Source organism: Microchirus variegatus (assembly GCF_963457635.1).
Source record: "Microchirus variegatus genome assembly, chromosome: 12".
Taxonomy (NCBI): Eukaryota; Metazoa; Chordata; class Actinopteri; order Pleuronectiformes; family Soleidae; genus Microchirus; species Microchirus variegatus.
Window position 1 is genome coordinate 24,793,998 of NC_139813.1, and position 144,179 is coordinate 24,938,176.

General features: G+C 39.7%; 2 protein-coding genes across 2 annotated transcripts; one reads left to right on the plus strand and one right to left on the minus strand.

The window, feature by feature from the left end:
- Positions 1-4,479: 4,479 nt before the first annotated feature.
- On the minus strand, positions 4,480-7,796 carry hsdl1 (hydroxysteroid dehydrogenase like 1; the record flags this gene model as incomplete). Its single annotated transcript, XM_083898619.1, has 5 exons — positions 7,458-7,796; positions 6,224-6,669; positions 6,018-6,101; positions 4,650-4,799; positions 4,480-4,551 (listed from the first exon to the last, which is right to left on the minus strand). The coding sequence occupies exons 1-5, from the start codon at positions 7,675-7,677 to the stop codon at positions 4,480-4,482; spliced, it is 972 nt and encodes a 323-aa protein (XP_083754745.1). The 5' UTR covers positions 7,678-7,796.
- A 1,201-nt stretch (positions 7,797-8,997) lies between these two features.
- Positions 8,998-79,864, plus strand: tbc1d32 (TBC1 domain family, member 32; the record flags this gene model as incomplete). The annotated part of the gene is made up of 33 exons (XM_083898620.1): positions 8,998-9,152; positions 9,229-9,393; positions 9,466-9,631; positions 9,941-10,012; positions 11,819-11,944; positions 12,830-12,908; positions 14,005-14,108; positions 14,238-14,299; positions 14,514-14,664; positions 14,748-14,807; positions 16,224-16,308; positions 18,174-18,305; positions 21,079-21,201; positions 22,973-23,115; positions 24,562-24,692; positions 24,877-25,078; positions 26,447-26,532; positions 29,127-29,265; positions 30,218-30,305; positions 31,155-31,273; positions 33,160-33,279; positions 34,941-35,029; positions 37,520-37,633; positions 40,609-40,717; positions 40,909-41,002; positions 41,085-41,210; positions 45,432-45,518; positions 55,042-55,114; positions 56,851-56,978; positions 60,158-60,324; positions 62,118-62,255; positions 70,458-70,646; positions 79,745-79,864. 33 exons carry the CDS (start codon positions 8,998-9,000, stop codon positions 79,862-79,864), a joined length of 3,942 nt encoding a protein of 1,313 aa, XP_083754746.1.
- Between the last annotated feature and the right edge of the window lie 64,315 nt (positions 79,865-144,179).

Genomic DNA, 144,179 nt, shown 5'->3' on the forward strand with positions numbered 1-144,179 from the left:
TTGCAATTGACTTTAAAAGATTTGCAAGCTAATAAAAGTGTCAAACTCAAGCCAATGGAGGACGTCATTGTTGTGCACCATCACGCGTTTGGAAATGGCTTCAAATTCCCTCAAGTGGCCTTTTGGTAGCAAGAATGCCACGACAGTAACTCTAGCCTGTTTCACAGAGAGAGGTAACTTAAGCTCTCGGTCAGTTACCATGGTAACATGCTCTTTGAAACTAACCTGGTCGGGAGCAGGTTTTTCTCCGCAAACCTTGAGTTTCTCTCTGTCTCCGCCCTCTTTCAGACACACACGGTATTTGATTTCCTCATTCATTCAGTCAGCAGAGTTTTAGCGTAGTATAGTTCTGCGTCTTTTCTGCGTTTACATTAGAAGTTATATTAGGTGGAGACTATTTTCACTTACCATGTCCGTGGATGAAGGTGCAGCATTACTGCGCAGAGAATTAAACATTCGTCTGGAGATGATTATCAGACCTCATATATGTTCTTACATTTCCAGACACTTTTCTTTTTGAGCGGAACTGTTTCCTTGGGGTCCCGTCCCTCAAATTGGGTCGCGAGATGCTTTCTGGGACAATATATTTAAAAAAATATTTTTTTTTTTAAATATATTGTTTCAAAATGATTTGGCGACCCCCAGAAATCATAGAAGAAAAAAAAAAAAAAAAAGTTTAAAAAATTTTTTTTTAAATTTTTTGATTTTTTAATTTTTTTCCAAAATGATTTGGCGACCCCCAGAAATCATAGAAGAAAAAAAAAAAAAAAGTTTAAAAAATGTTTTTTTAAATTTTTAGATTTTTAAATTTTTTGATTTTTTAATTTTTTTCCAAAATGATTTGGCGACCCCCAGAAATCATAGAAGAAAAAAAAAAAAAAAAAGTTTAAAATTTTTTTTTTTAATTTTTACATTTTTTGATTTTTAGATTTTTAAATTTTTTTCCAAAATGATTTGGCGATCCCCCAGAAGTCATCTCGCGACCCCAAGAATTATAGAAAAATATATATAAAAAAAAAAAAAAAAAAAAAAATTTTAAATTGATTTTTTTAAATCAAAATTAAACCGAGCGGTTTTCCAAAATGATTTGGCGACCCCCAGGGTTGCATGTGTGTGTGTGTGTGTGTTAGAGTGAATGAGTCCTGGGGAGTGTTGAAGTCTGTTCTGTCGTCTACATTACAAGTCATATTAGGTGGAGACTATTTTCACAACCGTGTGCTTTTGACAGTGATCCCGTGGATGAAGGTGCAGCATTACTGCGCTACTTTTCTTTTTGAGCGGAACAGTTTCACGTCACAGTTCATCATTTACATTCACAACCTAATCAGTCCTTACATTTACAACATTAACAACCGGAGTCACGCTCTCACATCACAAGCAGATATTGTGTGTTGCGCTGCGGTTTAAAAAAAAAAAAAAAATTTACTTACAAATTTACAAATTTTTCTTTTATAGAACGTAATAGATGCAGAGCACTTGAACGTGACATAAAGAATGAGAAGTCATTTATGTGTGAAAACATCATTATGTTGGGGATAAAACAACTGTACAGTCAAACAGCCACTTTATATTTACTTTATGTAAAACATGATCAAAATGAGGTTAATCTCATGAGATTATACCGAGGTCTTTACCCGTTTGAACAATGTTTTTATGTTTCATATTAAACTGCTGCCCAACTGCGCTTCTCCCCCCGCGGGATTGCACCTAAATTAAATCAATTAATAATCTACAACTCAAGCAGTTTCCCGCTGTAATATTATTGTGATTGTGCAAAGGACGACATTTAATATACGGCATTAATATTTTCCAACTCCAGTGGGTGAATAACGTCGCCCTCCGCTTCCCCGTTGTCATGGTGACTCGTTGAAACGGAGCTCCGTTCATGCTGTCTTTTTATACTTGCGGCGCACGCGCTTAACTCGAGGTGAAACTACTCAGAGTTGAACAAACTTAACTCAAATCGAGCTGTTTTGAAACCGAAAACTCAAGAGTTTCCCTTTCTCAGAGTAGATCAACTCAGAGTTCAGGGTTAGACTCAAGAGTTTGTTGAAACCTGCTTTGTGAAACAGGCCCCTGTAGATAAAAAAAAAAAACCCCTCCACGACGCCATCTTTAAATCCCACAAATTGTACTACACACACGTGTGTTTTTATCTGTTTCTTTTCAAACGTTCAGTCTCTGACCTGGACTGATCTGAGGAGGAGGAGGAGGAGGAGGAGGAGGAGGAGGTCACAGGATAAACCAACGGCACTTGACCTGTCGTCTCCTCGTCCCTGTCAATCATTCACCGCCTGAACCTGAAGTTTCAGGAGAAAAACAGTGTGTGTGTGTGTGTGTGTGTGTTTGTGTGACGGCACGTCGACATTTGCGATCATTCACAGGAAAACTGAAATGACTCAGGGACACAAAAAAACTGACGAGATGAGACACAAAACACAGCGATAATGTATATTTAAGTGACCGTTTGCACGACATAAACACACAACTCTGCTCCTGTTTCCATACAAACTCTGCAGCATCATGTGCACAACGTTTTCATTCAACCCTTTTATTGCATTTTAAACTCATTCATCTCCTCAAACCCTGAGCAAAGACACCGTATTTACACAAAAACTCACTCAAAAAATGTTTTTTCTTCTTCTTATAACGTCCACACGCTGATTTTTATATGTCTTCTTCACACCGGGGAAGCAAATAAAGCTGAATTTATAACATTTATATGACAAAAATATTGTATTTTTTTGTTTATGGCAGAAAAATAGGATTAAATTGAGAATATTTGACAATAAGAAGTCATTAAATGTCACTTAAATGACCCAGAGTTGGTTTTTAGCACGCGTGTTTGGTGCTGTGTGTGTGTGTTTACTGCAGGTAAACAGCAGATAATCAAGAATAAACATCACCAGATGAAGTCAGAGACGATTTCAATGCATTTCAGATCATCCGGGACTCAAATGATCAACAAATGTAATGACTATTATCTTATATCGGTGTCAGTTATTGGCAAAAAGTCAAATATCATGCATCTCTATTTGTAATAATCTGTCTTTTTTGTCACATTTGAGGTGAGATCTTCTCTAAAAAACAATATTTCATAGTGCAGGAGTGCTTTAATGTGCATGTTGTTAGTGTTTCAAACGCAATGAAGCCTATTGTGATATAACGGTAGATTATGACGTTATGACCAGGGAGGAAAAAAAGTGATAGTGGAATAGTAATCGATACTAAAAGTTATTGGGGGGGTAAAAAAATAAAACAACACCAGTGTTGTTGCCTGTTACGTTGTCAGACGGTGTTATTTAACAAGATAACGCTGTGACAGTTACGTAAGTCCCAGATTAAAGCAGAGACTATTACTCCTGCTTCAAAACAACAGGTAGCAGCAGCAGCAGCAGACAGTGAAATAAAACATGGTGCCAATAGAGTCAGAACTGCGAGTCAATTGAGTTCCACCGAATTTCACGAAACTTGGTGGAAAGATGTTGTAGACCAAGACGAACAAAAAAGTCAATAGTAACCATGGCCTCAACTCAACAGGAAGTCGGCCATTTTGAATTTTGCCATCCTTTTTAGCGTGACGCGCCCTACGTAAATGAGCGAAGTCGTCCGATCGTGTTTTTTTCGCCAATTTGTACTCGACACATCGAAGGTGTAAAGTTGTCGAAAAAAGGTTTTGCGGATTCAAAACGGCGTGGGTTGCATTTTGGGCGAATTTCGACCATTCGCCACAAAACAGGAAGTGCCCTGTAACTTCGGAATATGATGAAATTCCACCGAATTTCCCGAAACTTGGTGGGAAGATGTTACAGACCAAGACGAACAAAAAAGTCGATCATAACCATGGCCTCAACTCAACAGGAAGTCGGCCATTTTTAATTTTGCCCTCCACTTAAGCGTCATACGCCCTGCGTAAATGTGCAAACTCATCTGAGCGCGTTTTTTCCGCCAATTTGTACTCGACACGTCAAAGGTGAAAAGTTGTCCATAGTTTTTTCGGATTCAATATGGCATGGCCATGGCAACCCAAGGAATTTCGACCATTCGTCACGAAACAGGAAGTGCCCTATGACTTCGGAATACGTTGAAATTCCACAGAATTTCTCGAAACTTGGTGGGAAGATGTTATAGACCAAGGCGGACAAAAAAGTCGACCGTAACCATGGCCTCAACGCGACAGGAAGTCTGCCATTTTGAATTTTTGGTGGCCATTTTGCCGATTTGCAAAAGTTAATGCGCTCGACACATCAAAGGTGAAAAAACTATTTTGGTCGTCCAAGCTCTATATTGGAGTATTTTCCTGGTTATTGGTATTTGTTTATTAGGTAAATTTCGACATTTTTTCCACACCACAGTCCAGAATTAAAGCACTAATATGTGTCTATTTACACTAATCCAAGCGTAATCTACGGTAAAACATGACGTCAGTAACAGAAAAAGGATCCAAGTCTTAGAGAAGAGAGCAGCGCGAGTGAGCTCCTAGCGGTAAGCGACTAGCGCGCGACATCCGAGGACCCAGATCCACTCGGGAACGCACATCATCAGTCCACACTGTGAGGAAGAGGAAGAAGAGGAGGAGACAAAGATTGTTAGAAACACCATTTTTTTTAAAAATCGGGATGTCACGGTGTCATCGACCTGTCGCCGACCTGCAGCGTGTGAGGCCAGTAGCCCGTGGTTCTGTTAGCGACGCCCAGCGTGGAGACGGCGTGACTCGCGTAAACGTCCGGTTTGGGCACGAACCAACTTTCTCCTGATGAGGAGGACGAGGAAGACGGCCGACGCCTGGACGAGGCGATCTGTAAACACACGCATCAATAATCACCTCATATTATCTTATAATTGTACTATTAAAGGCACAGTATGCAACATTCAGGAGGGCTTTATTGGCAGGAATGGAATATACTACCCATATGTATGTGTATAATTACTTGGAAATCATTTCTGTACCTTAGAATAAGTCTTTTAAATGTATTTTCACAAGGCCCGCTGCCTTACGGAGGCCACCATGTTTCTACGGCAGCCCCAAAGGACAAAATAGTGTGTTTTTGCCATTTTTAAGCGGAATCTTGCTACTTTAACGTAAGAATTACATGCTTTTTGTCATGTGAAGGCCACCATACTTTCCTGACGGGCTTGGGTAAAGGGTAGAGGTAAGAAAATAGGGAGATCTGCAATCTCACCACTAGAGGTCACTAATTCTTACACGGTGTACTTGGTGCAGGACTGCAAGTAACTGTTATTTTCATAATTTATGTAATAATTTGGTCTGTAAAATGTTGATTGTGTTGCTTAAAACCTGGAAATTACTGAAATGATTCAGTTTTCGTGATTTATTTGTGATATAGAGCAGAAAATAATCACATTTAAGAAAACTTGTTTTATTTCTTTAAAAAAGCCTGAAATAAAACGATTTTGGAAACAGACTGAAAAAAACAGAACAATTTTTTTGGGAAAAAAAGTTTAAAAAAAAAGTTTTTAAAATAACTTTAAAAAAACTTTGAAAAAAGACTGAAAAATAATTTAAAAAAAAAAACTTTTGAAAGAAAATGAAAAAAAACTTTGAAAAAAACTTTAGAAAAAACTTTAAAAAAGACTGAAAAAATATGAAATATGAAAAAAACTTTTTTTAAAACAGCCTGAAATTTTTTTTTTTTTTGAAAAAAAGACTTTGAAAATAAAATGAAAAAAAAAACTTTGAAAAAAAACTTTTGAAAAAAAAAACGTTGAAAATAAAACTTTTGAAAAAAAAATGAAAAAAAAGACTGGAAATTTTTTTTGAAAATAAACTCAAAAATATCAGAAAATGTGGTACGAACTCGTAGTACGAGTCAATAAGAAATTTCTTCAGCCCTAGAACTGTCAATTAAGTACCGATTACATTTAGTTTTAATGTACTTATCAAAAACAGAGAAAAGGTCATAGAAAGTTAAATAATCTATAGTTGCAGCTCTGCTGACAAAGGGATAAGCTGCACATACATTTGAAATCCAGCCTTCATAGCGAATGGTTCGTACCTGGAAAGGCGTCAGACTTTGAATGAAGATGCCTCTGCTGCTGTACTCCAGGTGAAGAGCTCTTGAGAAGTGATCCAGGTAACCCTGAAGTGTCAAAAAACAACAACAAAAAATCTGTGAAAATCACACTTTGACCCACTTTTTAGGTCAGAAATAAAACACATGCAGTGAAAAATGTGTCCGGATCGGCTGTGTTTTCGTCTCACGGTGGCGGCGGTGAGCGTCGCCCGTCCGGGCAGAGGTCTGCAGCAGGCCCCCGACGATATGTTGACCACGGCGCCTCTGCTGCGCTCCACCATCCCCGGCAGCACCAGGCGCACCATCAGCGTCGCCGCCGCCACGTTGGCGTTGACCGCGTCCAGCAGGCTCTGCTCGGGCGTCTCGATCAGACTCTGAGGCGACGCCAGGGACTCGTCCACGCAGTTGACCAGGAAGCCCACGTCCTTCCCCCTCAGGGCCTCCGTCACGGGTTTGCTCGCCGCCCGGTCGGCGGAGAGGTCGGCGAGGACGATGGCCGTCTCCACGCCGTAGCTCTGGGAGAGCCACGCGGCCGTGTCGCCGACGGACGAGCGGTCGTGGGTGACGAAGATGATGTTGATGCTGTGCTTGGCCAGCTCCTCGGCATAGGCCAGGGCCACGGACTCTGAGGCTCCTGTGGAGAAATGAGGACACAGGAAAAATGAAAATAATGAGTTTTATCATCATGGATTATTTTTCATGGAATAGATACGTTATTTGGTCGGTAAAAAGTGAGAAAATTTGGGAAAATCCAGAAGATTTGGAAGAAATCGTGAAATTATGACATGGTTTTTATCTTGTTTATAGTTTTATTGTATGACCAGTTCATTTGTGTTGTTTTTATATTTTCTACAGTGTTTTTATTTGTTATTAGGTCACACGTTTGTATGTTTTTATTTGTTTTATTTATTTATCTCTGATGTACAGCACTTTGTTTCAGCTGTTGTTGTTTTTAAAGTGCTTTATAAATAAAGTTGGATTTGAACATATGGAGCAAAGAAAACAGAATATATTCACATTTCATCTTCATTTTAATGAACCAACATTTAGAATAATTGTGTAAAATTGTGAAAAGTAGCAAATATTTACATTAAAGAGGCTAAAATATGCATGTTTCTTATTTATTTCCCTACGTAGACTCACATGTTATACTTTAATATCTTGCTTTTCAGTAATTAAGCTAGCTATAATCTCAAAATGTGATTTGTCATCTTTTTAAATGTAAATATTGCCTGTTTTATTTGCTCCATATGACAAATAAATCATTAAAACTGAACATGTTTCGGTTTGTGGTCACATCAAGACATTTGTGAACATTGTCATTTCAAGATTTCCATGCATTTTTCCCAACATTTTCTGACTCTTTATGGGCCAAATAGTGCTTGGGAAAAACAACCACCCTGACCTCCAAAAAACCCTTACCATAAACGACAGCCCAGTCTCCGTACCGCTGCTTCAGCTTCCTGTTCGGGATGATCCTGGGCAGAAAGTGGACCCTGACCAGGCTGCAGCAGTCCCGCAGCAGCACCACAGCTTTCGTGGCCGTGTACACGGCACCGATCAGGGCCAGCGTCTCAAAATAAGACGAGCACGACCGAGACATCTCCCTGTACAGTAAATGGAAGCTGTCAACCGCCGCCATCGTCACACAAACACACACTGCGCAGCGATGCTAAGGCTTTTAAACTACCTAAAGCTGCAAATGTAGCTTTAAAGTTATATATTTATATATATATGTAGAGATATAGATATAGATATTTGAATTTTAAACAGACAGTGGTGTGTCACTGAATGCACAACTTAACCCGGAAGTTAGCAACAACATTGAGCCATGTGATAATGTACGTCACCCGTGATGCATTCTGGGACGCTTGAGAAAATCTTCTGCAGTACTGTTTTACAATCATATTATCACTAATTTGTGGTTGAATTCTGCTACAAAAAACTCACAATTACTACAAATATTCAATAAAAAAAATCTTAATATCGATTATATCGCATATATTCGTTTTAAAACTCACTTGTCACGCGTTTCTCCAACGGTCATGAACGCAGCGTGCATTTTTTTCTACCTCAAGCCCACAATGCACCGCGGCTAATGCTAAATAGCCGTTTCCATAGAGACGCTGCTGTCTGCCTTGTTGAAGGGATGCCACACGAATGAAAAAGAAAGCCTTTCATATCACACAAACACAAGGTAATGAAACGTTTAACGATAATTCTACGCAAGTTAAATGTGTATTTTTTGCTCAATGTCGACCGTTGTGCCGCGAGCGAGCAAGCTAGGCTGTGCTGCGCTGCTACATTTTAGCAACGTTAGCAGGCTAACAAGAGAGGAGCTGGTTTTGACTGCAGAAATAATAATAATACTACAAATAAAACAAATGAAATAATAATGACACCCGTTCTATTTGCTTTGGTTATTAAACTGGCACCCGCAATTGTATGTGGATATATACAACGGGGAGTTTAGCACCAAAAACACATACATTATCATCAAGCTTCACACTATTTGACAAGGAAACAGGTTAATTCTGAAATGTGTCTGGATAAACACTGTTATTTTTAATTTGACACTATATTCTTTAACATTTTTACTCTGGTTTGCATGTTTTTAGTGCCTAGTTTTACAATGAATTGAATCATAGCCTTTTAAAAAACAAATTTAGGGCTGAAACAATTACTTAATGATCACTAAAGAGTTATTTTACATTAACTCAACCTTTATTATTATTATTATTTTTTAGCTTATAACTATATATTACTATTTACTATTTCTGCTGATTTTGCTCCATATAACAAAGAATCATTTAAACTGAATCACTATTTCCAGGTTTGAAAAACACTTATTTTCTGACATTTTTGGACCAAATGATCCTTTTTGAATTAATGTTATCTGCGAAAAACAATACTATTACTCCTTTATTATTATATATTCCATCCAAAGGATCATCTGAAGGAGATGTCTCAGTTGTCCGCTGAAGACGAGGTGGAGCTGCAGTCTCTGCTCAAGCAGCTTCTGATAAGCGTCAACGACAGGATCTCTGGGGCGCCGTCGACCGAATGCGCCGAAGAGATCCTTCTTCATCTGGAGGAGACGGACAAGAACTTCCACAAGTGAGATGACCACCACCACGCTCAGATTATAGTGTTGTATTTAAATGCACCGCAATGATCTGCTCTCTCCTTTCAGTTATGAGTTCGTGAAGTACCTCCGCCAGTACGTGCAAAGCTCCCTGGGCACTGTGGTGGAGGAGGAAACCAAGAACTTGACCAGAGGAGAGGGACAACATGCGATTGGCTCAGGTCACGACACTTTGATCCACGCCATCACACGACGGACACGAGACTCGGCTGAGTGAGTGAAGCACGGAAGAGTCTCCGAAAAGGCATCGATCGAATCGCGACTTTTCTTTTTGGTCTGTTCCAGGTTCCAGCAGATGATGCTGACCTTGAAGAACACCATGATCATGGTGGTGGAGTCTTTGATCAACAAGTTTGAGGAGGACCAGCTGAGGAAGGAGGAGCTGCAGCGCAGTCAGTCAAACAGCCAGTACATGGACAACTGCTCCGACAGCGACTCGTCCTTCAACCAGGTCAGAGGCACCGTGGGTTCACTTACAAAACCGTTTAACGCTCACCTTTTTATTCTTTTATTCATCTTATTTCACTACACCAGTATCTGCCTCCTGTGGAAAGTCCGTAGCAGACACCACTGTGTTGTATACGTGGTATAAAAAAAAGTTTGAGAACCACTGCTGTACAGGAGAAAGTTTACAGTAGCTTACCTCGAATGCACCAGGGAATCGTGAAACTACTCGTGTCCAGTTATTAAGCAATAAAAGCACCTGTGATTATGGCTTTATGGCGCATCATAATTCATCTTTTCATCTCTCTCTTCACAGAGTTATGCGTTCCTCAGACAGGAGCAGCTGCAAGTGTTGGCGGAAAAACTTGACGCCAGCAAACCCAAAGAGGTTAGAGCAACACTTATTTCCTTTCACTTCTTTTTTTCCATTTGACCCTGAAGCTGCAGCAGCATTTAGTTTAAGCTGTTAATTTGCTGTTTCTCATTAAGATCACACAGATATTTTCATTTCAACTTGAAGGTCCACTGTGTGAAAAAGACAAGATAAGATTCACTGTGTTTGATTTACAGCATCAAAGACAGCGAAAAAGTAAAGGCAATACATAATTAATGTACATTTTAATACCTGTGTGTACACTGTAAATACAACAAACTGTAAAAAGATCCTTAAAATTACGGTAAATAAACATATCTACATACAATAACTGTAAAAATACAGAACTAGATTGATTTTAAAATGAAAAGTATTAAAATACAGTATATTATAGTTGTTGAATGTCAATTATACTGTAAAATAACATTAAAAACACACCTTTCAGGTTAATCTCTGTAATTTCATGGTATAAAATATTTATTTCAGGAAACATCCAAGTCTACAGTCTACAGTAATTTCGTCTTAAAATACTATTTTAATAATAAAAGGTCAATATTAAAATAAATATTGCATATTAATATCATTAACATAGAATAGTATATGCACTACAGACAGTTAATTACCAGTATATATACAGCGTGAGCTTAATATTTACAGTGTAAACCTGGTAGCGACAACAGTGGCATTGTAAAGAGTTAATGACATTTAAAGATGAGTCTGCACATTGTAACGATACGGTGGCCTTCAAATAATGTTGTTCTGCTTTATTAGCGCGGTGAGTTTCTGCTTCATAACTCAAAATGTACACTCTTGGCTGGTTTGTTTGTTTGTTTCAGGCCGCTCTAGAAACGTGGCGGCCCTCAGGCGCATTTAAAAGCTTATTTTAAGGCTAAACCCAAACAATTTTTTTATTTTAAAGCAATTATACACTCCATCCATCCATTTTCTACCGCTGTATCCTCCACAGGAGAATAGAAGTCTGACCGGCAAGCCAATCACGGCCCTCAGATTTTTTTTATGGCCCACAGCTTCAGTTTTATCATGTATTATTTATTGCCGAGGACAGACTCGGGACAGAAAATTGGCCACACGTCATCCACATTAGCACAGGCGGTAAGTCGTTGGTACTTAAGTCCTGGGTTTGCAACCCAGCCAAACAGACACATGCATTCATTTCCTAATATACACTCTTAGAAATAAGGGTTCCAAAAGGGTCATTCTGCAAGGGCTGAGGTTCTACCTGGAACCATTTGCTTCTTAAAAACCCTTTCCCGAAGAAAGGGTTTTTCAAGGGTTCTTGGTAACACCAATGGTTCAAGTATGAACCATTTTGATCCAGGGAACCCTTTAAAACCCCTTTCCTGAATAAAGGGTTTTAAAGGGTTCTTGGTGGAACCCTCCAAAAGGGTTCAAGGTTCTTCCTGGAGCCAAAAAGGGTCTACTCAGCACTTTTATATCTATGAGTGTATAGGAGAACCCAGAGAAAGATTATACACTCATAAAAACATATTTACTTAATATAGGAGGTGCCACTAAACCTCTTAAATGTGACGCACCTGACCTTTAAAAACATTTGTCTGCAGTCAGCTAATAATGAAGGAGACGCGTCACCGTTATCAATCAACCCCTTAAATCTCACCCTCATCGATCGTGTCAACGACGGCTAAAAATACATCAAAGCAAACTTTGCCGCAGTCGCGTAGAAGGTCGCGACCGACGCGGGTTCGTAAACTCTGTGACAGAGGTGAAACCGAAACGTGATTGATGGGTGAAGAAGTGTTGTTTTTCTATCTCTGTGTGTGTGTGTGTGTGTGTGTGCAGGTGCGCTGGCAGGCTCTGCAGGCGCTCTGCTGCGCGCCGCCCTCCGACGTGCTGAGCTGCGAGAGCTGGAGCAGCCTGCGCAGGAAGCTGTGCGCCGCTCTGACCGAGCACGACGCCGACCTCAGCGTGAGTTAGCAGCGAGCGGCCTATCACCGGCTAATCACCGGCAATCAGTGCTCGACTGCAAAAAATCCCGCACTTTTTACAACTTAAAAAAACAAGTCAAGGAATCAAGAGACGAGATGTGAATTTTCTGTCTCAGCACAGAGAGACAGCCAGAGTCAGAAATGTACACAGTTATACCAAGGATTAAACATTAGCCAATAGAAATGTCTGTTTATTGCACTTTATTTTATTACAAGGGAGATACGAGGTAGTGAAAGGAACATTATTGCACCTTTTACTTTGTGGAGGTTAAACATTAGTCCAGTTTTGTTTTTCTATTTTGTTCTTCAGTCTCACTGTGACCAGGTCTTAACGGCGTGGTTTTTAATAAAGAACAGTGTCAAGTAGGACATGTCTTATTAGAAATAATACCTCAATAATTGCCTATAATTGTCTATGCCCGGATATAAAGCTGAACAAGGTTTACATGTTTGTGCTTCTGACAGGACTCTGACGTTACATATCTACCTCCCAAATTAATGTTCACCATTCATTTTAGATGACATTTGCTTTATTTGCTTTTTAATCTGGAATAAAAATGACATTTCCATGCGTAAGAAGCAATGAAATTGCCTGTAAATATGCTATAACACAAGTAATCACAGATGTTATCTTATATTTTTTCATATATAGTTGTTGTTTTCATGTGTTTTTAATCAATATTCAATATAATATCACTGGTATTTAAAAGAAAACAAGATAAAATTGTTGTTTCTGATGATTGAAAGCTAATATTTCCTCCTGTTAGGTTTATTCTTTATTATTTTAACATTTACAGTTATTTCATAGTATATGATTTGTGTATATTCTCATAACATCTCCACCTCCTCCTCACTTTCCTTCCAGGATAATGTGCTGCAGTTCTTTGCTAAAAGTTTCTCCTCCTGTCCTCTGAACGTCACACGAGAGATCTACACCAGTTTAGGTAGGATGGCCTGTTTTAATGTAAAAAACAAACAAAAAAAAAACAAGTTAGGGTGTTGTTATCGACTGTTACGGCTAACAGTGGCTAACAGTGCCTAGCCTAAGATACGTTTTCCAGTAATGTAAACAGCTAATTCTGGGATAGTGACAAATAAATAATATAATCAGATGAGATCTACTCTAGTTTAGGTAGGGCAGGAGTTTTAATGTTTTGATTTAAAAATACAGTGAAGAGCGTTATTATTGACTGCTACGGCTAACGGTGGCTAACAGTGGCTACTTGAGATACGTTTTTCCAGTAATATGAAATGCTAATTCAGCGGTAGTGCCAAATAATTCGTATAATCAGATGAGATCTACACCAGTTTAGGTAGGACAGGAGTTTTAATGTAATAAATAAATAAAAAATACTCTGTAGAGCGTTGTTATCGACTGCTACGGCTAACAGTGGCTAACAGTGCCTAGCCTAAGATATGTTTTCCAGTAATATAAAAGGTTAATTCTGCGATAGTGACAAATAAATCATATAATCATATGATATCTACTCTAGTTTAGGTAGGGCAGGAGTTTTAATGTTAAAAAATAATACCATGTGTAGAGTGTTTGTTAGGGACTGCTACAGCTAACGGTGGCTAACAGTGACTACCTGAGATAGGTTTTCCAGTAATGTAAACGGCTTATTCTGCGATAGTGACAAATAATTCATATAATCAGATGAGATCTACTCTAGTTTAGATAGGGCAGGAGTTTTAATGTAAAAAAATAATACCATGTTTGTAGAGCGTTGTTGTCAACTGCTACGGCTAACGGTGGCTAACAGTGGGTAGCCTAAGACACGTTTTCCAGTAATATCAAAGGCTAATTCTGGCATAGTGACAAATAATTCATTTAATCAGATGATTGTACACTTAAAACACGAGAAAAAGTATCATTATCTACAAAATAATTCAACTTATTTCACCTTAATTAGAGTAGAACTTCAAGTTTTTATTGAAGACGTATGTTTTGTGTATGATATATTGTGTGACTATGCCTCATTATGTAATTAAACACCAGTATTTTGTCATGTTTTTGTAATAATTCTCCTTTTTTTTCAGCTAAAAGTGTAGAGTCAAGTTTTGCGACTCAAAAGCTGAGCTTCCCTTCCGGCTCGGCCACGGTCGACATTAACAGACCTGAAGTCGTTCGTCTCCTCAAACAGGTACAGCGTCGTTTTCTTTAACAGCATGTAAAACACACACACATACTGTATATATATGCTGTATGTTATATACACACGTTATTATAAATATAAACCTTTTCTCTCTCTCTCTCTCTGGTTTGGCCTCAGATTCGACTGATGAACGACTTTCAAAAGGAGGTGACGACCTTTTGGATCCGTCACCCAGAGAAGTAAGATTTTAGATTATTTTCTGAACGATTAATCGTTTGGTCCATGAAATGTCATAGAATTTAAAAAAACCTTGATCAGTGTTTGGCAAACCTGATGTTCTCGAATGTCTTGTTTTGTCCACACACCAAAATGATTCAGTTTTTAAGCAGATAAACTAATCCAAAGGGTCCAGTGCATGTGTTTTGGTCTGATTTTGTTCCTTTTCCCCCTCAGATACATGGAGGAAGTCATCGACAGCACCTTCTCCCTCTTGTCCTTCCATCACGAACTCGCCTCCAACTCTTCTGGTGCAGAAAAAGTCCTGGAACCGATTCACTTACTGGCCTTACTGGATATTAAAGCCACCTGGTTTAACAAGTGGATGGTGTGTATTTATTTATTTAAACATCACTGTGTTTATAACTTCCTCTTTTGTTTATATTTCTCTTCTTTCTTTTCCCCCCTCAGCATGGCTACTACAGCAGGACTGTGGTTCTTCGACTCCTGGAGAGAAAATACAAGTCTCTGGTGAGCGATTCACGCAATAATCAATAATCTCTCTGTCGCTGTCAGCGGAAAAAAGAGAGTCACTGGAAATAGTCATTCACACAAGTGGATGTCAGCACTTTGTCTGACAGCTAAAAGAGTCCCGTATCATTTTATTCACCATGAAAAACTAACATTTGATGGCTTATTGCTTTGCTTTTGTTGCTCATTTGGAGCAAAGTGTCTTAAACGGCCGGTTATAGCGCTGTGCTAACTGATTTTGTGTGGGTTTTGTTGTCAAAAAGTGGTAAAAAAATGCTCTGAACTGATCGTGTTAAACCGCAAAATTCAGTTTTTCAACAACCTAGACAAAGTTTTAACGTTGAGATGTGTTTGACTTCTCCTGTAGAGATGTTGTTGGTAAAAATTAGCTAGCATGGCTAACGTTAGTCCCTGTCCAGTAAGCTAATAAATATGTAAATGACAAACTTAAAGGTCCAGTATATAACATTTAGGAGGGTTTATTGCTAGACAAAGAGTCATAAATATGTTTGTATAAGTGCATCATTGCTTTAAAATAAAAAAAATACTGTATTTAAGGCCTAGCTAAAGTAGCCTGAACAGAATTGCATCCTTTTTGGTAGGTGAAGGCCACCGTAGTTCCCTTGATGTCCAGTATATAATATTTAAGAGGGTTTATTGGTCGACATAGAGCCATAAATATGTTTATATTAGTGCGTAATTGCTTTAAAATAAGGAATATAATATGTACTTAAGACCTAGCTAGAGCAGCCTGAACAGAATTGCATCCTTTTTGGTATGCGAAGGCCACCGTAGTTCCCTTGACTTCCAGTATATAAGATTTAGGAGGGTTTATTGGTCGACATAGAGTCATATATATGTTTGTATGTGCGTAATTGCTTTAAAATAAAGAATATAATATGTACTTAAGGCCTAGCTAAAGCAGCCTGAACAGAATTGCTTCATTTTTGGTATGCGAAGGCCACCGTAGTTCCTTGGCTTCTAGTATATAAGATTTAGGAGGGTTTATTGGTAGACATAGAGTCATAAATATGTTTATATTAGTGCGCAATTGCTTTAAAATAAGGAATATAATATGTGCTTAGGGCCTAGCTAGAGCAGAGCTGAACAGAATTGCATCCTTTTTGGTATGCGAAGGCCACCGTAGTTCCCTAGAGGTGCTTGGGAACGGGAGGAGTAAATGCACGAGACCTTTTTTTAAAATAAATAATAAAATGGATTGATTGAATCTTTAAAAAAAAAAAAATCCCTCTTAACTCAACTCCTACTCTGATTTAGAGGAGATTAGCGAGGATTTAACGCTTCAAACTGTCTCTAAAGTCATTGTAAATAAGAGGTTCAGTAACAGGGAGGTTGACTGTATGCAGCGTTGCATTTTAATCCCTTTTTATTTATTCGTTTTTTTTTTTTGTTCAGATGGTCGCCGCTCTGCAGCGCTGCGTCCATTACAGCGAGTCCTGCTTCAGCGCGGATCCCCGGCCGGCCGAGCACCACGGCACCGGTGAGTAAAACAAAAAAAAAAAACACTCCATAAACTCGTGATTTTCTCCCTCTCTGCGGTAAACGTCGGCAACACATTTTCATTAATGGATGACTTAATGCGTCCTGTGTGAAGCAAAGCAAAGATAAGTGAAGCGTGAACTGGCGGCGAGTGAAAAACCCCGGCCTAATGAGAAAATAATGCTTCGTTCGAGGCCCGCGGGCGCTCCGTGTTATTTGTACCTCGACTTTTTCTTCTTTTTCCTGTCGTCATTTATCCGTCTGCCGTCATTAAAACAGAGGAGGGAAAGACACGAGAGAGAGCGAGTGATTAGAGAATGAAAAAAACATGGAGCAGGCAAACTGAAAATGTGAAATATAGAAGATACAGAGTGAATTTTAAATGTTTACAAGAACATTAGGGGGGTTTTTCTTTGTCTAATTGTTCTTTAGATTGAGTCGTTTTTCTCTCTTTGGCTAAACCTTTTTCTAAATTGCTTAAATTCATGTACATTTATTTTGCTTAAAATGTACAATTAAAGCCAATCAAAGTTTAAATTCAAATAAAATGAGAGAGAAAGCAATGACGGGAAACTGGAGAAAGGAAAACTTAGTGAACAATTTCAATAAGTTGTTCAGTAAAAGTTGAATAAAAAGCTGAAAATGCACGGAAACTTTGATGATTTCTCATCAAAAGTTAGAAAAACGTGTTATTTTATCACATTTTTCGATTCAATTTGTGATTATTCAAAATCAGATGGAATATAACGTTGTTTTTCATAATCAATGGATAAAAAAACAAGATAATCCAAGCGTTTACTTAACATTTATTGAATAACATTGCTGGTTTACCTGCTCAAAATTAAAGGTGTTAGAAAAATGACACTTAAAATCGTCAAATCTGCTGCTGGTGCATAAATAAGTCCATTTTCTCTCCCTAATTTTAAAGCCATTATCCTCGTATACAAACATATATGGGTAGTTTATTACATTTCCACCATTAAACCGTCTTAAATATTACACATTGGACCTTTTAAATCACCTTTATTCCACATTCTAATACACCTAAATACACACGTGCGTTAACTGGGTGTACCTAATAATGTGGCCGTCATTGTAACGTCAGTGTTTAATGAAATCTAGACCAAATATCTCATTAATATCCTCGGTATTTGTGTTTATTTTGCAGTATTTAATTGAATTAGCTGGCAGAGCTGTGCCAACGGTACGTTTTAAATGTGGAAATCTCTCAGCGGCGCGGTCTGAGTGAGCGATAATGGCGCCACAGTCTCGGCGCGTTATCTCCCGTACGCCAGCTGGTTCCTGGAGACCAAACATTTTGACCTTGTCTTGGATGAGCAGCGATTTTTGCCGCCCCCACTGCCACTGATACGCTTCTCCATAAAAAAAAAAGAGGACTTTATTGAGCTGTACTTCTTTTTGATGCTCGACACCCAGAGGCTCTGCAAGGTTGTCATTATATGTGTGTTTTTTTTTATTTTCCCTCTCACTTGTCAGTCTTATTATAGTACAGGAGGTTAAGATATGGAATATATCTACCACATCAGAGCAAAAGACATCCTGAATACTAAGCAGTTTCAAGCCTTTTATTCTCCTGGTGCCTGGTGTTCTTTGAGCATCTTGAGTGATTCTGAACTCTTTTTCTTCTCTTTTTGCCTTTTCATTGATGTTTGAACTCAAGAAAACTAAAAAAATCAGCCAATATTGATAATTATCCTGATAAATGTCAGATGGATGTGGGTTTAAGTTGAAGAAACAGTGTTCTGTGAGGTTTTAAACGTCTTTATGGACAAATAATAATAGTAAAAAACTTGCTTTTTTTGTGTATTGTGGCAGTGTTTTATAAAATTTTTATTTCTGCTCCAGCTCAGAGAAGTGTTTACTCGGGGAAGGAGCTGGAGTACGCCGTCTTTGTCCACTCTCTGTGTTTCCTGGGGAAAGTCCTCGTCTACACCAACGGAAGAAAACTCTTCCCGATGAAAGTGCGGAAGCGCAAAGGTGCGTTGTTTTTTACGCCTTACACCCTCTTTTTTTACTGTGTTAACTTTTAAATAATGTTACGTTCAAACCGTTGCCAGCGTTTTTGAAAAGTTACCGCAAAGAATGGAGTGAAAAACACATTTCTTTCTATGTGCAGCACCTGCCTAGGCCGGTTGTGGTGAAAGGAGAAAATAGCGTGACAGAGGAAAAATTGGCTTCACGCTCATTTCATTCCAATTTTCAATGAGGTTTGAATGACGATTGAGAACCAGGAAGCGTCGCGTGACTCTTCGTCTTCGTAACTTTGATTTTCAGTCGTTAATTCTTCCGCTAAACAAACAGGACGTTCTCATGCCAGCTGGGATTGACTTTTGTGACCCTCATGTCGAGGATAAAGTGCTAGAAAATGAGTGAGTGAGTGAGTGAGTGAGAAACCCAACAGTTTATGCAAAGAGTGTAAAGAAAAATAAGTTTCTGTCAGAGCCAGACTCATTAGATGTGCCTAGGCCGGTTGTGGTGAAAGGAGAAGATAGCGTGGATGGAAAAAGTGGCTTCACTCGCATTTCTTTCCAATTTTTTAATGACGATTAAGCTACACATGACTCTTCTTCTTTTGTAACTTTTAAAGTTTCAGTAGTTAATTCTTCCGCTAAACAAACAAACAGGACGTTCGTATGCTAGCTGGGATTCACTCCAGGTCCTCCGTGACCCTCATGTGGAGGATAAAGCCCTAGAAAATGAGTGAGTGAGTGAGTGAGTGAGAAACCCAACAGTTTGCGTTTCTGACAGAACCAGACTCAAAGATGTGCAGCATCTGCCTAGGCCGGTTGTGGTGAAATGAGAAATTAGCCTTCGCTTACATTTCTTTTCTATTTTTAATAAGATTTTAATGACGTTTAAGCTCAGGAAGTGTCACCTGACTCTTCTTCTTTGTAACTTTGAGTTTTTGGTCGTTAATTCTTCTAAAGGGTAAGCCCTTAGCCTAACCCTATCCCTTACCCTAGTTACCCTGACGGGTTCAACATGAATTTGTCGCTAAACAACCGCCACAGACACACGACTGAAGAACATCTCTCCATCTTTGGCTGGAGTTAATCCAGCTGACTTATTGTCATTGGCACGTAAGTCAATTGTGGGTAACTTCTGCAGACTTACTGACCCTGTCTTTAAAGACGCAGACAGTATTGTTCATTGTTTTCATCAACAGGCCTCGCCCCCAATGAACAACCCACAGTTAAAGGGAAAAACAGTCGTGTTGATAGTTTATTGCCTCTGTGCCGAACCTAGTACTAAAATCCAATCTTTACAGCAGAGTATCTCGTGTGTAGGAATGTGACGCTTTCACCACTCCCACCAGCCCTTAATCTTAATCGCAGATTATGCAACTTTGATTCGTAAGTGAGGTCTACAGCCATGTCAATGAAACCTAATTACCTGTTAGTACACCGTCATGCACTTCCAAGTTAGTGCTTTTATCGCAATCATCTTAAGGCCAATCTCGAGGTGGAGACCGGGGTCGATGAGTCTCTCCACACACCTTGAATGAGCCATTGAGGTAATATTTGTCTTACTGCCTGGTCCAATTGGATCTGATTCATCGTCTCGTAGACTCGCGTTGAGGAAGGAACAAGGAAATTAAAATGTGATTCATGAAGCGTATGGCGAACTTCGTCCTTCCTCGTGTCCTCCGTGACCCTCACGTGGAGGATAAAGTGCTAGAAAATGAGTGAACACGATGAATGTTGAGAAAAATAAATTTCTGACAGAACCAGACACAAAGTTAGGCAGCATCTGCCTAGGTCGGTTGTGGTGAAAGGAGAAAATAGGGTGACAGAGAAGAGGTGTGGGTGGAAAAAGTGGCTTCACTTTCAATTTTTTAATGAGGTTTTAATGACTATTAAGCTTCATGTGACTCTTTTTCTTTGTAACTTTGGTATTTTCCGCTAAACAAACAGGACGTTCAGAAGTTTGACGGATAAAACAGAGTTAGCAAGCGAGTCATGGAGGAAATAGCACTACAGAACCCAATTTCCATTGTTGTGGGGGCGGCGTAGCGCAATCTTCTTAACTTCTGGCCAGTTGTCTCTAAGGGAAAACGTGGACTTTTTAAGCTAACTTTAGCTTTTTGAAACTTCAGATGTCAATATAAAAACATTTATATTTTCTTTATGCGGTTAGCCCTGAGGGCATGAGGAGGATAAAGTGCTAGAAAGTGGAGGATAAAGTGCTTGAAAATGAGTGAACACAATAAGTGTAGGGAAAGTGCAGCGTCTGCCTAGGCCGGTTGTGGTGAAAGAAGATATATTTAGCGATTGAAACTTCAGGTATCAATCAAAAACATTTATAGTTTCATTTAGTCGTTAGCCCCGAGGGCATGTTGAGGATAAAGGGCTAGAAAGTGGAGGATGAAGTGCTCGAAAATGAGTGAACATGATGAGTGTCTCGACACAAGACTCAAAGTTATGCAACGTCTGCCTAGGCCGGTTGTGGTGAAAGAACGAAAATAGGGTGGCAGAGAAGAGGTGTGGGTGGAAACAGTGGCTTCACACTCATTTCTTTTACATTTTTATATGACGTTCCTGCCCTCGGGCTTTCCTCCAGATCAAACAATGAGCAGGCCCGGTTATTTACTAAAACATGTCCCTCAAGTATTGTCTCGGGAACTACAAGGTCAGCCTGTTTCTACCTAATTAGTAACCATGACTCTTTGTTTTCATGTGTTCCTGTGCAGTCACTGAATCACCTTTTTTTTTTTTTTACTCATTTACCCCCCTCTCATGTCTTGCTTCAGATCCGGTCAGCCTCACGGACCTGGTCGTCATCCTGATTCACATCATGTACCAACACCCGCGGCCTCCTATGACCGGCGATCCCTCTTCCTCCTCCTCCTCCTCCTCCTCCTCCTCCTCCTCAGGTGGGGGTTCCGCCGTCTGTGCAGCCAGACACGAAACCACATCAGCAGGTTTTTGTTTTCAGCAGCAGGGAAGGGAACGAAGTGAACCCTCCCCCCCCCGCGAGGCGTAGCAGCATTCCCGCAGTCCATATCTTTTATCTCTCAACCTTGTACCGAGTCACACAGTACCACGCTCTGTCTCCACGAAGGCTTTATTGCTCTATTCATTCTCCTGAAGTACACGGCTGTTTCCCGCTGCCAGCGATCAATAGCCTTCACAACACCTTGACTTTGTCACACGATCATTTCCTGAAGGCGCCGCAGGGGAGTCATCGATTTTTGTATTAATATTTTACTTCATAGACTGGTGACGATCACAGACTGCACCCCACAAAAGAGTTTAGTCAGCGGTATCATGACGATGCTGAGTAGAGTGTTGAAAGCTAGGATGACACGTTCAACATTTTTTTCCCCTTCAGTTTGGCCCTAATACTCCGTCATACCAAATGATGTTCCTGTAGAATTGTGGTGAAGAATCTACTCCACTACACACTGAGAAAAGTGTAAGAAACTCCTTTAATAGGCATCTTCAGATGAGCTGGTCGTGAGGGTTAATCAGTGCTCGTTACCCCATGTATACACATGACTGTACACTCACAATTAGGACTTTTTTTCTCAGGATTCTGACTTTAATCTCAGAATTATGACTTTTAATCTCAGAATAATTACTTTTTTTCTGACTAATCTCAGAATTCTAAATTTTTATGACTTTTATCTCAGAAGTATGACTTTTTTCCGCATGTAATCTCAGAATTCTTCTTTTTTTCTGACTTATCTTAGAAGTATGACTTTTTTCTCAGGATTCAGACTTGAATCTCAATATTCTGACTTTTAATCTCAGAATTCTGACTTTCTCACTGTAATCTCAGAGTTATGATTTTTAATCTCAGAATTATGACTTTAATCTCAATATTCTGACTTTAATCTCAGAATTATTACTTTTTTTATGACTGGAATCTCAGAATTATGACTTAATCTCAGAATAATTATGTTTTTCTGATTTTAATCTCAGAATTATTACTTTACTGACTTAAATCTCAGAATTTTGACTTAATTTCAGAATAATGATGTTTTTTTTATTTTAATCTCAGAATTATTACCTTTTTTCTGACTGTAATCTCAGAAATCTGACTAATCTCAATGTTCTGACCTTAATCTCAGAATTCTGATTTTTTTCTCGGGATTCAGACTTGAATCTCAATATTCTGACTGTAATCTCAGAATTCTGAATTCGAAATGTAATCTCAGAGTAATGATTTTTGATCTCAGAATTCTGACTTAAATCTCAATATTCTGACTTTAATCTCAGAATTATTACTTTTTTCTGACTGTAATCTCAGAATTCTGACTTTTTTCTCCTCAGGGATCTGACTTTAATCTCAATATTATGACTTTAATCTCAAAATTCTGACTTTAATCTCAGAATTCCTGCTGTTTTTTTTCACATTCTTTCAAAAATAATCTCTTTGGTCATGGTGGCCCTAGTTTGGCTGGCTGTTGACTTCTCATCAGATTTATGTGTGTGTGTGTGTGTGAATCAAACAAACCTCCACTTCAAATTGACTGAAAATCTGGATAAAAACCCAGCAGTGCAAGAAGCAGCTGTGACAGACCGAGAGAAAGTAGAGTGATGTGTTTTCTGTCTCATTGGTCATGGAAATAATATATTATAAATAAATGTTTGTTTTCTTTGTGTGTGTGTGTGTGTGTGTGTGTGTGTGTGTGTGTGTAGACTCCCTGTCGCCCTGCAGTCTGGTGATGGAGCTGCTGTGGACGCTGTGTGAGAGGACAGAGTGCGCCGCCGAGTGTCTGTACCAGCCCGCCGTCATAGAGACGCTGCTCACTCCTGTTATAGCTCTGCTCAACGGTCAACAGGTCCAAACACAATCACACAATCACACACACGTACACACACACACACACACGCCCGGCTTTAAAAACTGCAGCGCGCCACTTTTGAATCAAAACAAACGTCTGCTACGTTCAAAACCAGCAACCAGATGAAGGAAGCCGCGCAGAATTGAATGTTTCTGTTCACAGAAGCGGAATAATAGCATTAATCCATTTGTATCAGATTTTAATACATGAATATAAATGTCTACAGTGCACAGTGTGTGTGTGTGTGTGTGTGTGCGAATTTCATTAATTCAAATTCTATTTCAGGGCCTTTTCTCTTAACCTGCTTAAGTAATATTTATTCAGCGAGAGACACTGAATAAATCCTCCCTGTGACTGAGAATATGAGAATGTGGTGATCACAGTAATACTTAAAGGTCTAGTGTAAGTAAAATAAATGTAGGAAAGTTTACTAGCAACAAAAAATAATATAGCAGCCTTATGTTTGTTTGTATAAGTACATAATAATTGCTTTAAAATAATAATAAAAATGTTTTTTGCAGCCTTGGAACTGTTTATGTGCAGTTAAGATAAGAGTGTTGTACTAAGATAAGTACAAACACAACTTTTATGGTATGTGAAGGCCACCGTAGATGCTCTCAGGAGAGGGAGGAGCTTTTTTTACCCTAAATAGTAGCTCTAATCTTAACCATAGGCATAAAATGCATGATATTTTGCTTGTAATCTGCATCTAAACGTGTTTTTAAACGTTTATGGCTTATGGTTATGGTTTAAAACCATATTTAAAGAGAATAGCAACAGGAAACATCTCTCTGGACATGTTTTTAAATCTAATCCACTTTATTAATGCAGCACATTTGAAAACACAAGATTGCCAGAGTGCTCTACATAGAAATAGACAAATAGATAGATAAATAGACAAATAAATAGACAGATAGATAGGCAAATAGATATATAGACAAATAGATAGACAAATAGACAGATAGCTAAATAAATGGATATATAGACAAATAGATAGATAAATAGACAAATAGATAGATAATAGACAGATAGATATATAAATAGACAAATAGATAGACAGATCGATATATAGACACATAGATATATAGAGCAATAGATCAATAAATAGACAAATAGATCAATAAACAGACAAATAGACAGATAAATAGAAGCCATTGATAGAAATAGAAATACACTAAAAGACACTAAAGTTTTAATACAAGATTCAAAAGTTTCCAGTTTGTTTGCAAATAATATAAAAACAGCAGAAACACAGATTATGTAAATCTTTGCAGCTTTTCCCCCCCACTCCTCTTCATCTCCACGATCATCAAAAGTTAATGATATTTGAAAATTTCAATAGCTTTAGTTATAATATCCCGCCTGAGATTCCTGAGACACCTGTCTGTCGGCTGTAAATCTATTTATTTATGTATTTATTTTCCTGTTTATTCTCCTTCTCAGTGCAAATTAAAAACGCCGGCAGCCACGCTCACGCTCATCGCCGACGTCCTGGCGCGCATCGCAAACACCGACAGAGGATTAGCGCTCTTCCTGTACCAGAGGAATCTCCTCGTGGCGCCGCACGGCGACAGGTGAGAGACACTCTATACCATTAAATTCACAACTACCCCAACTTCTGTGGAGAACAGATCTAAACACTGTCCTCATTCTATATGCGTGTTAATAAGAAATACCAAACCCAGTTAGTTTAATTCAGTGAATGAAGTCCAAATTAACCAGTGAACACATGTCGTCATCCACCGTCTCGTCCCGCAGGAGCTCCGTCGCCCTCGTGGTCGTGCGGTTCGCGCTGCGGCTGCTGAACAAGGATCTGCCGTCGCTGAGCGAGTCGGAGGCGCCGCCCGCGCTCTGCGGGGCGTTCATCTTCGTCTGCAGGCAGATGTACAACACCTGCGAGGGCCTGCAGGTCCTCAGGCCGTACGGCCTGCACAAGGCTGTCGCCGCTGCGTGGAAAAAGGTGTTTGTGTTGGATGATTGTGTTTGAGATGCACATAGTCAATGAGGTCAAATGAGGTTAAAAAAATAAAAAAAATAACGAGGAATCATCTGCAGAGTCACTGCTGAGACCGAGCTGGAGACACCATTAGCGTCTCAGTGGCAGATTCTGTCACTCTTAAAAGTCTTCTGTGTCAAAAATGAACTTTTCCCGGCATAAGTCGTTTAACATTTCTGATTAACGCTCTTTTTTTATATATATTTATTGTATTGGAAAGTGAGATTAATTCAATAAATCGCTAGTTTTCAGACCATTTATCGAGTTTGACAAACAGGCGTCATCATCTTATCTACTCTAGACATAACAAATGCCACGACATAAAGTAGTATCATATACAAACTTACAGACTGTATTAAAAAAAATATGCTTCCTGAAGCCAAACTGGAAGTAAGAATATGTTGAAAAGCCACCAGGTGGCGACAAAAATGACTCTAGTCTACGGAATTTTCTTTTTCCTCGACTTACGACGTTAATAAAAGAAGTAGTTAAAGCTCTAAATTGCTAGGTTTTTTTTTTTGCTCTTTTCAATAGAACGTGATGCTAATTTATTATTATTGCTCACTTTAGTTTGTAAGTCAGCGTTTAAGAGTAGTTTCAATCAGGAGTTTCTTACGTGAACCGGATAGCTAGCTGGCTAGCTAGTTTTCTATCGAACTCACTAGTTAATCAGCTAGTTATCGGCTAGTTCTGTCTATCTTGATTGCTAGCTAGCTAGCAAGTAACATCCATATAACTTTGAAAGCTCACCAAACTAGCAAAGTTTTATGGCACTGCGTTTAAAACTTGCTCACTTTAGTTAGCAAGTGTTTCTTACATTAAGTTGATAGATAGCTGGCTAGCTAGATTTCTGCCTAGCTCACTACTTAGCCAGCTAGTTATCGGCTAGTTATATCTATCTTGATTGCTAGCTAGCTAGTAGTTATTTGAGTTCAGTTTTGAGGTAAATGCAGAAACGGAACTGTAAATCTTAAGTCCTCAGAGCTAGAGTTAACTTTGCAAAAGCTCTATGAGTGAAACGCACAGAAATCAGCCAGTGAGGTTAAATTAAATAAATGCCAAAAATCCAATTACGATCCCATACTTTTCTGTCGAAACTCAGTCAGACACATCCCATTATGACTCTGTGGATACGTGGATTTAATTTGGAGTTAAAGCAAACAAAGGGAAACTTTGGGTTTTTGGAATCCATTACTGTTCTTGTACTAATGTAGCCAAAGCTCTGTGAGACAATTATTGTTAAAAAACCCTCTGATGTAAAGCACACATTAGATAAAAAAGATAAATAGTCAGACTTTAACTTTTAATTTTTTTCTTTTTCCTCATTCCAAGACCAGTTCCTTATCGGACAGGACACCGACGCCAGTACCTGGAATCGCCGCCGCTGCTGCGTCACCTTCCCTGGAACTGCAGGAAAGGTGAGGTCAAACACACACATGACACACAACACACACACTTACTAACACTGTATATTTAATATTATTAAAGACCCGTTCACATGAGAATGAATTTATAAGAATCATTCACACAGAACCAGCATTATTGGAGCCCCTAAAACTCTATTTTTGTAAAATCTCAAAATGCCACCTTTGTGTTTTTGTGTCTACAACTAATATTTGACTTTGGAAAAACAATGATGTCATAGCCACACGTTTTTATCGACTCAATCTTTAACCATGACAGATGTCACGTACACATTTTTTGGGTGTATTTCTGTGACAGTGTTACAGCGCCACATACAGGCCTGGCATATATACTGCAGCATTTATAGTAGTTTTTGGTGTTTGAAAAGAAATTTAAGACGTTTAATTTCCCGTCTTCAATAGTTCCGCCCCTCAAATATGACCGTTTGCCATCGAAAAATGTAAATGTAGACTTCCAGGCACCTGCTGAAGCCAACCAGGACATTTCAATATACTGAATAGCCACTAGGGGGCAACGGCTTCAAATTTCTATTTGCGATAATGGTCTTAATTGCGGCTCTCCTTCAGTTGGACATGATGCCGTTTTTATGAAGAAAAAATATCACATATTGACAAATAGATGATTGACAGCTGGTATCGTCCAATGAGAGCCTGCCAATGAATTAACCTCTCTTTGGTAAACGTCAACATGGAGAAGACCAAACTCTGGAGGCTTCTGTCACTTACCCGATCCGGAAAAGGAAACCCCATTATGTTCTATGCAGGTGCAAAAGTGTCTTTTAAAACTATAAACAAAAACGATAAACTCTATTTATTCCACAAAAAGCCTCTTGCTTTTAGCTTATAACACAAAAACATTACGTTATTCATGCAGCAGAAGGTATTCTCAGTAAATGCAAATACCCAATTTTCTGTTTTTCACTCTCCTATTTGCACTGACAGTGAATGTAAGATCCCATTTGTTTGTCAGGCATTATCTTTATCATTACCACAAAGATAAAGTCTGACAAGCCTTTGTACTGTTTACATTTCACCAGTCGCAGTATATGTTCAACTCATTCTACGTGTTGACAGCACGGTCGATGATTGACGGCGGTAAAAACACAAAAAAAAGGTACAAGAGAACACTAAACCTAAATCATAAAAAAAGTTTGTAACTGATAGCAGGCGTTTATTACCAAAGTATACACGTAATATTTACCCTGGCTGTTTGCCCAGATGATCTGAACTGATATTGTGTGTGTGTGATTTTACACATGTCTCCACCCACAGAAAATTACATATAAATTCAAGATCAAAATACAACTAAATTTTTTTCAATTCTTTAATTTGGCCCAGGCTTTCATTTATAGTTGACAACTGACGCCACGGCTTTTATTTGAACAAAGTTTTAAGGTATTTAATCAGACAAGGCGGTAACTGATAACCTACTATGACAATGTTTGCTTTTGTAGATACAGCAGTATATTGTCATCTTCAGCAGTGCAATAAGATTATGGATAAGCTGGTACCAAACACTGAGATTTGAATTTAAAAAACAACAAAACATGTCATAAACATTCAAACACTCATTTATTTATTCACCAGTGTCACTTTATCTCCGTCTCCGTGTTACACTCATGACTGTAAACGTTAACTTAAGAATAAATTGGCAGTGATAATAATGCATCCTAACCCTAATTGAGCTAATTCTAGATTTAACTAATTCAGTTCTGTAAAAACGTTGCTAATGTGGTAAACTTGAACTTAAAAGTTAAACTGGTGTGACTCCCTAGCTAGCTAGGGAGTAGCTAGATAGATATATACTAGCCGATAACTAGCCGGCTAGCTAGTGAGCGAGATGGAAAACCGGCTAGCCAGCTAGCTATCAACTTCATGTAAGAAACACTTGCGAACTAAAGTGAGCAATTTTGGCACAGAGTGCCATAAAACTTTGCTAGTTTGGTGAGCTTTCAAATTATATGGGTGTTACCCGCTAGCTAGTGAGGTAGCTAGGTAGATATAGCTAAGCTAGCTTGCTATCAACTTCAAGTAAGAAACACTTTCAAACTAAAGTGAGTACCATAAAACCTTGCTAGTTTGGTGAGCTTTCAAAGTTATATGGATGGTTACCTGCTAGCTAGATAGCAATCAAGATAGATATAACTAGCTGGCGAACTAGTGAGCGAGATAGAAAACTGGCTAGCCAGCTAGCTATCCAGTTCATGTAAGAAACTCCTGATTGAAACTACTCTGAAAAGCTGCCTTACAAACTAAAGTGGGCAAGTTTTATAAACACAGTGCCATAAAACTTTGCTAGTTTCGCTAGCTAGCGAGGTAGCTAGGTAGATATAGCTAAGCCAGCTTGCTATCAGGTCAGTGTAAGTGTAAGAAACTCATCTTAATCACTGAAAATCATATAACCATGAGTAATAATCAGCATGTATTTGCTAAGGAAACCGTAAAAACCAACACAATTTCTTCGTCTTGTACATTATCCGTCCATTTTCCCCCTGTGTCAGACTCTATTTTTCCCCACACAGTTTGAATTCATTGCCCTGCAGCTCACCCTGTTATTTTTTTCCCCTTTCCGTCTGGTTTGGTGACAGGCTCCTCTGGGAGGAGACGTTGTTGGACAGCCTGCTGAACTTCGCCGCCACTCCTAAAGGCCTGCTGCTGCTGCAGCAGACGGGCGCCATGAACGAGTGCGTGTCCTACATGTTCTCCCGCTTCACTAAAAAACTGCAGGTGACGACAAAAAACGCCGAGCTTTATACAGCGCTGTACGACGCCCTTTTTTTAAGAGTGCTGCCTTTTCATTTTCAGGTGGCGGCTTTGCCTCCTTAATTGTCTTTTACGTCATAAAAAAAAAATATTGTCTTTGCTCCACTGCTTTTATTATAGTTGCTAGGCGCACTGTTCTTTTACCCCTCTTCGCCGCCTGTATTTATAGTCTGCACAGTAGCAGAGCCAAACACCCTTTAGCACCGGCGCAGTCACTTGCTGAGAGACTACGGCGATGCGTTTACTTACACAGGAGCCCCTGCTGGAGCCGTTCTGGGGGGGGTTAAATGACTCGCCTTAAGGAACAGCTCAACTTAAATTCTCCTCCATTCACGACGTCTGTGTGAAAAATGCTGATAAGCCTTGATACTCCGGCAGAGATTGATCGTGCTTTTTCATCATCCTCTTGGGAACAAATTTTTGGCCGTGGCTCCGTTTAATCCTTCTCGATGCTATCGGTGTGCCAAAAATAATTAATAATTGTGTTGTTCAAGTTATTATCATTGACTGGTGTTACCGCAGGCCAACACCACAGCCTGTGCAGTAATTTACGCCGAGTATATTAGTAAATCACTATTTTATGATTTTTTTAGTCTATTACAATCTGTATTAGACATTATGGCTTCTCCTTCCTGGGGTCAAAACATTAAATAAATGCACGAAAGTAGTATATTAAAAACATTATATGAATGAAAGAAAACAAACAAACTTATCGTCCTTAAACAAACCCTCAACATGGACGAATTATTGCAATAATTCTGTTATTTGGTCCAAAAACATCTTGAAATTAGCAGGTAATTCAAGTTTTTTTGTGTTTAAAAGCATTTTTTGCTTATTTAAGTGTAAATATTTTGAATTTCTGGAAGAAATAATGCAGCGATCATTATGAAAACGTTGTATTTCTTTGTCTCTGCAGGTGAGCCGCTGTGAGAAGTTTGGTTACGGCGTGATGGTGACACAGGTGGCGGCGACTGCTCCTGGTGTGGCAGCGCTGCACTCGTCAGGTACTAATGCACTCACTTACTGCGCTTTTAACGCACATAAACAAACACATTTCCCATCTGTGAGGCTCAAGGCTTGTATACTAAGTTGTTATTGTTGTTGTTGGTGTGGCTGCTGCTGTTTAGTCGACTTGCATCAAGCGGTCCAGCGGGGAAATAATCTTTAAGTTGTTTGCTTCAGAATAAAAAAAAGGAGGAAGAATGAGCCACGGATTATATATTAAAAGTCTGTTATTGTTCTTTTCTGTTTTCTTTTTAATATAGTTTTTTTTGTGTTACAAAAACAAAAGTAAAAGTATGAATTTTAAGACACAACAAAGAAAATAATACATTGCTTATGGATTATCAGATGGCAAGTACGTACAGACACAGACTGAAGTATAAAACTTTGCTAGTTTGGCTAGGTTTCAAAGTTATACGGGTGTTAGCCGCTAACTAGCGTGGTAGCTTGGTAGATTTAACTAAGCAAGCTTGCTATCAAGTCAGTGAGCGAGATAGATGTAACTAGCCGATAACTAGCTGGCTAACTAGTGAGCGATATGGAAAACTAGCTAGCCAGCTAGCTGTCATCTTCCTGTATTGTATACATGTAATATCATTTACACAACAAAGAAAATAATACATTGCTTATGTATTATCAGATGGCAAGTACGTACAGACACAGACTGAAGTGTAAAACTTTGCTAGTTTGGCTAGCTTTCAAAGTTATATGGGTGTTACCCGCCACCTAGCGAGGTAGCTAGGTAGATTTAACTAAGCAAGCTTGCTATCAAGTCAGTAAGCGAGATAGATGTAACTAGCTGATAACTAGCTGGCTATTTGGCGAATATTTAGATTCTATTGGCGTTGCAGGTTTCGTCCGGGCGCTGGTGGTCGAGCTGTGGTCGACTCTGGAGTGCGGAAGCGAGGACGTGAGGGTGGTCCGTCCCAAGCCGACACCCATGGACCCCATCGACAGGAGCTGCCACAAGGTACATCACATTAATTTAGCTGTCGTTAAAGTCCATTTAAACCTTTAAAATGATGCCGTTTTTTTGTTTAAAGCTGTAGTACGTAACTTTTGTCTATTATTTTTGTTGTTGTATGTGTTTTTATTCTGCTTCTGTTTGTTCTTTGTGAACAGAAACGATGTAACAATATCTGTAGCTCGAGGGAGCATTTGTGTGTATACAGCAGCAGAACAAGCAGTTTTTTCTGAGCAGTGGATTTAAATACTGAGACTCTTCAAAGGCACTTCTTTGCGTTTTTTCAGTCACGCGCCAACCTGTTTGCAGCCGTCTCGCTTTACTAGGGCAATGTTGCTGTTGTGTGCGAACTTATTTGAATGTATCTGACTTTTGTGGACATTTAAAAGTTAAATATTACAGCCGTTTTAAGGCAGAATTTCAAGGGTCAGTCTTGGACAGGCTCAGATTTTCATTCAAAGCACATGCACAGTGTGTGTGTGTGTGTGTTTAAGTGTGTTATAGTGAAAGTGTGGCCTCTGACAGGAGGCAGCTCGTCTCTCTCTCTCTCTCTCTCTCTCTCTCTCTCTCTCTCTCTCTCTCTCTCTCTCTCTCTCTCTCTCTCTCTCTCCGTCTCAGTGAAAACGAGCAAAAGTGAATACGGTTAAGCAGTCAAGTGTCAACTCGGCTCTGCCACTCGTGACTTTAAAGCCTGTCTTATCAGCGGGTCAGCTGTCTGGGTGACACACACGTACACACACACACACACACACACACACACACACACACACACACACACACACACACACACGGTCATTTCCCGTCCTCAGTGAAGCTCCTGGACCTGAACATGTGCCCAAATCCACAAACCAGTGATGATGTTAAGTTTTACGGTCACAGAAAAGCTAATACCCCTGAAAATAATCACATTTAAGAGACTGAAATCAGAGAATTGTGTTAAAAAAAAAACCCACTTAAACCTATTAATGGATTATGGGAATAATTATCATCTAATTTAGTTTTTTTGTGTATTTTACTCATGGATTAATGTGATAATCCCAAAAATCTCAACGACCACCTCAATATAAATGAAAATGAAGCTATTTAAGAGGTAATTGCCAACCCTCAGAAATCAATTAACACATAGATTATGCACACTAATTAAATTGTTTACATTAGCAACTGCTAATAATAATAGTTTTTGTTTAAAAAAAGCACAATTATAGTGTGTTTGAGTGCGTACGCGCTTATTTGCCTTCATATATTTCATAAAACACTAGGACTTCTTGTGTTTTGTTGTTTTTCCAGACGTAATTTCATCATATTATTTATTTTGGGCTCAATCAATATACATTTTTATGATTTACGACCTAATATCAACACAAAACCTACTAATGAAGGCCACTATTTTGTTTATTTTCACAAACATGGCCGCTTATCCTCCGTCCAGTGGCAAATACAGTGTTCAAAAAAGTTTGCTTTTGTGACCGATCCCTGCATATAAACACACATATAATGTTAATTTGAATAACTTTATTGATGTAGCGTCAGAGTTTACCAAGTGACACAACATTAATCTTGATTACAAGAGAAAAATAAAGGTTTAGCGGTATAAAGTAATAAAAAACTGTCAAAATATAAAGTTCCAAGGTCACGTAGATGAATTAAAAATGACTTACTAACTAAATTAATCAAAGACGAGGTCAAAATAATGTTTAAAAATGAGAACATTGATTCACCAATTAAATTATAATAACAGGAGATTAACTTTCTCATCAATTCCGTCTTAAAACAACATCATTAATCCTGATTTCTTGACTTTTCTTGGACCCCTGATTTTTTTTTTTTTTACATTTTAATTTTATACAGACTATAATAACCCTTTATTTCTCTTATTATTATAATTACTCCAGTCTTTCCTGTCCTTGGTCAACCTGCTGTCCTCGTCGCGGTCGGTGTGGGAGCTGCTGGGTCAACGGACGTTAGCCAACAAGAGCGAGTACACGCTGAGGGAAATGCCCACCTCTGTCCCCGTGAGTGTTATCACACACACACACACACACACACATCTACATGTATTTACCACATTGCAGGGACCACGCTCGGGCATAATGTCCCCACAAGGAAAAATGTCCCCACAATATAGGTGTTTTGCCAGGGGGTGGTCCACACAAGCATAGAAAGACAAGAGCATACACACATCTACATGTCTTTACCACATTGTGGAGACCACGTTCGGGACTGGGCATAATGTCCCCACAAGGAAAAATGTCCCCACAATATAGGTGTTTTGCCAGCAGGTGGTCCACACAAGCATAGAAAGACAAGAGCATACACACACACACACACACATCTGCATGTCTTTACCACACTGTGGGGACCACGTTCGGGACCGGGCATAATGTCCCCACAAGGATAAATTTCCCCACAATATAGGTGTTTTGCCAGCAGGTGGTCCACCCAAGCATAGAAAGACAAGAGCGTACACACACACGCACACACACACACATCTACATGTGTTTACCACACTGTGGGGACCCTGTTCGGGACCGGGCATAATGTCGCCGACAAGGAAAAATGTCCCCACAAAAAAGGTGTTTAGCCGGGAGGTGGTCCTCACAAGCATAGAAAGACAAGAGCATAGACACATCTACATGTCTTTACCACATTGTGGGGACCATGTTCGGGCATAATGTCGCCACAAGGAAAAATGTCCCCACAAAAAGGGTGTTAAGCCGGGGGGTGGTCCTCACAAGTATAGAAAGACAAGAGCATAGACACACACACACACACATCTGCATGTCTTTACCACACAGTGGGGACCACGTTCGGGACCGGGCATAATGTCCCCACAAGGATAAATTTCCCCACAATATAGGTGTTTTGCCAGCAGGTGGTCCACCCAAGCATAGAAAGACAAGAGCGTACACACACACGCACACACACACACATCTACATGTGTTTACCACACTGTGGGGACCCTGTTCGGGACCGGGCATAATGTCGCCGACAAGGAAAAATGTCCCCACAAAAAAGGTGTTTAGCCGGGAGGTGGTCCTCACAAGCATAGAAAGACAAGAGCATAGACACATCTACATGTCTTTACCACATTGTGGGGACCATGTTCGGGCATAATGTCGCCACAAGGAAAAATGTCCCCACAAAAAGGGTGTTAAGCCGGGGGGTGGTCCTCACAAGTATAGAAAGACAAGAGCATAGACACATCTACATGTCTTTACCACATTGTGGGGACCATGTTCGGGCATAATGTCGCCACAAGGAAAAATGTCCCCACAAAAAGGGTGTTAAGCCGGGGGGTGGTCCTCACAAGTATAGAAAGACAAGAGCATAGACACATCTACATGTCTTTACCACATTGTGGGGACCACGTTCGGGCATAATGTCCCCACAAGGAAAAATGTCCCCACAAATAAGGTGTTTTGCCAAGGGGTGGTCCACACAAGCATATAAAGACAAGAGCACGCACACACACACATACACATAGTGTGTGTGTCTGTCCAGGTTTCATGCAGTGCCTCTGTTGGCCATTGGGGGGCATGTCTGCTCTTTTTATTCCACCCCCACCCTCTTCAATCACCAGCCATGCATTTGTTAAAAGAACTCTAAACTGTAAAAGCATGTTCACTGTGTTTTCTCTTATTGTTGTTGTTGTTGTTGTTGTGTTTCTCGGCAGGATTTGATTGACAGGCTGATCTCGGTGGACTCGGACGCAAAGATTCACTCGCTCTTCCACTACGAGCAGTCTCACACGTTTGGCCTGAGGTGAGACTGGAAATTCTTCGTTTTTCATGTCGGTGTAGAAACACACGGACACACGCACACACACACACACACACACACACACACACACACACACACACACGCACACACACACACACACACACCGCTCTTCATACTGTGATTACCTGGCATTGAGAAGATGCATGGGTGAGAACACACGTCCTAGTTATTCTTGGGTATTTCCTCATGCTCATATATATACACGTATATACGTATATATATATATATATACATATATATATATATATAATATTTACTCAAAAAATACTGCAAAATAATTTGATTTGATTATTATGTTATCATCATTCATCTCATATAGTGTGGATATTGTTGACTATATATATATATATATATATACACTGTAAATACACTCTAAAATACCAAATTATCTACTGTTTATGTGTATTTATTGTATTACATGATCTTAAAATATACGTTATTATCGGCCACTTCCTGCCTGATATTACCTGGTTTATACTTTAATTCTTCTGCTTTTTAATGTTAAACGAAGTGTGTTATAAATTCTGTTATAACACAAATAATTAAGCTTAAAATGAAAAATTATGTCATATCTAATCGACCAATGAAATTGGACCAGTTCCTCATGAGTTTGGTGAGACTCAATCTCAACATTATGACTTTTTATCTGATAATTATGACTTTTTATCTGATAATTTTGACTTTTTATCTGATAATTTTGACTTTTTATCTCATATTTATGATTTTTTTGTATCCTATAATTTGACTTTACCTGATAATATCTACTTTTTATCTTATAATTTGACTTTATCTCATAATTATGAATTTTTATCTCATAATTATGACTTTTTATCTCTTAATTCCGACTTATTGAGGATATTTTGATTATCGAGGCTTAGTTTTTTTTCCGGTGGAAACGGGCTTCGAATTTTAAACTCTTAAAGTCTTTAAACGTGTAAACAACAGACAGGTGAAACATTCACTTCATCACAAGAATGGAATGAGTGGCTTAAATGAGAGCCCACCTGGCTTCACCTGACAACAATTAGACAGAAAGCTGATATCCGGGTCTAATTCTGACATAATTAATTGCGTGGGGGAGTCTGAGAGAATGAAACGAGATTGTGTTGTGATTAACGCCGGTGACGGAGCATATGGCTCCTCTTTTCAGTCGGCACTTAAAAAAAAAAAGCAGTTTAAATTAAAGTGTAAGTACGATGAGATTTATGATGATTTTATTATAGATTTTCTACCAAAAAAAATAAAATAAGAAATGCACGCTTGATATATTTTACAGAGCCTTTTTCCCCTCTCTCTGCAGGTGCTGGAGCACATATAACAGAGAGCTTACCTCGGGCTCTGACTCTGTCACTTTTAATGTCTCAGAATTCCTCTGGAGCTGAACAGTTGCTGCTCGGTGTCATTACCAGCAACACAAAATCAACCGTGCAGCTTTTTTCCCCACCCTACTTAACAAAAGCTCACAATTGGCTCTGGCAAAGCTGGCAGAGAGAAATGTGTTGACTGCAACAGGACCCTGCAAGACACAAAACAAGGCCAGAGTATGGAGGACAAAACCTGCCATAATAAGAAAAAACAAATAAATACAGGAATAAATAATTGCATACATAAATAAATAAATAAATAAATAAATAAATAAATGCATGAATGAATAAATAAATACAGAAATACATAAATTAATTAATTAATTAATTAATAAATGCATAAATAAATAAATGTAGTTGAACAGAAATGTAGAAATAAATGTAAAGCATTTATTTATTTACACTTTTATTCATTTATGCATTTATTTATTATTTTATTTCTGCATTTATTTATTCCTGTATTTATTTATTTATTAATTCCTGTGTTTATTTATTTATTAATTTATTTATTCCTGTATTTATTTATTATTATGGCAGGTTTCATCCTCCATACAAGAGGACTAAGACGAGTGCAAAAAGGGGTATTTATTTATATAAATAAATACTGGAATAAATAAATAAATGCATCCATCACCAATAAATAAATACAGGAATAAATAAATGAATGAATAAATAAAGGAATTAATAAATAAATAAATAAATAAATGTATTGCAATTATTATTAATATTATACAGAAATGCAGAAATAAATATAAAGCATTTATTTATTTACACTAATATTCATTTATGCATTTATTTATTCTTTTATTTATGCATTTATTCATTTATGCATTTATTTATTTATTAATTACAATATTTATTTATTAATTCCTGTATTTATTTATTTATTCCTGTATATATTTATTTATTTATTCCTGTATTTATTTATTTATTTATTTATTTATTTATTCCTGTATTTATTTATTATTATGGCATGTTTTGTCCTCCATACAAGAGGACTCAGACGAGTCCAAAACAGGGTTTTTTTTGTGCTACATTTACAGACTTATTGTGTGTGTTTTAACTTTAACGTTTTTGTCTCGTCTCGTCTCTGATTGTGTCGCTGTAGACTGCTCAGCGCGCCCTGCTGTAATCTGGACTCCTTCCTGCTGCTGGAGAGCCAGTACAACATCTGCTCCACGCTGCTGCGGAGTCAGAGGGAGAACGTCGCCGACGACGACGGGTAAACAACAAACACACAAAAAGAGTCTTACATTTTTTATTCTCCTCATGTTTATTTCCACAGAATATCATAAAAAAAAAACAAAAAAACCAACGTCATGCTGTTTTATTACTCGCGGTGCTTGATATGTGAGCCCGAGAGCATCATTTATCTGTAGCAGCACTGCGGTGCTTCTAAGTAAAGCTGGGAGAATGGAAACAGAAAGGGAAAACAATAATGTTTTATTGGTTTTTGGTGGTTTTCTAAGTGTTTGTTAGAAAAAACAAAACAATAACAAATTAAAAAACCGCCCACAAAACGGCACAAATGAGACAAAAAAGTACAGCGTCTTCTCACGGCTTTAATATTTAAAGAGTCTTTTTCGTTCCGTTCACGTAAACGTTTCAGACGTTTCCTTTGACCACTTTCACATCATTTCTCGAGAGCAGCCCAATATTAACCCGTCATCCATTTGCGAGTAATGGTCTAATCACATTGTATTATGTTACAGCAGCACGAGTAGAGCTATATTTCACTCGGCTACTCCAAACTCTGAAATACAGCACAAATACAATTTATCTCATAATTATGACTTTTTAATCTCATTATTATGACTTTTTAATCTCATAATTTCAACTTTTTATCACATAATTTCGACTTTATCTCATAATTATGACTTTTTTTATCTCATAGTTTCAACTTTTTATCACATAATTTCCACTTTTTATCTCATAATTATGACTTTTTATCTCATAATTTCAACTTTTGTCTCATAATTATGACTTTTTCACATTTCACGTAATTTTTACTACTCCAAACTTTGAAATACAACACAAATACAATTTATCTCATAATTATTTCTTTTTAATCTCATTATTATGACTTTTTATCTCATTTAGAATTTTTTTTATCTTTATTTTTTTTTATCTAATAATGAAAAAAAAAATAAAAAAATTGACTTTTTATCTCATAATTTCCACATTTTATCTGATAATTTTCTAGTTTTTTTTTTTCATAATTATGACATTTTATCTCATAATTTCAACCTTATGTCTCATAATTATGACTTTTTCATATTTCACTTAATTTCTAGAGAGGTCCAATATTGACCCGTTTTTCTAGTACATTGTATTGTATGTTACAGCAGCGCGAGCAGAGCTGCTCCAAACTCAGCACAAATACAATTTATCTCATCATTTTGACTTTTATCTCATAATTTCATAATTTTATCTCATAATCTCAACTTACTTTGAGGATATTTTGATCATCAAGGCTAAGTTTTACCTCTTTTTTATTAAACTGTATGTGGAGCAGCGTCGCAGTCACCGAACACGGGTTTGCCCTTACATTTTTATTTAACGCTAATGAGGATCCCCAAACTTTGCAGCCTCGCCGCGTCTAGACATTGTTAACAAGACAGCGTCCACAGCTCTGTGTGTGTGTTTTTTTTTTTGTTGCAATTTTAAAGGTACAATGTGCAGTCGGTGCTATACTGAGCTGACAGTCATTAAACCATCCTCTCCTTCCTGTCTACGTCTTTGAAAGAGAGCGAGCAAATGATCACATTTTCCAAAAAATTGTTCAACTATTCCTGAACTCGTGTCCTCGACTTTTCAGTCAAAGCGTGTTTCCTCTCTCTCTAGCAAGGAGTAAAAAGCTAAAAAGGGACTTTTAGACATTTCAATAGCTTCTGCATCAGGTGTGTTTAACTCCTAACATCGTCGTTTGCCGTCCTCGCCCTGATGCGACGGAGCAAAATAATCTTGTGCTCGGGACGAAAAATCGTTTTTTTTTCCTGCCTTGTCATAGTGAAATGAAATAAAGCAGAAAGACAGTGAGAGAGAAAAAGATGTTCAAGAGCCTCTCGCTCTGTATTATAATACAGGCTGACATTTCATTTGTCGTTCCATTTCCCTTCCTTGACCTTTCCTTTCATTTTCAAGTTTAATTTTTGTCATTTTCCAACTCTTTGAGCCTTAAATTCTTGTTTGGGTTTTACACCGTCACATCCAAATTCACCCAGACGACAACATACACAAACTTTTATCGCAAAAAAATGTAATGTAAATGGGGGAAAGAGGCTCTTGGAGTCCCTTTTTATGACCAATTTCAGGCCCCAAATGACCTCAGCTGTCCACAAAAGTGCCTCGTAATTGGAACATTCCCGATCTAATCTGAAATTTAAAATGGAAATCGCTCTCCTTTTCTTTTCTTAACCTCGCAGCAATAATATAGTCATGGCAGAATCAGACGAGGCTTAGTTTGATATGTAAACTTGAATGACCTCGTCACCCGGAGAGTGTACGGAAGCTAAAATGTTGATATAAACAAGTTTATATGCAGCTGTAGCTTTCTGGAAGTACAAAATAATCTTCATTAATGTTCTAAATATGCTACGAGACTGTGAAATAACGTTAAAGTCCATATAATTTGCTTTTATTAACAAAAGTGCTTGAAAATTGCTTGAAAAACTGACCCAAAAATAGCTTATTTAGCTGAACCGTAGATGGAGGAATAAATAAAGACTAAAAACCGGGTCTGGACCTTGCTTGTTTATGTTATAAAACACTTTTTTTTAGTTGTTTATAGCACATTTACACCTCTTTTAATGTGAAAGAAAGAGTGAAATGATTATTTTGAGTGTTTATATTGATTCAATATACCTGCGAGGTGCTGGAAAAGCCTTGGAAATAACCTTGAAAGTGCTTGAATTTGAGAGTAAGCTGCAGTACTGTATTTGCCTTAATAACAAAGTTTAATTTAAGAAGAAGAAGAAGCAGCAGTGATTTATGGCAGCCGTTTATGTTGTGGCCCAATTTAAATTAAAAATACCACACCGGATCATATATTTCCATATATTTTATTCATTTATATTATAAAAAGCCCTTTTTTTCCTAAATTCTGACTCGGTTTTGTATCGTGTCGGCTTTTAATCCACACGGAACCATCGTTTTGAGAGCCATAAAACGTTATTTTTAACCTCCGTCTGCCTGCAGGAAGTTCATCGTCGACAGTTTGTCCGTGGAGAGGAATCACGTGCTCGTCCGCGTCGGCGTGGTGGGCGGTCCGTCGGAGAGGCGGCTTCCTCCTCGAGCGCTGCAACAGGTCAGATTCCCTCAAGTCTTTTCGGAAACGGCCTTATTGTCGGCTGTAAAAAAAAGACCTTTACGCTCTTGTTTCCTATAGATTCAGTGACAACGGGGACATGACTGCGTATTTACATGTGTTATTTATGTTTTAAAAGCATAAAAAAACACCCACATGTAATACAGGATTCTTTTATCTTCTCGCTCCAGGGTGACGATCCTTATCCGTGGCCCATGTTTTCCAGCTACCCTCCGCCTCCCTGCTACACGCTGAAGCCACCAAAGATCCTCCATAACTCACAGGGTATGAGTTGAAGACGATATTGACCGGTGCGTTGCTGGGATTTCGTTTATTTCAATCAAAATATCTTTTTTTTCGTACACAGACGCCGAGTTTGCCGCGTTTCTGGCCTCGGCTAACGACGCAACGAGCGGCGAGAGCTGGATGGCGACGTGTCGGCGGCTGTACTGCAGAGTCATGACCTCGAAACCCGCCGTCGTCGCCGGACACGGTGAGATGAGACGGACTCTTACATGTCACACAATGTAGGATTTCAACGAATGAATGAATGAATGAAGCCTGAGAACTTCTGCTTTTGGCTCCGTGCCGCAAAAAGAAACTACACAAATTGGACTTTACAGCAACACATAAACCCAACAATGCGGCAAAAGTGAACGTGACGGGCCCGGATTCGACTTGTTTAAAGCTCGCTGCGTGCTCTAAATCCACGGAGAATCCAGCGCTGCATATTGCAAAACTCGACAGACTGAACGCATTTGATCCGTCTTGATATTTCATAGCAGCGATTCTCCTCCGCTGTCTCTCTGGATCTGCGAGGATCCGGTCAGATTTACTCCGTTCTCCCCATCTCAGCCTGTCTCTGACTGTGTTTAAACACCACCCTCACTTTTATGATGAAAACAGCCGGAGCAGAGACGAGTTCTCTGACATATAGCCTGATTTATGTGCTGTCTAATGTATGTATATATACGTCGATAGAGCCCCGGTAGCTGACATCACACAAACCCCGGTAACGTCCTCTGGCAGGAAACGATGCTTTTCAATTCTTTAGACGTATATATGGTGATCGATCACCGCTATGAAACGTGCTCACAGTGTGCAGAAGAAGAAAAAAAATTGAGCTAAAAAATATCTACGGTTTGTAAAACAGCGTTAGAAACAATGAAATCGCCTATAATTCTGCTATAACGACAAATAACGAAGCTTTAAATGAAAGACGTGTCTTCTTTTTAACATAATTTCATCAATTCCACATATTTCTTAATCAATATATAACATTTATTTTGTAATAATTAGTGTTTTTGACCAGGAAAAACCAGTAAAAAGACATAAATATCCGTATATTAGGATCATAAGTGTCTCTCTCATTGACACGCATTGGCTCACAGAGAGCGATTAAGCGATCAATAGCTCGTGGAGATGAGAGGTATTGAACATTACAAACACTTGTAGTCGCGAGTGTTTCTGACGGGGCGGAGATAGCGGAGTTAATCATTTTTGTCTCGCAGCTGAACGGATGGAACACAATCAAACGCACAAGCGTTAATCACTGCGTCGCCGAGTGAAAATGTTCAATAAACTGCCGGGGAAGCTTTTAAAAGTTAATTTGGCAGACGGCTCATAAAAAGGTACAATATTCCTTCTGTGAATGTTTCCTAAAAAAAAGTGGGTTTTTGTGTGTGCGTGATTAACGACGCGGCGGCGGGTAAATTAATCTCGATCATCACGGCCTTTTTTTTTTCCCAGTGAAAAGCCGTAAATGAGCAGCGCGACGCGGCCCGATGGTTCAACAGTGTTCCCATGAAAGGAGGCAATCACGCTACAGCACGTGCATTAATGACAGCCCTCAAAAACCCGCTCTCCGCTGTTTACCGCAGGCAGGCGTCGCGGCGCCCGTCAATAGCGGTGATGAGCTTTTAAAAAGGTTCACGGACGAGGTTACGAGCGTGAGCGTGAGGGTGAGGGTGCACCTGCAGCACAAGAGACGATTCTGTTAAATACAGCTCGTCATTTGAAATCATCTACTCTTTCCCAACAACCAAGCCTTGGTACGGTATAACGCTGTTTAACTGACTCTATAGAGCTCAGGGTTAGGGTTAGGGTTAGGGTCAGGGTTGGGGTTAGGGTTAGGGTTAGGGTCAGGGTTGGGGTTAGGGTTCGGCTTCGTCGGTCCCTGTGAACCACCATGTTGGCAGGCAAACATGAACAGGACCAAAGCTGGATTCAACCCGTCACTGCACATTTTAGATCCATGGAGATCAACCAATAGATCGCAAACTTGACCACGGCCCCGTACCAATAACTCCCCGAACCCTACATTTTTTACCTAACCCTAAATTTTGCGTGTTCACGTGTATGGGGGAGCAAGGGGAAATGCGATTTTCCCTATATATATATGTATATATATATATATAATCAACCCTCAAAAGGTAGTGGGCTCTGATGCGGGCTTAAAAAGAAGTGGAAGATGAAATTACCCATGATGCTTTGCAAATTCAGAGAGCCGGCTGATATTTTTCAAATAAAGATGGCGGCCACATCTGCCCAGGAACATTTTCGTTGTGATCTATTTTCGCACAAAAAGCACGTTACAACAATGTCGAATTGTGTTGGAATATGTTGGTTTGATAAACGTCCAAAGGACCGTTGAGATTTGAACACTAATGTCAGAAAATAAGTGACATTTATGAAAGCAGCTAGCTAACTAGAAGACACTTAAAAAGAAGACACTTCTTTGATTTAAAGCTTCGTTATTTGTCGTTATAGCAGAATTATAGGCGATTTATATTGTTTCTAACGCACGTAAACGTCCTTTTTTATAAACCGTAGAAATTTTTTAGCTCAAAATTAGAACATTTCACCTTGATGTTGCAATAAAGACATCCATGAATATATTTCACAGAATTTCAAAGTAAAAGCACTTGTTTTGATACGGAACGACGTGCTCTTCACTATATATGCTGCTAAATAAATAAATATATAGATTTATAGTTCTTTTTCCTGGTTTTTGTTGGTGAAAAACACTAAATATTATACAATAAATTATATATATTGATTAAGAAATATGTGGAATTTATGAAATTATGTTAAAAAGAAGACACTTCTTTGATTTAAGAGTTGGTTATTTGTGTTATAGCAGAATTATAGGCATTTTCATTCTTTCTAACGCACATAAACGTCTTTTTTATAAACCTTAGATATTTTTTAGCTCATAATTAGAATATAATATTCCATCTTGATGTCGCAATAAAGACATCAATGAAGATATTTCACAGAATTTCAAAATAAAAGCACTTCACGATTAAAAAAACATATTTATGCTGCAAAATAAATCAATTATTGTCGGAAACGGAGACATAAATCTCAAGGTAATTAATAATAATAACGTGGACGATTGCAGTTAAAACACCAAACAAGCTTTTATGCATGTAATTCAATGTTGTATATACAGGTTATCACTAACAACTACTTAACATATAAGGGTTTTTTTTTATTTATGTGATTTAATTCTCTTTTTTTAATGTTGACTGTTAAGTTTTCATCCTCTGGTAACATGTGAAGAGACTTTTAAGTGTGAGGCTTGATATTTATTATAGATTTAAGGTGATTCACGCTGTTATAAGTACATAAAGTGGACTAAAGGGCTTAATATGTCAAAAGTACTTTAAGTGGACTAAAAGTGCTGTTATCATCCGAAGTGCAAATTAAAATGTACTTAGAGGTAAAAACCTAATGTATATGTGAAATTATATTATTATTACATTACATTATCATTATGAGAGTAGGATATGTTTATTTTATGCTCTTATTTTAAGTTTTTTAATGTGTAAAAAGCAGCTGAGGACCAATAAGTGTTGCCGCATTGTTCTTTATTCAGCCAATTTTCTTCCTCTATCTTTATATATGATAAAATACAAGTCTAAATTTAAATGACACTTTATTCAAATTGCATTTTATGCCCGTTTATCAAGCTACTGCAAGCGAAAATGTGAACAATAACCTGCGAAAAATCAGCGATCGACATCAACCACTTATTACTATAATATGAAAACATTTAATATTGTAAGATTTATTACACTGTACCAGGAAAAACACTTAATAATAACGTAAAAAATAATAATATTAATTGAATTAAGGACATAAGTCAGAAAATATGCTGCCAAATCATTTAAAACACACATTACATAGAAGGTTTTATTCCATTTTACCCCCCCAGGCCATCCATGAAAGCACACTATATATATATTTAGGATTTTTTTTTTTTTACAATGAATTACTGTAAAATAAGCCTCAGGTTAAGTGGCAAAATGTCAATTATTCCACAAAAATGGCAGCGTCAGCAGCTCCTGTTTCTCCTGAGCGGCTGTGATGAATCCTTGAGCCTGTTACTGTATCATCACTACATATATTTAAATATATATATATATATATATGTGAGAGTTTATTCGGGGTCACTGAGACGCAGTGAAGCCGTAAATTGAGCGGCTGCACATTTGCAAACCCGCGGTGATGATATTGCCGTACCTGAGCTTCTCGCGGCAGCCGAACCGCGAACCTTCGTAAACACTTGCACTCTCAGTGTGACGAGTGAATCTGTGTCTGGTCTGTTTTCATGTGTGATAATAAATAATAATAATAATAATAATAAACGTAGGACGAACACAGACTGTAGTGTTGCATCAATGTTGTTTGTGTTTTGTTCCCTCCTCAGCGCTGGCTGACCTTCTGGACAAGGCCGTGGCTCACCTGAGCAGCTCCACCACCACAGAGTGTTTCTTCTCTCCGGCTCAGTACAAAGGTCAGTGCAGAGCTGTAACATTTCCAGGTTTTTATTTCTAACGGGACGGTGGGAGACAAAGACGGGATCACACTGTGGATCAGTGGGAATTTTGGCTTCAATCTGCTTTCTTTGTCCCACGGACAATATTTCATCTTTAATCCTCATATAACTAACTGACCTTTTTCCTCCTCATCTAAACTGTTCATTATTGTACAGCGGGTTCCCAAGTCCCCATAATAAGACCCTTACCTTAACCATCACAACCAAACCAGACTTGTAAACCAAGTCTTTTTCTGGTGGTTTTCTGGTGTTTTACTGGTGTTTTATTGGTGGTTTTCTAGTGTTTTACTGGTAGATTTTTAGTGTTTTCATGATATTTTACTGGTGGTTTTCTGGTGTTTTCTGATGGTTTTCTGGTGTTTTCTGATGGTTTTCTGGTGTTTTCTGATGGTTTTCTGCTGTTTTCTGATGGTTTTCTGCTGTTTTACTGGTGTTTAACTGGTGGTTTTCCGCTGTTTTACTGGTGGTTTCCTGGTGTTTTACTGGTGGTTTTCTGCTGTTTTACTGTTGGTTTTCTGGTGGTTTTCTGGTGTTTTACTGGTGGTTTTCTGGTGTTTTCATGGTGGTTTTCTGGTGTTTTACTGGTGGTTTTCTGGTGTTTTACTGGTGGTTTTCTGGTGTTTTACTGGTGTTTTACTGGTGGTTTTCTGATGGTTTTCTGGTGTTTTTTGCTGGTGGTTTTCTGATGTCTTACTGGTGGTTTTCTGGCGTTTTACTGGTGGTTTTCTGGTGTTTTCATGGTGGTTTTCTGATGGTTTTCTGGTGTTTTACCGGTGGTTTTCTGATGGTTTTACTGGTGTTTTACTGGTGGTTTTCTGGTGGTTTTCCGGTGTTTTACTGGTGGTTTTCTGGTGTTTTACTGGTGTTTTTACTGGTGTTTTACTGGTGGTTTTCTGGTATTTTACTGGTGGTATTATGGTGTTTAAATGGTGGTTTTCTGACGGTGTTCTAGTTTTTTACTGGTGGATTTTTGGTGTTTTCATGGTATTTAACTGGTGGTTTTGAAATGGTTTACTGGTGTTTTCATGGTAATTCACTGGTGGTTTTCTGGTGTTTTCATAATGTTTACCCAGTGGTTTTACTCGTGTCTTCCTGTTGTTTTTCTGGCGTTTAGATTGAACTGTGACATTTTGGACAGAACCTTCACCTTCACAACAAACCTTCACCCAATTCTAACCCTAAAACCAAGTCTTTGCCCCCAAAACATTGACAGAATGTGAGCACCAGTCAAACGACAAACTTACTTATCGGGGAAAACGTTGATGTCATAATCCCACCACGATATATGGATATATAGGTCAAGAATGATCTGCTAGAAACGGTAGTAACGGAAAAGACTGTATAGTAGTAAAGTAGAAATATATTGTTCTACAAAGGTGATCTGTATTTAAGGCGAACCACGCTGGTAGTAATCCAAGCACAGATTATTAAACAGGTTATAAAGCCCCTCAGAGTCTACAAATGTGTTTTTATTTGGTCTTTAAAGTAGATTTGATGAACACGACTTGACCTCGACTGCAACTTTATCTTAATCTTTATACCTCCACCGATCAGAGGAGACTTTTTTTTATTTTTATCAAGACACCGCAGGGGGAAAAAGGGGTTAGTCAGGTGTTTCTGAGCGGACTTCTGACTCAGCACGTTGGTATCAGAAGGTCTGAAGGACTAATCCCTCTGGCAAGATGTCAGACGACTCGGGGATGGAAGGGAAAAGGGAAAAAAGTGTTGCTGGAACTTAAAGGGATTTTGTGTGTTAGCTGATGTGGACGCGAGGACTTCCTGTCAGGGTTGCGTTGTCGTATCTCTTGAGGACGGGAAGACAGCTGGGCCGATAAATAAATAAATAAATAAATAAATAAAGCAGCTCACTTTAATTTCCAGAGCTGTTTTTATTTATTTTCTCTTTTTTTTTATTAACCCCAGGATAAAACTGTGTTATGTTTACCAAATGAAAGAAATTAATGATTTCAAGTAGACTGCCTTTGTTTGGTCGCCAGCGGGGAAAAAAAAAAAAGAGAACCTGATCACACTGAGAAAGAAACGCTGCTAATTAGTAAATATTCAAAATCTTCAAGAAAAGAAGAAAGTGAGGAACTTTTATGAAACAAAATAATAAGTATGTGAACCAGATCACACAATTGTCATCACAGGACAAGAGAAAAAGGTGTTTTTGAGCGTAAATCCCAGGTTTAAACCGATATTTGAGCAAAAGAATGTTTAATTCGTCATATGAATGAAAATAAGTAACAATTTTATAGGATTTAATCAGACTTGTTCACCAATAAACTGTACTTTTATTATTACTCTTATTTACTGGTATTTTCACGGTGTTTTACTGGTGGTTTTCTACTGTTTTCATAGTGTTTTCATGGTTTACTGGTTGTTTTCTGACGGTTTTCTGATGGTTTTCTGGTGTTTTACAGGTGTTTTACTGGTGGTTTTCATGGTGTTTTCATGGCGTTTTACTGGTGTTTTACTGGTGTTTTACTAGTGTGTTACTGGTGTTTTCATAGTATTTGCTGGTGGTTTAACTGGTGTTTGCATGGTGTTTTGCTGGTGTTTTCATAGTGTTTTACTGGTGTTTTTTAATGGTGTTTTACTGGTGTTTTACTGGTGTTTTCATAGTGTTTTACTGGTGTTTTACTGGTGGTTTACTGGCGTTTTCATAGTGTTTTACTGGTGGTTTACTGTGTTTTCATTGTGTTTTTATGGTGTTTTACTGGTGGTTTTCATGGTGTTTTCATGGTGTTTTAATGGTGTTTTACTGGCGTTTTCATAGTGTTTTACTGGTGGTTTACTGGTGTTTTACTGGTGGTTTACTGGCGTTTTCATAGTGTTTTACTGGTGGTTTAACTGGTGTTTGCATGGTGTTTTGCTGGTGTTTTCATAGTGTTTTACTGGTGTTTTCATGGTGTTTTGCTGTTTTTTTGCCGGTGTTTTGCTGGTGTTTTGCTGGTGGTTTACTGGCGGTTTTCATGGTATTTTACTTGCGTTTTCATGGTGTTTTACTGCTGCTTAACTGGTGGTTTACTGGTGTTTTCCTGATGCTTTACTGATGCAGGGTCTCCAAAAAGTCGCACCTTGCAGTCCAGTAAACATAAGACTTTTTCACCCATGTGATGATATATAAGTGTCAAAATGTATTATTTTTAATCAGAATATCAATAAATGTAAACATTAAATCAGGTATAAGACATTCTACATTCAGATGTTTTCATCTATATTACATAAAAAAGCTATTGGGTGACAGGGAAACTCTAAAAGCTCTAAAACAGTCTATTCATCACGGGGCAGAATCATTGTTTTACATTAAATCCAAGCTTTTAACACTCGGTAAAGTGGGTTTATTTATGCCGGAGCACTTAAATGGCAAAGAGAGAAAGAGACTGCACTTATGCGACTTGTTTTTCTAGTCTAATGGAGCACAGAGTGTTTTACAGCAACGCATTGTTCACACACACGCTCACACACACACACACACACACACACACACACACACACACACACACACATAGAGGTGATGTAACTGTCAGATACGTACAGTAGATTCAAGCCTGAAGGGAAAACACGCAACACACGTTTCCTCCTCCAAATATGAGAAATAATGTGAAACTAGGGACGAAAAACTCAGGATCATGTTCATAATCTGTCAATCTGATGATTGTTTTGTCTGAAAAACGTCGATCGTTGTTTCCCCAAGCGTCAAAAAACCTTGATGATGATTTGTTTCATTATATGGAGCAAATAGAAATAGAAATATTCACATTTAAGAAGTCGAAAAATCAAATAACTTGGTTTAATTATTGAATAAAAGACTAAAGACCAATGAATCATTGCAGACTTATGTGAAACTCAGTAACTCTAATGATTATTTTCATAAGTGATTCATCTGTCCTTTGTTTTCTCCAGTCATTTGTTGTTCGCTTCAGTAAATGTTGAAAAATGTCAATCGTTTTTTTCCTCCAAACTGAAAAAACATTAACATTTAAAGATATCTTCGATTATATGGAGTAAAGAAAATATTCACATTCAAGAAGCTGAAAAATCAGTTTTTCCTTTAATAATTCTTCTTTAGGCCTTCACCTAACGATTATTTTTATAATTTCTTCTTGAAAAATGTGTTGTTTTGTCCAAAACATGTTGGAAAATGTTCAATTTTAATGGTTTTCGGTGTTATAGGGAGCTCAAAAACGCCCAAATCAGACGTGCCACTCTTTTTATTTTAAGAACTACTTTAAGAATTGATTCATCTGTCCATTGTTTTCCCCGAAACATGTGATGTTCAGTCCAGAAAATGTTGGAAAATGTTGAAAAACGTTGATTGGTGTTTCCCAAAAGTCAAAATGTGTCACTTTTAATGATTATTTGTCATTCGGAGCAAAGAAACCAGAAAATATTCACATTGACGAAGCTGAAAAATCAGTTTTTCCTTCAATAATTCTTCTTTAGGGCGATTATTTTCATAAATATGTTGGAAAATGTACAATTTTAATGGTTTTCTTTGTTATACGGAGCTCAAAAACACTCAAAATGATCAAAATCAGTGAAGAGGACTGATTTATATTGATATTGACTTTATTGCGACGAAGCTACTTCATTTATCAGCTGCTTAATTTGCCACGTGACAGTCGCCCCCTGCAGTTATTCCATCAATCAATAACACACTGGATTATTCTCTAACGTGACATAAACCCGTTAAATGTACCTGCCTCCGTAATCGTGAGGGAAACGTTCTCCACGCTCCGGCTTTAGTGTCTGAATAACGCGATCCATTACTTGTTCGATGGGCTTTGTAAACGCGCGCGTTTGTTATCTTATAACGGCACAAACCTCCGAAGACGAGCGCGGTTTACGGAGGATTTTACGAGAGTTAAAGAAGACGTAGTGCCACATCAGCCGTTACAGTTCACCCTCTCACCACATGGGCCCAGTGGACAAAAAAGGAAACCTGTCACAGGCCTTGTTGAATCCTGCCTTCTGCCCCCATACTGTGTGTGGGGGGAGCGTTTGATTGACGTTTACAGTGTCCGCCGCGCCGCCCTTCCTCGAGTGCTCCCATTGTGTGGAGAGAGTGTGGAGTCGTTTGCCCTAGTATTAACCTCTGTCAGCTCCATGTTGTGGCCACGCGTCCGCTCCACAATCTCGTTCCTTTGGAAAATTGCTCGACCAGAAAGAAAGCACATTTTTCAAAGCCCCAGGGGGCGACGACGACGACCTCCCTCCCCTCTCTTTCATCGACGATCTAAATATATACGTACGGTACAGTACGTGTGGTGTCTTGTCTCCAGGTGAAGGGTGAAAATACCTGGAAAAAATCTTGTTTTCTTGCCACTCAGATCTAAAAATGTCAAATAATTCATATTGTGCACACAATATATTGTACGCAGACATGTTTCTGCATGATACAGTTATTATATCTTGTGTATTTTTTTACCCCACCACTGGAAACCGAAGTGTCTACATCGTTTTTTCTCTCCCGCAACCAAACAAACCCCATAGAGAAAATCAGCATTTTTAGCCCAGGAACGCTGGAGTCGCTAATGCACCGCCGCTGCCTTTAGTAAGATTAAACGTGTCATCTTGTGATGACTTCGGTGTTTAAAATTTCTTGCCTCGGGTTTTTACGCAAGTGACACAAACCCAACTAACTAGGCTGCAGTAGAGCAGCGCCGCCTGTGTCTCTGTGTGCTAATAATGTGTATTTTTTTATATGGGGTTTGGTGTGAAGAGAGACTGAGTTTTAACTACAGGTTTAAAGTGGAAAGATAAACTGCTGAAAAGCTAGAAAAAATGATGAAATATTGATATATTTAGTGCTGGGCGCGCTAATTAATGACTCCCTATTGTTAAAATTAGTCTCTAAAATAACTATGTTTTCGTGCTGCAGCACCAGAGTCCAGGCACCGTTTACCAGTAAGCTCCGTTACCTGCGTTAGCTCCTTTAGTGCCGTTAGCGCGCCTACAGTTGAACTGGAGCGGCCTGTTTATTAAACGAAGAAAAGAGCAGCGCTACAAATAACTAGCATACCTGTGTACTGCGTATGCGTGCCTCTGTTTTTAAAGTTTAGCGTGACTTTAGAGACTCATTTTAACAATCGGGAGTCACGTAAACATGATGTCGAGGGCGAGTTTTAACTACAGGTTTAAAACGGAAAGAAAAACTGCTGAAAAGCTAGAAAAAATGATGAAATATTGAAATATTTAGTGTTGTGCACGTGAACGACGTCAACGTTAGCACGCGGCGCATCTCCACGACAACAAACCGGAAAAAGATGCGCGTGACATCATGTTTACGCGACTCCTGATTGTAAAAATGAGTCTCTGCACCGGAGTCCAGGCGCCGTTTGCCAGTTAGCTCCGTTAGCTGCTTTAGCTCCTTTAGCATCGTTAGCGCGCCTACAGTCGACCTGGAGCGGCCTGTTTATTAAACGAAGAAAAGAGCAGCGCTACAAATAACTAGCGTACCTGCGTACGGCGTATGCGTGCCTCTGTTTTTAAAGTTTAGCGTGACTTTAGAGACTCATTTTAACAATCGGGAGTCACGTAAACATGACGTTGAGAGCGAGTTTTAACTACAGGTTTAAACTGGAAAGAAAAACTGTTGAAAAGCTTGAGACAATTATGAAATATTGAAATATTCAGTGCTAAATAAAATGATTCACAGCACCAGGCGCCGTTTGCCAGTTAGCTCCGTTAGCTGCATTAGCTCCTTTAGCTCCTTTAGCGCCGTTAGTGCGCCTACAGTGGAACTGGAGCGGTCTGTTTATTATTAAACGAAAAGAGCAGCGCTACAAATAACCAAATAAGCGTATGTGTTCCTTAGCGTTGCTTTAGAGACTCATCGTGACAATCTCAAACATGACGTCACGCGCGTCTTTTTCCGGTCAGTCGTCATGGAAACGCGACAACATTGACGCCATTAACCGTTATATCACTTTTGAGACACAGAGTGTGGCTACTTCGTGTCACCGCTAATATTTTTGACCAGCGGATGGCTGTCGTCTGTATTAGTCGTCGAGAAACAGAAACTCGAAGAACTGTGGAGCAGAGGACGCCGTTTCGTTTGCGTCCATGGTTGGTCCATGCGTGAGCTCCTCAACAGGGCAATCACAGCCACGTCTCTCTCTCTCTCATCATCAACAGACGCCTATGGACAGCCGTCGACCGCTCGACTGCACACATTTTGAGGACGCGCTCGAGCGTGCCCGGCTCACTGTTGTTATTCCCTCGTAATGGGCCTCGTAAACAACGGTTCGCTCTCTCTCTCTCGAGTCGCTAATTCCTCGTAGCGTCCTCCACTTTCAAGATCTCCTTTTTAGTACTACTACTACTCGTCGCTTTGAGAGCAGACCGTCGCATCTGAAATGTCAGACATGCCGTCTCATTACAGACTCCTGTGGCACAGGAAGGACTATAAGGAATACAACAACAAGTGGGGTCCATTCATCTTCATTTAGACAGTAATGGCCATCAGGTTTTTTTTTTTCCAGACGTTAATGAAGGCTGAGAGAGGGAAAAATACAGAACTGCGTGTCCTGGCGCTGCCTCGTGCCTCCATCAAAAGCCATTTTCTCTCAATTAATACGAGATTGGTTGCTCCGTTATAAATCGGGAATGGCCTCAGTGTGATGATTTTTTTTGGGATAATGATAACAATGTTGAATTATCACTTTTATATGCAGATTACCATTGGCCTCCGCGCCATTAGTCTGTAAATTGGATTTGAAGTTCCTCCGCTCGCCGCTCAGGCCGCTCGTGATAATACCTCCACTCATAATCTCACCGCAAACTGTCTGAAGCAGGAGATCCATTACACAAAACACAATAACAATCCCTTTCCCCAAAGTCGAGGGCGGTTTGGCGGCGGCGGGGAAAACGTCTCCCCAAACAAAATCATCCCCTCCGCCTGCGGTTATTACTCCATCCATCGTTTTCTCCCGCACAATCACAACTGGAAATCCAAAAGCTAATATGTTTTTATGATTTTCTACACACTTAATGGTGCTAAGTAAAGAGCCCGCGAGAGCAGCTCAGAAGAGCGATGGCTCAACGGTCGGCGCTCGGTGGATCCAAAAGCTGCTCCGGTTATTTTCCGCTGCCGGAGAAGAGGACACACAGATAAAGTCCTGAGATAAAGAGCTTTTCCTCACAAGGCTGAACAACTTATTACCGATTTTTTTCCCTCCTTTTCCTTTCCACTCTCCGAAGATTGTGAATCATGACTCCACTGGTCACAACCTGCTGTTATGACTCCATTGAAATTGCTTAAGTCACCTCAGTTTGCTCCCCTGAGACCGGCCTGGAAGTAAGAATATATTGAGTAGCCACCGGGGGAGACGAAGATGTAAAAAATTAAAAAATTTTCCCTTGATTTATTGCGTCGGTGGTTGCAAATTTGTGGTTGCAACCGGCATTTGTTTTGAAACTGGAACGCCACGTCCGATTTTAACGTAACCTACGTGTAAAAGTAACTATTTAAAAACGGCACTGTGTGACTTCGCTCTCAGACAGCAAGGCAGGCTCAACTTCCTCTAAAACGACGTCAAATGTGTACTGTACTAAACCGTCTACCGCGGACGACGTATCGCGTTACCTGATTTTCCGTATTCCCGTAGCAGCCTCCAACTCCAACTCTATCTTCTCTCTGGGACGACACAGAATAATAGGCTATTTTTCCCTCGACGGTGATTGGACAAATACGGCAAAAACGTCACTTCCGCTGAAGCTCGGCTTCTCTCGGAGTCAATGGAGCGGTGGGCGGGGAACTGTCGGCAAGGCGGAGCCAGTTTTTGATTGACAGCCTCAGTCCTGTATGGTCCTGTGGAATGAGGGAGGTCTGTCGACAAATAGCTGGTCGTTGTATCCGATATAGATGTTGTTTTACATAATTATCGTGTTTCCTTGTTCCTCGTGTTTGCATAATCTGCGTAAATAACTGGGCCCGAAATTAGCTTCCGCTGTTTCAAAGAACCAGAAAGACTCTCTTTGTGTTCCTCGGAATAGCTGTGTTTAGATCTCATGTCGGAGGCAACAGCGACATTGCGCTAGTAAAGCAGTCATAGTAGTAGTTATGAAATGTCCATGGAAACCATGTCAGAATTGAATGCTAATTGTCCAGCAGTTTGATAGGATTAACACTTTCTTCTTGCCCCGCCCCGCCCACCCCTGCACTGCTGCTGTATACACACAAACGCTCCCTCAGTCATTGTCTGACAGACGCAGCAAACAAATCATTGCTTCCGTTCACAGAGACAAAACAGAAGCAGCATAACAACAACAACAACATCAAACGCGCTTGCAGCTCGAGCAAACAAGCACATGTTGGTGTCGAACACGCGGCGCCTTCTAAGCAGAACACCGTGATGAATTGTCATGTTTGTCTCTGTGAGAAACCCCCCTTGCAACAACGCGCTCCCTCTGCGGGTCTTGCATTGCTTGACGCTAACTGCCTCTCGTCTGTTAATCTGCCTTGTTTTTACAGCGGAGGAGACGAGTGCGAAGAGCGCCGCCGCGTTGTCGTCTGTGGAGCAGCTGGGAATCAACACATGTCTCAGGTACCTCATGCCGTCTTCTTCTTTTTTATTATTCTGGAGCTCATAAACCCTTATTTATGGAGACAGCCTTGGACGGCGAACCTGCTGTGGCATCAGAAATCTCGTATAACTCTTTATTTAAGGAACCGCAGCGCCTACAGAGTAAAAAAAAAAGCCTTTGTTCAAGCACTTATCTGCTTCCATTTCCCACCTTTTTAACCATTAAAGACGTTATGAACTGCCAGAGAATGTACAGGTAGATTTCTGGGGGAAAAATGAATATCAAAACAAAGCCGGAGCAGACATTTACCCACTTTCTGTCACCTTTTAAACAGATTCAGATATAGAAACACTCTTTTTTGAATTGTGCACTTTTTATTTCTTCTTCATATTCTGGCTTTTATTGGTTTAGACACAGCTTTCAGAAGTCGTGTCTCGCTCGCAGTGAGACGACCTTTTTTCACCTACTCTCCCGCAACCAAACCTCATAGAGAAAATCAGCATTTTTAGCTAGCAGGAACACAGGACTTGCTAACGCACTGCCACTGCTATTAAGTAAGTTTAAACTTGTTATATATTGTGACTTTGGTCTTTAAAATCCCTTGTTTGGTTTTACTTAAGTGACACAAACTGTGCTAGCTAGGCTAACTCTGTTAGCTTAAAATGCTAATTTTCTGCAAGAATTTTGGTTTGAGAGAGTTTACAAATTTCAGGCAGTCATATTATCAGGGATAGCAAGAATCCTTGTTACTACACGTTAACATGTATTTGTTTGATAAGAATAGCTACTAAAATTAAATTCCGTAAATCAGGGGTCTCAAACTCTCGGCCTGCGGGCCACATGTGGCCCCCCAGTAAATGTCTTGTGGCCTCATTTCAGGTTGGTTGCATCCATACCTCATCCAACCACACTTGTAATAATCAGAATTATAATTTTTGTTGTGTATATATGCTCACATTTTATCATAAAAACAAAGTTTGAGCAGTGGCGGTTGCGCACATTTTCCTATTTCACGCGCATAAAAATACTATTTATTAGTGCTGGGCACGCTAACGCGCTAATAACGTCAACGCACATTAGCGCATGACGCTTTCCATGACGACTGACTGGAAGAATACACGTGTGACGTCATGTTTACGTGACTCCCGATTGTTAAAATGGGTCTGTAAAGTAATGCTAAAGTTTAAAAACAGAGGCACACACAACTGTAAAAGGAGCTAACGCAGCTAACGAAGCTAACTGGTAAAAGGTGCCTGGACACCGGTGCTGCGGCACGTAAACATAGCGTCACGCATTTTTTTCCGGTCAGTCGTGATGGAAACACATCATGCGTTAACGTGCGGTTAACGTTGACGCCGCTAACCGCCGTTAACGTGCCCAGCACTACTATTAATACACTTTCTTCTCTTTCTTCTCTAGTCTCACTGCTCGTTTCTGCCTTGATGAACCCCCCCGCTGCTGTTATATAACATAGCGGTCGTACAGTATCTCCTCCACTTGGTTCTCCCACATGGGAGCTTTAGAACATGTTCAGCAAAAAGTTCAAAAAAAATTAGCATTTTTAAAAAAAATCAACAGAACAGCGTGTGAGCGACTCCTACGGCGCTCACGCCAGTTTTATTTTTAGGGATTAAAAGTTGTCGGACACGAACTTCATAATTAATCCGCGGGCTTCATAAGAGGGAGAGATGGTGGACGTGGTTTTCACGGAAATAAGGAATGAAGAGCGACTGTGTTTTATGTTTTGTATTCACAGGTACGGCAGACACCTGAGCCTCCTGGAAGACGACGACTCTGCTGCCAACAACGACGACTTGACGCTGCTAATGAAACACCTGAAGGTCTTCTCGTCCTCGCAGAGAATTAAAAGTTCTTCAGAGCTCGGTATCCTTTTTTTGGGAAAAATCACAGCAGGTAAAAATAACACCTGACATCCAGAAAACCTCACATAATCACTTATTTACTCTACATTTATTAAAATACAAGCTCATACACAGAGAAAGACAGCTAAACTTACCATTCTTTGTGTATATTATAGTCTTACTCAGCACACGGAGGGACAGATAATGTCCCTTTTTTTATTACAAAACAAATATTCTCTCTCTCTATTCGTCTGTGTTCACACTTCTTTTGTCCTGGACAGCGGCCGATGATAAGCTTCCTCCTCCTCCTCCTCCTCTTCTCTCCTCTGCAGAAAATGTCCCTTTGTACACAACAGCCGGGCATTAAAAACCGCCGAGTAATGAACAATGTGTCTTCACAATCTGACATTTTTTCCTTGTAAAGGGGCAATAACACAGAGGCGACACTGACATTTGAGCAAAAGACAAGGAAGCGGTTTGTGAAATTGTTGCCGGGACGTTGGCCGTCGTTTCGGTCACAATAAAGTGTCTTTTTTTAGAGTTTATTTTTTATTATTTTCCAATAATTCAACATAGTTTTAAATGTATGTATATATATATCTAAAGGAGAAGGTTATATGAACAGATATTGCAGTTGTCAAATGTGGTGACAGTTTCCTGTTGATTTTAAACTTTATTGAAAGAAAATCACCACACAAAAACAGGATCATATAAAGTAACAGAACACAATCATACAAAACAACACAAAAACACAGTATAAAACAACACAAAAACACAATATTGTAAGACAAAAAGCGGATAAAACCACCCAAAAGCTCAGTCAAAGAAAACAATCATAGAAAACAACGGAAAACAGTCGCACAAAAAACAGAGACCCAGTCAAACAAAACACAAAAAAAACACAATATAAAGCAACACAAAAACAATCCTAGAAAACAACAGAAAAGTCACACAAAAAGCAAAAAAACACAACCATACTTGTCAAAACAACACAAAATAATCATAGAAAACAACAGAAAAAGTCACACAAAACACAAACAACACAAAAACCCAATATAAAGCAACACAAAAACAATCTTAGAAAACAACAGAAAGCAGTCACACAAAAAACACCAAAAGAAACACAGCCATACTTGAAAGAACAACACAAAAACGCAATATAAATCAACACAAAAACAATCATACAAAACCAACAGGAAAGTCAAACAAAAAGCAAAAAAACACAACCATACTTGACAAAACAACACAAAATAATCATAGAAAACAACAGAAAAAGTCACACAAAACACAAACAACACAAAAACCCAATATAAAGCAACACAAAAACAATCCTAGAAAACAACAGAAAGCAGTCACACAAAAAACACCAAAAAAAAACACAGCCATACTTGACAGAACAACACAAAAACACAATATAAATCAACACAAAAACAATCATACAAAACCAACAGGAAAGTCACACAAAAAGCAAAAAAAACACAACCACACTTGACAAAACAACACAAAACAATCATAGAAAACAACAGAAAAAGTCACACAAAACACAAACAACACAAAAATCCAATATAAAGCAACACAAACGCACAAAAAAAAACAATCGCAGAAAACAACTAAAAAACAGTCACACAAAAAGCAGAGAAACCCACTCAAAGAAAACGACACAAAAACAATCATACGGAACAACAGCAGACAGTCACACAACAAGCAGGAAAACACAACTACACAAAAACACACTGGAGTTTTAGAGTAATATCTAAAAAAAAGACCATGTGATCTGACAGAATGAAGTTTTAAACCACAGTGCAGATGCTACAGATCATCTTTATAACACTTTCAATTATTTAATGTTCATCAAAAGTTAGATTTTGAAGTAGTTCACAGTAAAAAGTAAAAAAGTACAGAGGATCTAAAACAAAGCAGTGATTCTACAGAGAACAGTCTTTGTTTAATGAGCTCAGTATTTTTCACTCAAAGTTAAAAGTGAGCGATGATGAAATAAAAAAAAAAAGTGGCCTCTGCTTTATTTATTATTCTTTATCATCACAAGTGACGTCTTGTCAGAGCAAAAGACGGCACTGATGTGTTATTATTGAGAGTTTACACACTAGTTAAAGTAGTTATACTGATGTATAATAACGACACAGTTCTGTATCTGTACTAATACTTATTATGCTTTATTATTACTTAAATATATGAAATCAAGGTTCAATTATTAGCTTTTTAAAGAAGTTGCTTTTATGTGAAATCTTAAGGATATTTTTGTCCCCGTTGGCTTAAAAGTTGTGTGAGCATGTTAATTTTTTAGTAGTACTTGTGTCAGCAATGCATTAAGTATACATAATTTAAGTTTTTTTGTGTGAAGAATTATGGAGTAAAGACAAAAAATAATTTTCTGTTCAGTTCAATAGTTAGCATAACCGTATTTGGTTTGCTAGCTAGCTAGCTGAGACTTTGTCTTTGTCCTGAAAATGTAAAACACTCGACAAAAAAAAGCTCTGACACTTTATTTAAAATTATTATTTAAAAACATGGTGGAGAAGAAGAGCAGGCTCTAGCTGTGCGGCTGCAGTACCACTGATTGAATAAAGGGGGAGACATAGAGCAGGACTGTGGCTAAAACCAGCTCTGTGCGGCCGTGTACAGTATTGCGTTAGGCTGCGACTGACGTTGGGGTAAAATTCACGTGGGATTTGATACCAGAGCTTTTATGTGAACACGTGACGAACGCCAACGTTCTGGGGTCCTGGTCCCCACTCAAGTGACTCACATACACTTTAGTGGGCACCAAAGCAGGTGAATGTCCTTCTCGACATGTTTGAACAGGGAGTTTAATACCACTGCGTTTACATTAATATTCTGTACAAACATATGACATATAAATGTTGATGCGTGTGTATTTGGCTCCCCCTAGTGGACACACCTCCAGCGTCTCAAAGCAGAGATTTTTACATGATTTGAAACTTAATTTTTTGAGTGTTGGGACTTTTTTTTATCATTCAAATTTGACTACATGGTCAGGAGAGATATTTTTATCATATTTTTTTAAACTTTAAGTGTTTATAAGCCACAATTACCACTAGCTAATTCGGTTTTGTTGTGTTTAGAATCCATGCGTCCATTGTTGTAACTACCACTGTGTTACTTTTATAGCACACCGAGTCAGAATCCAGTCCACTGTGGCTCCTTAACTCTGTCCAGCAGTCGCTCAGCAGCAGCAGGATTATTATTATTATCCAGGACACGACTGGCTGGCCTCCACAGTTTTCCTCATCATGGCCGCCGACGTGGACAGATCTCTGCGTCTGCTGCTCGGCCTCTCCTCTCTGCTCACCTCGGCGTTCGTCTGGCCTGCGGGGACACACGCGTCCGTGAGTATAATGGCAACGCAAAAACAACAACAGCAGCAGCAGCAGCAGCAGCAGCAGCAGCAGCAGCAGCAGCAGCAGCATAATAAGTTCATACACAGGCACACAGGACATGTTCTGTTTTCTGGTTTGAGAGACACTGATCAAGAATTTTTAACATTTTACAGACCAAAGTACTCAATTAATTGCAGAAATAATTAGCAGGTTAGTCTAATCCACTCTTGCTGTATTCTGTACTCTATTGTTTTTTCCCTCAAAATCTTTTCAAAAGTATCTATATTCAAGCGCAAAGAACAAGTGAGGGAGTGCAAAAAACAAATGAGGGAGTGCAAAGAACAAATCAGGAAGCGCAAAGAACAAGTGAGAGAGAGCAAAAAGCAAGTGAGGGAGTGCAAAGAACAAATCAGGAAGCGCAAAGAACAAGTGAGGGAGTGCAAAAAACAAGTGAGTTAGCGCAAAGAACAAATCAGGAAGCGCAAAGAACAAATCAAGGAGCGCAAAGAACAAGTGAGGGAGCGCAAATGACAAGTGAGGGAGCGCAAAGAACAAATCAGGGAGCACAAAGAACAAATCAAGGAGCGCAAAAAACAAGTGAGGGAGCGCAAAAAACAAGTGAGGAAGCGCTAAGACCAAGTGAGGGACAGAAAGAACAAATCAGGGAGCGCAAAGAACAAATCAGGAAGCGCAAAGAACAAGTGAGAGAGAGCAAAAAGCAAGTGAGGGAGTGCAAAGAACAAATCAGGAAGCGCAAAGAACAAGTGAGGGAGCGTAAAGAACAAATCAGGGAGCGCAAAGAACAAGTGAGGGAGCGCAAAGAACAAGTGAGGGAGCGCAAAGAACAAATCAAGGAACGCAAAGAACAAGTGAGAGAGAGCAAAAAGCAAGTGAGGGAGCGCAAAGAACAAATCAGGGAGCGCAAAAAGAACAAGTGAACGATCGCAAAGAACAAGTGAAGGACTACAAAGAACAAATCAGGGAGTGCAAATAACAAATCAGGTGCAAAGAACAAATGAGGGAGTGCAAAAACAAGTGAGAGAGTACAAAGAACAAGTGATAGTGTAAGGAACAAGTAAGGGAGTGCAAATAACAAGTGAGAGAGCACAATGAACAAATCAGGGAGTGCTAAAAACAAATTAGGGAAGCTAAAAGGCTCAAATGCGGAAGTTATCATAGAGTTATTGAACAATAATGACATCAAATGTCTTCGCCTCTGTGATATACGTCTTCTAAAACGACGATGACAGCTCGACTTTGACCTGTCTTTGTTTTCCCGATTTGATGAAAAACTATCAGGAAGTTGTTTACTAAACTGTGAGAGAAGAAGAGGAAGAGTTCAAGCAGGAGGTTGAAGGAGGCAGAGATAGAGATGAATGAGGGTGGAAAGGTAAAGAAGAAAAGGAGGAGGAGGAGGAAAAAAGTCTGAAATGAAGTCCACTTCCAGGTGTTTTAAATTGCCGGGCAGTTACTGAGAAGTGCTGAGATGAAGTTTTGCTGTCATTATTCTCACCTCTGTCATTTTGTCGTCTGAATCAATTACAGCTCAGTCGGTCTGAGACTGGACTGAGAATGTGTGTGTGTGTGTGTGTGTGTGAGGCAGCTGCTGAATTCTCTCCTCACAGCGGGATCGATTTTTCCGCAGCAACACAAAATAATTAAAAGACTTTATATGTATTGCCTTTTTTCTTTAAAAAAAAAATAAAAAAATCCACCTCCACTAAATCAAAATCAAACACCATTTAAATATAAATGACTCAGAAATTAAGATTAAAAGCCCACTACTGCTGTTGTGTTGACAGCTCCGGGTTCCTGCGGCCGCTGAGTCGGGGATCTCTCCCGTGTACTGGTGCACGGCTCACTACGTGGAGATGCTGCTGAAAGACGAGGTCCCTCTGGTCCAGTCGGCCTTCAGGATGTCTGGATTCACGCCGTCACAGGTGCGAAGCTAACTTTTCTCCATTACACAGTTCGAGCTCTACTGGAACTAGTGCGAGCGCCTCCTCGACGTGGGCGGAGTCGTCATAGCACGGCTGCGTGAAACTGCCGCGACGTTGTTTTGTACGCGACACAAACGCGTAAAGCAGTTGTTTTCGGTGCAACTGAATCAATAGAATCATTTGATTAAAAAGATTTGTTCACTGAACTGAAATACGACCGAACTGGGTTGTGATTCGACTCGCGATTGATTGAATATTTTTGACATTTCTTTTGCTAATTGTTAGGAGATTAACGTAATGTTTTAAAGTTTTTAAGTCTTTTAACTTTCATCTAGAGTATGGAGATTGTTCGCTTTGATTCTCGTGTCGGACGTCGACATGGTCTCCCACAGTCGTAAATGCGATCACTGCTGAAGGTTCCACAGTATGTTGGACTTAGAGGAAAAGCTACAAGATGCATTCAATGACCCTCTTAAATTTGATCACTTCTGAAGGTTCTACAGTATCTTGGACTTAGAGGAGAAGCCACAAGATGCATTCAATGATCCTCGCAAATTCGATCACTTCTGAAGGTTCTACAGTACGTTGGAGTTAGAGGAAAAGCTACAAGATGCATTCAATGACCCTCATAAATTTGATCACTTCTTAAGGTTCTACAGTACGTTGGACTTAGAGGAAAAGCTACAAGATGCATTCAATGGCCCACGTAAATTCGATCACTTCTGAAGGTTCTACAGTACGTTGGACTTAGAGGAAAAGCTACAAGATGCATTCAATGACCCAGGTAAATTCGATCACTTCTGAAGGTTCCACAGTACATTGAACTTAGACGAGACGCTACAAGATGCATTCAGTAACCCTCACAAATTCGATCACTACTGAAGGTTCCACAGTATGTTGGACTTAGACGAGACGCTATAAGATGCATTCAATGACCCTCACAAATTCGATCACTTCTGAAGGTTCCAAAGTATGTTGTACTTAGAGGAAAAGCTACAAGATGCATTCAATGACCCTCGAAAATTCGATCACTTCTGAAGGTTCCACAGTACGTTGGACTTAGACGAGGTGCTATAAGATGCATTCAATGACCCTTGCAAATTCAATCACTTCTGAAGGTTCCACAGCATGTTGGACTTAGAGGAAAAGCTACAAGATGCATTCATTGACCACATAAATTTGATTACTTCTGAAGGTTTCACAGTACGTTGGACTTAGATGAGGAGCTATAAGATGCATTTCCATGACATTTACCAGTTAGCTCCGTTAGCTGTGTTAGCGATGTTAGCTGCGTTAGCGCCGTTAGCGCGCCTACAGTGGAACTGGAGCGGTCTGTTTATTAAACGAAAAGAGCAGCGCTTCAAATAACCAGCGTACCTGTGTACTGCGTATGTGTGCCTCTGTTTTTAAAGTTTAGCGTTACTTTAGAGACTCATTTTAACAATCGGGAGTTACGTAAACGTGGCGTCACGCGCGTCTTTTTCCGGTCAGTCGCCATGGAAGCGCGTCATGCGTTAACGTTGACCCCTGTTGTTCTTGCGTTACATCAAATGCCTCCCATTGTTTCTACGTCTGTGAAATCCATTTATACAAAAATAAAAATAGTCCACTGAGGATTCCAGGTGTAAACTGGGTCAAACATTGAGAGAAACTACAATTTAAATCCACCTTTTCTGATTCTTTGTGCGATGATTTCCGTTCCCTTAGCGATTCAGATCAACGCAGAACGCTAACAGCCGTCAGACAGACGTCCATTTTCTTCCTCTTTTGTGTCCGTGCGGTTTTTAATATTGAATAAATGACATCAGTTAAGAGGATAAAAACTTTTCTAACGCTGTGACTGACTTCCCCCTATTCTTTTTTTTTTCCTTTTATCCCGCTTTGACGTTTTAAGCGTTTAAGATTTCTGCTCCTTTTTCACTTGATTCCTTTCACCACTGACGTCGAGGAAGAAAAAAAAAAAGGGGAGCTTTGAATCCTCTTACGATTTATTCCGCTTTGCTGTGTGTCGGGCGACAGCTGCGGCTCACACACACTTTTTTTTTTTTGTCGCTCCCACATTTGCATTAAAGATCTGAAGCGCCCGCCGTTAACATTCGGCTCGTCGTCTCTTTACGGTCACCTGTTTTCTTCAAACGTCTATTCTTAAAGTTTGAGCTTTGAGCGTCTGACAAACTGGTGATTCACAGACGTGTGAGCTTCTGTCAGATTCCTGAGAAAACAGGAGTGTGAGTGTGAGTGTGACAGGAAGGATAAATAAGCTTATGTCATGGGAGGGCAAAAAAAACCCCCAGAGCTGTGCAGCCTGTGTGCCATAAATAATAAATCCTGATATTCAGGGTCAGGGAAAAACACAGGTTTCTGGACCTTTTTTTCTTCAGCCTCGCACAAAAAAAGTAGATATTTCATACATCATACATTGAATAATGCCAAGAAGTGGGAGAGTCGGGAGAGTGTTATCCGTATTTTTTTCAGTATTTCTATGCTTTTATAATTCATGAAAGTCCCTGGAAACAAAGTGTAGCATGAACATGTATTTTAATTTTTATGCTGTTGATAATTTGTAATATGTTGGACTCAGAGGAGAAGCTACAAGATGCATTCAATGACCCTCGTAAATTCGATCACTTCTGAAGGTTCGGCAGTACGTTGGACTTTGAGTAGAAGCTACAAGATGCATTCAATTACCCTCGCAAATTAGATCACTTCTGAAGGTTCCGCAGTATGTTGGTCTTAGAGGAGAAGCTACAAAATGCAAATGACCTTGAAAAACAGTCAGTTCTGAAGGTTCTGCAGTATGTTGGACTCAGAGGAGAAGCTACAAGATGCATTCAATGACCCTCGCAAATTAGATCACTTCCGAAGGTTCCGCAGTATGTTGGTCTTAGAGGAGAAGCTACAAGATGCGTTCAATTACCCCCGCAAATTCGATCACTTCTGGAGGTTCCGCAGTATGTTGGTCTTAGAGGGAGAAGCTACAAAATGCATTCAATGACCTTGAAAAACAGTCAGTTCTGAAGGTTCTGCAGTATGTTGGACTTAGAGGAGAAGCTACAAGATGCATTCAATGACCCTTGTAAATTCGATCACTTCAGAAGGTTCCGCAGTATGTTGGTCTTAGAGGGAGAAGCTACAAGATGCATTCAATGACCTTGAAACACAGTCAGTTCAAGTTTGGATTCTTTTTGACATAATCATATACTGTCGCATTAACTGACCGGCTATTTAAAATCAATGCTTGTGCATGAATCAGAGTTACGATACATGATCATTTTGCAATCAAACTTGCTAAATTGATCATTAAATATGAATATTAAATATATTATATATAATACCCAAAAGAGAGGTAAAGAAAAATAATAATAAGGTTACGTACATTTTGAAAATAAAACTAAAACAACTAAGTTACTTATGCAATCATAACTAAAAAAATGTAATCCAAGCTAAGTTTCTCAAACTGTGGCATGTGTACCCCCAGTGGTACGCCAGCTTCCCCTAGGAACATTTGACATCTTGTTCCATGCATTAATTATTTAAAAACTGATGTAGAACAGTGAATTATCTCTGTTTCACGCGCACACAAACGCGAGCAGATTCCGGGGGTTTGCCGTGTGTCCTGACCTGCTCACATTAATAATAAATCCAATGGCTTAGTTTGCGGCAGGGATGAAAATAAAGTGAAGAAAGTCCCGCTCACCTTTGGCCACTGAGTTTTGCTCACAGGAGCAACAACAACAACAACATCAACAACAACAGAGAAAAACACATTTTCCCTTTCTTTACCTCGGGCCATTTTCAGTCACACAAAGTACAGTACATTATGTCTACTTTCTTTCTCCGCCACCCGAGGGTCTGAAAAAACAAAATCAGTCAGAGCGCGGATCCAGGCGACGTTCGCTGGCTTTAATTCCAACACACACACACACACACACACCGATTAGGATGTTGGTAATTAATCTGTTTATGGCGTCTAAATGGCTGCTCGTTTGTATGTTTTGCAGCAGACGTGTGTCATTAGTGAACACAGCGGCTAATTGTTTCCACGACAATTAGTTAAAGGCGCAGCGTGTCGCGCTGTTTGTTGGAAAAAAGTGCGAGCGTGAGAGGATGTGGCTGCAAAGATGTCGCATGCGTCGACCAAAGTCGCTCAAAAAGCAACATATACACGTTACGTCTTCAGCGGCGTAATCTTAAACCACTGTGGTCCAAATTGAATTTGAATTTAGTGTAAGAAAGAAGTTAAGTTGACATTGAGGTAAATATCTCCCCTAATTACTCGCAGTGCTGTGTCTCATTCCACTTGTAGACGTGAGATTCCATGCAGAACAATGAGCGAGTGACGTTAAATGACAATAAGTGACCGAATTTACGAGGGTCATTGAATGCATCTTGTAGCGTCTCCTAAGTCCAACGTACTGCGGAACCTTCAGAAGTGATCGAATTTACGAGAGACATTGAATGCATCTTGTAGCTTCTCCTCTTAGTCCAACATACTGGGCAACCTTCAGAAGAGATCGAATTTGTGAGGGTCATTGAATGCATCTTGTAGCTTCTCCTCTAAGTCCAACATACTGTGGAACTGTCAGAAGTGATCGTATTTACGAGAGACATTGAATGCATCTTGTAGCCTCTCCTCTAAGTCCAACATGCTGTGCAACCTTCAGAAGTGATCGAATTTGCAAGGGTCATTGAATGCATCTTGTAGCTTCTCCTTTAAGTTCAACATACTGTGCAACCTTCAGAAGTGATACAATTTGGGAGGGACATTGAATGCATCTTGTAGCCTCTCCTCTAGAACCAACATACTGTGTAACTGTCAGAATTGGTTGAATTTGCCAGGGTCATTGAATGCATCTTGTAGCCTCTCCTCTAAGTCCAACATACTGTGGAACTGTCAGAATTGGTTGAATTTGCCAGGGACATTGAATACATCTTGTAGCGTCTCCTAAGTCCAACGTACTGCGGAACCTTCTGAAGTGATTGAATTTGCAAGGGGCATTGAATGCATCTTGTGGCTTCTCCTCTAAGTGGAATCTTCAGAAGTGATCAGATTTGTGAGGGTCATTGAATGCATCCTGTAGCTTCTCCTCTATGTACAACATACTGTGAAATCTTCAGAAATGATCGATTTTACCACTGTAGGAGAAAACGCAAGAATGCTGCTGAACTTCACATGATTTTTAACCTACTTTATAAACATTTATTTACCGTTTTAATCATTTAAAAAACATGCTAAGGTGATTAGCATCACGCTTTCCTGTGGAGTGATGCGTTCACCGCTTTACAGGGGCTTTAAAAAACAACAACAACAACAACAACAACAACAACAATGCTGGTAATATCACAGATTTCAGTTGCAGAGATAAACATTAGGATGCATCTGCTCGCCTCGCCGTCCCTTAATCCCACGCCAATTTCCAAGACTGCTGTGAGATATTACCGATTTCATCGCGTTTGCCAGAAAATAATCCTTTTTTTTGCGACACTGTCCAGCTGTCGCTTCCGCTAATAAACTGTTCGTTAATATGGCAGGTTTGTGAGGAAACCATCATCTTTTAAACGTGCGGTGAAACCGTCCATGAACTCTTTGAAGCGCAGAGGGTTTTTTTTTTCTCCTCGTGAACAGCACAGTCCTAATGAGGCGAGAATGTTTTAAAACCCACCGAAATCTAATTGTTCCTCGGTGGAATATACCATTTAAAAAATCAGCATCTGGCTTCATCATCGTCATCATCATCACCATGCACCGCTGCTCCTCTGAGTCTGTATCGGGATGCGTGTATCCCAGCTCAGACGACTTCTGCTGCTCTTCCGACTCCCGAGTCTACGGAGCGTGAAATCCACTCACGACTGGATAAACAAATTCCCACATCGATTAAAAATTCATTTTTAATGACGCTTTTCATTTGTTTTTTTGTTTTTTCCCGAGCAAACGTCAAACGCGGAGTGCAGTCGTCTCGTGAACACGCAGCTGTGCCGCGGTCGCTGATTATACGTAGACGTTTTCAGTGACTGATGAAGGAATGTTTTTTTTTTTGAGAAACAAAAGCCTCGAGAGCAGCTGTTGCCTCGTCTGAATGAGCTGCACGGATATCTGTGTCAATAATCTTCGACAAAGGAACCTTAAGTCATATGATACTTATGGCAGCCATTCCCAAACTTAAGAAACTTCTGGAAGTCCACACCCAAATCTTAAATCACGACCCTAGTTAAGTTGATATTTAAATTTACGAGGGTGACTGAATGCATCTTGTAACGTCTCCTCTAAATCCAACATACTGTGGAACTTTCAGAAGTGATCAAATTTGTGAGGGTTAATGAATGCATCTTGTAGCCTCTCGTCTAAGTCCAACGTACTGTGGAACCTTCAGAAGTGATCGAATTTACCTGGGTTATTGAATGCATTTTGTAGCGTCTCCTCTAAGTCCAAAATACTGTGGAACCTTCAGAAGTGATCAAATTTGTGAGGGTCATTGAATGCATCTTGTAGCTTCTCCTTTAAGTTCAACATACTGTGCAACCTTCAGAAGTGATCAAATTTGCGAGGGTCATTGAATGCATCTTGTAGCTTCTCCTCTAAATCCAACATACTGTGGAACCTTCAGAAGTGATCGAATTTACGAGGGTCATTGAATGCATTTTGTAGCGTCTCCTCTAAATCCAACATACTGTGGAACTTTCAGAAGTGATCAAATTTGTGAGGGTTATTAAATGCATCTTGTAGCCTCTCGTCTAAGTCCAACGTACTGTGGAACCTTCAGAAGTGATCGAATTTACCTGGGTCATTGAATGCATTTTGTAGCGTCTCCTCTAAGTCCAACTTAGAACCTTCAGAAGTGATAAAATTTACGAGGGTTATTGAATGCATTTTGTAGCGTCTCCTCTAAGTCCAAAATACTGTGGAACCTTCAGAAGTGATCAAATTTGTGAGGATCATTGAATGCATCTTGTAGCTTCTCCTTTAAGTTCAACATACTGTGCAACCTTCAGAAGTGATCAAATTTGCGAGGGTCATTGAATGCATCTTGTAGCTTCTCCTCTAAATCCAACATACTGTGGAACCTTCGGAAGTGATCGAATTTACGAGGGTCATTGAATGCATTTTGTAGCGTCTCCTCTGAATCCAACATACTGTGGAACCTTCAGAAGTGATCGAATTTACGAGGGTCATTGAATGCATTTTGTAGCGTCTCCTCTGAATCCAACATACTGTGGAACTTTCAGAAGTGATCGAATTTACGAGGGACATAGAATGCACCTTGTAGCTTCTCCTCTAAGTCTACGGAGCGCCCAATTCTTAAAACACGACCCTAGACTAGGATTAATAATTCCTGTGAATATGGGAATACAATAATCTGTCCACTTCACTTTATTTCTAAATTATCTTTCAACATCTGGGCTCCATGTCATATTTGAAAGGTTTAGCGTCACAACAAAGTGCATAATTATCCGTCAAACATAAATAAACAACTAACTTATTAAGATAACAAATAAATATGGGATGTAAATACTGATATGGTTAAATGTTACAATATTGCCAGCTATTATATAAACATATAATTATCAAAATATTTGTTTGCTTAATATGTTTCCTTAATGGTTAGTACAACAGTATGTAGAAGCTCTTTCACTGAAATTATATTTTTAATAACTATTATTGTTATTCATTATTTTTTTTTCCTTTTGCAAATAAAACAGAAAAACAACATTTTAAAATTTTAAATTACAAAACAGAAAATCAAAAACCCCACCTGCAGTACCATCATGGACCACCAGGGGACTTTGGATCCAATTGGTTTCATGTTTTTTGATTAACAGATTAATTTTGTATCATAAATTCTATATGTGATTACATAGCAACACAAATGCTTTTAATTTGAAATTCTGTACAGTAAAAGTCAATTTACTTATTGCGATGTCATTATACAATATTATATATATTATAATATATATTTTTTTAGCTCATATCGGCCACTTTTACTGAACATTTGGTGAAAAATATACTTTTTTTCCCGACTTGTCCGCTCAGTGACCCCCACGTCTTCTGAGTTTGAGGCGTCTGAATTATATAGAGAGGATCACACTGGGGTTGTGATTTTCTTTTTTTTCCTACTCGTCTGGGGTGTAGTGAACATTGACAGGTGACAGATGACAGGTACATTCTCAGTGACATCCTCATCTTCTCCTCCTCCTTTTCCTCAGATGTGTCTCCACTGGTTGACTCAGTGTTTCTGGAACTACCTGGACTGGACTGAAATCTGCCACTACGTGTCCACCTGTGTGGTGATGGGCGCCGACTACCAGGTTTACATGTGCGTGGCCGTTTTCAAGCACCTGCAGCGCGAGATCCTGCAGCGCACGCAGTCCCAGGAGCTGCAGGTTTTCCTCAAGGTGAGACACGGCAGCAGATCCATGTTGTCATCCTGTCAAAAAACTTGGGTTTCCAATGAATTTTTGACAGTTGGATCTCAAAAATGACAAGCAATATTTAAACACGTCCAGCTGTAAATGTGTGAGGAAAGAAAAAAAACCTGCAAAAGCTTTGACATATTTTCTGTACAGTGGCCAAAAAATTGATTTACGTCAGTTAGCATTCTGTAATGTAGCATTTTTTTTAACCTCATTTTAATTCCATCCATATATCGTGTATAGTAACTCCGATTCATGCACTAGCCTTGATTTTAAATAGTCGGCCAGTTAATGCGACAGTATATCATTATGTCAAAAAGACAGTTTTTCAAGGTCATTGAATGCATCTTGTAGCTTCTCCACTAAGACCGACATACTGTGGAACCTTCAGAAGTGATTCAAACTTACGACGGTCACTGCACTGAATGCATCTTGTAGCTCCTCCTTTAAACTCAACACACTGTGGACCCTGCAGGAGTGATACAGTTATGAGGGGCATTGAATGCATCTCACAGCTTCTCCTCTAAACTCAACACACTGTGGACCCTGCAGGAGTGATACAGTTACGAGGGTCATTGAATGCATCTCAGAACTCCACTAAGGTCAACACACTGTGGATCTCACTGAAGTGATGAAATTTACGAGCCCCATTGAATGCATCTTGTGGCTTCTCCACTAAGACCGACATACTGTGGAACCTTCAGAAGTGATTCAAACTTCCGACGGTCACTGAATGCATCTTGTAGCTCCTCCTTTAAAGTCAACACGCTGTGGACCCTGCGGGAGTGATACAGTTACGAGGGGCATTGAATGCATCTCACAACTTCTCCTCTAAACTCAACACACTGTGGACCCTGCAGGAGTGATACAGTTACGAGGGTCATTGAATGCATCTCAGAACTCCACTAAGGTCAACACACTGTGGATCTCACTGAAGTGATGAAATTTACGAGCGTCATTGAATGCATCTTGTAGTTCCTCCTCTAAGCTCAACACACTGTGGATCACACTAAAAGTAATGACATTTAGGAGGGTCACTGAATGCATCTTGTAGCCTCTCTAAGTTTAAAACACTGTGGACCCGTCAGAAGTGATTAAAATTTATCACGGTCCTTGAATGCGTCTCGTCAGATAATCCCGAGTGACTGTTGAATGGTATATATTTCTCTTTAAATGTTTTTAAGGTGTTAATCTGAATATTAACAAGAAATAATTAATGTTAGAAATGTTTAATAAATGTTAGCAAAAACGTGAAAATCACACAATGAATATGATTTGGGATATTTTATGCTGATTCAGCATATATACAGTAAATATATGTGCTATTTTATGCTAACTCAGCATTGCCTCTTATTAAATATCTTTCCGTATTTGGGCTAAAACATCGACAAATCTGAAGACTTTTCCCCCCATTTTACTGCTGTAAAACTTTAAATTCCGACAGTCATCCATGATTCACGTCCGCGATGAATAAAAAATCAACTCGCAGAAAATTTGTCTGCAAAAAATCTCCCACTAAGGTCTCGTTTGCCCAAAACAATATCGGTGAAAAGTAGAACCCTTTTCTTTTTCTTTTTTTTTTTAAATTTAACTTTAGCCCTCAAAGGTTTTGGTAAACAGGCCCCGAGTCACACACAGAGAGAGAGAGATGTTAACTTTTACCAAAACCCAGAGCGACGTTAAAAACAGCAGAGATGTTAGAGAGTCGTGACTTGACACCGAGCCCCTCGCTGTCGTCACTCATTAAAACATTTCAGTCCGTCTCGTCTCGGCCTGATAGTTCTGGTTGTTAACATCGCCACGAGTCACCGCTGACGGTTCTTTTTTCTCTTTTTTTCTCGCGAATAAAAGATCAGTGATGGAGGCGTCATCTGAGGAAATTCTTCTAATGAGCCGTAGCATCAGATACTGCTGCGAGACTGAGTGTGTGTGTGTGTGAGTGTGTGAGGAAGGAAACTTTACACAATGCTCGCCCCCTGAGCTGAACAGTTAAATGTTTAAAGACTCACCTTATCTTTCGCCTTCTTCTGCTCTTTTTAACACTCAGACACGTGTGGTATTGGAAGGATTCTTTTTCTAAACAACATTCACACACACACGTACTATATCCCCCTGTCTCCCTCGTGGGTTTATCTTTATTTCATCTAAATTAAAAGTTGAAAAGGCAAAGGACTTGTTGAAAAAGAGAGGTCGTATAAGAGGTGACATGAAACTACAAACCAGGATTAAAACTTTGTATTTGTCCATTTGTAACTCGAACTCATGAGGCTAATGCTGACTTTCTTCTAAAAAACTAAAAGTATCTTGGAATGACTTGAAATTTACCATCATAATAGTCGGCATCGCCCTGAACAAGGATCTGTTGAAAATATTTGCAAACCTCTTAAGGAGTATTTTTAATGAATTTTTGAAATTCATGAAATGGTCCATTTGCCCTGATGCACTTTGACAGTGAGCTGACTTTCTTCAAAAAAACAAAAAAGTATCTCGGAATGACTTGAAATTCACCATCATAATAGTCGGCATCGCCCTGAACAAGGATCCTTTGAAAATATTTGGAAACCTCTTAAGGAATAATTTTAATTAATTTTTGAAATCCAGGAAATGATCCATTTGCCCTGATGCACTTTGACAGTGAGCTGACTTTCTTCTCGAAAATGAAAAGTATCTCGGAATGACTTGAAATTCACCATCATAATAGTCGGCATCGCCCTGAACAAGGATCCATTGAAAATATTTGCAAACCTCTTAAGGAATATTTTTAATGAATTTTTGAAATCCAAGAAATGATCCATTTGCTCTGATGCACTTTGACAGTGAGCTGACTTTCTTCTCAAAAACGAAAAATATCTCTGAATGACTCGAAATTTACCATCATAATAGTCGGCATCGCCCTGAACAAGGATCTGTTGGAAATATTTGCAAACCTCTTAATGAATATTTTTAATGATTTTTTGAAATTCAAGAAATGATCCATTTGCTTTGATGCACTTTGACAGTGAGCTGACTTTCTTCTCAAAAACGAAAAATATCTCTGAATGACTCGAAATTTACCATCATAATAGTCGGCATCGCCCTGAACAAGGATCTGTTGGAAATATTTGGAAACCTCTTAATGAATATTTTTAATGATTTTTTGAAATTCAAGAAATGATCCATTTGCTTTGATGCACTTTGACAGTGAGCTGACTTTCTTCTTCAAAAAAAAAAGTATCTCAGAATGACTTGAAATTTACCATCATAATATTCGGCATCGCCCTGAACAAGGATCCGTCGAAAATATTTGCAAACCTCTTAAGGAATATTTTTAATGAATTTTTGAAATCCAGGAAATTATCCATTTGCTCTGAGGGACTTTGACAGTAAACTGAGCTTCAAAAAGACATTAGGCACATTTGCGTTGTGCCTAAAATTTCTTTAGCCTTAGCCATACCTTATCATGCATTACCATAACTGAAAAATCTTCTTCAGCTCCCACTAAAGGAGTACGTACTTCCTTCCTACCGCTGTGCACTAGTACTAATAATACTAATAACAGTAAAGGCAGTGGTCAAAGCTTTGACAACACAGACTCACAATCCCATCATTTCACGAAGAACTGGGAGTAAACCTTATTATTTTTCCCATTAATTTAATTCACCCTCTGTGAAATTGTTTATTTTGTTGTGTCTCTCTGCTCTGACAGACCGCGGGATGCAAATGCAAATTAGCTCGAAGCTACGCTATAAATCGATCCATCAAGTAATGACACTCACGTTTCAGCCGTTCTGTCTTCTTTTTAAAAAAAAAAAAAAAATTTAAATGATATTAACAATATATGAAATAAATAAGTCTCTCTCCTTACAGTGAATATTAATACCTTGCATTCATCAAGTGAGGACAAGCCGAGGAAAACGGTCTTTGGTGACAAATGGAATTAATTAGCTTACCTAATGATCTCCTCACAGTTAATGGTCGATGTATCGTGGAGATTATGAGGGAAAATTGTGTCGGCTGTTCTACAAAAATGTTTAATCTCAACAGTTTATGAAGGATGTATGTTTTCTTGTTCACATCAATCTTCATTTATTTCCCAATTGCCAATTCACGAAACGCTTTAGATGAGTCGATTTCCATTTCCTGTAATCTCGCGAGATTGGACGGGTGATAGTATCGCGTGAGCTGGTTTAGCTTAGCTTGTTAGCTCCAAGTCTGGAGAGTTTGTGTGTTATTTTAACATAAAATACAGTACGTGTGTCTTCTTCTAATGAGCAAAGAAGGCATGGATGCTGTGCTTACTGCACCCCCCCTGCTGGACGACTTGGTAACTACTTCAAACAGTCCGTTGAGCTTCTAGGCTGTGTATTTTTAAGTTTGAGTTCGTGTTATCAAATGTCCTCTTAGGGGCCTTTTTATGCACGAAAAAACTAGTTTTAAATTATTCCGATGCGTTTTGCATGGAATCGCATTTTGTGTTCCCACTAGCCACGCAGTAGTTATGCTAATATGCAGGTTTTCTATTATTTTTTGGTCTCTTTTAAAGGGCCAATCGGTCCACAATGATAACGTGCATAGCCACTCATTGCGCCACCTACTGGCAACAGGAAGTATGTTTCATTTACACGAATCTTTCATGTTGACTTTGGGAAATGGAATCAAAACAGGACCTCGAATTGGAAAGCGAACTTTTCAGAAAATCATTGCCTTGTCCTAATTCCTCCAGACTCGTGTCCCTGCGTCTTATCTATTCCACACTCTCTTAATTCTCCCGGAGAAGATAAGACACTAAAAATACCCCTATACCCTTATCCTTTATTTTAACTTTATATCGCCGATCTTTATTCGCCTCCACAGTTTTAACAGCGTCAGCAGCCGTTTGTCCTGGAACTGGATATAAACAAGCAAAGCAACTTATCTTTTGATTATTCTACAGGGTTAATCCACTCCTCGCTGTAGTAAAGACTCTGACGTTTTGGAGAAAGAGAGAGAAATGGCGCCTATATACCGCCTAACATTGGACACTAACAAAATATAGGTTTAATAGCTTTAAAGTAATGTCCCAGTTGCGGCCCACAACGAACCCGCACTTTATTAACTTCAGTAGATCAAACAAGTTATACTTTCATCATTTATAATGCCATAAAATGAAATTAAAATGGTGTTTAGAGGTGATTCTGATCTTATAAAGAGTGCTTTATGTGCTATCGCTTTGTCGAGTGGAGTAATCGCCGGAGCCGGAGTCGTCTCCTTCCGGCAGAAAACTCATTTCTTCCCTGACATTACGCACTCCCGGCTGAGCGATCCTCGCGCTGCAGTAGCTCCCGCTTGCTCCCCCCCCCGTTAAATAATGAAATATAAAATACAGCGCTTCATTGTCTCTTAATCTATTGCCTCTCGGTGAACCCTCCTCCCGTGAAACGTTTCAGATGAAATCGCTCTAATTAAACATCTGCCCGTTGACATAAAGGAGATATTTGTTCCAGTCGTCGAAGAGAACTCAAACTTTAATACGTTAAAGCCGTGCAGGGGGAACTGCGTCGTTCCCCTCGCTCCCTCGTCCTAGTTTCACCTCATTTCACCGTGTTTGCCACCCCTTTTTTCATCATTGAACAGCCTGCACCAAGCTCCATGCAAAAAAAAACATCAATTTAAAACCACAGCTAACAGGTGTTGTTGATCCACTGCTGCTTCCACCACAGAGTTCCACTGCGTTATTCTGTGATCTCAGCATTTAAAAAAACCTTTGTTCGGATTAACCTAAGTGACACAGATTTATCAAACGACGCAGCAGTCGACCACGCGCTCCTGTATCTCCATGAGCTAGAATCTGTGATTTTTTCCATGGAGTTTGGTGACGTTTACAAACTAAGGGCCAATTCCAATTCCTATCTTAACCCTCAATCTTAACCCTCAAGCTCAACCCTTAATCTTAACTGGCCCTCGAAACCAAGTGTTGAGGGTTATTTTGTCACTTAGAAATGGGACACCCCTTAAATGCAGATACGTCTTCAGACTGTAGGGGGCAGAATAACGCGAAAGCTGCGTCCAAGAAGAAGAACTCATTTACGTCAGGATTATTTATCACGATTAGTTTGTCAGTCAAGTTATTAGGTTGTCAGTTAGTTATAAGATGATACTCATACAAATACCACAACCACGGACATATTCAACGATAGAAAACGATCGCGTGTCCGCACCGGCCGGCTATTGACAAAAGATCGTAAAATAAAAATAAATGTTACGTCAGTAATTCATAACATGGACCTAAACTAAGATAATACAATGGTTTTCATCATTTTTATATCTCTATTAACAAAGAAAACACTTAATATGTAGTGTATTTGTTTTGCTGCTTTTGGCGCCATCTTTGTTGTGTCAAAACACGCAATGCATTCTGGGTAGCCCTCGCTCCCAAGGGTGGTCTCGGAAAAATCTCAATATTGAGGCCGATACAGCCCTTAAACTTGCCCCTCAACTTAATATTTCTGAGAATCGGGACAGCACTTGCACTAGAGGAAGCGCACATTTTTGAGATTGAGGGTTAAGATCGAGGGTAAAGCAAGGAATTGGAATTCAACCTTAAGTTTCCAGTCCAAAAAAAGGCTGTCTGACAATGATATATAGTAGAACACATATCCTTAAGATATTATATAGTTAAATTAGTTAAGAATTTATAAGGTGAGTCCTTTGTTAGGTGGCTAAAATTAGCCTTAGCGTCGCTGGCGTATTTGAATCATTTATATAAATTAAAAATGTCAGTATGTTAAGATAAGATAAGACTTTAGCCGGCGCACCAGCTGAGGCTGTGAGGCATCCGTCTGATTGAGAGGCAGAAAAAATGACAGTGTGCGTTTTTTTCTATTTGCGCTCAAAAGTATTGACAGTGTTCTGGCGGCGCATCACGTCGCTGTCAGCATTATTTACCTGCTGAAATTAGATTCTCTGAAAACACATTCTGCTGCAGAGTGATGGGGGGGAAATTAGAGAGAGCGCCGATAAGCTGCACAAGTCATTAAACACTGTTTACAGTCGGCTATTTCTTTCTCCGTTGCAGTGTTTGCCCACCGAGGCCCGTGAGGTCACACGATGTTGTCATGACAGATGCAGATGCAATTCTAACTGAACAAATGAGCCAAATAAAGTATTCTCTGGTCCGATACGTGTCTCTCGTGCACTTTGGCGACGACTAAATGATAAATAAATGTATGCAATCTGGCTCGTTTGGCTTTTCCGACCGCGTGAAACTTCATTATCCGAACGCTAAGGACGTTGTTTGTTGCATCATTCGATTCCCAGAGATATAATTTAATTTTCTTTGACTTTGAATGCAAAATAATTTCATGACAGAGCTGCAGCGGATGGTTCTCGCGGCGCCTCCGTAATGAATGTTAATGAATCAGGCCATCTGCTTCGATTCCCAAAACTCTGACTATAACTTAGTTTCCCTGCACGTTTAAGTGGAGCTACAGTCGTAGCCGTTCACTTGTTGGCCCAGTTTACAAGCATTAGCGGGGAATCAATTTGTTAAATGAAGTGTGTTCACCTCTGCTACGCCAGTTGTCAATATGCCTGCTTTCAGCTTGTTAGTATCAGGAAGTTCCTGGCTAGGTTGTGGCTAGTTAGCATGTCAAGCACAATTCTGAGTCTTAACAATAATCAATTTAAGCCGGAAAAGTATGACATCTGTCCCCTTCTCTGAATATCACCACATTTTTGTCTCTGTTTCTTCTATTACTTCCACGTTTTAGCTGTGTGTGGGAACTGTGGTGCATTAGCATAGCTAGCTAGCTTGAGTCCAAGTCTGGTCCAGCATTTTAAGTCTATTTTATGCCCTAAAGTCTGGTTTGCACCCTTTTCACATTGTTAATATCAGGTGTTTGTTACTTTAGCTTGTGGCTAGTTGATAGCATGTCAAGCACAATTTACAATATTCAATCTAAGCAACAAACAAAAAAACTACCTTCAATATCACAATAACGCGTTTTTTTTTTTTTTCCGCTAATGTCTTATTTTGTCAGGTGTTAGATGTGGGTGGGAACAGTGTTGCATTAGCATAGCTAGCTAGCTTGAGTCCGAGTCTGGTCCAACATTTTAAGTCTATTTTATGCCCTAAAGTCTGGTTTGCATCCTTTTCACATTGTTAATATCAGGCATTTGTTAGTTTAGCTTGTGGCTAGTTGATAGCATGTCAAGCACAATTTACAATATTCAATCTAAGCAACAAACAAAAAAACTACCTTCAATATCACGATAACACGTTTTTTTTTTTTTGCGCTAATGTCTTATTTTGTCAGGTGTTAGATGTGGGTGGGAACAGTGGTGCATTAGCATAGCTAGCTAGCTTGAGTCCGAGTCTGGTCCAACATTTTAAGTCTATTTTATGCCCTAAAGTCTGGTTTGCATCCTTTTCACATTGTTAATATCAGGCGTTTGTTAGTTTAGCTTGTCGCTAGTTGATAGCATGTCAAGCACAATTTACAATATTCAATCTAAGCAACAAACAAAAAAACTACCTTCAATATCACGATAACGCGGTTTTTTTTTGTTTTTTTGCGCTAATGTCTTATTTTGTCAGGTGTTAGCTGTGGGTGGGAACAGTGGTGCATTAGCATAGCTTGCTAGCTAGCTGAGCTAGAGTCCGACTCTGGTCCAATGAAACATTTACATGTTAACATGTATTTTAAAATTCCAGGCGGTAGCCGGTTTAGCTTGTGGCTAGTTGTTAGCATGTCAAGCACCATTTTCAGTCACTCTACCATCCATTAACTTTACAATATTGAACTCTTTAAGCTAACGGAGTATGAAATCTGCCTACCAGCCTGACTATTGCCATGTTTTTGCTTTGCTTCCTGTTACTTTTGTGGTATTAGCTGCGTTGTAGCTGTGCATGGGAACTGTGGTGCATTAGCGTAGCTAGCTAGCTTAAGTCCATGCAGTCGTAGCTTTACTCCCAATCTGACACAATTGTTGTCAACTAACACGTTTACGTGTTTTTTTTTTAAAAAGTCTGGTTTTAGTCGGACTAGCACAATAATTTGTTGTTTTGCTAATGTCATTTGGCTCATTGTTGACATTTTTTGCGTATGTTTTCTCTTCAACAGGAGGAGCCAATCCAGGGCTTTAAGGTGGGAAGTTACCTGGAGTTCATGGAGGGACTGGAGACAAAATACAGAGACCTGGTTCTGACCGACATGAAAACTATACGAAACCCTGTAGGGTAGGAATGTTATGTTTTGTAAATGAATTGTAAAAAAAGAAGAAGGGAATTAGACGACGTCTAATCCGTCTTAACGTCACTGGTGCTTGGTTTTAAAGAACCCTGTAAATATCTACAGACACGTAATCCTGTAAATAACAAGAAAATCATTCAATTTCTGCCACAAAACATCACCAAAAGTGTAAGTTTCACAATTTCTCCAGATATATGGAGACGGAAGCTTTAAAGACTGAACAGAACAGAACTCTTTACTTTGTTTTATTTATTCAAACATGATAAAAAAATAACAAAAAAGAACACATGGAATTAGAGTAAAATGTCTTTAAATAAACAATAATACGAACACTTTACGTTTATTTATCAGTACAAAGGTTTTGTTTTTTCAGAACTTAATTATCTGGAGGATTATTTGGAGTATCTGGTGAAGTTAATAGCTTTTTATTCCACACTTCTCTCTTTGTTTTTCCTCTCTCCAGTTGCCATAGTAGAGACTTTGTGCTAAAAAACACTTGTTTCCACACGAGAACAAAGACAGGAGGATTATGTCCCTTCATTAATTAATGCACTGACTTGTTTCTTCATTAGCGAGAAACAGCAGCGCTCCGGTTTCTTTTTAAGTCTTTTTTATTGTTCAGTAAATCGTAGAGAAACCACCCGAGTACAGCGAGTTAATCCACAGCTAAAGATCAGAATGATTCTTTCTTTCTGTGTTTGTTTCTTTCTGGACAAAAAACACTTCACAATTTGAAGAAGAGTTGCTAAAATGTACAGCGATAGACTGTATATAATAAAAAAATGAGCCCAAGTGGCTAAATAAATAAGTTATTCTATTCAGAAATGTTTATTTGTCTCATGTTTGCCGACTTCTCTTCAGGTTTTTTCCCCTGGTTCCTCAACACCTGACTCAAATACTCAATAATCAATCATATTCCAGGTGTCCACCTTGTTCCTGGAGGCTTCTTCTGGAGTCGTAGAAGAAGAAGAAGAAAGTTTCACTCATGGCTTCAGGATCACCGTGTTCCTGCGGTACATGAACATCCTGCTCTTTGTAAAATAACCCGGTGTTGACACTAAAGCCCAGGACTCCGACTCTTTGTCTGTCTCTTTGTCTTGTCTTTTAAATAAAGAGTGTTGAAAATGTTCCCTGATTCACAAGCTCTCGTAGAACCACGGACTTTGTCTTCAGGCCCAGTTTGAGGACCAAGCCAAACCGAGTTCATGTTAACCACTGAATCATTCAGATTCCAGGAACGACGTGACGTGTCCAGAAGAAACTGTCCAGACGTGTGGTGGACGATCCGAGTGGGTGAGTTATCTCCTCTGTCCCAATTTTTTTCCTTTCACCGCAACCTATCTAGGCAGATGGCTGCACGTTCTTTGAATCTGGTTCTTTGAGTTGTGATTTTCTTCCTCACAAAGATTAGTGCTGGGCTCTTTAATGGCGTCAACGTTGGCGCACATTAGCGCGTGACCCGTTTCCATGACGACTGACCGGAAAAAGACGCACGAGACGCCATGTTTACGCGACTCCCGATTGTAAAAATGAGTCGCTAAAGTAACGCTAACCTTTAAAAACAGAGGCACACATACGCAGTACACAGGTACGCTGGTTATTTGTAGCGCTGCTCGTTTCCTTTAATCAACAGACCGCTCCAGTTCCACTGTAGGCGCGCTAACGGCATGCTAACACAGCTAATGGAGCTAACTGGTAAACGGTGCCTGCACTCTTAGAAATAAGGGTTCCAAAAGGGTCCTTCTACAAGGGCTGAGGTTCTACCTGGAACTATTTGCTTCTGAAAAACCCTTTCCTGAAGTAAAGGGTTTTAAAAGGGTTCTTGGTAACACTAATGGTTCCAGTAAGAACCATTTTGATCCAGAGAACCGTTTAAAACCACTTTCCTGAATAAAGGTATATATAAAGGTTCTACTGTGTGTCTCACTCTGTGTCTCTCTCTGTGTCTCACTCTGTGTCTCACTGCGTGCCTCACTCTGTGTCTCACTCTGTGTCTCACTGTGTGTCTCACTCTGTCTCACTGCGTGTCTCACTCTGTGTCTCACTGTGTGTCTCACTCTGTGTCTCACTGCGTGTCTCACTCTGTGTCTCACTCTGTGTCTCACTGCGTGTCTCACTCTGTGTCTCACTGCATGTCTCACCCTGCGTCTCCGTCCTCTCACTGCAGACTCACAGCGGTGAGGATATCAGGCGTTTAACAGTCACATCACGCCGCATCGATCCTGGTTTTGACCTTTTGAAGCCGCAGCCACTAGGGGGCAGAACACCTGCAGAGGACGACTGTTTGTTTGACATCATTTCGGCTGCTGTGTAAAGTTTATCAGACGTCACTGTGTGAGGAGACGACGGCGGATAAAAGAAGAAGAGTCGAGGTGAGAAACACGAAAAAAGAAACAACAACAATGAGCCCAAATTTAACAAAATAAAAGCCTTTCCCCACACGGTCAACTCAATTACTGAGCTGGAAGTTTTTTAAAACTTATTCATGTTTTAATATTCAGTAGCACAACAATGTTTTCTAATTTTATGGATTCCTCTTTGTTTGTTTGTTTGTTTTTGGTAGATTTTATTCCTGCTATTATAACGTTGTGTTTTTATTCTTTCTCTTTATGTGAAGCACTTTGAGGACCTCGCAGTTATTATTATTAACAATATTCTACAATAACAATGAATCCTATTTTCTTACATTGTTTCAAAAACACACACCAGAGCAAAGTCTCTGTATGTTTACGGGAATAATCGCGTCGTAATGTGGTCGTTTATCACATTATATCGTCTTCTTTGGGCCTTATCACGCAATACGTTATGCAAATAACGTATTTAAGGAACTATATAAGCAAATTTTAAGGTAATTTCTGCATGTTTTGTCATGAGAGGACCAATTTAAATGACTATTTTGAGCAGAATTGTGAAGATTAAATCAAAAATAGTAAATAAAGCAGTTAAAAATCCGTTTTACGACACATAGAAATGAAATATAATTATAAAATTTGAAACAAAGCTGATAAAAGTCAAAGTGTGAGACACAAAAACCACAACAGTGAGCTGAAATTTGCCAAAATGTAACATTATTCTGAAGATTATGTATAAATACGTTATTTAACACATTATAGCGTCCACTTTGCGCCTCATCTTATGATCTAATAGTCACATATATTATGTTTATCGGTGTTAGCTGATGCTTTTTGACATGTTTTCCTATGGAAAAATGACAAAAGTGACAGAAACTGTGAAGATTAAATGAAAATATTTAGATTTTAATGCCAATTTGACACGTTTTTCCACATAAAAGTGACTAAAATCATGATTGATGATAATTAAATCAGAAAATATAATGTTCTATCTCCAAACTGTGTCTGTAAAGCACTAATCGGCACTAACTTCTGTCTAAGTTTACGTTTGGAGCCTGAGACAGTTTTTGTTTTCACATTTTTCCCACCAAAAAAATAAAAAAATAAACTGACAAGTTAAAGACGTTAAATATGAAGATGAATCAGACTCAGACGCAGAGTGAAGTAAACCATTAACACTTTTGACAGAGAGAAGTGTATCCAGATGATAAATGACTTAAAATAAGTGTTTGTTTTTAAACTTTAAACTCATTCTGCTCAAAGTAAACAACAAAGTTGATTTAAGCAGTTGTTAAAACTGTTGTTTTTAATTATAATTTCTTCTGAACTTCTGAGGAACTTAAACAGTGTCAGAATAAAACTGATGTGTTATAGTGTGTCGTGTGCAGGTGGGCGTGGCCAGGTGGGCGTGGTCAAGTGGGCGTGGCCAGCCGTCGTCTGCAGAAACAGTTTCAGGTGAGTGGATCGTCACAGCTGCTGTTAATTTCTCACTCAGCAGCTCATATGAGTGAGTGAGTTTATATATATATATATATATATATATACGCTCTTATTGTGAAAAAGGAACCAAAATATCACATAAAAGCTTTATTAGCGTCACAACTGGGACGTTTACAGTGTGACGCAGCAGCAAAGACGGTCAAAAGTTAGGCTACTAAAGAATAAATGATAAACAATTGTATTATTATTTTCGATATTATTATTATAATATATTATTTAAAAGTTACACACTGCAGCTTTAATATTCAGACAATAATAAATGAATGAAAACATGAACCTTAATGCAATGTTTGCTCAAATAAATCACGTAAAAGTGAAGGTTTAGTTGCCAGAAAACCGGAAAATGACCCAACAATATACAAACAAATGAGTAAATACATGAAATATATGAGTATAGTGTTATTTTCTGTCAGTTTCCACAAACAATTGACTCTCAAACGTAATTACAGAGACTCTAGAACATGGGTGTCAAACTCTGGCCCGCGGGCCAAATTTGGCCCGCCGTGTCATTTCATTTGGCCCTTGAGGCAATATCAAATTAACATTAGAGCTGGCCCGCCGGTATTCAATTTTTTATTTAAATTTTATTAAATATGCCATTGATGTTTTTTCGTTTGTTTTTGAAAGTTGATTTTGCACTTTTAAGTTATATAACCTGTTTATTGTTCCATATTCAGTGTTAAAGCAAGTCAGTGTAGCAAACTGAGCAATAATTAACGTTTTATTTATGCACTTTCTCTTGCTACTTCAAGGCTTGAATGTTTGATTCATTCATTATTGTTATTTTATTTTCAAATTTATTAGTAGCCTGTGGAAAAAGTCTATTTTGATATTTACCTCAGAAGGCTGCAAATAGAAAAGAGGCATTAAATTTTTATCCATCCATTATCTACCGCTTATCCTGTATTTAGGGGTGCATTCAATTTTTATTAAAATTTTATTTGATATGCCATTGATATTTTTTTATTATTATTATTATTTAAAACTCGATTTTGCATGTCACTATAAAGTAATATAAGCCTTTCTTGTTCAATATTCAATGCAAAACTTGTTTGGGTCCCTATTAAAAGGTTAATTTGTTCAACCTTGGCCCGCGGCTTTGTTCAGTTTAAAATTTTGGCCCACTCTGTATTTGAGTTTGACACCCCTGCTCTAGAACGACCTTTGTCTTTGTTTTTTATTTTATTTATCACTTATTTTGATGCATTTTTATCCCTCAGTGTCTCTTAAGACGATAACAAGGTTTTTTTTAGCAGTAAATTTTGCTCCTTCTCCGTCTCAGGTTGATAATAATAATAATAATATAAAATATACATATATATAAAATTGGATTCTGACTCCACTAACGAATCCCTTGATGTTTTTGCACCTTTGAGTGAATAATGAAGTCTGTGTCAACTGAAAAAATCACAGCTGGTCTCACTTTTCAAGTTATTTTTAACTTTAAAGTTGGAAATAGATTTAATTAGAGGGTAAAAGTCAACCTTTATTTATTTGCTCTCAAGTATTTTTTTTTTAGGACTTCGTTGTTATTAATGAATAATACTTTTTTGAGAGGAATCGGCTCATTTTATTTCAAGAAATAAACATAAACGCCAACTTAAAGGTTCAACTCAGAAATAACGACGACGTAAAAGGAGGAAAAATGGTGTCGTTAATATTAATAACAGCAGCGTAAAGTTTGGAGAGAAAAGAAATAGTGATTTATTTAAAAAGTTACAGTAAGTTAATTGCTGTTAAAAGTTGCCGGTTGTGCCTTAGAGGAAGTTAACGGTGTTTTAATTTAATATTTTACAACAATAACAAACTTGTCACGGACTCTCCAGACGTCGTCTTTTATTATTATTATTATTTTAAACCTTTTTGCTTTTTTAATTCTTTGTTTCTAGTTTTTTGTTTTTCCTCTCGCTAAAAGTTAGTTTCCTGTTTTATTTTGTAGTTCTTCCTCGTTTTTCAGTTTAACTTCCTGTCCTGGTTTTCCTACTCCTGATTTCTTCTTTTACCTTTTTTCCTCTTAATCTTTTCGCCGTAAACCCGACAACAATTTTCTTCGTACACGTCAAACCTACACAGACTGTAGTATATATGCCAGGCCTGTGGGTGGCACTGTGACGAAGCGACAAATAATGCACCAAAAAAACAGTAGAAGAAGAAGACGTGCTTGTGAAACTTGCACCGTGTGTAGAAACTCCAAAGAAGAAAACGACAACATTGTCAAATGTAAGACGTTATATTTTTCATTTTAGTGTTAATTGGTTTAAAAGATGAAAAATGCTAATTTATTTGCGATTTACGGCTCCTGAAATGTTAAAAATAACTGCGCGTGTTCTCCTCAGTGTCTACGTCAATGTTCCCATTGGTATTTTTCAGTTTATATTTTACTTTTTTAAATCGTTAAAAAAAATTAACGATAAGTTTCACGTCGCAGCTGCGTAACATGGCGGTCCAAAATGGCCGCCTCAAAGACAACAATTGTACGCTTGATTGTGTTTAGCTTCAATTTCTATGAAATTTCTAATTATTTCATGACAATTTCAGTATTATTTTTCAAACCCTGTAAAAATGTGGAGTTTCGGTTCTGTGTAAAACATCAGGGATTAACCTTCACTGGATTAATTTATTGGACAAAAATCTGACTCTTTTTTTTTTTTATGATGAACTTCACTCACACAGGCAACAAAAAAAAAACCTGCAGGTCGACTACTGGGAGCGGTGAGGCGTGAGCGGATTTATAATGGACACACACTCACACACACACACACACACTGACCTGAACACTCGAATTAATCCAAGCCTGAAATTAAACTATTTGATTCTCATAAATCACTTTTTTTTTTTCAGTCATTTTCAGGTCAGACATTTTTTATTTTAATTATTTAAAGTCTCTTCACGTCAGTGTTTCAACACGACAACATTGAGACCACATTAATAGGTACAGTGCGTTACATTAAAGCAGATTTTATAGGCAGAAATGTGTTTGTTTATGTGTAGAATTACTTTAAAAAAGGTTTGGAATGAGCCTTGGTGTCTTAGGTCTGCTTTGGCCCCGCCCCCTACCTTCACTGGCTCCGCCCTCTGGCTCCGCCCTGATTTAGTTTGATTACCTCCACCTGTGTCTCGTTGTTTCCTCCCATTTGTTTGTATCAAAACTCACCGTTTTCTCTTCGTTCTCAGTACCTCTTTGTTTAAAACTGATTGTTTTTATCTACATTTACGTGATTTAAACACTTAGCGTCCGTTGAGTTCACTTACGGGACGTATTTAGATGTTTGTTGTTGATTATTTTTCTAAGTAGCTGAATTTTGTGGGGCAGTAAATGACCTGAAACTTGTTGTTATGTCGCTGCGGTCATTTTTACTTCGTTTTTTCTTAAGGTGAATAAGGCGTCAGAAATGAAACGATGCTTTAATTGTAACCACGACGACGACTTTTATGAGTTTAGTCTTATTTTAGCAAAGTGCAACGACAATTAAAGAGCTTAAAAAATTAACTATATCTCATTAAAATACTAAAGTAAAAATAAAACTACACTGAAAGTCAAACAGCACCTGCTTAATTCATGAATAAAACATAAAAAAAAATAAGATATTAAATGATTTAAGAACAATTAATCAATGTTTATATAGCACTTAATATCGGCAAGGTACTCAAAGTGCTTCACATGAAAAAGAACACTATAATAATACACAATAAAACAGTAAAGAGAACCACAAAATAAGAGTTGATATAAAACAACTTCAACAAGATTATGTGAAGAACATTTAGTCCAAAAAATGTCTCACTGTTCTCGTCGTCAAACAATAGAAAACACAAACAATAGAATAAAATATACAAACAATAAAATAGTGGAAGATAAAGCAGACAAAAAGATAAATATTCACTCCAAAAAGTGAGTTCAGAGCTTTTATTTTGAAACGTGTGCACGTGTTAAAATAGTTCTTGTTCTAAACTTCCAAATCCGTTTTGTTTTTGTAGAAACACACAGAAAAACTTAAGTTTATCTTGGAAAAAAGTGTCAGAAAACCTCACTTTTTGAACATAAAAAACCTTAATAAATCTTTAACATGATGATCATAAGTGGATTAAAGCTGCAAACGTTGGTTTTCGTTTGTCAGTGAAGACGTTCGAAGACACTTTTGCCCGATAAAGACGCCACGTTTTTGGCCCAAATATTCAAAAACTCCAACCTCGACCACGTTGACTTGTTGATCCCCTGCTCTACGGCGCCCTCTGGTGGTCACACAGGGTTCTCTTACGCCCCTTACAGGACTTGAACTTTACTTTTAAATGAGCCAACGCTTCGCTGGACGAGCTCCAGAGCCCAGGTGACCCTCCTCTCACCTGTGTTTACTTTCACCGTGTGACCGATCATCAGTCAGCGGTTCCGCTTTGACCTCTGGTTTCAAACCCTCGCCTCATTAACTCTCACACACACACGAGAGCGCTCGCTGCGTTTATCTCCGTTAAGCGGCGAAAGCCTCGTTATCGGAGCAAACCGAGCGCTCGACGACGACGATAATGACGACCTTTTAGCGGATAATGATCTGTTGTGATTGTGGACGTTTTCGCGTCAGGTCGACGGCGAGTCGTTTTTTTTCCAAACAGATCATTGTCTGTAATTAGCTTTGATTAAGGGAAGCAAACCTTCCCCTGACTCTGTCTGAGTCTCCGTCTTTACTCTCTACGCTCTCTCGTCTCACCGCTGTTTATGCTCCACTCGTTTCAAAGTAGAAGCCGATTCATGAAAAGGAAAAAAAAGATCTGACGGAGACGGCGTTTTAGGGTGATGTGAAAATCTAAAATATGGATACTTGAGAAAAACAATGACGTCATATTCCCATTGTCTTGTGTTTGGAGATCGTTGTCAATGAAAAGAAACTAAAATCAGCCTGAAAAGACGCTAGCTATCACGCGGTCACAGCTAGCTAGTGTTTTTAGTCGCTAAATATTCAGTTACAACGTTACAGCGCCACTTACAGTCCTGGCAAATGTACTGCAGCGTTTTTTTTAGTCAAAGTGTGGACGGAGACATTTCCTGAACACGATGCCGTCTTTACGGGGAACTTTTCCCGAAAACGGCAAAGACATCTGGACGTGGCCTCGGTCTGTTTTCGCGTAAATAGCGAGTTCCTAGTTTTCCTAGTATCTTTTATTTACTTTCTTGTTGTTCAGTACCTGATGACGTACGGTGGCCCAGAAGTGCAAACTATTATTGCAACGCTTTTACGAAGATAACTTTCACTTTGGATATCTGATCTATCTGATCTATATCTATTACGATACTGAGAAGCTAACGATGAATCTTGTCTGTGGTCTTTCCGCAGGAGAAGCATAAGGAGCGCAAATTAGCTTCTATTTTTCTGCTTTACGGTTCCCATCCGTCTTTTACCGCTTCATCGTCTACATGAGGGTCACCACAGGGGGGCGCCATGTCAATCTCAGCTACGCTAGCTATCACAAGGTCGCAGCTAGCTAGTGTTTTTAGTCGCTAAATATCCACACGGAAACGGCACGAAACGCAAACAAACAGACATCATTTCTCTTTCTTTCCTCTGTCTCTGTTTTAGGGATAATGCATAAAACGTCTTCTTCTCTGTTTTTTGGTGTAGCGTTACAGCGCCACTTACAGTCCTGGCATATGTACTGCAGCGTTTTTTTAGTCAAAGCGTGGACGGAGACATTTCCTGAACACGATGCCGTCTTTACGGGGGAACTTTTTCAAAAACGGCAAAGACGCCTGGACGTCGCTAGCTACCACAAGGTCGCAGCTAGCAAGTGTTTTTAGTCGCTAAATATCCACACGGAAACGGCACGAAGCGCAAACAAACGGACATTATTTCTCTTTCTTTCCTCTGTTTCTGTTTTATGTTTAAGGCGTGAAACGTTTTTTTTTGGTGTAGCGTTACAGCGCCACTTACAGTCCTGGCATATGTACTGCAGCGTTTTTAGTCAAAGTGTGGATGGAGACATTTCCTGAACGCGATGCCGTCTTTACGGGGCGGAACTTTTCCGAATCTGGACGTGGCTTCGGTCTGTTTTCGCGCAAATAGCGAGTTCCTCTTTTTGTGTTAGCTTCGCTACAACTCTTCCTCAAGTATCTTTTATTTACTTTCTTGCTGTTCAGTAACTGATGACGTACGGTGGCCCGGAAGTGCAAACTATTATTGCAACACTTTTACAAAGCTGGAGACAAAAGAAGATAACTTTCACTTTGGATATCTAGCAGTTATTCCACCGTTTCGGGATGACGGTACTGAGAAGCTAACGGTGAAGCTCGTCTGTGATTGGACGGTATTTCCCGCAGGAAGTCCTGAGCTCTACCGTAATGACAAGTATAAGGGGCGCAATTCAGCTCCGTTTCTCTGCTTTACGTTTTCAATCCGTCTTTTACCGCTTCATCGCCCACATGAAGGTCACCACAGGGGGGCGCTGGCTGTGCCAATCTCAGTTATCATAGGGCGACAGATCGTCCATTTCTGAAGTTCCAGATATCGCAAACGGCCTCATACTTACGGTACCAGAAGGGCTAACGACTCAAGAATCCTTTTTCTTGACGTCTCATTTCCTTCTTACTTCTTCATCGCGTTCTTATCTAAATTATTTTCGACCTCGCTCGCTCGCCGCCGTTTCCCGCTTTTCTCTCCCGTTCCAGCAGCCGGAGGACGACACATTTTTTATAAAAGATAATCGTGTTTGTGAAACTCGCAGCTCGGCGCTAACCCTGCGGGGAGTTTATTTTTTTCCGTCTATTAGCATTTTCCATTTTCTCTGGTCAATATTTCCCACAATGGGGTTGAGCAGTATTGTTCATTGTGTGCATGCGAATCAGGCGACTTTGGGGAATTTGGGGAAGCGTCGCCGAGTATGCAGAAAAGGTCACCGAAAAGGACGTTTAATTAAGACCCCGAATAAGTTTGCTTGTGTTATTTTACCAAAGACACAAACTTCTTCTATCCCCAAATCTGCAGCGAGTGATAACACGAGCTCATCACCTCCTTCTCTATTTGTTCCTCTTTTGTCTGCGAGGCAGCGAGCGAGCGCTCGCTCCGTCGGCTCCTTCTTTAATCTAAAGTGCGGCGTCCTGGTCTTGTTAAGAATGCAGGCTACAGGCTCTTCTGACCAAACTCTTTCTCCCCGCGTGTCGTCGAAAACGGACGACAGGAATAACAAACCGCCTCCTGTGGAAAGCCCTGCACAGTTTAGACTCCAGCTCCTCTCGCCCCCTCGTTGCTTTTTTTTACGGCCCGTCGGATTGATGTTTTGCTTCCCTAATCCGCCGTAAGTCCAGAGATATCCGAGGTCGGCCGGTACATGAGGTTTCTGCTGCCCGCTGGCTACGGAAAAACAACCAAGGCCTCAGTGAACCTGAAGTGTCAGTGTTGCTGTGAGAAAAGCCTTGAAAGTAAACGGCGTTAGAAAGCAGGAACTTGGGCTTTCGAGTTCAACTTTTTGATGCTGCATTAATACAGAAACGTGCACAGATGTCCATTTTATAATGAATTTCCAATTTTAAACGGGCTGCGGCGTCTGTCGTTCACCTCTCGTTGACCCCGCTAACCTATTGTTACAGGTATTATAACTTAATCTCCGCTAATCCTCTTTGCAGCTAAGCTGCTAAATATAGAGCGACGACCACAGGAGACATTTAATCTGTGGGAGTTTCCCCTGATTGAAGTCTTGTCTCAACACAAAGAGAGTGAATCTTGTGCCGATGACGGCGATCGAGAAGCTTTGTGTGAATGTGTGAAATTGATCACCGATACTTTGTGTTTCTTTCAAAATAAAAGAATATATTAAATAACATTTGTTTTCTATGATGAAAACGTATTGAAATATTACACCAGAAGTAGCAGCTAAAGGCTAAAGTGGAGCCAGAAAGTTTTTTTTTGTTAAATTCTAACTCTGTCAAACTCTAATTCTAATAAAACTCATCACAGTCCATTCAGACACAAAATATCATGGGAAATAAAAGGAGGGAAATAAAAACGTCACGGTTCTGCAAAATGAATCACCTGGTGACCGTTAACGGTCAAAGGTCAATATTTAATGACAGTCACTTGAGATGTGAAAAGATTAAAGAAGGGAAAATTGCCGTTCTGCTTTAGGGATTTTGAATAAGTTTCTAAAAGGTGGAAACTAAAGGTTCCTGGTGAACTCCCGCCCCACCAGTAGGTGGAGTATTAAGCCCTGCTCACCAAGCAGAAAAAAACCTTTTGGACAACAGAAAAAGATAGTCATCCAACCCTCGAACCTCTTATCCAAGGATCTTTCCTCTGCACCGCCACCCAATGGTGAAGTGGGGAAACTACAGGACCCTGACGTGCGAGTATACCAGGGTCAAGTATTGAATCCAGCACTGGTCCTGTTCCTTTTTGAACTGCCAACATGGTGGTTCAAAGGGACCGACTAACTCTAACACCAGGATCCGCGATCTTCGTCGCACAATGCGACCATGTGCGCAGAAGTATAGCAGGGCCTTATTAAGGATCAGATTATGGTCAAGTTTTGCGATAAACCGGTCAATCTCCATGGATTTAAAGTGTGCGGTGACAGGTTGACTCCTACATCCCGGTCCTGTTCATTTCTGTTGCCTGCCAACATGGTGGTTCATAGGGACTGGCTAACCATAAACCTAACCCGGGTTCCGTGATATACGGTGGGCAATGGGACCATGTGCGCAGAAGTATACCAAGTCCTGGTCAACTAGGATTGTGATAAACCGGTCGATCTCTATGGATTTTAAGGTGTGCAGTGACGGGTTGAATCCTTCATGTTTGCCTGCCAACATGGTGGTTCATAGGGGCCGACAAACCCTAACCCAGGGTCCGCAATATGCGGCGGGCAATGCGACCATGTGCGCGACCAAGTATACCAGAGCCTGGTCAACGAGGATTGCGATAAACCGGTTGATCTCTATGGATATTAAAGTGTGCAGTGACAGGTTGAATCCTGCATGTTTGCCTGCCAACATGGCGGATCATAGGGACCGACAAACCCTAACCCAGGGTCCGCAATATGCAGCGGGCAATGCGACCATGTGCGCGACCAAGTATACCAGAGCCTGGTCAACAAGGATTGCGATAAACCGGCTGATCTCTGTGCAGTGACAGTTTGAATCCTGCATGTTTGCCTGCCAACATGGTGGTTCATTGGTTCATAGGGACCGACTAATCATAACCCAGGGTCCGCGCTATGGGACGGGCAATGCGATCCATGTGCACGGAGGTATACCAGGGCCTGGTCAAGTTTTCCGATAAACTAGTTTGCGATCTCTCTGGATTTTAAAGTGTGCAGTGACAGGTTGAATCCTGCATGTTTGCCTGCCAACATGGTGGTTCATAGAGGCCGACAAACCCTTACCCAGGGTTCCGCAATATGCGGCGGGCAATGCGACCATGTGCGCGACCAAGTATACCAGAGCCTGGTCAACGAGGATTGCGATAAACCGGTTGATCTCTATGGATATTAAAGTGTCCAGTACCAGGTTGAATCCTGTATGTTTGCCTGCCAACATGGCGGATCATAGGGATCGACTAACCCTAACCCAGGGTCTGTGATATTCGACGGACAATTCGGCTCGCTTGGCATGCGTGAGGCAGTATACCAGGACCTTAAGGATCAGATTATGGTCAAGTTTTGCCATAAACTAGTCAATCTCCATGGATTTAAGGTGTGCAGTGACGGGTTGGATCCACCACCCGGTCCTGTTCATAGGGCCTGGTTAACCATAACCCTAGCCCGGGTTCCGTGATAAATGACGGGCAATGGGACCATGTGAAAGTATACCAAGTCCTGGTCAACGAGGATTGCGATAAACAGGTCGATCTCTATGGATTTTAAGGTGTGCAGTGACGGGTTGAATCCTTCATGTTTGCCTGCCAACATGGTGGTTCATTGGTCCATAGGGACCTACTAACCATAAGTCAGGGTCCGCGTTATGCGACTGGCAATGCGATCCATGTGCACGGAGGTACACCAGGGCCTGGTCAAGTTTTCGGATAAACTAGTTTGCGATTTTTATGGATTTTAAAGTGTGCAGTGACAGGTTGAATCCTGCATGTTTGCCTGCCAACATGGCGGTTCATAGAGGCCAACTAACCCTAACCCAGGGTCCGCGATATGTGACCATGTGTGTGGAAGTACACCAGGGCCTGGTCAAGTTTTGCGATAAACCGGTCGATCTCTATGGATTTAAAGTGTGCAGTGACAGGTTGAATCCTGCATGTTTGCCTGCCAAGATGGCGGACCATAGAGACCAACAAACCCTAACCCAGGGTCTGCGATATTCTATGCGTGATTTGGCTCTCGTAGCATGTGCTCGGCAGTAAAACCAGGCTGAGGTTGAGGAGTGATTTTCTAAAAAAAGTTCCTCTCAAAGACAAAGAGTCGCAGCTCGTTGAGATTCTCTCCACGCGTTCCGTCGTCGCCGTCGCTCCAGAGCCAGAAAAGCCATTTGGTTAATCGAGAGCAACGACTGTTTACAGCCGAGCGATGGTGTTGATGTTTTCAGACGGAGCCGGCGAAACATACAAAGCAGCTCCGAAATGCAATTACTGTTCGACGAGAGTGGCCGTTAATTAAGCCTCAAGTAACATCGCGCATCACAAGTGAGAGAGTTTCACTGCGACTGCGTTTGTGTCGTCGTTTGTGTCGATTAAATACAAACGGGAACATTTGTTTCTGCCTTTAGACGCCGATTCTGATTGGTTTGTCCGTTTCATTTCATCTCTACAGGTGAAATAATACCAAATATTTGCTATTTTAAAGGGTTTCTGCAGGTTTAAAGCCAAATTTTAGACCTTTTTAAGATTAATATTTGTCGGAACATTGTTCAAAAGTAGTTAGTAGTTAGCATTAGTAGCTATTGGTTCTTTGTTTGTTCCCCGTAACATAAATCTAATCATTTCGCCCCAAAATTAAATATAAATTTAACAATATGGTACAGATTTTTACATTTTTTTCAATCTTAATTGTTCGTTTTATTCATTTTGCGACATCGGTTCATGTTTTTCTTTGAAATTGGACGTCATGCTAACTAGGAGTTGTAATAATGATGATCTTAATGTTATTTATCTTGCTTTGCTCTTCGTTGAAGTTGTCACAAACGATTTTAACACACACACACACACACGTAAACGAACACACACACACACACACACACACCCATATTTCCCTATGTGTGTTTGTGTTTAACGGTCAATCGCTGACATTCAGACGTGACCTTATAAAGGCAGCGAGAGATGTTTGGGTCAGTCGTCGTCTCTGGACACGACAAACATCACCAACATCATCTCTCTTCTCTTTACACTCTGTTCACGATTTCAACATCTGTCTGTGTGTGTGTGTGTGTGTGTGTGTGTGTGTGTGTGTGTGTGTGTGTGTCTCCTGGGTGCGCTGACATTCAGAGACAGTGAGCCATGCCGTGCTGTGCCAACCTAACACCCTGATATTGTGCTGACATTTCCCTCCTGCTGGCTCCGGCCTGTTTGCTTTGCCTTTGAGAGTGTGTGTGTCTTTGTGTGTGTGTGTGTGGGTGTGTGTGTGTGTGTGTGTGTGTGTGTGTCTTTATGTCTTTGTGAGGTCCAAAAAAAAACCCAACCTGTCTTGTAGTTTCAGGGTTGAGACCTGGTTTTAAGGTCAGGGTAAAGGGTCGAGGGAATACATTATGTCAATGAGGTGTCCTCACTAAGATATACTAACCAGTGTGTGTGTGTGTGTGTGTTTAGAGCTGTTTCAAAGGCTTAGATTGTTTTTAAGAGTGAGGCATTTAGTTTTCAGATGGTTAAGTTCAGGCCGAATCCTTTGTGTTTATGTAGCGCTCTTACTTAACTTAAAGCTTCTTAAAGGCGCCATATGTAAGAATGTGGCCAAAAACGGTTACTACATTCAAATTCAAAATACAGAGGTCTTTTAGGTTTCGTTTTCTGACGTAACTGGCAACCCGTGGTTGCTCGGCAGCTGAGACTCCTACTGACTGCAATGATTGGTAGACGGCGGTAGGTGGCGCCTCCTGTCTGTCTGTGATTCGTCCAAAAAACTGTGGACAGGAAGTTACGCAAAGGTTAAATTTTCATACGTAATGAATAATATGGACATAATAATTTGATGATTAATTGTTCAATTAGATCATAATCAATCGATTACAACATGAAATTTGGTCATTTATTTATGTATTTTCAGCATGTACAACATAAAATTACGACTACTTTGCTCAACTTTCAGAAAGTTTAACTCGTTTCCCTTTGTTATTTTTTCATTTACTTCCAAACCCTCGACGATAAATAATAAAGAAACTCAAAGACGAGAGAGAAAAAAAACCTTTAAATCCGTCTTTTTTAAACCTGTTTTGACTCGTCGTCGTCGTCGTCGCTCCTCAACGTCACCGACTTGTTTCTCTCTGTATAATTAAACTTGTAAAAGCCACACTTCATTAAGCCGGGACTGTTTCACTGGGTACCAATTAAATAAAAAAACCCACAAAAAAAACCCCTCTTTCCACACAAGAGGAAAAACGACGTGTAGTTAAACATCTTTGACTCTCTTTGGCTGCATCGACTGCGGCGGTCGATGGTCAGAACTCTCGCTCGCTCCGCAACAAATGACTTTGCTTTGGAAGAGTTCACTCAGGCTGAATTATTTATAACTCTGCGCTGTGAATTATGTATAAGTACATTTACGGTGTAACAGTTGGGGCAAGTCCAGGAGACAAAGTATCCAAGACTTAAACTCACAGAGACGGAGACGGAGACGGAGGGTCAGTTTTCAAGCTTCCACGCTCTTTGATGAATTTATGAAGCGAGATCTTCTCTGGCACAGATGACTCACTTGGTTTGTGTCTCTCTCGCTGACGTCGTCCTCCTCGGCTTCTGTAGATTTTCACTTCATCGTCAAGTTTACAGAGTTTGGTACGTTTTCTAGGGCCAATTCCAATTCCTATCTTAAGACTTTCAGCCACAACGTGTTTCCTTGTTCCTCGCGTCCGCGTTTACGTCTCTTTTTGCGACATTTCTTGTTTCGTTAAGGCCTTTTTTTCGCCTCAAAACAACAGTTAAAAACAAACCCAGACTGCAAATGTGATGCTACGGAATCAGATTTGTGTCAATATTATATATATATATATATATAAAAAAAATACTATTCACGATGAACCACAAAATCAAAATACACAAAATTACACAAAACCAGACGTAGACACAGACTTGGAGTCGCTGTCCACTTGGAATTCGTCCGTAACATCCCGTAGTTCGTTGTTTTAATTATTACTTATTAATCATTGACGAGTACCTTGGTACCTTGTCAGAAGTCAGTGGAGAAAACTTGGGGGAACGAGTTCCAGACAGACGTCGACTCCAAGTTTGTGTCTACTTCCGGTCCGTTGAGTGGAATTTGGCTCTGGAACTCACTAGCCAATCAGCAGGCGGCTTCCTAAGCCCCGCCCCATGGACAGAATCTCAAACACAAAACCCGGGAAGTGCAAAAACCAAGTTTGAAACGATCGCAAACACAAAATTCCGATTATAATAAACAAAGTGTTTGCTTCTTCTTAAAAGTCGTTTATTGCTTCGTGAAAAGTCGCGTTCCCGACACAAATCCAGTTCCGTATGTTCCCTGTTTTTCTAGAAGTGTAATGTAGGAGTCGTCTTGTCTGATGTGTAAAACCGGCCAACCGCAGACCCGGAAATACCAAAGTGAACGTCTACTTTCTTGTTTCTGCCAAAGATTGAACCTGAAGAACTGGATGCTAACGTCAGCGCGGTTACACCCTCCGACGCTAATTCACCGAAACGTCTTTGTTTTTGTCTTTACGTGCTTTTACTGCGACGTGTAATCGTTCTCTGGAGGCAAACTTTATCATTTTGTAGTTTCACTTCCACTAAGGTCGTAAAAAAAAGTTTGTGTTGTGTTGACTTATCGTGTTAGTCTAATAAGACTGTGTTTGAAAAAACACTTAAAGACAAAAGTTGGCAGGACGCTCGCACACCGGCGTTTACTGCCAGAAACAAAGTCATACATTGTTCCTATTTTCTGTTTCTCTTGGCTTCTGTAGTGTTTGCTTCAGCGAGTTAAAGTTTGTTTGCTCTTAGAGTCCTGAATTTGTCATTTCAAGCCTTTCTGTCGTCTTTTTTGTTTCGGCGAGTTTCCCAAAGTTTCTCCTTCATTTGTAGTTTAAACAGCCGCCGTGAAAAAGGTCACAGAAATGTGATATTCTGTTGACCAACACTGTGACTCTGTTTCAGACGGACGTCTGTCTCGCAGTCTGTGGAGTTTTTGGGGTTCGGCAAGTTTTCGAAAGTTTGTAAAATAATAATATTTGTACTTTTCGAGTACCGTCAAGGTCACAGAAATTTGGTATTCTGAAAAAGCACAACCTGATCGGGCAGTGTACACACACACAGACACACACACACACACACACACACACACACACACACACACACACACACACACACACACACACACACACACACACACACTTGTACTTGCCACATACTGAGGACCAGCATTTCCACTTTATAAATCAACACAATTACAAATATCTACTTCATGAATGACATCTACAAAGAACTACTGGTTGCAGTACCAGTACCATTTTTTTTTGTAATTTTTGGTCCAAAATTTAACAAAAACGTCATACTATACTATGTCGTCCAAAATGTGAAAAAAAAAAACCGTCATGCTATACTATGTTATGCTACTAAAAAAAATGTGGGTCAAAAATTTGGAAAAAAAATGTTGGTCCAAAATTTGAAAAAAAAAAATTTGGTCCAAAATTTGGAAAAAAAAAGTGGACCAAAATTTGAAAAATAAAAAATTGGTACAACATTTGAAAAAAAAAAAATTTGGTCCAAAATTTGAAAAAAAAAATTTGGTCCAAAATTTGAAAAAAAAATGTGGTCCAAAATTTCACAAAAAAAGTCATACTATATTATGTCGTCCAAAATTTTTTTTTTTGACGAATTAAGTATAGCATGTTATAGCAACCTAAGGAAGTGATTTCAATGAAAACAAAGTGAGGACCGGCCAAAATGTCCTCACTCCGTAAAAATGACCTCAATTTGTTGGTTAAAAACCCTCACTTGTCCTCAGTATGCCGCAAGTACAAGAACACACACACAAAATGTTCATAAAAAAAACCCTAAAATGTGCCTTTACATCCTAGTTATTTCAGATATTAAAGCCCTATTGTTGTTTTCTTGTCATTTCAGCATCGTTTATCTTTGTGTTGATGATCCCAGGTGAACTCTGACCTCTGTTTGTCTCAGTCATGAATGAACTGGTAGTTGATTGAGGTTAATTTTGTGGTGAGTGTTTTTTTTTTTTTTGGACTGACCTCTCCTCTCTCTCTATGTCTAAAAATAACACTGTCAAAAAAATAAATCACACACAGAGAGAGAGAGACGAGTGTTAACCCCTACGAGCTAAAGTTAATCAAAAGGCAGAGAGAAAATGTCTCTCATGTCACGTCGCGCTCATTATATCCTCTTTCTCCTCCTCCATCCATCATGTCGCCCTCCTTCCTCCGTCATTATCTCCGAGTTTATTCACCGCTGCAGTCGAGTCTGTGCTCGACTAATGATGCCTTCCCTCGCGATGACCTTTGTCGCCGCCGACCGAACGACCCGGTGACATGTTGACATCTATGGGCCTCTGCAGTGGTCGTGTCTAAGTGCTCCTTATTCCCTCCATTCACCGTCTATATCACACACACACACAGGTTTTTATACCTTAGTGAGGACACATCCCTAGCACCTTACCATAACCTTAAGCATTATAGCTAAGTAGCTAACCCTTAAAACCAGGTCTTAACCCTGAAAAAAGCCCTTTAAAGTGAAGAAATGTCCTCACAAAGATAGGTTTTTACCTCATTATGTCCCGTTAAAGGTCCAGTGTGTAACATTAAGGAGGTTTTATTGGCAGAAACTGAATATTCTAACAATAAATATTGTTGTTTGAGTTTATAATGGCTTTAAAAGTAATACTAGTAATATATATATATTTTAATAGCCTTTGAATTAGCCTTTTAGAGCTTTTAGGCAAGGGTTTTTCTTTGCGGAGGCCGCCATCTTGTGCTGCCATGTTTCTACGGCAGCCCCAAAGGACTTGAATTTAGCATTTGGACAAAAGACAAGAGGTCTCAAACTCAAATGACCAAAAAAAAGCAACTATTCAGTAGGAATATGCAATATGAGCTTAAGATTTTATCACAATATTACCGTCGTGATATCACAATCAGTGTCTCTTTCAAATGAACAATGTATTTCTGATGCAAAACTACTCTATTATCCTAAAAAACCCACACAGAAATAACTCCATTATAACTTGATATTTATCACTTTAATAACAACTATTCTAACCAAGTTTTAATGTTGCATTTTCAAGTACACATCACTTAAACACTTGGCGTTAGCTGGCTGCGTACCAACCTAGCTACTCACCCACCCACCCACCGTACTTCCTAGCTTCCTTCCTAGCTAGCTTGCTAACAATATTCTGTGAAAACACTGTCCCAGTTGAGAATAGAGAATAAAACAAGCTTACAGGGGATTAATATGATCATTTTTGAATCACCATTACAATGTGCAGTTAAGTTTTAACACTTTAAGCTAGCTAGCTTAAGTTGTGAGTCAGCGTTTTCTCTGCTTAGCTTCTCTTTTTGTGTGTATTTTCCTTTTAAATGATCAATTCCGTCCATTGTTTGTGTCAAATTGAGTACGTATTGTTGTACAGTATGTATGTATTGATGTGTGCGAGACAATGGAAAGCGCTTTACAAATAAAGTTAGCCCGATAAAGCGATAATGGCGACGCATTGTCTGCTAACGTTCTTGTCCCAAAGTCCAAAGTACAGTTGTGAGACCTTTAAAGTCTCAGTAAACGTCCAGAAAAGTGACCTCAGTATCAAAACCTTTGTTTTCACTCATAGTTTAAACCATAAAGTGCATAAATCTTTATTTATTCACCATTGTTCTGCTTAAATCCTGCTATTTTCCTGTCATGTGTCTGTACCTGAAGTCTGTGACGAGCCCTGAAACAAAGACGCCCTCATTAATTATGAGATATATCGTTGTGCATAATTATTTATAAGATAATTATTTTCCATTTTACAGGTTTTTTTTCAATTTATCCAACTTTATGAGCTGCTGTAAGCCGGGGATTTCTGCCACGCTGATTTTATTGGGTTTTTAATATATAATGAGGATAAAGGATGTTATTAAAACATCACATTAAAAGTTACAGATGCCTGTTGACGTTATGTTTTACGTGAGTTAACCTTGTGTTGTGTTTATTTCACTGCATCAACTCCTCAGCTGCAGCGTTTTGTCCACATATATTCTGATATTATTGCATTAAAATGGTAATTTAATGTTTTTTTTATTATTATATTTTAGATCAATTCAGCTCAAAATCACATTCTAAACAAAACAAATAAACATGAATGATGATGTTATTTCTTCCTGGAATTGGACACAGTAGTAATATTGTGATGACTGAAAATACGGCAAAATATGCTACACTGAAAAAGATAAATAGACAGAACCACAGTTAGCAGTTGTGATGTTATCACACATATTATAGCCTTTAAAGCACTTTTTAAAACTTAAAAAAACCAAATCAACTCATTATTTTATTGTATTTTTGTGTCACATAAAAAAGTGTTTTAAACTTATTTTATTGTCATTATTTTTTAATTTTTTTTTTTACTGTTTCTATATAAACTTTCAAAGTAAACTTACTTTTCATCAGATTTTACCTCATTATTTTATTGAATTTTGTGTCAATTAAATTTTATTTTTTTTAAATAAATACAACTTTTATCCTAATTTTAATGTAATTTTACTTCCTTTTGCCGAATTGTACGGAATTTCAATACAAACTTTCAAAGTAAACTTACTTTTCATTTACTTTTATGTCATTATTTTATAAAATATTGTGTCAATTTAAAAAAAAAAAAAAAGTGCTTTATCATAATTTTCTTGTCATAATTTGACTTGTTTTGGCCAAATTTGACTGTCATGTACTTTTTATGTTTGGTTAATGTTCTACAATTCTTACATTATTTTATTTTATTATTTATTATTATTTTATTAATTCATATTTTGTTCTCATTTACCTCATTTTGGGTTTGCCTTTTTTTTTTTTCTCTCCCTTCATTTTATTTTGTTTTCCATAAAAAAAAAAAAAAAAAAAATATGCAAATGAACTTGAAAAGTACTCTATAAGTCACATTATTCTAATTATCATATGTGAAAATGTTGAGAGTTGGACAAATCAAAAATGTTCCCTGGACTCTTCCGGCCACAGTGACGCCTCCTGGTGGTCCAGATGGTCAGTGCGACGTCCTGCAGCAGAAGCATCAGATGGTTTGATTAGTGTGTTTGTGTGTGTTTGTGTGTTTACACGAGTGCAGTTTGTCACAGAAGGAGGATCAACACAAACTTCACTCGCTCGTGTTTGGCTCAATAAGAAAGAGGAACAGATGGAGAGTTTAGTTTTTTACAGTGTTACAAACCGAGCGTGTGAAGACACAGTGTGTGTGTGTGTGTGTGTTCATGGACACTGGTCAGATCATATGAGGCTGTTAAATCTGCAGCATGACAGAAAAAAAACAAATGAACAACATTAAAGTCGCCGGCTTCACTTTTATATAAATGCATTAAAGCGGCCGTGATGAGTTTCTACATTAATAGAGAAGAAGGATCGTTAGCCACTCAAGCGTTTTCTCAAAGCTCGACAGAAAAAAACAGCAGAGAAGACGTTTGAAAGCTGCCACACACACACACACACACACACACACACACACACACACACACACACACACACACACACACACACACACACACACACACACACTCTTGTACTTGCTGCATACTGAGGACTGGGTTGCTGACAAAGTGAGGACCAGCATTTCCACTTTATAAATCAACACAATTACAAATATCTACTTCATGAATGACATCTACAAAGAACTACTGGTTGCAGTACCATAAAATGTATGCAGGTGGAGCCCCAGAGCAAAAAGGGCTGGAAAACTTTTCGATTTTTTTTTTTGGTCCAAAATTTGACAAAAACGTCATACTTATACTATGTCGTCCAACATTTGAAAAAAAAAATTGACCCAAAATTTTTGGTCCAAAATTTTTGGTCCAAAAATTTGTCAAAACGTCATACTATATATACTATGTCGTCCAAAAGTCAAAAAAAAAAATTTAAAAAACAATTTTGGTCAAAAAATTTGACAAAAAAGTCATTTTTAATGAAAACAAAGTGAGGACCGGCCAAAATGTCCTCACTCCGTAAAAATGACCTCACTTTGTTGTTTAAAAACCCTCACTGGTCCTCGGTATGCCGCAAGTACAAGAATACACACACACACACACACACACACACACACACACACACACACACAGTTTATTAGTTTATTTAAAGTTCTCTTACTTCTGACACCAAGAGAAAATATGTTTCTAAGACAGAGAATATCTGCCAATTTATTCGTCCATTCAAGTCGGTTTCATTTTAAAATGGCGTCAACGCTAACGCACGACGCGTTTCCGCGACGACTGACCGGAAAAAGACGCTCGCGTGACGTCATGTTTACGTAACTCTCCGATTGTTAAAGTGAGTCTCTAAAGTAACGCTAACATTTAAAAGCAGAGGCACACACACGCAGTACACAGGTACGCTAACGTTATTTGTTAGCGCTGCTCTTTTCCTTTAATAAACAGACGGCTCCAGTTGGAGTGTAGGCGCGCTAACGACGCTAAAAGGAGCTAATGCTGCTAACGGAGCTAACTGGTTAACGGTGTCGCGGCACGTAAACATGACGTCACGCGCGTCTTTTTTCCGGTCAGTCGCCATGGAAACGTGTCATGCGCTAACGCTAACGTGTTAACCTTTTGCACAGCACTAATATATATATATGTATGTATATTTTATATTTCTAAGTGCAGTATATAAAAAGATAAATCAAACTGATACCGACGTCATTGCATTGAAACCATTTTCAAAATTCGTATACCGTACGATTTCTGACCTTTTTCTTATTAAATAGTTCGATATAACAGTAAAATTAATCTGTAAATTATGTATAATAATGATAATAATAATAATAAATACTAATACAAAAATAAAAATCACACAGCAATAACTCATATCTTTATATTAAGTGTCTGGGGTCACAAATGGCCCACGGGCCACGAACACAACGTTTTGATTTTAAATGAACCTTTAATTATTAGTGGTGTTTTTTGTTGTTGATATTACCGTAAATGCAGGAGCAGACGTTTGACGGTAATTTTTGCCTCCACTGATTGGTCCAAATTTCACTAAACTGCGTTCATCTCTGTGTTAAATCCCATCAGTGTTTGTAAGATCTCGTGGTTTTCTGCAGAAGTTACCAACTATAGTTAGTTCAATAAATAATAATAATAATGATGACATGAAAATGTTTTCTGGAAGAAACTCCTCACACAAATAGCTGCTGCGTGGGATTTTTATCACACTTACAAACTTGGTATGTTTTAGCTTAAGCAGCCTCCTCTTCCTCCTCAAACCTCTGCAAAGAGAGGAGCAGACAGATGACTCACTCAGCATGTCAGGGATTACACACACACACACAATCTGATTACACGTTCTTCAGAGTGTGTGTGTGTGTGTGTGTGTGTGTGTGATTGACACGCAGCGCAGTGTCAGTAATTACTGCTGCAGAGCTGAGAATAGACGCAGATATCAGCGACGACAGAGAGCGAAGCAGCGATTCGTCTCCGAATAAACAGAAATCAGAGTGAGACGACGCGATTGTGACACTTTTTAGTTTTGCTTTCACTGCAAAATTAACCCCATTTTACTGAAAGTTACCTGGTGTTTTTATTTAGTTCCTGGTCTGACGAGGATCCATGTGAATTGAGTGAATACACTGTAAAAACTTAAAAAGTTGAGAAAACAAGGCAACTTTCTGCAATCAATTTTTGAATTTACAGTCCAACAAAAGATCTCACATTTTTTAAAAAGTTCCATCAACTAATATTATTTTGTTAGACAAGCTTTTAAGTTGTGCCAACTTAAAATTCTGTTTTCAAACAGTTTGGCTAACTAAGATAAATTGAATTAAAAAAATAACATTTTGAATGTTGAGTTGGCACAACTGTAACTTAAAAGTTGATTGCAGAAAGTTGCCTTGTTTTCTCAACTTTTTCATTTTTTACAGTGTATTGACTCAGTTCAAAATAATATTAGTTGATGGAATTTTTTTTTTTTAAACTCGCAATTATTTGTTGTTTGTAAACTGAAAAATTGATTGCAGAAAGTTGCCATGAAATTTTGAAATTTTATTTTTTTACAGTGCAACAAAAGGTCTCAAGTTAAAAAAAAAAAAATCAATCAATTTATATTATTTTGTTAGACAAACTTGTAAGTTAGAGTTGTGCCAACACAAAATTATGTTTTCAAACAATTTGGCTCAGTAACTTTGTTAAGATAATTAAAAATTGTAATTTTTAATTTTGAGTAAAATAACTAAATAATATTAGTTGATGGAAATTTTGTTGGGCTGTAAACTCAAAAATTGATTGCGGTAAGTTGCCTTGAAATGTAGAGTTTTCTCAGCTTTTTATTTTTTACAGAGTACTAACGTGACGTCGACAGAATGCCGTCCACCGATTGGTCAGAGAGCGTCGTCACTGGAAGAGTCGCGAGCGTGAGAATCAAAGCGAACAATGAACCAAACTGTAGATTAAAGTTAAAAAGACTTTTCCACTTTTGCTGCTTTTCCATGATACGGTTCCAGCGCGACTCGACTCGAGTATCTGTCACGTCGTTTTTCCCGTTACTTAGTTGTCATAGCGCGGCGGCCCACAAAAACCTTTCCATAACATGGATTTAAACGCGACACAAAAGCAGTTGTTTTCCGCGTAATTGAATCATTTAAATCACAGTTGATTTAAAAAGATTCGTTCACAGAAATCGTTCAGTGATTCGATCAAATCACGATCGCCAGCTTTCAGTAATATTGATGCTAAATTATTGATATTAACGCATGTTTTCAGAGGATTTTTAAGTCTTTAATCTAAAGTTTGGGCATCGTTTGGTTTGATTCTTGTGTCGGAAAAAGGCACCAGGTAACTATCGCTGATGGAAAAGCAAGAAAACGAGCCGACCCAAGTCGCGCAAGAACTCGATAATGGAAAATCGATATTGTCGCGCGTCCACAACAAACTCCCATATTTCAACTTTAAGCCTCGAAGCGGCAAAAATCTAATTATTTGGCGTGCAGTGAAGTCTCCAACAGACAAATTGGAATTCCTCACCTATTGCATTCACTCCTTATGAAAGTGAATTATAAAATCCATCAAAAACGTTGAGTTTGAGGGCGTTTGAAGGCGAATCACTGTTTCTGCAGATAAAAAAAAACGCCACCGGTCAAAGAGCCTGAACCTCATTAACGCAGGAGTGAAGCAACAGGCGCAGGAAGTGATGTAAAGATGTCGCTTGAATTCAGTCCAGACGTTTGTGAATCACGTTTTTTGAATAAATGATATTTTTCCTGCTTAAATATCAAAGGAGAATCAGCGCGATTACGGCGTCTTACATCACTTTCTCTCTCTCTCCTCGCCGCGTCCTTCACAATGTCGCACACTTTAAGCACATTTTCACGCTTTTAACTTCACAGCTGGAGTTTGTTTTGCAGTTTCCCTCAGAAGGAAGTAGGCGTTCTTTTTTTTTTTTTTTTTTCATCTTAATGCCTCGCGTTAGCTCGTCGTCGTCGTTGTCGTCTTCAGAAGCTAAGCGCGACGCTCGTAGCTCGCCGAGAGCGACGGTGAGTCGCCCACTCGGTAAAGGTTAAGACGAGAGCGCGTTTAAATATTAAAAAGGTTAACGCGCCGCTAACGTGACGTCACAAACGGCTCGGTTAGCGACGATTAACGCTTTGATGTGTAGTAGCTGCAGGTGTGATCGGGGTTTATGTCACACAGACGTAGAATTATATCAAAATATCAATATCTGAAAGGATCGATAGATAGATAGTTAGCTAAATTGCTTGCTAGCTTTACATGAGATAGATAGATAGATAGATAGATAGATAGATAGATAGATAGATAGATAGATAGATAGATAGATAGATAGATAGATAGATAGATAGATAGCTTGACATGAGATAGATAGACAACTTGCTAGCTTGACATGAGATTGATAGTTCGCTAAATTGCTTGCTAGCTTGACATGAAATAGATATATTGCATGCTAGCTTAACATGAGATTGATAGATTGTTCGCTAAATTGCTTGCTAGCTTCACATGGGATTGATAGACAGTTCGCTAAATTGCTTGCTAGCTTCACATGAGATAGATAGATTGCTTGCTAGCTTGACATGAGATAGATAGATAGTTCGCTAAATTGCTTGCTAGCTTCACATGAGATTGATAGATAGTTCGCTAAATTGCTTGCTAGCTTCACATGAGATAGATTGCTCGCTAGCTTGACATGAGATAGATAGATAGATAGATAGCTTGACATGATATAGATAGCTTGCTGGCTTGACATGAGATAGATAGTTCGCTAAATTGCTTGCTAGCTTGACATGAAATAGATATATTGCATGCTAGCTTAACATGAGATTGATAGATAGTTCGCTAAATTGCTTGCTAGCTTCACATGAGATAGATTGCTTGCTAGCTTGACATGAGATAGATAGATAGATAGCTTGACATGAGATAGATAGCTTGCTAGCTTGACATGAGATAGATAGCTTGCTAGCTTGACATGAGATAGATAGCTTGCTAGCTTGACATGAGCTAGATAGTTCTAAATTGCTTGCTAGATTGATATGATATAGATAGATAGATAGATAGATAGATAGATAGATAGATAGATAGATAGATAGATAGATAGATAGATAGATAGATAGATAGAATGGGATGTAGGAGTTCTTTTTTTTTGTATCTTAATGCCTCACGTTCGCTCTTCGTCGTCGTAGTGACACTCATAGCTCGCCGAGAGCGACGTAACAGTGACGACCAAACCATCAGTCACCCTCTCAGTAAAGGTTAAGACGAGAGCGCGTTTAAATATTAAAAAGGTTAGCGCGTCTGCGGTCGTGACAGAGTTGCTAACGTGCCGTCACAAACGGGTCGGTTAGCGAACGTTAACACTTTGATGTGTATTAGCTGTAGGTGTGATCGGGGTTTATGTCACACAGACGTAGAGTTATAGCAAAAATATATGAATATTTATATAATGTTTTTCTGTGCCAGAGACAAATAGAGTGAGAAATCACAGAAAAAGAGGGGAAATCTGAACGATGAACAAAGAAAGAGAAGAAAACTGAAGAGAGGAGGAAGAGAGAAGGAGAAAAGAGGGAAAAAGACATAAAAACACAGAGAGAAATGGACGGACAAAAACAGAGAGAAAAGACTGAGAAAGAAGAAGAGAGGGACAATCTGAAAGGGTCGATAGGTAGCTAAATTGTTTGCTGGCTTGACATGATATATATATATAGATAGCTAAATTGCTAGCTTGACATGAGATAGATAGATAGATAGATAGATAGATAGATAGATAGATAGATAGATAGATAGATAGATAGATAGATAGATAGATAGATAGATAGATTGCTAGCTTGACATGAGATAGATAGATTGCTTGCTAACTTGACATGAGATAGATAGTTAGCTAAATTGCTTGCTAGCTTGACATGAAATAGATAGATTGCTTGCTAGCTTGACAAAAGATAGATAGATAGATAGATAGATAGATAGATAGATAGATAGATAGATAGATAGATCGTTCACTAAATTGCTTGCTAGCTTGACATGAGATAGATAGTTCGCTAAATTGCTTGCTAGCTTGAGATGAGATAGATCGTTCGCTAAATTGCTTGCTAGCTTGACATGAGATAGATCCTTCGCTAAATTGCTTGCTAGCTTGACATAAGATAGATAGATAGTTAGAGTGCTTGCTAGCTTGACATGAGATAGATAGCTTGCTAGCTTGACATGAGATAGATAGATAGATAGATAGATAGATAGATAGATAGATAGATAGATAGATAGATAGATAGATAGATAGATAGATAGATAGATAGCGTGCTTGCTAGCTTGACATGAGATAAATAGCTTGCTAGCTTGACATGAGATAGATCGTTCACTAAATTGCTTGCTAGCTTGACATGAGATGGATTGCTTGCTAGCTTGACATGAGATAGATAGATAGATAGATAGATAGATAGATAGATAGATAGATAGATAGATAGATAGATAGATAGATAGATATAGATCTTTTTTTGCCTTAGACCAAATCAAACAGGGCTGTAATCTCAGGGATTGTGTTTATATCAAATGGTCCACAGATTAGAACGAGTCTGTGTGGAGAAAATGACCATAATAATCCGTCCATTTGTGGACGAGGAGTTAACAACATAAGTAACCGAGTAACAGACGCTGGGAAATCACAGAGCGAGTGAGCGTTTTCTCCTTTTTTTAAGGTTTTTTTAAGTTCCTGCTACGACGCCAGGATCACATTCTTATTTATTTATTCTTTTAAAAGACGGGAATGATTTAGTGTGAGACAGCCTTGACTTATTTGACAGAGAGTGTGCGTCCATTAATCAAAAATGCAGAGACTTGTTTGACACCGGGGACACTTCAGTAATATGAATGAGGAGGACGTCGAGACGGAGGTGGAGAAAATGAACGTCCTTTTTGAAGCGAAGCACATTCATATTCAATAAAAAACTGCATCATGTCGACCGCAAAGTTCAGCCTGTCTGAAAACTTAAATCACGTTAATTCTTCACATGAATTGATCTTCAGTGTTTCTCAAACTTTTTATACCAAGTTCAGCAGAACTAGGGTCGATTCGAAGTCCTGGAATTATGGAAAATGTATTCCCCAAAGGATCACAATTTTTAGGCACGAATCAAAAACAAATCAAAAATGGTGAAAACATTTATAAAATAATGTAAAACTGGTGCAAAATGGTAAAACGCCGTCGGACAAAGCCGAAACTAAGTTGCACCAAATTCCAATAAAACTTGGTGGGAACATGTCACGGCCCAAAACGAACAAAAAAGTCAATTGGAACCATGGCCTCAACTCAACTCAACAGGAAGTCAGCTATTTTTAAAATTTGGCGTCCGTCTTGGTGGTTTCGCGCGTTTTGTAAAATAAACAAAAAAAACAAAATTCATCCAAGTGTGTTAATCGTAGCAACATTAAAATTGCGACAAATTTGTCTTCGGCACGTTAAAGATGAAAAGTTATCTAAAGGTTTCGCAGATTCAAAAAAGGGGGCGTGACCACGGCAACCAATCAGAGCATTGAATCAAATTACAACCCACAAAACAGGAAGTGCGCTGTAACTTTGTCGTACGTTGACCAATCGGCTCGAAACTTCACATGTGAGACGAGAGACCTGGCCGGAAAAACATAAGCACTTTTAAAAAAAAAAAAAACAGAATCAAGGGCGTAGCGCCACCTGCTGTGCCCGCACAATGCTGCTTGAAGCTATACTTAATGTTTAATTTTCGACAAAATTTGGATAACATAACCTGCTTCTGTATAAACAATAAGACAGGATTTTTTTTTTGAGTTTACTATCACTAAAGGAAGCTCACGAACCACAGTTTGACCATAAATGTGACTGGAAAATGAGATATTTGCTTTAAAGAGCACTTGAAAGGGAAGTGTGTACCTAATAAAGTGGCAGGTGAGCTTGTAGAGAGTGAGTGACTGACGAGGAAATGATGTGCAGGTGCAGAGGGGAAATAGGAAGTTCCAGTAAAAGAGCATTAAAACAACAAAACCAGAGGAAAATAAAGCTGAAAGTTGATGTATAAATTGTTCAAATGTGTAAAATTGACCGTGTTAAATTAGATTTTTTTATTATCCCTATTTTTTTTTAAAGTATTAAACAATATCCAATTTAGGCTGCAGTCTAAATGTACTGTGTTGCTGTCACGTGACTGTAAAATTAAGATATTTGCTTTAAAACGCAGTGGAAAGTGGAGGGTGTACCTAATAAAGTGGCAGGTGAGTGTGTAGAGACTAATGAGGAAATGACGTGCAGGTGCAGAGGGGAAATAGGAAGTTCCAGTAAAAGAGCATAAAAACAACAAAACCAGAGGAAAATAAAACTGAAAGTTGATGTAGAAATTGTTCAACTGTGTAAAATTGACTGTTTTGAATTAGATTTTCAAGTTATAATTTTTTTTTTTATTAGCCCTATTTTTATTTAAATATTATCCAATATCCAATTTAGGCTGCTTGGTGTTGCTGTCACGTGACTGTAAAATTAAGATATTTGCTCTAAAACGCAGTGGAAAGTGGAGGGTGTACCTAATAAAGTGGCCTGTGAGCTTGTAGAGACTAATGAGGAAATGACGTGCAGGTGAGAGGAACGAGTGGAAAACAGAAATCTTGAGTAAAAGAGCATGAAAAACAAAACCTGAGCTAAATAAAAGTAAAACGGTTAAACATTGTAAAATTAAAAACTAATCAAATCTAGCTTTTTAAGATTGAATGAAAAAAAAATCAGCATTCTGCACTCAAAACATATTTTCCTGAACCATTTAAGGCTCTAATATGTGAAATATAAGTGAAATGACTTTAATTTGGCAGAACATGGTGACACTTTATTGTGTACATGTATGAATGAGCCAATTTGAGTCCACAATCTCTTGTGTTTTGGTGCTAAATGCAGACTTTATAGTATATAGTGTAGCTTTAAATGTATTGTTATTGTTTTTGCTGACTCAACAGATTTCCCCTCAACATGTTTCCATTAAAGTTAAAACCTAACAAGACAGTCGTCCAACGGGACGAAAGAAGAGAGAACAGCCAGATACCGGGATATAAAGTTAATCCCTGCAGTGGGAGAACGTTGGCAGTAATATCGCCGGCAGCGTTGCTGCTGCTGCTGCTGCTGCTGCTGCTGCTGCTGCTGCTTATGTTGTTGTTGCTGTTGTTGCTGTTGTTGCTGCTGCTGCAAGGTCAGAGAATGTGAGAATGTGTTTGTAGCAGAGAGTGAGAAACACAGAGAAAGTAATGAGACCGCGGAGAAATAATCTGCTCGGAGCGGGAACAGCTCTGTCGAGACGAACGATAAAAAAAACGCACACAAAGAGCAGTAAAGCATCGGGTTTGATCGTCGAGTCGCTCGGAAATTAAGAGCTCGTTCCGTCTGCTGACGTCGGATGACATTCGACGCTCGTCCGTCCGTCCGTAATATCCTACGAGGATCGAGTCAGGATCTGGAGTCGATCCCAGAGGACTTTACAGCCTGGATCGGAGTTTCCAGTGTCCGCCGGTCTGCATGAGTTTGGACAAGAAGGTTCTTGATGACCACTCAAAGGAAAGGAAGTCAACTTTATTGTCATCATAGAACAGGAAATGTGGAAAGATTCCACCACGAGGGACCTTCTAACACGTTTTGATGGTAGAAGGAACCTGGAGAACCTGGAGGAAACGCCCTGCAAACACGGGGAGAAGATTGGGAATCGAATCCAGGACCTTCTCGCTGTGAGTGCTAACCAATGCTAACCAATGCTAACCACTGCTAACCACTGCTAACCACTGCTAACCACTGCTCGCCATCATTCGTGAAGGTGTTTTTGGTCTTCAAATATCGTTCACTCTCGCTACGAGGCGACCAACGAGAAGGAGCATCGCGATCTAAAGCAGGGTTCCTCAATCGTGGTCCTGGGGAATCCACTGCCCTCCATGTTTTAGAAGATCCCTCTGCAGAAGCCCGATCATTTGAATCAGGTGTGTTGGAGCATGAAGGGCAGTGGATTCCCCAGGAATCAGGATTGAAGAACCCTGATCTAAAGGGAACCATCCGTACTCCGTATATGGATGTTTATACAATACGTCCTCTAGAGGGCAGTGTCCAGTGCGTAAGTTGCAGGTTGTGCTTTTTATCCAAAATAAACGGATTCTGTGGCGATGGAACGTATGATTGACCACTGGATGGAATTCTGGATTTTCAATATTTCCATATGTCCGCCACGACTTGGGTGCCCGTTTTAAATCGTGCCCTCTTTAATTGACTCGATACTGCCCCCCAAGATTTCTGGTGGTATTGCTCTGTACTGAACGCACAGCACGGACGAAAACCTCCACCTGACGGCATCTGTAAATTAGCCTCAAGACCCAAAATACAGTTGTTTCCTTCGTCTATGATCGAAGTCAAATTTATGAGGATAAAGATGTTGACGTCGGCGTCGCTGATTTAGCGTTTTGTCGGGTCGCTGAATCTCACAAAGCTAAGGACAGTAAATCTGTTTTGTTCGACTGGAATAATCCACTATCTTCAAACCTGAGATGAGCGACGTCCTGAAGAGCACGAGGAACCGGTTTGTGATCAGTGAACGCTGACATCCTGAGTCTGAGTGGCCACTTTACAATACTGCTTTTTTTCCCCCTTTACTTTGAAAGTCCCCCCCCCCCCCCCGTGGAGATAATGGCGTGATCAGCGCTCCGTCTCTTCACCGCCACTCTCTTTCCTTCTCCTCTACACTTTTTCCCTTTCCTTTTTTTCCGCGACGGACCCGAGTCTCGTGAATTCTTATTCCCCCCTAATGGCGGGTGAGTGAGTGCGCGCGTATTGTACGATATATTTAAATGCAAATGCATGCAAAGAGCACATCTGTCGCACGCAAACCCGCCGGTTTGAGCAGTTGCTAGGAGCAACAGGTGCGTTATCAATATTTCCCCTGGAAAGGTGTGATTATGAAGTATTTGTCACGGTCTCGCACTAAAGTGCCGGCAGAATAAAGAGGCGGCGGCTGATGAGGAGCTGCTTTATTAAAATGGGGAAAAAAATTGCTCCGATAATGATTTTCCCGAGCGCATCCGAGTGCCAAGCTGATCCGCTGCACACTTTAGGGTTTACCAGAGTGTGGAAGCTGGACCTGGGAGCTGCAGCACATGGACTTGAGTGGGTAATAATAAAAAAAAAGACGGAAGCATAAACGTCCTAAAGCGGCGCGTAACTGACCGCTAACTAATGCTGCTCTGCTCCGCTAGGTAGTGGCTACAACCTTGTTTGTTGCCTCTTGTGGGTTAGGGTAAGGTCAGCAAACCCTAACCCTAACCCTACCTAGGGTACCCTAACCCTTTGGCATCCAATCCCATCATGCAACACTCAAGAACCGAAACAAAACAACCACCATTTTGACACGAAGAAGCAACTCAGATCCATAGATCATCAGTCATAAGTCCAATTTTACTAAGACAATATTTTGGTTTTCTTAAATCAAGCTCATCTTAGTCTGACTAACGGACATGGATAAAGTGATTCATAGTCCGATTACTCCTGCATTGGTTCGCTTAGTCGGACTAAGGACAGGACATGCAGGCTGCGGCAGTGCCGTATTTCTTTCGGACAACACGGCAGCCGCAAGCGCCGCGCTCAATCTAATTTTTTGCTTCTCTGACGTAAAGGTCAACGGGAAATCGCTTAAACATGCGCTAGCTTGTAGATATGATACAGCGCCACCTACAGAGGCGGAGTCAGAAGCACGCGGCCAAATAAATCGGATAGTTGGTGTTGCCAACCAAAACAAAACGACGCCATTTTGACAGGAATAAGCATCTCAAATCTATAGCTCATCAGTTAAAAGTCCGATTCTAGACGGACTAAGACAATAATTTGACGGATAATCGAGCTAGTCTTAGTCTGACTAACATACTTGGATAATGCGATTCATAGTCCGATTACTCCTGCATTGATTCGCTTAGTCGGACTAAGGACACGACGTGGACAACGCGGCGACCTCAAGAGCCACGCTCGATCTCATTTGTCGCTTCTGCGACGTAAAGGTCAACGGGAAACCGCTTAAACATGCGCTAGCTTGTAGATATGATACAGCGCCACCTACAGAGGCGGAGTCAGAAGCACGCGGCCAAATAAATCGGATAGTTGGTGTTGCCAACCAAAACAAAACGACGCCATTTTGACAGGAATAAGCATATCAAATCTATAGCTCATCAGTTAAAAGTCCGATTCTAGACGGACTAAGACAATAATTTGACGGATAATCGAGCTAGTCTTAGTCTGACTAACATACTTGGATAATGCGATTCATAGTCCGATTACTCCCGCATTGATTCGCTTAGTCGGACTAAGGACACGACGTGGACAACGCGGCGACCTCAAGAGCCACGCTCGATCTCATTTGTCGCTTCTGCGACGTAAAGGTCAACGGGAAACCGCTTAAACATGCGCTAGCTTGTAGATATGATACAGCGCCACCTACAGAGGCGGAGTCAGAAGCACGCGGCCAAATAAATCGGATAGTTGGTGTTGCCAACCAAAACAAAACGACGCCATTTTGACAGGAATAAGCATATCAAATCTATAGCTCATCAGTTAAAAGTCCGATTCTAGACGGACTAAGACAATAATTTGACGGATAATCGAGCTAGTCTTAGTCTGACTAACATACTTGGATAATGCGATTCATAGTCCGATTACTCCTGCATTGATTCGCTTAGTCGGACTAAGGACACGACGTGGACAACGCGGCGACCTCAAGAGCCACGCTCGATCTCATTTGTCGCTTCTGCGACGTAAAGGTCAACGGGAAACCGCTTAAACATGCGCTAGCTTGTAGATATGATACAGCGCCACCTACAGAGGCGGAGTCAGAAGCACGCGGCCAAATAAATCGGATAGTTGGTGTTGCCAACCAAAACAAAACGACGCCATTTTGACAGGAATAAGCATATCAAATCTATAGCTCATCAGTTAAAAGTCCGATTCTAGACGGACTAAGACAATAATTTGACGGATAATCGAGCTAGTCTTAGTCTGACTAACATACTTGGATAATGCGATTCATAGTCCGATTACTCCCGCATTGATTCGCTTAGTCGGACTAAGGACACGACGTGGACAACGCGGCGACCTCAAGAGCCACGCTCGATCTCATTTGTCGCTTCTGTGACGTAAAGGTCAACGGGAAACCGATTAAACACGAGCTAGCTTGTAGATATGATACATCGCCACCTACAGAGGCGGAGTCACGCGGCCAATAAAGCGATCTCGTTCTCAATGTTGTCCGATTGCCGGCCTTAGCTCGATCGAACTGTGTGCCTGAACGTACCGAGTAAAATAATCAGCGATATATATATATATACGAGTCTCTCTCAGGTGTGAAGATGGTGGACAGCTGTTGTGCCCCCCAGAGGACAAAAAAGAGAAGGCAGGGTTCGATCATTGCCTTAAAACTGAGGCAACAGATACGACTTGTGAGTAATAATCGCTTCATTTCAGGTTCAGAATCCGATGCTAATCAGCTAGAAAGGGAACCTCATTTGGCGCCGGGTTGGTATGGTCCATGTGTGGCCCATAGAGGGGTCTTGTAGAACATCTCCAGAGCTTCTCCTGGTCTTTTATCAGGTGTCCAATGTCCTTTTTTTTTTGTCTTTCAGTGACAGGATCCCGGTCTTTTCTTCGTCCAAAAACAGCAGTTACCAAGACGGCTGACATTCCTGGAAGGTCTCATCTCGTGATGACATCATCGCTTGAAAGAAGTGCTGCACTTATTTCCTGGATTTCTCTTCTTTTTTTTTTTGACTTTGATATTTTTTTACAGTGGGAGGCTGTTGTTTCATCATCGTCGTCTTGTTCTAGAACCAACACGAAGCTCCGCAGGACTCAAACATCGGCGTCTCTGTGTTTTCTCTAAGTGCAGTCGTGCGTCTCCGTCGAGCAGGTAAAATAATTTCTCCTCCTCTGAAGAAGAAGAAGAAGAAGAAGCGATGGAGCCCAGAGTGACACTCTATCAACAACAGTGGGAGGAAGAAGAAGAAGAAGAAGAAGAAGCTTCTTGATGTTTTAGTGAACAAAGTTCTCTTTCCTCTTTTCAAAAAAAACTTCAATCCAGAAGTCAACCCCAGGGTGATGGTGGGTGGACGAGGGCTTGAAAAGAATCAGACGGCAGCTCTGTGGAATTAATCAACGTGAGAATGACACAGAGAGAGAGAGAGACAGAAGGAAAGAGGACAAACTCTGAGTGTCTGTAGTTTTGTTTGTGTTGTACGATCACATGTGATGTTAGTTTAGCTGGAAACACGTGCTGTAAATATCACTGTAGTGTCTGCAGAGAGCTGCTAATCTGACGTGTTTTTTGTTGCAGGAATATTTCAAATATAGGAATAAAATCTGGACACACTAAAATCTGGCATGTCATTTTTGTTCAAATGATTGTTTTTCATACATTTTAGTCTTTAAAACACGTTTAATTCAAATCATATCCAATTATTGTGACTTTTAAAACACAAACATACGATAGTTAAACCAAGCAATGAAGATATTAAAAGGATATAATGCACATTATTTGCATTATATTGTGATTTGCACTAATCAGGTTAGTGTGTAGAGAATTAAATCAACTGGTCAGATTTTGGACGAAATAGCGTAGTATGACATGGAGGTCGACAACATGGTATAGTATGACGTTTTGGTGACATTTTGGCAAAAAAAAAAAAAATCAAAAAAAATTGTCCGATTGTGGACGTTAAAGTTTTTGTCAAATTTTGGACCAAATTTTTTTTTTCCAAAAAATGGTCACATTTTGGACAATTTTTTTTTTATTATTCTAAATTGTCCGATTTTGGACGATTTTTGAGTTTTGGTAAAATTTTGGACCAAATTTTTTTTTCATAAAAATTGTCAGATTTTGGATAAAATAGTGTAGTATGACATTGAGGTCGACAACATAGTATAGTATGACGTTTTGGTCACATTGTGGCTAAAATTAAAAAAAATCCCAAAAATTGTCCGATTTTGGACGATTTTAAGTTTTTGTCAAATTTTGGACCAAATTTTTTTTTTTCCAAAAAATGGTCACATTTTGGACAATTTTTTTTTTTTTATTCTAAATTGTCCGATTTTGGACGATTTTTGAGTTTTAGTAAAATTTTGGACCAAATTTTTTTTTCATAAAAATTGTCAGATTTTGGATAAAATAGTGTAGTATGACATTGAGGTCGACAACATAGTATAGTATGACGTTTTGGTCACATTGTGGCTAAAATTAAAAAAAAAAAAAATTGTCAAATTTTGGACCAACATTTTTTTTTCCAAAAAATTGTCACATTTTGGACTAAATTTTTTTTTTTTTTTTTCTAAATTGTCCGATTTTGGACGACATAGTATAGTATGACGTTTTGGTAAAATTTTGGACCAACATTTTTTTTTCTTAAAAATGGTCAGATTTTGGATGAAATAGTGTAGTATGACATTGAGGTCGACGACATTGTATAGTATGACGTCCCATTTTGGCAAAAAACTTTTTTTTTCCGATTTTGAAGTTTTTATCAAATTTTGGACCAAATTTTTTTTTCAAAAAAATTGTCAGATTTTGGACGAAATAGTGTAGTATGACATTTTGGTCGACAACATAGTATAGTATGACGTTTTGGTCACATTTTACATTACATTTTATGTGGAAAATAGAAGTTTTAATGCAAATATAATATTTTTTATGCAAAATAATTAACATTTATCTGTATATTGTTGTATGTTCTCATTGTGTATCATGTAAAATGTGTCTCTAGTGAAAAAAAACTGTGATTTTTCTTTAGTTTGTGCTCCATTTTTCCACAGAGAAGAACATTTCCTCAGCTGCTCAGCGTCACCTGATTGACTCAGGTGTTCTGCATGGACGTTAATCACAGGAGGTTCTTCATAAACTCCTCAGTCACAAGCGGCAGCTTCCTGCTGCCTGTTTGTGCCTCAGAGACAAGCAGCAGTGATTTCCTCGCGTGTGTTTCGATGCCTTCGCTTTCAAAACTAGTGCAACGCGATTTAACAGTGTTTTATTTGAATTTTACCACACCGAATGTCCAGGAATATACTTTTAAGTGAAGTGACCAATGAAAACAAATGAGGGGGGATTAGCAGGAAAAGACAAAAGTGTTTGTTGCCGTTTGGGCTTCAGTGACGCCGCTGCCCTGCAGCTTTTTCCTTGTTTCTCTGTTCCACACCTGCTAATCGATCAAGTTTGGTTCATTAACCAACGCTGAGGGGGAAAAAAATCACATCTGGTCCAACAGTAGAGGAAAGACGTGGAAAAAACCCCCCAAAAACATGGGAAAGTTCGACTCACTTTCACAGTATCTGAGAAACAATCCAACAATAATACACTGAGCACCAGAGCTGACAATATATCATATCATATTTAAAGAACCTTAAAAACTAAGACCCCTGCCTTTAGCCCCATGTCAGCTGAGATGGACGGATACCGGAAAGCAGAGAAATCAGAGCGTTGTGGCTCATATATTTATGGTAGAACCTCAGGACTTCTGCAGAAAGACGAGATTCCCAGTCCCGTAATTCCCTAAACGGTTGAATTAGTGCCAGATATTGAAAGTGAACGTTATCTTGGACCTTTGACAGACCACTAAAGGGACCATGTGGGTCAGGTTTTGCTCTTTGTCCACCAGGAACCAGGACAAAACATGGGGGGTTGTTGCCTTCAGCTTTTTTTTATGGAACAAACTCCCAGAAGACTGCAGCTCTGCTAAATGAATTCATTCCTTTAAAATCCAGCCTCAAAACCTAACTTTCCACCACTGCATTTGAATAAAAACTTAATTCACTGCTGCTCTTCAGCCACAACTGCAACTTTTAGTGTCTTCTAATTTCCTTTTATATCGTTATGAATGCTGCTGCTGCTGCTTTATTTATCTTTCTTTTTCATTACAAAGCATTTGTTTAAATGTGCTGTACATATACATTTCCCTATACGAGGTTCAATAAATGACCTTAAATCTACAAAAACAAAACAACTTGGATGTTCTGCAGGACTTATTCAGTCACGATTTTTACTTCTCACGATCATCCGATGTTGGAAAAAACCTGCTCTGACGACAGCAGTCAATCTTCCCCTGAGCAGCTGCTGCTGTTCCTTTCACTGCGCAGCTCCAAATTTCCTGGAAGTCAAGTAAAAAGGCAAACAAACTTTTATATCTTTAATATTTGTTGCTGCTGCTTTATTTATCTTTCTTTTTCATTATAAAGCATTTGTTTGAATGTGCTACATATACATATACATTTCCCTATACGAGGTTCAATGAATGACCTAAGATCTAAATCTACAAAAAAAACAGAACAACTTGAATGTTCGGCAGGACTAGTTCTCAAACGTATTTTAGTCACGATTTTTGCTTCTCATGATCATCCGATATTGGAAAAAACATGCTCTGACGACAGCAGTCAATCTCCCCCTGAGCAGCTGCTGCTGTTCCTTTCACTGCGCAGCTCCAAATTTCCTGGAAGTCAAGTAAAAAGGCAAATATCAGAGACAAACAACAGCTTCTTAATTCTCTCTGTTACTGTGTGTTGTGAAAGTGGGAGAGGAAACTAGGTCAACACAGCGCTGTCATAAGGACCACACTGTTTTGGTAATTACACAGAAAGCCACAGGGGGGCCATAGAGGGTTCCACACATGCAGCTGTGACTCCTGCTGAGAAGCGGTTGGGCGACATAATTAGTTTTTTGTTTTTTTTTAATCATTACTATTCAGTAATTTGCCAAATTATGCCTCGTTGAACTCGTAAAATAATTTGTTCTTTTCAAAAAGGTCCGTCGTCAAACGGTCCAGTGAGGCTGACGGTCATCACCATGACGATGCGTCGTGACACCTCCTGTCTCGTAAACTATCTCTGTTAAGTACCGAAAGTAGGACATCTGATGATAAAATTATGATAACGTAACATAAAATAAGTCCTTTTTAAAATGTCTCAGCAGCAAAAATTATGAAAATGAAAGGTAATAAATAATAAGCTTGCACTTTTACAGTGTATTTTCACTGTCCTGTCACAAGCACAAACCTCTATTTATTATTTATAAGCCATATTTCCGAGCCCTGACAACAAAACACTTGAATTCAAGCAAATGTCCTCAAATTCATCTCTGTATCGTTCAGTGATAAACGTGCCAGATCGTACCAGCTGGAAGTTTTCTACGTGATGTTACTCGTCCGGGGGGGGGGGGAATTTAAAGAGGCGAGAGAAATGAACAAATGTCCACTCGGAGGAAAGAGCTGTGGCTGAAGTGCACACAGGAGGAGACGACTGTGGGCGAGGACGGACGGACGAGAGGGGGGAGGTTAGGGAGCTTTATGGGACGTGAAGGCCACGGCGGCCGGTGATTTACTTCGGCTGCGCGTTTCTGAGAAGTGGAACCGCACACACAGTAAAGACACACACACACACACACACAGAGTCGAGGCCAGAATCTGCAACTTGCTGGAAAACCTTTACAGAAGACGGTCCTTTTACTCCACTACATTTCCCCTAACTGTCTTTGTCAATCCTTACTACCAACTAAAATCATAAGAAAAAAAGGTATTATTATTATGGTCTGTATTTATATAGAGCTGTTCTAGTCTTGATTAGCTGCTATACACGATGGTTTTCACCCATTCACACTTCTTTTATTCCCATTCATAAATTCGCACCTACCGCTGAGCTACCATGGCATTTTAATGGCTTTTTACTTAGGTCACATCTGGTGCTAGGTTTAGCGTACGCGAATGAAACTTGGCACACGCGTTCATTAGGTTGGGACGGTCAAAAAGGTCAATGACGACTTTGCCGAGAAACCCACAGGAAGGCCGCCATTTTGGCTTGAACGCCAAGTCGGAGCCCATTTTTGGACCAATTTGCACCAATGGTATTTGAACGAACTCGTCCTAAACAGAGACTTTTGCACCGTCTACTGTTTATCTTCACTTTAGTTTGTTTCTTTTAGGGTTTCATCTTATTTCCTGTTTTATTTTGGTAGTCCCCTAACTGTCTTTGTTATTCCTTACTACCAACTAAAATCATAAGAAAAAAAGTTGGTATTATGGTCTGTATTTATATAGAGCTTTTCTAGTCTCGATTAGCTGCTATCCACGAAAGTTTTCACCCATTCACACTTCTTTTATACCCATTCATAAAGAAAGACTACTCGCACCTACCGCTGAGCTACCATGGCTCAAAGGCTTTTTACGTAGGTCACATCTGGTGCTAGGTTTAGCGTACGCGAATGAAGCTTGGCACACGCGTTCATTAGGTTGAGATGATCAAAAAAGTCAATGACGACTTTGCCGTGAATCCCACAGGAAGGCCGCCATTTTGGCTTGAACACCAAGTCGGAGCCCATTTTTGGACCAATTTGCACCAATGGTATTTGAACGAACTCATCCTAAACAGAGACTTTTGCACCGTCTACTGTTTATCTTGCTTCTGTTAGGGTTTCATCTTATTTCCTGATTTATTTTGATAGTCTGTTTTAATCCCCCACTTCCTGTCAAGATTCCCGCTCCTGTGCTGGCTTTTCCCGCCAAAATGACTTGCACCTGTGTCTCATTGTCGTTTCCCCTTCTTTCCTTACCTTCCTTGCCAGATAACTCTAACTCACAACCTAAATCAGATTGCATCCGAGTCTGTCAAGAGTCGTTCTTTTTCTTTGTTTGTTAGCACGTTAACAGCAAAATAATAATTAGCGCTAATTAGCGATAGCTCGGATGATCCGCTGCCGTCAAAAACTGAAGAAGAATTAATAATCTTTTTATCCCAACGTTCATCTGAATGTGCATCGATCTTCGTTAATGAGCGACGCAGATAACAGATGATAGATTTGTAACAATTACAGCATAATGTATTTCGCTAATATGGTTATCAGACAATGATCAATCATCATTATCTCTTATATTCACACACACTGACATGCGTTCATGCTGATTAAAACTGTAATTAATCCATCATTTAAACCCCATATCTTTTAAGACTATCATTCCCAACCTTTCTATCTTGATCCGTAGAATAATTTTGCTTCCAAAAAAAGGGTAAATATCATACATTTTTATATACTTATTCACCACAATTTCAATATTTACTGCAGCGTGAAACACTTAACTGTTCATTGAACCGCGGTGAACTCAAAAAGTATTTGTCTGAGTAAAATTAACCGTTCGGAATTAAATTCCAAACCAATTTTCGGCGCGTAATATCAGACTATAGGAACGCATTTCTGTCTGGATTATCGTTTGCTTTTAATTTCACGGTCATACACACTCAGACCAAAAACCTTTTCTCTGTTTTTTCTGTTCATTGCTAACTGTTGTGCCAGCCTTGTTGGAATATATAGGTGGTTACAACTTTTTATTTTTGGCTTTTCACTTCCATCGTCCTCACGGCGTTAAAAGCGACTGTGCAGTGTAATAGCAACAGATAAATGTCAGCGTTGATCCCTCTATAAACCTTGTTTTCATCGTGTTATTCACTGGGATGAGATTCTCACAGAAGAAAACTCGTATCACACAGAGAAGATTATGACACCTCGCAGCAGCAGCAGCAGCAACTCTGAGGGAAAAGTAACTTGTCACTGCCCTTCATGAAGAATTCACCTTCAACTCCTTGTAAAAAATAAAGTTTAAAACAGAAATTGGTGCAACAACCCAAGTACATCAGGGAACTGCGGTGGCCTTTGAAGACCAGAAAGGATGGAAACGCAACGCTCACTTTTGTCGTTTCTTCTTCTTGTTCAACAACGTTCTACCAACTTTTGAGAGGCGTGACCAATGGACGAAGATCGAAATTGCCCTTTGTACGCAATCAAACAGACCTACAACCGATCGGACCAATCGGACCTCATCATCAAAAAACTATTTTTGGTTCCCAGAACGTTACCTTTCGGTTGTGTGGAACATTTTCCGAAATTTCCCCTTCTAGATTCTCCTGTGGTTGATATGGAAAGTTGCACATTTGGTTACTTCAACACATCTTTCATGCTACCCTTTTTATAGAATTGTTTGGTTCCCAGAACGTTAATTTGTCACAAACTTCCTACATTAACACGACAGCATTCATTATAAATAACTAAAAACTTCTTGGATAAGAAACGGCCCAATTAAAGTATAGTAATGGCATCTAACATTGCCGTGGGGGGGGAAGCAATAGCTGAATTTAAGGATAGCTGCCATGTTTGATTGACAAGAACTGCTAGATTTCACGTCTGTCGTCCTCACGTTAAGCCTGCCTCTAGTGAGCTAGGGGGAAAAACCTTTTTGTGATTGGTTTCCGGCCCTTTTTTAAATGCGCATTCTGAAAGTCGTCAAAATGGTATTGATGATGGTCGCCTGGTAACGTGCACGTACCACTACCCCCAAGACCTGACCTTGGATAAGTGGTAGAAAATGGATGATGCTGTCGTCATCATGTTAAGCTCGCATCTAGGTTGCCAAGGGTAAAAAAACCCATCTGTAATTAGTTCCCGCCCTATTTTTAAGGACATTCAAAAAGTCGCCAAAAAGGGTCTTGATGTTGGTCGCCTACCTGGTGAAGTGCACGTCCCACTGGGAGGAGATCCCTGTGGAAGACCCAGGACTCACTGGAGAGACCATGCATCCATGAAGGCATTGGGATTTCCCCCAGAAGAGCTGAACGAAGTCTGGACTTCTCTGTTCAAGGTTGGGTTGTGCTACCCCACAAGCCAACCGCGCTTGGCTGTACGACCCCATCGGTCTAGCTACGCCCGTAAAACAGAAAGGTGTGATCCTTGTGCGTAGAGGCAAGCTTACCAAGGATACCTGGGATGTGCCCCTTTCTGATGAACTTCAAGGAGAAGCCATTGATCTGTTCAAAGAGTACACTCGTCTGGGTAACATTAAGTTTAACAGGAGCCCAACTCCCCCCCGGCTGGAGGGGTAAGCCCTGGGGGATCACATTCTCTGAAGGGAGTTGTGAGTCCTATGGCGCTGTCCTGTACTTGCGGTGGGAGACATCGGTTGGTATAGACACCCGGCTCGTGGAGTCGAAGGCCAAGTTGACCCCCCCTTCGACAAGGACAAGGTTCAGAAAAAGGCAGCAACCTCGGGGACCGACTGGACGTGGGTGTTTCACCCTGCGGACTCCCCGCATCGAAACGGGGCAGCCGAAGCAGCGGTTCTCGTACTTAAAAGGGCACTCGGCAGCGTTGGCGAGGAAGGAAACCTAACTGCGCTGGAATATCAGACCCTCCTCTACCTGGCGGCCAACCTGTCAACCGAGAGGCCAATCGGAGCCAGGGCCCAGGTACGAGACGAGGTTCTCTCTCCTACTCGGCTGCACCGGACCTAGCGGTGACACCCAAGGGTTTCGAGTACCCAACTTACCCCCGTTGTACGTCTAAGGGCGATCCAAATCGAGGCCAATAAGTTCTGGAAGCGGTGGAGCCAACTAGCGGGACCCCGGCCTCTTTGTCCGTCAGAAGTGGCATGCACCAGCTCGGTATGCCACGGTAGGAGACCTGGTTTGGCTGGCTGACCAGAATGCTCTTAGGTAGAAAATGGATTTCTAGGGGTTCCCGCCCTTTTTAAATAAAAAAGACAATATTGAAGTTAGCCAGACTAGTAAAGCAATGCTCTTGCCTAAAGTACTGTACATACATCAGGCTTATCTCAGGCTCCAAAATCCAATTGTTTTTTATATTTTAAATCAATAATGCACTTAAACAAACAAACTTGCGGTGAGTATATTCAATATCGGGCCAGTGAAGCCTCCTAAACCTTATACACTGGACCTGTTAACAGTGATCAATAGCAGCCAAATCACACTCCGTCCCCGGTAGAGTGCGAGATGACAGACTGTGTCTGCGTCTCGCCGCTGCGGTTGTTTCAGTAAAGTCTTTCTTTTTCTTCTTCACATGCCGTCGACCTGAGGCTCCTCGGACGCTTCTGAGACGACAAACCAGGGGGAAATTAGCTGATTATGCCACAGAGAAAGAGAAGCTCAGTAATTGGAAAAACGTGCAGATTATTATCTCACAGAGAGGGATTGAGGTTTGGTGTGTGTGTGTGTGTGTGTGTGTGTGTGTGTGTGTGTGTGTGTGGGTTCCGACACTGCTCACACACCCTCCTCCATTTAAATGTGCTATTTTACATTCTGCCGGGCAAAACCAAGTCCCACATCACTGATTAATTACGGCAAACATGGGCCCACACTCGCTCACTCTTGCATGTGTGTGTGTATGTGTGTGTGTGTGTGTGTGTGTATATGGGCATTTTGACAATTTGACAAAATATAGTGCAAGTCTGCAACATCTAAGTTAATTAGTGGTGGGGGTTTCTGTTGGAAACGCTGACCGCAGCAGGCAAACACTTGTTTACGAGACCTTTTTTTTTTTTATTATTTCAAAAGAACTGTGGATGCTGAGTGATTTTTATCTGCATCTCCGCACAGTGTGAAGCGTTTGATGCTAACGCTACGACTGCTGCAGCCTCATTTGTACTATTTGTACAAAATAGTACATGGTTTCATTAGTAGTAGAACCGTCATGTAAATACATTTGTTACTGAATGTGTACTTTTTGTTGCCGGTGAGAGCAGCGTCAGTCTTGGGGGAAGCCTGCTGCATGGCTAGTGGGAACACAAAATGTGTTTTTTAACTACAGTTCCTGCAAATTTCATCGGATCGACCGAAAACTTGGTCAGATCTTAATGTTTAGAGTTTTTGATGTTCACCCTGAGTTTGGCGAGTTTTTGTGAATGGGAAGGCCCTCAAAAGTGCACTGAAAAAGAATAATCAGATAGGAAACAATGGCCTGGATGAACTCCACCATTGATTTGGTGATTATTCCCAATTAATGATAATAGTAAATTGTATTTAATGCTAATGCTATTTAATGCTAACCCTAACCCTTACCGTAAAAAGGAAATAAGAACGTTTTCCTAAATGTTGCTAGTCCTTTTTTAGCCACAATAGCTCCCAAAAATGGCCTTATATATTTGAAATTGGTCTTACTGTCATTTGTTACATCTTTTATGTACTTTAGTAATATTTGTTTTTCTAATATTTAACTTATTGTGAGGTTATTTCCTGTTTTATTGTGGAATGTTACGACCCAATTGTACCAGAAACCTGATTTGTTAGCTACTTACAGCTACTTCCTGTTACCACTATAGGTTTTTGAACAATCATCTTTACCACCAATGCCCTAACATATAAGCATTTCTTCCACAAGCCTAACGACTCGAACAAAATGCAAGATATTTTGTTTAAAATCCACAAAACTGCCTTAAATGGTTTTTGACAGGAACTCCACACTGACACTGTAATCCTAAATTACGCAGGATTACACAAATTACTAACAATCGTCTGGGTTTTAGCGGCTTAAAATCCATATTGATCCTTCATTATATCCTTTTAAAGTGTTATGTGAGTGAAGTTGCCAATCAATTGGATTATACATGGTATTAAACGGTCTTAAAGTTGCTCCAGTTTGATTTGGAAAAACCCTGACGGTACTCGGTCGGTCAAAGTCACGTCGCTCACTCCAGCTGTAAATCACATGTTTTACCTGAACAAAAATGTTTATTACAACGTAGGGTAATCAATCAAAATTGTTATTTCTACTGGAGGCTCTTGAAACCGATCAGCGGGAATGATTCCTCCTACACTGCACTACGACCTCCTCATCTGCCAGAGTGGGGATAATCACATTGATCACACTCTTCATCGTGCATAAAGGATTAGAGCCCCAACACACACTCTGTTCGCCATCACCATGGCGACCGAGAGGAAGGGAGCAAGAGGAAGTGTGCACCACACTGGTGGTGATTTGTGTGTGTGCGCTTGTTTTAAACGCTGAACTTTTCACGACCAGTCGTCCTTTTGTGGAGACCGAAACATGGCCCGGACGAAGCAGAACCTCGTTTCTGAGGAACTGGTTCAGTTTAAGGCGACCATTTGAGTTGTGGTTCTTTAAAAAGTTAGGATTAGGCATGAACTGGTTTAGGATAACGCAAGGTTTTAGGTGTCCAGAGTAACGGATAGCATCCTTGAAAGGACCCGTTCTGGACTCTCTAGAGCAGTATCAGCCTCAGGGGTTAAATACCTGGTTCTTCCTATGAGTTAGTCAGAACTGAAGAAGCCTCTTGGATGACTTGAGCAAGTCCAGTTGCCCACTATTGAAGGAGATTATGACCCGGAGAACCTTCAACGCTCAATCCTATCTTTGAAGGGACATCTTGTCCTTGTGGAGACCTTGTTGAGGTTCTCATTAAGGTTTGAGACTTGGTTTTTAGGGTTAGGGCTTGAATTGGGTTTACGTTAGGGTTAAGATTAGGGAATTCATTCTGTCCAGATCCCTATAATATATGTGTTTGTGTTCCAATCATGAATAGTACAAAAAAAACGAGCCTTTACACTCTTAGAAATAAGGGTTCGAAAAGGGTTCTTCTCCAAGGGCTGAGGTTCTACCTGGAACCATTTCTGGAAAACGGTTTTTCAAGGGTTCCTGATAACACTAATTCCAAGAACCATTTTGATCCAGAGAACCCTTTAAAACCACTTTCCTGAATAAAGGGTTTTAAAAGGGTTCTTGGTGGGTTCCACCTGGAGCCAAAAAGGGTTCTTCTATGACGACAAGCCGAAGAACCTTATATGATTCTACTCGGTGTGCACTCTTAGAAATACGGTTTCCAAAAGTGTTCCTCTACAAGGGCTGAGGTTCTACTTGGAACCATTTGTTTTTCAAGGGTTCTTGGTAACACTAATAGTTCCAATAAGAGCCATTTTGACCCAGAGAACCCTTTAAAACCCCTTTCCTGAATAAAGGGTTTTAAAAGGGTTCTTGGTGGAACCCTCCAAAAGGGTTTCATCTGGAATCTTTATAAAAAGGTTCTACCTGGAGCCAAAAAGGGTTCTCCGATGAGGACAAGCCGAAGAACCATATATGGTTCTACTTAGCACTTATATTTCTTAGAGTGTACTGTTCCTCACCCTTCTTTTTGGATACCAGAGTCAAATTATCCGGTATGGCCACGTTTTTGCGATAGACCGGTTCCAACCAAGATTGGATGTCCAATTCGACGTCTCGATGAGACAAACGGACACAAACTTAGCTGTCATGCTACGCTAACAGCCCCACGCCGCGCCTACCAAGTAAATATACTGTTCTTAGTCAAAACACAAGCCTGACCCAGGGCTTTATTGCTCCAAACCTGACTCGTACAGCGATGGAAACATGGTATGACCTGAGTGTCCTCACTCAGGATGCTGTAGAAGAACGTGGAGCTGCTCTGTTTTCTAATTGAATCGCGAGTCGATCCTCAAACTCAAACCGAGCTGAAGTGTAAAGCAATTAGCCGATTGACGGTGACCGGTCTGGATGGTGTGGAGGAGAAAGAAGTGTGTGTGTGTGTGTGTGTGTGTGTGTGTGTGTGTGTGTGTGTGTGTGTGTTTGCCACATCAATCGACATCAATCATCTAATTGCGCTCGCAGAGAAACTTCAGAGTGTCATTAGAGTGTCCCTCTAATGTGTGTTAGTGTGAAACTCCCTCGGCAGCAAATAAGTCCAAGCACAAGCAGAATGAGAGAGAGAGAGAGAGAGAGAGAGAATCCCCGACAGTGTGAGCTGGATTATTTCTACTCCAGTCTCTCGCTGCTCCTCTGAGAGCTGAGACGAGCCGAGCGTCTGTCGGTCAGTCTGCCGTGTTAAACACCACGACGCTGTGAAACACACACTGCACACACACACACACATACAGGTCTGTGCAGCTGTTCTTCATAGGACAAAGCGTTGGCTTCCATTCATTGACCCTTTATCTATCTATTTTTATTAAATATCTGTTTTTGACAGTGGCAGTTGGGCCTGAATGTCATGCCTTGATATAAAAAGTTGGAAATTTAACAAGTTATTTATGGTTTTTAGACACTGCTGATGTGTCAGAATGAATGTTTTTTTTTCAATTTCAGTCTTTGAAAACTGTTTTTGTTGTGTTCGTTAGTGAGTTCAGTCCCATTTTTTTTTTCAAGGAAATAATAGATTTCTTGAAGATTGCGCTAAAAAAGGGGATATAAGACACTCCATATTTCACATGTTCTTATCTTATCGCCTCTGTATATAGGTTTTAACATAGTAAAGCGGGGGAAAACAGCCTAAATGCTAGATAACTTTAACCCAGTCTTCTACCGAATAAACGCAACCAGTTCCTCGCACATTAAGACCAGGTTTGCGTCTCCAATGTTTAAGGGTCGCTTGACAATTTTCTTTCAATAGATTCCAACTTATTGGACTTATCTGCAGACATTTAAGGCCATTTGAGGACGCCATTCAGGCCAACTTTGGGATCTCCTTGAAGAGGCTTAACGCTATGACATCACAGAAAGTAGCTTTGGTATGCATCCAAAATGGCGACCACCAAAGATCAGCAGTCTGGTATTAGCCGGGGTAGGCTAATACCAGATAGTTATCACTCCTAGAATCCAGATCATTGGTTTGATCCAATTTTGATCTACGTCCGTTGGCCACGCCTCTTAGAAGTGGGAGGTGGCTACGCCCTTTCCAGACTCATACTGGCGTTAGCTTTGCTTTGGCTCTTGCAGCTCTTTAAAGTGCAAACACTTACTTTAGCATCTTTAATTTGCCTTTCCTCCTCCTCCTCCTCTTCTTCTTCTTCTTCTTTGTTCCCCAGTTGTTTCTCTCCCCTCGTCACAAGTGCGATCAGTTCACAGTATCATGCCCTGGTGCAACAGCGATTACGGTCGGCGCATTTGTATGCTGTGTATTATTCAGTGATAAGGCCGGGGCTTTGAAAAAGGATCTTAATTACTCAAGTCCCTGGCGTGTTTTCGGCTGCGAGCGGCGTTTCCTGAAGGATTTCTGCAGCCAGAAAAAAAAATCAAAACTATAATGAAAGCAAAGTTTAGAGCTTTGATAAAGTGCATTTATCTTCTTGTATTTTCGAGAGTTGTAAAGTGACTGAAAAAACAGACAAAAAGAAAGTGTCCCAGTTTTGGGATCAATAAAGGACGTATCACTTTATCTGTATAACTCTTTATGAAGCTTTCCTCTCTTCTATCTTGTTGAGAAATATTTGTGAAATCAAACATGATTCACTGGAGTCAAGGTTTTAATCTTGTTCGAAACACTGAGTGAGTCAGCAATTTTGATAAGAAGATAACGTCCATTTTCTCAGCTTCTTAAATGTGTATATTTTCCGTTTTTCTTTGCTACAAATAAGAAATAATTAAAAAAAACAAGACATTTGAAGATGGAAACACTGATCATTTGATTGATTATAAAAATACACGACAAGGAACACGGCAAAAATCCAAAACAAATGAGAGAACAATGCTACGGCTATGTATGCTCAGGTGAGTGTGGTCATGAAAATGGCGGGAAAAACTTAATCAAGGCCAAGAGCAGGAAACCGGAAACCGGGAGAACCAATGCTGCATTCAATTTACATTTACAAGGAAACGCAGATACATATAATGGTCTTGGACCCAAAATACATCCTGGTTCTTCTGCTCCTCACCTGTGGAACACACTGTCATTTAAATCAGGCCTGAAAACGTTATTATTGTTTAAGGCAGCTTTTTCTTAAATTCCCAAATAATATTTTATCAAGCCATTCTTGTCTTTTAAATGCACTTTTTTATTGGCAAATCACACTTTTATCTCATTATGTTCATTTAAATGTTGAGTTTAATGTCATTTTAATGTCTTGCTTTTATTCCGTGATTTTCTTAATGTACATCTGTGCCGTTATAAAGCACTTTTGAGTTACCCTGTGTATAAATAGAGCTAAACTAAACTATGGAATGCACTGCAAAACAAAGCACAAATACTGAAGTTTGCACAGAAACACCTCACAATAAACATGTCACAGTCTATACAATCTGAATAAATTCACTTGTCACAACAAGGTTGTCACAGGTTTTTACAAATTATCTCCATCCTGCTATCGTGGCTAACGGCTGAATCCTCAAACTGCAGCTCTTCTGCAGATCTTCTAATGAATTCTCCCGGGAAAAAGAGTCTCTATTGCATATTATATCTATATAAAAAAAGTAAATGAATGAATAAATAAATACAAAGTTTGGTTCGGGTGGAAGCCAAACACCTTCTAACCCAGCCCAGAGTCGACAAAAGGCACGATAGCACGATAACAAAAACGAGCAGAACGTGAGGCGTCCGAGATGAATTAATTGCGACTGATGAATTTATTCTCAGGGTGACACACACACACACACACACACACACAATGATGCTAAACAGAGATTGCGGGGCCAAGGGCAGCAGGCAGTCATTAGGATTTCTCACTCATCTCGTTTCACTCGGCAGAAAGACACCGAGGCTCAAAGGCTGCCGACTCTCGGCTCGACGGGAAAAGAATGATGGAAGAGGCGAGAAGAGACGAGAGAAGATGAGTGGAAAGTTAAAATGACAAGGATGAGAGATGGAGGGTTCTGTGTGTGTGTGTGTGTGTGTGTGTGTGTGCGCAGTGTGAAAGAAAGCAGCTTTAACATTACCAGCCACGTCTTAGCCAGTTGTCCTCATTAATTTAGGTCAAGCTCTTTAATGATTGTGTGAAAGTGCTTTGCTCAAATCCCGCGTGTCCCCCGCTGCAAAATGAGGTGGTAACACCCCCCCTCCCCCCCCCGTCCACCATCATCACCATCATCACCCCCCGGAGTTTTGCGCATGAGTGCTGAGGCTTTTTTTGATCCGTGAGGTTATCCGAAGATCTGAAAGTGCGTGTGAACAGAGTCGGAACCGGTTTAAACTGGAAGAAAAAACGATATACTGGGGTTAGAGCTGAAAAAGGGGTGGGGAAATTTCATGTCGTTTCATGTCGACCAGAATTTGAATTGTGACAGAACAGCAGCAGTTTAACGGGAAAACACACGAAAGGTCAAGTGGTTCCAGAATGAGAATGAAGTGGTTTGTTTGGAGTAAACCAACAGATGGTTTCCCCCACAATGCTATTTACATTTCTGCCTGGATTGACTTTAATTTGATGGCTGTAGAAAGGTTGGCGTAGTGGTTCGCATTCTTGCCTTTACAGCAAGAACACCCCAGATTCAAGACCCGGTTGGAACAAGGGCCTTGTTGTTCTCCACCAACCCTAACCAAAAACATGCAATATGGGGATTAGGTAAATTGGTCACTCTAAATAGACTGTAAGAGTGAGTGATTGAATGGTTGTTTATCTCTATATGTGGCCCTGCGATGGACTGGCGAACTGTCCAGGGTGTACCCCGCCTACCGCCCAATGTCAGCTGAGATAGGCACAGCATCCCCCGGGACCATCCGGTGGAGGATAAAGCTAGATAATGGATGGATGGATGGCTGTAGAAAGGTTGGCGTAGTGGTTTGCGCTCTTGCCTTTACAGCAAAAAGACCCCGGATTCGAGCCCCAGGTTGGAACAAGGGCCTTTCTGCATGGAGTTTGCATGTTCTCCCCTAACCCTAACCAATATTGAATGGTTGTTTGTCTCTATATGTGGCCCTGCGATGGACTGGCGAACTGTCCAAGGTGTACCGCCCGCCTATCGCCCAATGTCAGCTGAGATAGGTACAACACCCCCCGCGACCCTCGGGTGGAGGATAAAGAGGTGGATGATGGATGAATGGATTGATGGATGGCTGTAGAAAGGTTGGCGTAGTGGTTTGCGCTCTTGTCTTTACAGCAAGAAGACACCGGATTCAAGACCCGGTTGGAACAAGGGCCTTGTTGTTCTCCCCTAACCAAAAACATTCAATATAGGGATTAGGTAAATCGGTCACTCTAAATTGACCGTAGGCGTGAGTGAGTAAATGGTTGTTTGTCTCTATATGTGGCCCTGTGATGGACTGGCAAACTGTCCAGGGTGTACCACCCGCCTACCGCCCTATGTCAGCTGAGATAGGCACAGCATCCCTCAGGACCCTCCGGTGGAGGATAAAGTGGTAGATGATGGATGGCTGTAGAAAGGTTGGTGTAGTAGACCCCGGATTCAAGCCCTGGTTGGAACAAGGGCCTTTCTGCATGGAGTTTGCATGTTCTCCCCTAACCCTAAGCCTTACCAGAAACATGCAATATGGGGATTAGGTCAATTGACACAGCACCCTTCCGCGACCATCCTGTAAAGGATAAAGCGGTAGAAAATGGATGAATGGGCTGTAGAATTGTCAAAAAAAATTCAATAAGTGAGTTCTGCCCCTTTTCACCTAGATAACTTTCACTGGGCATTGCTTGGAAGTCCCGAGGTTCTACCGTAATGTACTACATAAGTACTATATGGGCGCAAATCGCTGATTTCTCTGCTTTCCGGTATCTATCAATCTCAGGACAGATCGGTCGAGGAGTTACGGTAACGAGAGGTTACGCCTGGTAACAGAAGGGTTAAAGAAAAGTCAAACATAGAGCTCCAAAAGTTGTTTCTTCCTTGGCTCACATCACATCCTCCCACCAAGGTTCAATAATTTCACATCAGTAGTTTTTACATAATCCTATTATTATTATTATTATAATATTAAAACAAAGCCAAACAAAGACATGAGCTCCTTGGCAAAGGAATAGATTTCCTGTCCAAATATGCTCTTCTTTTTTCTTTTTTTTTACTTTTGGTGCAATTGAAACAACAATAACAAGGAAAAGAGCGAAACATCTGTGTTTATATCATGCTTTTCCTCGTCTTGTTTACCACTCTAAGAGCTCTAAGTATCATTCATACTTTAGACAATAAATGGACAACGTTTTAAAGCGTTGTGAAACGGCACCATGTCAGTTTTTTTTTTTCTAAATTGGACAAATCCCTGCTGTGCTTTTATCGTCCGTTTTTCTCCAAACGGGAACATAATTTACTAAAGTGGCGTCGCGTTCTGTTGAAGAAGAAGATCTGAAACTGGCAACCGAGATCAAAAAACTCCTCAGGGAGATGTTTACCGCGGTCATAATTCACCTATAAGTAGGCCTCATTTTTGCCCATTGACTTCCATTTCCTGGGCTTCACCTTTCAAACGTAAAGGGGGTTGAGCCAGTTTTTATACAATTTATGATCATCACATCACATTGCACTTGTTTTCTCGCACACATCATTCACACACAGTTAGCTCAGTCGACAGGAACAAGAATTTGGAGTTTTGCCCCTGGAAACATCAACACACAGATTGGAGGAGTTGGGGGGGATGGGGATTGGACTGCCAACCATCTGGTTGGAAGATGACCCATTTTTCTACCCACTGACCACAGCTTTATATGCAAAAATAAAACAGCAATCGGAGGCTTTTGATCCTATTCTCACAGTGTATTATGGATACTTGTGCTTCCATAACATCAAAACCAAGGCAACACTTGAAATATTGCCTCGTTTTCCTTTTTTGAGTCTTTTGGTTCTTCTACGTTTCTCATACGTGATATTTTGATGACACATTTTAAAGGCGCCATATGTAAGAATGTGGCCAAAAAACGGTTACTGCATTCAAATTCAAAATACAGAGGTTCTTTTAAGTTTTGTTTTTCTGACGTAACTGGCAACCCGTGGTCGCTAGGCAGCTGAGACTCTACTGACTGCAATGACTGGTAGACGCCGGTAGGTGGCGCCACATGCCAAAAAACATGATTTCAAAACATAAACGTGATTTGCAGTCTGCAAATACATTTTTTTTAATGCAAATATTTTGGCTGTACTATAGGAGGATGTTACGGCCAGTTGCTTTAGATTTATTACACAATGCACCTTTAACCATAAAAGGGCCAACATATCCTGTAGCTAAGTGCTTTTGCCCATTTTTCCAGAATAACGTTCAATAACTGCCAGTCAATTACAGTTTCCTGCATGTTGGAATAGTGTATTAACAATTTAAAATGAAGAATAACACGATTTTGTGTCTCAATGCCCAAAAACGGGCCAACAAATGGAAAACGTATGTACATGAAGTTTCCTGGCTTCCTGCAACAGCGCGAAACAGAGTGAAATTACCGTAATAACCACATTACGTTGGGCTTTCCAGCGCAACTTCTCGTTTTTTCCGAGAGCACAAACCGTCGCGTAATTTACGCCTGCGATACTTTTGGTGTGTGAGGATTTTCTAAATTTTAGATAATAGTGCTCTCTGGCGCCCTCCTGAGGAGGGCTTGGACCCCAGGTTTGGGAACCATAGATCTACAGTATCGTCTTCGACGTCCCCGCGTTACAAATGGCTCTTGGATAAAGTCGTATTTAAATATTGGCACAAAAATATCCCTCAGACGAAACTTGCACTGGCAGTATTTTTAAAAAAACGCTGTCGGGGGGCAAAGCTCAGCGTGAAAGCTGCTAACGTTTATAGCCCCGTCCTCGCCTGTTTAACCATGTAACATCAAGATAAACTGACGTGTTTTATTGGGCGGCCGCCGCTGCCAACCTCGAGGTTATTTATCAGCTAATTTGTGTCGCAGCCAAACACGCTGGCTGCTTCGTGCCATGTTTCCTCAAGCTCAATGCTCGCCGCTAACCGCCGACTCAGCAGTGGAACTCAGTCTTGTCCAAATTTGGTGGCGAGGGGAAAGAGGAGGAGGAGGATTTGAGAAGGGAGGTGTGGAAGGAAGCTAATTACTGGTTTGTTAATGTAGGCTGACGGATGCATAAATTCAGGCATTAGCAGCTAAAAGACTCGCTGTAAATACCCAGTTTTTTTAGCAAATAAAAGGTGGAACGTGAGTTATTTTCATTAGAGAATGAATTAAATGAGTTTAATTCATCGTGTTCTCTCTGTTTTTACTTTGCACTGTCGGTTTGCGTTTTGGCAGCCGATGCTGTTTTTTGAGTGTGTGTGTGTGTGTCTGTGTGTGTGTTCTCGACATGCTTGAACTTTCCCCGGCGCTGTTTAACGCTAATGCATCACAGCTCTAAACAAGAACCGAGGTGAAATGGAAATGGAAGCCAGTGACACTTTTTTAGAGCGAATCTACAGAAATAAACAGCCAGGAACTCTCTCTCTGACTAGAGTTACCAACCGTTCCTGCAAAATAAGGATTTGTTGTGTATTTTTTGATAATTAAGTCGGTGCAAAAGCATGACAGATTAGTCCACTAATGAAGATTGCACAATTTGTTTTTAATTGGTCGTCCGATTCACTGCGAGTCACGTGTATCGTAGCAACGGAGATTCTAACTCGGTGAAATGACGTCGGGGGGGATACTGCTCAGGATTATATTGATTTTTGATTTTTTGATTTGGTTGATTTAAAGTTACATAGATTTAAATATTGTTGTAAAACAGCAAAAAATACATCTTTAACTCATCTGTGAAAGTGAAATGTAGCGTGTGGAGCTAATGTAGCCAACGTTGTTCCTTATTTTCTTAGGCCGCAACCCTACGTTAGCCTGATGCTAACATTAGGTCTCAGATAAGTCAGCAGAATATACTGTGACACCTCAGGCTAATATGTACTGAATATACAGTATATGTAAATTGCCAAAACAGGGAATGTTGTCTGTGCTTTTCTACTGCTGTCATGCTAAGCTAGCAAGCTAACTCGATCACCTTTTACTATTTTGTAAAAAATAGTATTTTTCTTTTACAAACATCTTGTTTTTACTGGTTATTTAGTAAAATATTAGCTTGCTAGCAACGTTCTCTTTCGAGTATACGTTTACATGCACAGTTTAATCGCGCTAAAGCCGTAGTCCGACTAGCCTGATGCTAACATTAATCCCACTGATGACCAAAGGTCTCAGATAAGTGAGCAGATTATACTGTAACACCTCAGGCTAATATGTACAGAATATACAATATGTATAAATTGCCAAAACAAGGAATGTTGTCTGTGTTTTTCGACTGCTGTCATAACATGTTGAGTTATGCTTTGTTAACAATGGTGTGCGACCTCAACAATGGCCCGAGTTCACCGCGTTCCAGTTGAGAAGTCGGAAAGAACCGCAGACGTGAACGTATCTTAGTCTAGCCTTTGTTAGCTGTTGCTAGCAATAGCCGTCACTCTCGGAATCCTAACTTGGGGGAACGTGAGGTTGACCCAAATCAGAAATATGAGTTTTTTTCCAAGTTCCAACGACAATTGGGACGACTATTGTACACGTACATACTTATATGTTCCGTTTTAGCTGCTATAAACGACTGCACACTTCTCACGTTAGCATTAGCTGTAGCCAAAACGTGAGCCGGAAACGTCTAAAATGGCTGCCACGGTATGAGAATCCATCAAGTTTCTCCACGACGCTTCAGCAGCCAGTGATGTTTTGCTTCTAAGGGCACGGACGCCGACGGCTCAGATAGCTTCGTGATTTATCAGCCGTACAGCGCACATATTTCAGCGCTATCTGTGTGTGTGTGTGTGTGTGTACACGACTACGTTCTCAGGAGAACCCCTGTCTTTCAGTGTGTGAACTCCGCTGTGATAAAGCTTCATTCTCTCACTCTGATGGAAGAGTTTCCTCATGCAAACGTCCAGGTCCGAGCACTTAGAAGATAGAAGATACACTCTGTTACAATTGCGGGGGGGAAAGATTCGTCTCCACGCGCCGAAGATATAACGTACAAGGGCGCAAAGACGCGCGGTTAGAACGTGTGCGTAGATAAGCGGCGACGGCGGAGAATAAATAATGGGACTTTTTTTTCCGTTTGTTTCCGTCCGACTAAACAAGCCATAAAACACTGGGGCTAAAAGAAAACCAGGCTTTTAAAAAATAACATTTGCATCAAGGACGATAAACAAAGGCAGATGAATGTATGACCACACACACACGTATTATCAACAAAAAGGGAGACGGTCGGTGTGTTTACGTGAGTGAGTTTTCTTACTGTCGCGTAAAAACATTAGTCAGATTCAGAGCCGTTTTTTTGCTATATGCAGACTATGCAGCTGCATAGGGCCCCACAGCCACCAGGGGGCCCCCAAATAGTATCTCGCATAGGGCCACCAAACAGCTAGAAACGGCCCTGTAAAACAGCAAAACTACATATTTCATTCATCTGTGAAAGTGAAATGTAGCGTGTGGAGCTAATGTAGCTATTACCTTGATCCTTATTTTCTAACGACGCAACCCAACGTTAGCCTGAAGCTAACATTACTCCCAGGTCTCAGATAAGTCAGCAGCTTTCATTTTCTAATTGCCAAAACAGGGAATGTTGTCCGTGTTTTTCGACTGCTGTCATGCTAAGCTAGCAAGCTAACTCGATCACCTTTTACTATTTTGTAAAAATAATGTTTTTCTTTTACAAACATCTTGTTTTTACGAGTTAGTTAGTAAAGTATTAGCTTGCTAGCAACCTTCTCTTTTGAGTATACGTTTACATTTACAGCTTAATCAAGCTAAGGCCGTAGTCCGAGTAGACAGGCAACCGGATAACTCATATATTTGTCCCTTTTAATTCTGATTGCTGCTCAATTGTACATTATATTGACTCATATTTGGTTGATGTAATGTTAAATAGACAGAAATACTGTTGTAAAACAGCAAAACTACATCTTTCACTCATCTGTGAAAGTGAAATGTAGCGTGTGGAGCTAATGTAGCTATAACCTTGATCCTTGTTTTCTAACGACGCAACCCAACGTTAGCCTGAAGCTAACATTACTCCCAGGTCTCAGATAAGTCAGCAGCTTTCATTTTCTAATTGCCAAAACAGGGAATGTTGTCCGTGTTTTTCGACTGCTGTCATGCTAAGCTAGCAAGCTAACTCGATTACCTTTTACTATTTTGTAAAAATAATGTTTTTCTTTTACAAACATCTTGTTTTTTTACGAGTTAGTTAGGAAAGTATTAGCTTGCTAGCAACCTTCTCTTTTGAGTATACGTTTACATGTACAGCTTAATCAAGCTAAGGCCGTAGTCCGACTAAGGACAGGCGACCGGATAACTCATATTTTTGTCCCTTTTAATTCTGATTGCTGCTCAATTATACGTATTTAGGTTACTTTTTTTTGTGAGATACACTGCTTTGTTTCATAGTTAATTTTATTATCTGATGCCCAGTGGACATAAAAGTTCATTAAATACAGGATTGTGACTATTTTTTGTGTTTAATGTTGAATTCTACTCCAAGAAACTTGTTGATAAAACACATTCCCGCTCCTCATTTGACACATTTGTGTCACATTTGTAGTTTGTTTACGTTCTTGTGAAGTCAGAGATGAATCCTGTCACAACTCAGTGTGTCACAGTGAGAATATCTCACTCTATCTTCATTTTCGGGGTTAAAATGATGGGTTTTTTTTTTTACGAAGCGGGAGAATCTCTTTGTTTTCTGCCTGTGATTCTCTAAACCCTCCCGCAGGTCGTTAGTAAAAGCAATCGAGCTGCGCACAGACTGTGGAACATGAAAGAGTTTCTCATGTAGAGATATCGACTCGGTCCTCTCGGATCTGGCGGCAACGCGGGCGATCGATGAAGAGCTATCACTTAGCATCGAGAGGAAGTGTGTGTGTGTGTGTGTGTGTGTGCAGCATGTTGTTCACTTCCTCATTGGACATCTATGTCTCTCTCCGTCCTCGTCCTTTTATTCTGCCCACGCCGGACGTGTGTTTATTTCCAAACATCTAAGCCCGACGGGGGTCGATACTCGTCACGGGGTCGTGTTCACAAGGCTGCGAAAACACACACACACACACACACACACCTTTTTGTTTCTTTTTGTTCATTTTATTGATTAATCTGAGCATTCGTTCTCGTTTGTTGTCGGAAAAACGAGGGGAAAACGGAGACGAGTGAGTCGTCAAAAGTCTTCGATTTCTCCCTCCTGAACCTGCGTTTATTTCATTTTCAACAGAGCATCTGGAGCTGTGTCATGTAAAAGTACTAAAAAGTTATTGTATTGTAAGAAAAAAATGTCAAATTATCCATAAATACCATTAAATATGGCGTGGCAGCTTGTAAGATGACATCAATAATAATAAATTAAACACAAGGTTCCGAAAACGAAGGCAATTTCATTTTAAAAACGGCCAATTTTTCGTCGGAACTGGGAATGAACTCGTATTTCCTATAGACATTTTCGGCTCATGTTTTGGCTACGGCTAATGCTAACGTGAAAAGTTATAGCAGCTAAAACAGAACTTATAGTATGTACATGTACAATAGTTGTCGTAAATAAACTCATATTTCCCATTTGGAACAACCTCACATTCCTCAAGTTAGGATTCCAAGAGTGATCGGTATTGCTAGCAATAGCTAACAAAGGCTAGCCTAAGCTACGTTCACTCGTATCGTTGCAATTCATGTTATTGATTAATCTGAGCATTCGTTCTCGTTTGTTGTCAGAAAACGAGGGGGAAACGGAGACGAGTGAGTCGTCAAAAGTCTTCGATTTCTCCGTCCTGAACCGACATTTATTTCATTTTCACGGAAAAACTTCGAAAAAAAAGGAACAGAGCATCTGGAGCGAGAATATATTTGACATTTGTGTCATGAAAAAGGACAAAAAATTATTGTATTGTAAGAAAAAAATGTCAAATTATCCATAAATACCATTACATATGGTGTGGCAGCTTGTAAGATGACATGTGATCAATAATAAATGTAAAAATATCGAACAAATTAAACACAAGGTTCCGAAAACGAAGGCAATTTCCTTTTAAAAACGACAAATTTGTCATCGGAACTTGGAATAAACTCGTATTTCCTATAGACATTTTGGGCTCATGTTTTGGCTACGGCTAATGCTAACGTGAAAAGTGTGCAGCCATTTATAGCAGCTAAAACAGAACTTATAGTATGTGCATGTACAATAGTTGTCGTTGGAACTGGGAATAAACTCATATTTCCCATTTGGAGCAACCTCACGTTCCCCAAGTTAGGATTCCAATAGTGATTGATAGGCTATTGCTAGCAATAGCTAACAAAGGCTAGCCTAAGCTACGTTCACGCATATCGTTGCAATTCATATTATTGATTAATCTGAGCATTCGTTCTCGTTTGTTGTCGGAAAACGAGGGGAAACGGAGACGAGTGAGTCGTAAAAAGTCTTCGATTTCGCCGTCCTGAACCGACATTTATTTCATTTTCACAGAAAAATGTCTGAAAAAAAGGAGCAACAGAGCATCTGGAGCCTGAATATATATTTGACGTCTTATATTTGTGTCATGAAAAAGGACTAAAAATGATTGTATTGTCATTTTTGATTGTTTGATTTCAAGTAAAAAATGTCAAATTATCCATAAATACCATTAAATATGGTGTGGCAGCTTGTAAGATGACATGTGATCAATAATAAATGTTAAAATATAGAACAAACTAAACACAAGGTTCAGGAAACTAAGGCAATTTCATTTTAAAACCGCAAATGTGACTGTATTTAACACTAACGTGCCTGTAAACAGGCATTACCAATACAAAAAGATGACCTTCTCTATGGTGATGATATTGATTAGAAATAAATAAACATGCTGCAGAAACAATCTCATGTGGATTAAAGCCGTTGCACGTCCGTAATGACGGGGGTTCATCGTATAAACTAAGGACGAGTCACCAAATTAAATTAACGTCCAAATTGTGCGATTTGCTGCAGGAGAGAGTCGCTATCGTTTGTATGATTATGATCATTATTATGATTTTAATCTAAATGAGCAGTGATGCACAAAAAGCCTGTGGGGGAAAAAATACAGTAAACACACAAACACACGAGAGTTTTGATTGAAAACGCACTGAGATGCAAAATCTAATTAATTAACGAGCTTGAATCCAATGTGAGCCGACGCGAACTGAGGTCTGCGTCGTGATGTCACATCTGCACGATATATAACACACTGGAACAACAACAGTATACGCGTTTATGTCATTCTCTTTTACCCCAGTTTACACACGATTGGTATTAAAGACGCAGTACGTACGTGACGTTTGAACGTAAACAAGTGTCAAAACAGGCAACAGCAAAACGACACAACTGCTAACTGAGGCGTTGATGAAAAACCATGATTGTATATAAAAAAGTGGACATAGAATTCGGGTTTCTAGACGTTAAATATATATGTTAACAGCCACCAGGGGGCGACAGTGGCAAAAAGACAGTTCGAATGAAGGTCTATGGGAAAATCAGCTGATATTTCTCACTTGATTTCTTGTGTGTAACAGCCTCAAAGGGGACATTGTCTTGTAAATTATCCAGAGGATGTGCGTGAGGGTGTTAAATATATATAGCTCAGCCACCAGGGGGCAACACTGCTAGTTGCAAAAATACAGTTTGAATGAAGGTCTATGGGAAAATCAGCTCCTACTTTTCACTTGATTTATAGGCTAATGTCTGTAAATATTTTACTTTTTGAGAAGTTTATGGTCTAAAAGTGGACATAGTCTAGATTCTATAAATCAGCCACCAGGGGGCGACACTGCTCGTTGCAAAAAGACAGTTTGAATGAAGGTCTATGGGAAAATCAGCTCCTACTTCTCACTTGATTTATAATGTCTGTAAATTTACTTTTTGAGAAGTTAATGGTCTAAAAGTGGACATAGTCTTACAGATTCTCCAGAGGATGTGAATGAGGACACACAATATCTATAAATCAGCCACCAGGGGGCGACACTGCTCGTTGCAAAAAGACAGTTTGTATGAAGGTCTATGGGACAATCAGCTGTGGTCTAAAAGCGGACATAGTCTTATAGATTTTCCAGAGAATGTGAATGAGGACATAAAATATCTATAGATCAGCCACCAGGGGGCGACACAGCTCGTTGCAAAAAGACAGTTTGTATGAAGGTCTATGGGAAAATCGGCTGTGGTCTAAAAGTGGACATTCTCTTGTAAATTATCCAGAGGATATGAATGAGGATGTAAAATATATATAGATCAGCCACCAGGGGGCGACACTGCCAGGTGCAAAAAGACAGCTTAGAATGAAGGTCTACGGGAAAATAAGCTCCGACTTTTCACTTGACTTGTATTGTCTGTAAATATTTTTTATTATATATTTTTAATATATAATGACGTTTAAGACGTGAATTTTACTGCTCAAAAATCGTGAAGATTTGCCGCTGTATACGCACAAACGCTCCCTCAGTCAGGGTCTGATAGTTTTTGCTTTAACAGAGCCTGTTTTCAGATAATTTTATATCATTTTTGCACACAAAGACACAAAATAACAACTAACGATCAACAAAAATGACATACTGTAGCTTTAAGCCCCCCACGCCCCCCAGAATCCTTGTAAACGGCCCTGACTGGACAGCAGTGACTTGTTTCAATTAAAACATGTGAATATTTCATTGAATTCCAAGACGTCGTCTGACTGTAAATTTCACACTGGATTTTTGGACATGAATTATTCACAGTTTCGCACAATTAAGGAGTCAAAAAAAACAACAACGTGGTCGTCGTCCCCGGAGCTTCACCTATACACAGTCTATACTGCGTTGGGCCCAGAATGAGATTTCATAAAGAAATATGCTGCTACACAAACACACGGAGTAAAGGAAAAGTAGATTTCCCCTGGTAAACGAGATGGAATCATTCGTCTTTGTGTGGCTGCCATTTTATCTTTCACTCTTCCTGTCAAGTGATATAACAGGAAAGAAAAGAAAGAGAGGGAGGGAGGAAAAAATACATTTATTTATATCCTTTTCCTTGTTTAAGACGTGAGCTGTAATTGTCTCGTCCGTCTCCGGAGCGTCGGCGTCGGCGGCTGCTTCATGAATATGCAACTCGTGTTGTTGATGATGCGTCTCGCGAGGTTCACGAGGCCTCGGGCAGAGTTCTGGCTTCTGGTCCAGGAGTCTGAG